We start from the raw sequence: 144,179 nt of genomic DNA, 5'->3' as shown, positions 1-144,179 counted from the left end.
TTTTCCTGTAGTCTGATACTGGCTTGAACTAAATTTATTTCTCTCAATACAGAAGTTGTTTTATGTTCTTCCAGACTCTGACTCGTATTGTCCCAATCCTGGTCCTCTTGCCAATGGTCTGGTGGTCCTCGGAGCTTCTCAAGGACAAGGGCGCAATCCAACCATAACAGATACTCGCTTCAGCAGAGAAACGCGCCTCTATTTCTACTGCAATCAGGGCTACAAGCTCATTGGACTTTCTTCCGCCACCTGTGGACCGGATGAACAGTGGTCTACCAGTTTCCCAGTTTGCGAGAGGGGTATGTAAACTTGATTCCTCTTCAATGTACAAGTTCAGAATGTTTGTAAAGAAAATTTGCTCTGATTTAAAAAAAAATAGCAGAATAAATAAAATTCATTATAGTACTACCAATAACTCGAAGGTTTTAGCCGGTCTTTTTGAGACTTAGAGTTATAGAGAGGAAACAGGAATTTTTGACCGAGGAGGTTAGATTGTGCCAAGTAGGTCGTGGTACCACAAACCGCGTTTACATGAACCTTTTTTTCCCCCTTAAGAAAATTGTGTATTTATAAAATATTGTGTGCATACACATGTGTCTTCACTGAAAGTTCACATACCCAACCTAGAGCCGCTATATAGATAGGCCGACGCATCAGCTTAAGTTTAGCCGTTTTGGATCGGATTTTTCATTGTTGCACTGCTGGGTTTTTCACAGCAAATTTTCTGATTTTGCCAAATTTGGCGAAAATAATATTTTATGTAATAAACAATTCACGTGCCGCTAATAATTGCTCGCAGTGAACAATCACCAAACGCGAGAACTCGCCAGAAAAGACAACCACTCAAACACGCGTTCCGATCCAAAATGGCTAATCTTTAGCTGATGCGTCGGCTCGAATATATAGGGGCCTTAACCCGACCTAAGCAACAGGATTGAGGCAATGTTGCAACATTTAAACCAGAAACATTCAACAATGTTTGGGAAGAACTGAGCTATCAACTCGATGTGTGCCGTGGGAAGAAAGCTCGACTACATTGAGCACTTATAAGCTTGTACGTATAACTGTTTCAGTTGCTCTTTCAATTTATGTATTAAATATGATTTTAAATTTAAGTAATAAATACAACAAAGTGTTACAATCCCGATATTCATTTAGAAATACCATGCATAATAGCACTCTTTTTCAGTGGAAGACACAGGAAGGCGCTGCCGGGATCCGGGTACAATTCTAAACGGACGAGTGGAGGTCAATGATCGTGAGCTGGTTGTGGGCCCCGACGCCGAGTACAGCCCAGGAACTACCCTGTATTATGAATGTGACAGTGGGTACACTCTTACAGGATCCACTTCGATCACCTGCGAAAGCGATGGGCTCTTTTCCGGCGTCACCCCCTCCTGCGTCGAAGGTAAGGATTGTATAGACACAGTTTAAGCACAAAAGTCACGACATCTACAAAACACATTCTGTTTCAGACGATTGGAATTCCAATTGGTTACACTGCCCTGCTAAGATTAGAAGTCGTATCTGCAGCTGAGTTCAAAATGAGAAATTGGCTCGGCGCCTCCATGTAGTCGATTAAAATTTTTTTTAAAAATATTTCCCATTGACAAATGACCATAAAACATTGTATTTAGGTGAGATATGTGATAAAGAAGCACCTGGTGGCCGTAACTCAATTTTTATGAAAAGTGCAGATACCACTATTGAACTTAGCAAGGCAGTACATTAAAACATAAACACGTTTTAAGATTCAGAATTTTAGCCAAAAAATACACTATGGGATTAAGGTGTCAGGACATTTTTGCTGCATTCAATAATAATTCTGAAGTTGCTTTAACGCCGATGATACACACACACACATCAGAAAACTCCCGATTATCCGTGGAATAGGGTGACACGGAAACTGCGAATTTTGCGGATGATCTGCAAATTTGATAAAAACGATAGTAATGTATACAATAGCTAAAAAAACTTTAATACTGAGTCATACATTAAAATTCTAGCTAAAGGCGATACTAGTGTATGTAAAAGCTAAAAAAGACTTGTTCATAACTGCACATAGATTACAGACATACGTAGTAAATAAACACTAGCTTAGACCAAAAAGCGATGAGGAAAGGGATTATTTTTTGAACAAAACTGGTCCGGTCATTCGTATTCACGCGTGAAGAGTGTAGATGTAAAAAACGGGTTTCAATTTGCCAGGTTTTAGTGACCTTGGAAAGTTTGATGTCATTGGAAGGGAGAGGCAAGAAAGAAATAGGAATGTCTAAAAATAGATTTGCACTTGTGAGGTTGTTTTTCTATATTCATTTAATCATTGCCTCATTTTCTTTTTCTTTCTTTCTTTTTTGAAAAGAGGAAAGACCGCGGCCTTATCCATAAGGTTACCGCAGCCTAAACAGTTGAACCAACGCTAAAATGGCGGGGTGAGGTAGAGAAAAATAGTTTTTCAATTACAGTGTTTTGAAATCACAACTTTAACTATAATCACCTTGTAAACTCTACCTCAGAGCCAGACTAACGTAAGTACAAAAATGGCAATTTACAGGTTGTTACTGCATTGCATGAAAAATCCTATTCCGCATTGAGTCATAACAACGTAATTTGACATCGAAAGACAAAAAAAAAACTTCACAATTATTTACCAGGGTTATCACAGCGAGAGTCCTTTGTAGGCAGCAGAAATACGTTTTTACGCTCTCCTGAAAAAAAAAGTGACAATGTCATCACTGAAAAAAAATCCTGAAATTTTACGGCAAAATTTTACTGGCATCCATGTTGCCAGCAATTTTTACCGTAGAATCATATTTTACTGTAAAATTCACGATAAACGAGAGTCAAAAAACGGAACATGTGAGCAGCAGGTTCGAACCCCGGACTTCCGTATAGGCAGGCGGCTTCGCTGACCACCAGTTGAGACACATCGAGTGAGGTGGACGTACGGTGTTATATGCTTCGCACTGTAAGTCACGTGGTGTATCAATTGGCGCTGCAATTGCTTATTTTTTCGATACAATTTATGTAATTGTTTTCTGCACTGTAAATACTCAATTTTACCGTAATAATTACCAGAAAAGTTTCCTGAATTTTTAACAGTACACTTAAGTTAGTCTGGCTTTGAAGTACAGGATTGTAGTTTATGATTTTTGGCCGAACATTTTTATTTTATTCATGTATTTATTTATTTATTTTTCCAATCTTCTCCAGACTCCCAGTCATACTGTCCCAACCCTGGTCCTCTCGCCAACGGTCAAGTGGTCCTCATCGCTTCGCAAGGACAAGAGCGGGACCCAACCCTAAGAGATGAGGCTTTTCGTACAGAAACGCGACTCCAGTTTTTCTGCGATCCCGGTTACAAACTCATCGGACTCTCTTCTACTTCCTGCGGACCCGACGAGAACTGGTCGACTAGTCTTCCCTATTGCGAGAAAGGTAATGTACACTTTAGGCCAACTTTGTGCAGTGCATATAGGGCGCGTTTAGAAACAAATTGTAATAAGCAAGCTTAAAACAGGTAGCAGAGGAATTGGTCAACTAGTTTACCCTATTAAGAGAAAGATAATAAAAAAAAATAATTTGAATTTTGACATCTTGAATTGAAATTATGTTTTTCGCAATCACGAGTGTGTGTATGTAGGCATGTGTGTTTGTGTGTGGGGGGTGTACGAAAGGGAACCCCGCTCTGCTATGCCATCCAGGGCTTCCAGAGTACTGACCTTTCGGCCGGGGCCCCCTAGACCCTTACGGGAACGAAATCCAACCACTTACGACTCTAGACACCGTGGAACCAGGTACAGACCTGACTCCGGTGCCTACTCACTGTTCCACTCGATAGCCATTGGGCAGATACGAATCTGCTCAAACGCAAGTAAAGAGTGGTGGTTTTACATACGTGGATGCTACACCATCGTAAAACCCTCCCCATTTACCCGGGCTTGGGACCGGCATAGGGACGGGCCTGTGGTCCCCCATAGACCAAACCCCACCTAAGGCTGGGTTTGTGTGTGGGGGGTATGTGTGTTTGAGTGTAGGGGGTATGTGTATGTGTGTGTAGGCATGTGTGTTTGTGTCTGTGTGCTGGCATAAGTGTGTGGGTAGTTGTGTATATGAATGTGTGTGTGGGGGGAATGTGTATGGTGTGTGTGTGCAGGCATAAGTGTGTGGGTAGTTGTGTGTATGTTTATGTGTGTAGGTGTATGTGTGTGTTTGTGTGTGCGTGCGTGTGTGCGTAGTTGTGTATGTATGCGCGTGTGTGTAGGACATGGATGCAACCTGGAGAGGGCTTTCGCTAGAGGAGCAGCATCGTGAGGAGCCGGTCGACGGTGATGGTGCGGAGGGTGGCGATGGGAAAATAAAATCAAAGGACATCAAAACAGTCAAGTGAGAACAATAAGCAATCGTGATTGCTCAATACACACTTCATGCCATCTTTGTGCAGCGCAGATGGCGTGCATCTAGAAATAAAATGTACTTAAAGCAGGGAGCAGAGAAATTTGGTAGTCTAGTTTGCCCTATTGCAAACTGCTCTATGAAACTGGTGCATCGTAATAGTTTTACAGGGTTCATACACAGACTTGTGCTTCCGAAGCAGTAAATTGTCTTCTCTCCTGTTGAGTTTGTGTATACATAATTCCTGTTCACCCGAAGAATTTTTTTTTCTCGGGAACTATTGAGGGCCAAAAATGGCGACTGCGGATTTTTTTTTTTTTTTTTTTGTGTCACCTTTTTTTTTATACCCAGCGTCATTTTGACTTAAAATTTTTACAAATTTTTTCAGGAAGCAAAGACAAAAACAAAGATTAAATCTCATGCTACAAAATTACCTGGGAAAAATTGTAAAAAACATTTTTGGGGCAAAATTGGAAAACTCCCTGACTTTTCCCTGACATTTTTAACTATGTCATTTTCCCTGACAATTCCAGGTTTTCCCGATTTTCCTGGAGCGTACGAACCCTGATTTTAGTGCTCTGTCTAACCGCGTAGCAATCTAAAATTTCACTGTGGGTCTTTGGACAGGTTAAGATGAGAGGATCTGGGAACACAAGATATGCCTAGCTAAAGTTTGGATATTTTCACAAAAGATACTACGTTTAAAAAAAATTTATTCAACCCACATGACCTGTGCTGATTTATTTATTTATTTTTGCCAAATCCAATTTGTTCGTCACTAAGATAGTAAATATTTATGCTTTTATCTCTAACACTTTGCACAGTATAGCGAAAAGTCCACCTTTTCCTGAACAACCAGTTCCATTTAGTGAATTTTTATACAATTGCTGAGCTTTTCTCTATCTATTTTTAACCCTCCCAAAGCACCCCACTAGGCACCAAGTAGTGGTCCTAGGTCGTTGCTTTGTACAAAGGCCTTTGACAAAGCAAACGTTCACTATGATAGATTTTAGACTGAAATTATTTTAATAATGCAGGAAAAGTCAAAAGAATACCAGGTAAAAAATTGAGAATGATTGATTGATATCAAAAAACTAGGGAAAAAAGGGTTCGAAAGTGAGTCACTCTCCCCTGAGGAAAACAATTAGCAATTGTAGCCTCTATAAGTGAGTAGTGAAACCTGTGTAAGTTGACCATTTGCGGTGTAGTAAGCTGGTCAACTTATGGAGGTCCATCTTATGATCCAGGACTAACTCTGCGCCTGACAATGCGGTCAATTACATGGCTGGTCAACTTCGCAGGTGTTACTATCTCCTATTCCATTTTTTTGTGCAAATGCGTTTTTTTTCCCTTCAGTTTTTTTTTTTTTTTTTGAGCAATCACGATTGTTTATTGTTCTCACTTGACTGTTTTGATGTGCTATCATTTTATTTTCCCGCCAGCACCCTCCGCAGCATCACCGTTGACCGGCTCCTCACGATGCTGCTCCTCTGGCGAAAACCGTCTCCAGGTTTCGTCAACGTCCTATGTTTACACGCATACATACACACCCCTACACACACACACACACACAAACACGTACACACACACATACATACGCCTACACATACATACACATACACACACACAAACACATATACAAACACAAACCTGCACACATACACACAACTACCCACACACTCATGCCTGCACACAAACACACATGCCTACACACACACAAACCCCCTACACATAAACACACGTACCCCACCCCCCCACACACACAAACACACACGCTTACATACACACACACACTCGTGATTGCGAAAAACATAATTTAAATTCAAGAGGTCAAAATTCAAATTATTTTTTTTTCTTTTTTTCATTCAATACTTAGGTAGGAGAACAACCTGAGACAATCAAAGAGCTTCAAAAGGGACCTTAAGTGGTTTAACTAGAGCAGGAAAAGTTATTGCTACTCATATCTTTTTGTATCGACGGATATGCGAATTTGCCTCTGCAGCCGTACGCTTCTTCAAATAAAAAACTGAAAGAGAAGGAGTAAAATAAATAACGCAGTGAGAAGCAAAGGGATGTAAGTGTCAAAATAAAAAATTTGAAGACAACCAGTACAAATAGTATGTGAACCTCTCCTCTGTTTCGGAGCAAGAGATAGTACTTGTTGCCCTGGTAGGTGCTGCTGCACAGGGTGTCCCAAAACGACCGCATAAACTCTGCACACTAGATTCCTCGTGGGAGCACATAAAAACTGCCCAAAGAAGCGTTCCTGTACGATCCATAGTTTACGAGAAAAATACGAAAAACAAACTATGACGTCACTGCCGGTGCAAGGAAAACACTTTATTGAACATACCAACGGCACGTATACGTACATTACGTATAACAACAAATACGTGTAATGACGTTTTAAACATTGTCATCTGGAAAGCTATGCTGTTGTTGATATGTCTAATAAAGTGCTGTTTCCTTGCACCGGATGTGACGTCATACTTTGTTTATCGTATTTTTCTCGTAAACTATGGATCGCACAGGAACGCTTCTTCGGGAAGTTCTTATGTTCTCCCAACGAGGAATCTAGCTGTGCAGAGTTTATGCGGTCGTTTTGGGACACTCTGTGTACAGCATGATTTAGAAAAAAAAAAAATCAATGAAAGCCTGTCTAGGATCTGAATGCTAAACGTGTTTTACTCAAAACTTGAAAATGTCCACTTGCATCTCTTTGTTCTCAGAGCCTCAAATGTCTTTTTGCGTTTTTTTCTTTTTTTTAGAAAATCCAACTATAGAGGACCGGATGTACTGCAAGGATCCTGGAAGAATCGCCAACGGCGAGGCAAGGGTCGTTTCGTCTCAAAACCAAAGGCGTCGTCCATACCGTCCTGTACGTCAGAGCCGTCCTGTTGCGGAAAATCAGGAGAGATACTCTAGGAGAACTCGTATAAGATACTCGTGCGACGAAAGCTATGTGCTAAATGGAGCCGAGGAAATCTCGTGTGGAGCAAATGGACAGTGGTCCGCCACCAAACCCACCTGCGATGGAGGTATGCATTTTATGAGTGGAGTTCAGAGCTGGGGCTTGTGTACGGGGGGGGGGGGAGAAGTGACACCTGTTGGTCCGGTGCCGAACCTGAAGGGGGGGGGGCCGAGATTTTTTGAATGAGGGTGAAATATACCGTTGCTAAAAAGACAAATGGGCGTATCTCACTTATAAGCATTTTGCAGAAAACTGATTAAAAGATTTCCAGTTTACTGTATCGCTTGAGAACCGCCACCAGTGTGAGGGACTGTAACTTTTTTACTATTTAACTGTAGCGATACGCCCATTGGACATACTATAAAATAGACTTGGGAGATTTCTGTGGTGGTCAAAACTCATTTTTCGATTTTTTTGAGATACGCCCTTTCATCTTTTTAGCGACGATATCTAAGGACGTAGGGGTAAACAATATGGGGGGAGGCCCGTAAAAGTCATTTCTGACGGGCCCCAAAATTTCTGTGCACGCCCCTGGTTCAGACACTTTTTATAGAATGGCTTTTACTTGTCGCAGGCGTTGCTTTAGGTCGGCAAACACCCTAATTTTCAAAAAAAAAAAAAAAAAAAAAGAAAAAAAAGAGATTTTGAGAAATTCAGAGAGCCTTAGTGTTCTTTCTAAATCTACAATTGTTTTTTTTTTTTTTAAATCTTTGAATTACTGAGAAAAATAGAAGAAATTTACTAAACTCAAATGCACTGCTTATAACTGAAATTTACTTTTTCTTTCTTGATTTTCTCATAACCACGTTTTCCAGTTTTTATTTACGCCAACAGCTCTGGGGAAAAAAAGTATTAAGTTTAAAGAATTGAAACTTTGCAAACATGATAAGTGAACAAATTACTATGATATAAACCTCGAAAAGTTAATATACCTGCAATATGTGGTTTTGAAATAATGATCAATTAAACATTAGGGGCAGAAAGTACTTTTGGGGGGGGGGGGGGGAATTTTCAAACATTTACCCATAAAACTTGTTTTTAGTTAATTATTTTCAAATTGGAGGGTCATATCGCTCTGTGGTATCTCACAAAGAGATAGACATAAAAAGTTTTTTAAAATTATGAAAAAAATGAAGGCATTGAAAATGGTAGTTTTTTGCTAAAAATATGGCATTAAAAAAAATAAATAAATAAATAAACTATCGAAAAAAAAATTTTTTTCAACAAATAAGCTGTCAAAATGTGGTATTTATGTCATGTTCAATAATCTTATAAAGTTCCAGTTTTGGCATTTATTTTATTTTGGCAAGAATTTCCAAATTTTAGACAAAATTCTGGCTATTTTTGCTTTAAAATGGGTTCTGAAGACCATACTGCAGTGCGGAAGTAGAAGGCGGGATCTACAGAAATGAGTTTTTTCGATATTTGAAGAAACGCGATTAAGATTCCATATACTAGCAATAGGGAAACATCGAAATCTGACTTTTTTTCTCGGTTCTTTTCAGTGGAGACCAAATAAGCAAGTTTGTACTTACAATAAAGTAAAATAGATAACAAAAATTGCAAAAAAAAAAGAACAATTTGCAGATACAACCCTTTACCTTCTCACCGCTAGTATAGAAATTAAGCCCTGGCCAGACCTCGATATATATTGTAACGGATTCGGTGCGACTTCCACTTTCTTGAAATGAAGACACAGTTCTTGATTAGCAAATACAGGAAATTAATTTACACTATGTACAGGAAAGAGCGTCAACAACTGCTAAATTATTCATCAGCAATTAAGCAATTATCACACAACACCGTAAACTCAACGTTTACACACGTATTTACTTCCAAATACGAAAACAACACAGCGAAATGCCTCGCAATAAACAGAGCAAATACGCTCTCAGTTCGAAATCTCAATCGAAAACTCCCCTCTTTATCACGCGGGACCCTTTTATAAACATCGAAAGAAATCTCTCAAATATTCCAAACGCTTCCGGAAAATAGTAGACCGTTATCAAATTTTATCAATGAACAAAAAAGGAAATAGGGGGTCATATACTTCAACCGAATAAAAAGGGGTTGTATATTCATTACGGGAAACTATTTACAGGTTACGTTACTACAATAATTACTATTTACAGGATTTGTAACAATATCTTTCCCCCTGGACCTTGCGGAATTGACCTTATAAGCGGGATAACCGTATTACCGATTCATATACTTTTGTCAATAGAAATAAATTTTTAGCAGCACGGCTCTTTGTAAAATTTAATACATTAAAATGTCAGCTTATTAGGTTAGAATATTTTATATTGAGTTTTACTAGACTTAAATGGCAACAATAAGAAATTGACATTAAATTGCAAGGGATAGTGCATGTGTAGGCCATTTTTAATGGCGTTAGGAAAGGAATGCGTCTGGAATATCTTCTCGGAAGCTTTCCGGAATTGAAGTTCTAAAAACGCATTTCAGTCGCTCTTTGGTGATGTTAGTAAAAGGAGTTCGGAGGACTTCCCCGAGGGCATTTTGCAAAATTGAAGTCTTGAAGATGCGATTGTAGACATCTCAGGTAGTTATTAGGGGAAGGAATGAAATCGGTGACTTTCCTCCGGTAATTTTTCGAAACTGAGGTTCCAAAAAGTGTAATTTTAGAAGACTTTCAATGATGTTAGGGTGAAGAGGTTGTAAAACATTCTTTCGAAATTATAACAAAACTGATGTCCAGGTTTAATTGAGGCAGGTTTATTCAGTAAGTTACCTTACTGAAGGTAACAGGCAAGGCAGGTATATTCAGTAACTTACTGAATATACCTGCCTTGCCTGCAATATTCGAGTTGAACCGAACCATTGTTTCGGTCACTCGTCTGGTCAGTGCTAACTCTATATTAGCTACCAGTTTGTTTGGCACTCTTGACTTCCTTAAGAGGTTTTCCACCTCCAGGTCAGTTAGTCCTATGCCGGGCTGATGAGTGCTAATAAGCACGAAACTGCAGTCCTCGGCTGGAATTGACTGAGCTTGCGGTGTATTTCATGTAAAACTGATGTTCTAAAACGCGATTTTAGAATATCTCTTTCAACGGGAAAAGAGATAGGTTCAAGGACCCCCATGGAAAAATTTCTTAATTTTAGTTGTTTTTGATAAAAATGATGTGGCAGCCAATTTCTTTAAGCACGTTCATAGTATTTTCGAAAAACTACGTCTTAGTGTCACGATCATTCAATACGTAGCTCTTTTTAATATGAGGCAGTGAGAAGCAAAGGGATGTAAATGGCAAAATAAAAAATTTGGAGATAACCAGCGCACTTGGTAGGTGAACCCCTCCTCTGTCTAGGGGCAAGAGATGGCACTAGTACAGGGGTGATTGTGGTCCGGTATTTTACCGAATTTCCGGTATTTCCGAACGTATTTCCGGTATTTTCATGTCCGAAAATACCGGAATTATGTTCTTTTTTCGTTATGCTTTTATCTCCCTACCTCCGCAATTTATTTTAAATTATATAATACTCATCAAATATACCTGCAAAAGCCTTAAGATGGACAAATGTCAAGATAATTTGTATAACAACAGCTCAAAAGTGACTTTGTAATTTATTAAAAATTTAATTAAATGTGAACGCAATATTTTGACTCAGAAACTATGGCAAAGGTGCACTTAAGTAATAGGGGGCCAAAGATTACCCCTCTCCCGTTCTCGCTTTGAAACTTTCAGGTATTTTTTGATGAACTCACAATCACCCCTGCACTAGTAGCCCTGGTAGTTGCTGCTATACAGCATGATTTAGAAAAAAAAATTCAACGAAAGCCTACCTAGGACGTTATCTTTCAACGCGTTTTACTCGTCACTTGAAAATGTCCACTTACATCCCTTTGCTTCTCACTGCCTGATATGAATTTAATTTTGCAGAGTGCGGCAAGCCCAAGATAGTTGCAACTCGACGGAAACGGATAACGAACGGGAGATCCACCGTGGCTGGCCAGTATCCTTGGATGGTGGCCGTGGCGGCCATTGTGGGCGGAGAGTCCAGCATCAAGTGTGGGGGCGCCCTCATAGACAGACGACACGTCTTGACCTCTGCCCACTGCCTCGAGGCGCCGGGCTCCTTCGAGCTGTATTTCGGGAAACACCAGCGGAGAGCGGCGGCGGACGACGAAAGTGTGGCGAAACGAACGGTGAGTTGCAAGAATTCACTCAAATAAATATGGATGCCTAAGTTGCCAAATCGATTAACTCCACTTTAAAAAAAAAAATTAATTTGAATTTTGACATCTTGAATTCAAATTATGTTTTTCTCAATCACGAGTGTGTGTATGAAGGCGGATGTGTTTGTGTGTGGGGGGTATGTGTGTATGTAGGCGTGTGTGTGGGGGGAGGTATGTGTATGTGTGTGTAGGTATATGTGCTTGTGTCTATGTGCAGGCATGAATGTGTGGGTAGTTGTGTGTATGTGTGTGTGTTGGCATAAATTTAGGTTAAGTTTAAAATCCAGAAGTTAAGATATTTAAACTAAGCCAACATTAACTGACCGTGTAATGTCAAGTTGGAGACAAGCAAAAAAACATGTTTCAGAAAAATACATTTATTAAATATGACTAGAATAACATCCCCATAAAATACACCCCCAAAATATCATAACAAAAGTGGTTCCAGAAAATAAAGAAAAATGTCACCAAAACGTCGATGCAATCGCTTGCCACTCCGAAGGATCAGCTTGAAGACTCACAAAAAGGTCCGCCGAATCACACTTCAGGAATGTCCATACTGAACAGGCAACATTACACAATTCGTAGATCGGTGAGCATCACAGGTAGACACGTGGAACTCACATCCCCGACATTTTAATTGGCCGGACACAACACAACAGGTTCTTCACCTGGACTCACTAATTCCAGGACTTGGAAGATTAAACATCACATACCACAAAAACCCCCGCTAGCATCGCGGGGAAAAAACCCCCCCACACGTGAGCCGGACTAGGCTTCACGATCAGAACCAACCACTGGGGACCGTTGAAAGAAGAAAAACGAGAGAGTGATCGCTGCCACTCGCCACAATATATATGTTTTATCAACCAATGAGATTCCATGCCTCGATGACGTCACCTACACTAACTTCTACTTCGACCATCACTCATTTGCATATTCCACTGCCGCGAATATTCGTACTCCTCTCCATAGCACGTGCGGTCAACGAGTGGAATTAATTCGAGTCGATCAGGTGACAACTCAACTTTTCTGAATCGACACATCGAGACATGCAATCTCCGATGGTTTCAGTAAACAGTCGCCATTAATTATGGCGTGGGGGAATCGTCGATTGAAGTGTTAGCACCAACTAGTTGACAGGTTCTACTTTTACCAGACTGGGCTTAAAGTAGGTACACTTAACTTTAAATTATTTTCTTTAAATTATCGGCTGTGGACCGAGAATAAAAAATAAAATAAAATAATATTTTATGCTAACAAATTCCCCCCTTCTCGGTTACACAGCACGATACACTTCAAAACGACATGAAAACTGACATATTTCAAACAACAATTAAAAAAATTTTTAAACACTTTTGAGAAACATTGAAAAATTTACACATTTGAATATTAAACTTTTACATTTTCATAATTACCAAAAATGAGTTTGCACATTTTTTTCAATGTACCCCGAGTCAGAGGCTTGGTAAACGTATCCGCAGGATTTTCTGCGCTTTTCACATATTTTAATTCAAATGTATTTTCCTCTACTAAGTTTCTCAAAAAATGATATCTGACATCAATATGCTTTGTTCTGGAATTTTCTATAGGGGAATTTGAAAATTCTATTGCAGCTATATTGTCACAATTAATTACAGACCCGTTAAATTTATATCCAGCTATTTCAAAATGTGATGTTTCTTCTAAAATTCTTTTTAACCACACCACCTCTTTTGCGGCTTCTGTCAAAGAGATATACTCAGCTTCCATGGTGGACAATGAAACACACTTTTGTTTAAATGTTCTCCAGATAATAGGTACTTTGTCAATGTAAATAATAATTCCCCCCATCGAAATCCTGTCGTCCCTATTTGCAGCATAGTCTGAGTCAGAAAAACCATTGATTTTAATTTCATTTATTGCAGATAGACTTAATTTATAATAATTTGTATATTTTACATAACCTAAAAGTCTTAATAAACACTGCCAATGTCTTTTACCCGGATTTGCTTGAAATTGAGATAATAGATTAACTGTATAGGCAATATCCGGTCTAGTTTTCCCTGCTATATAGGACAAACATCCCAATAAATTGCGATAAGGTACTTTCTCCATTTCTTTTATTTCTTGGTCCGTTTATGGACAATCACCTAAGGACAAAATTGTACCTTTCGCTATTGGGAGGGTCGAGTATGGGTATTGATACTTTTCAAAATTTTCACAAACTGTCTTAATGTAAGAATTTTGGTGTATAAAAATTCCCCCATTGATTTCTTCAAATTCTACCCCCAATAGTTTTTTAGTTCTCCCTAATTCTTTAATATCGTAATGTTTTGATAAATCCTGAATTGTTTCCTGAATTATGATTTCATTTTTTCCAAAAATTATTATATCATCTACATACATCAATAAAAACACATTTCTGTTTCTTGTATAAACACAGTTACTACATTTAAATTTCAAAAAATTTAGACCTTGGAGAACCTTATCAATTTCCAGGTACCAATTTCTCCCCGATTGATGGAGACCATATAGCGATTTCTTTAGACGGCATACCCAGTCTTCTTTTCCCGGGATTACAAAACCCTGTGGTTGTCGCATATAGATTTCTTCATGCAAATCAGCATAAAGATATGCGTTTTTTACGTCTAATTGAAAATGGCTCCAACCCAGGAATATCACCAGAATTGAGAAAAACATTCTGATCAGGGAGAAATTGATAACTGGGGAGAAAACCTGAGAATACGATTCTCCTGCCACCTGCCTGTTTCCCATCGCAACCAATCTGCTTTTAAACCTGGCAATTTCCCCTTTAGCATTCCTCTTCAAGTCATAGACCCACTTATTACCAAGTACTGGTTTACCAACTGGCTGGGGAACTAACTGCCACACCCCCCTTTCTTGAATCACTTTCATTTCTTCTGACATGGCTTCTTGCCAATGTTTTACTTCTGGGGTTTTCAAGCATTGATTATAGTTTTGGGGAATTAGCACTTCTGACAAATTTGCCTCTGGCTCGGGTTCCATTTGTTCCTTAGGGGAATTAAAAATATCAAACAAAGGATTATAAGGTACATTTTTACTTTTGAAATCAAATAGTTCAGGATTGTAAACAATGTTATTCTTCTTACAATATTTTTCTACATCATTGGGTGACCTTAACCTGGTTTTATTTCCTTTTTCATAGTAGTAGATATCAGTACGGTCCCCTGTCTTTCTTTTTACTGCATTCCTCACCCATTCAATTTCCTCACAAGGGGTGGGAGCCTTTCTTTCATCTATCTCTTTATCTAAGAGAACTTCACTAATAGGTTTAATAAAAGAATAATCATCATCATTGTCTACATTCCCATTCAAGTTTGATTTCCCCCAAATTAAATTTTCCCTGAAGTCCACATTGATAGTTTCAAAAATTTTCTTTAGCTCTGGGTCCCAAATTCTGTACCCTTTTGCTTGGGTTGCGTAGCCCACCATTATGCCTTTCTTACTCCTTGAGTCAAATTTCTTTAGATTTTGTTTTGGCATGCCTCTGTAGGCAATACATCCAAACCTCCGAAAATGCCTTACTGAGGGCTTGTTTCCCCAGAACAGCTCAAATGGGGTTTTCCCCCTTTCTTTTAGGACTGTTCTATTCCTGACATAATCGAAGCATAAGGCGGCTTCCGCCCAAAATTCTTCCCTTAGTCCAGAGTCTTTCAGCATTGCCCTAACCCCATTCATTAATGTCAAATTGTATCTTTCTACTACCCCGTTCTGTTCGGGAGTATAAGGGTTGGTTCTTTCTATGCTGATGCCTTCTTTAATTAAGTGGGTCTCAAAATTAGAATTTGTAAATTCCCCCCCATTATCAGACCTTATGGCCAAAATTTTCTTGTTGAGGGCTCTCTCTACATGCCTCTGGTATCTAAGGAAATATCCAAAAGCTTCATCTTTTGACTTTAGAAAGTAAATAGTGGACTTCCTTGAGAAATCATCAATTATGGAAAAAATATATCTTTTCCCCCCTAGTGACTCCACCGGAAATGGCCCTGCTAGATCCATGAAAAGAAGCTCAAGTTGTCTTTTAGACCTTATCCCTGGAGTGGGCTTAAATGAACACCTTCTTTTCTTTGCAATAATACAAGGCTCACAATCTGGCCGGTTTCTATTTTTTATATTAAGTCCTTTGACACAGTTCTTCTTTTCAGTTTCCAAGATACTGTCATAATTAATATGGCAAAACCGTTCATGCCACAACTCCAGGTCTAATCCTTTGACCTCGGTTACATTTACATTTGGTGGTGAGTCACTACTTTGATTACTTAAAAATGAGGTGGGTTTTACAAAGTACAATTTATCAATTAAAAATGCAGAAAAAAGTTTGATACCATCATTATTAAAAATACATATTTTACCAGGATACCACCTTAATGAAAAACCAAGACTGTCTATCCTGGATCCGGAAAGCAAATTTCGTCTAAGTGTTGGAGCATAATAGACCTCATTCAATGTGATAGTTACTAGTTTACCATCTGTTTTAATTTCGAAAACAATTTTCCCTACCCCCTCGACTTGACTATTTACATTGCCCACAGCTACTTCCATTTTTGTATTTTTAACAGGCCTCAATTCACAAAATAGGTCCCTATCTTTACAGAAATGTGCCGTGGCACCTGTATCCAGTAAAAATACTGGTATTTCCTCCTTCAAATTTGTGTTGTTGGCCTGCACTCCTGATATTTTACTGATGGTGCAAAACATTCCAGCCTTAGGGGGATTACTTTGTTTGGAAAAATTACGATTTCCTTTATTTTGATTATTTGGTTTTCTGCTCCAACACCGAGCCGAAATATGCCCCTTTTTCCCACATGTGAAGCAAACTCTCGTTTCAAATTTATTTACATTTTCAACTTTCCGCCCAGTCTGGTGTTTATTTTGAGCAGAAAAAGCATTAACACCTGAACTACTATTTCCAAAATTTTCATTTCCTAAAAATTTTAATCTCCCCTCTTCTGCTAAAAGTTCATCCAAAACATTTGAAAAGTTAAATTTACTTTCATCCCATCTATAAATATTTTGTACTATTCCCCTAAAATTTTGATCTAAACTACGTATTAGTTGAAATCCCTTTAATTTCTCATCCATTTTATAGCCATTCTCCTCCAACTGTCGGAGCAAACACTTCAATCGAGCCGCGAACATTCCAATAGTTTCTTTTTCATTAATTCTGCTTGAAAAAAACTCCTCCCACAATCCGGCAACACGGGCTAAAGACGGAGGTTCAAAATTCAATTTCAATGACGTCCATACAGCATATGGATCGTCTAAATCATCTATTAGTTGTTTTAACTCATCCTCTATGTTGAGGTAAATAATCGCCACTGCTTGGCCCCTCCGTTTCTTTATTTCTGCCGAAATACCTTCTTCTAATTTTGTTTGGGTTAATTCCCATAAATCTCTTTCTATCAGTACCATTTTCATATTTTTCGACCATGTTGCCCAATTGCAGGAGTTAAGTTTCTTAATGTTTCGATAGTCCCTTTCCATTATTCTGAAAACTTTTGCAAATTTGTCTCCAACCAAAATGACATTCGACCGAGCTCTGCTACCACTTTGTTGGCATAAATTTAGGTTAAGTTTAAAATCCAGAAGTTAAGATATTTAAACTAAGCCAACATTAACTGGCCGTGTAATGTCAAGTTGGAGACAAGCAAAAAACATGTTTCAGAAAAATACATTTATTAAATATGACTAGAATAACATCCCCATAAAATACACCCCCAAAATATCATAACAAAAGTGGTTCCAGAAAATAAAGAAAAATGTCACCAAAACGTCGATGCAATCGCTTGCCACTCCGAAGGATCAGCTTGAAGACTCACAAAAAGGTCCGCCGAATCACACTTCAGGAATGTCCATACTGAACAGGCAACATTACACAATTCGTAGATCGGTGAGCATCACAGGTAGACACGTGGAACTCACATCCCCGACATTTTAATTGGCCGGACACAACACAACAGGTTCTTCACCTGGACTCACTAATTCCAGGACTTGGAAGATTAAACATCACATACCACAAAAACCCCCGCTAGCATCGCGGGGAAAAAACCCCCCCACACGTGAGCCGGACTAGGCTTCACGATCAGAACCAACCACTGGGGACCGTTGAAAGAAGAAAAACGAGAGAGTGATCGCTGCCACTCGCCACAATATATATGTTTTATCAACCAATGAGATTCCATGCCTCGATGACGTCACCTACACTAACTTCTACTTCGACCATCACTCATTTGCATATTCCACTGCCGCGAATATTCGTACTCCTCTCCATAGCACGTGCGGTCAACGAGTGGAATTAATTCGAGTCGATCAGGTGACAACTCAACTTTTCTGAATCGACACATCGAGACATGCAATCTCCGATGGTTTCAGTAAACAGTCGCCATTAATTATGGCGTGGGGGAATCGTCGATTGAAGTGTTAGCACCAACTAGTTGACAGGTTCTACTTTTACCAGACTGGGCTTAAAGTAGGTACACTTAACTTTAAATTATTTTCTTTAAATTATCGGCTGTGGACCGAGAATAAAAAATAAAATAAAATAATATTTTATGCTAACAAATTCCCCCCTTCTCGGTTACACAGCACGATACACTTCAAAACGACATGAAAACTGACATATTTCAAACAACAATTAAAAAAATTTTTAAACACTTTTGAGAAACATTGAAAAATTTACACATTTGAATATTAAACTTTTACATTTTCATAATTACCAAAAATGAGTTTGCACATTTTTTTCAATGTACCCCGAGTCAGAGGCTTGGTAAACGTATCCGCAGGATTTTCTGCGCTTTTCACATATTTTAATTCAAATGTATTTTCCTCTACTAAGTTTCTCAAAAAATGATATCTGACATCAATATGCTTTGTTCTGGAATTTTCTATAGGGGAATTTGAAAATTCTATTGCAGCTATATTGTCACAATTAATTACAGACCCGTTAAATTTATATCCAGCTATTTCAAAATGTGATGTTTCTTCTAAAATTCTTTTTAACCACACCACCTCTTTTGCGGCTTCTGTCAAAGAGATATACTCAGCTTCCATGGTGGACAATGAAACACACTTTTGTTTAAATGTTCTCCAGATAATAGGTACTTTGTCAATGTAAATAATAATTCCCCCCATCGAAATCCTGTCGTCCCTATTTGCAGCATAGTCTGAGTCAGAAAAACCATTGATTTTAATTTCATTTATTGCAGATAGACTTAATTTATAATAATTTGTATATTTTACATAACCTAAAAGTCTTAATAAACACTGCCAATGTCTTTTACCCGGATTTGCTTGAAATTGAGATAATAGATTAACTGTATAGGCAATATCCGGTCTAGTTTTCCCTGCTATATAGGACAAACATCCCAATAAATTGCGATAAGGTACTTTCTCCATTTCTTTTATTTCTTGGTCCGTTTATGGACAATCACCTAAGGACAAAATTGTACCTTTCGCTATTGGGAGGGTCGAGTATGGGTATTGATACTTTTCAAAATTTTCACAAACTGTCTTAATGTAAGAATTTTGGTGTATAAAAATTCCCCCATTGATTTCTTCAAATTCTACCCCCAATAGTTTTTTAGTTCTCCCTAATTCTTTAATATCGTAATGTTTTGATAAATCCTGAATTGTTTCCTGAATTATGATTTCATTTTTTCCAAAAATTATTATATCATCTACATACATCAATAAAAACACATTTCTGTTTCTTGTATAAACACAGTTACTACATTTAAATTTCAAAAAATTTAGACCTTGGAGAACCTTATCAATTTCCAGGTACCAATTTCTCCCCGATTGATGGAGACCATATAGCGATTTCTTTAGACGGCATACCCAGTCTTCTTTTCCCGGGATTACAAAACCCTGTGGTTGTCGCATATAGATTTCTTCATGCAAATCAGCATAAAGATATGCGTTTTTTACGTCTAATTGAAAATGGCTCCAACCCAGGAATATCACCAGAATTGAGAAAAACATTCTGATCAGGGAGAAATTGATAACTGGGGAGAAAACCTGAGAATACGATTCTCCTGCCACCTGCCTGTTTCCCATCGCAACCAATCTGCTTTTAAACCTGGCAATTTCCCCTTTAGCATTCCTCTTCAAGTCATAGACCCACTTATTACCAAGTACTGGTTTACCAACTGGCTGGGGAACTAACTGCCACACCCCCCTTTCTTGAATCACTTTCATTTCTTCTGACATGGCTTCTTGCCAATGTTTTACTTCTGGGGTTTTCAAGCATTGATTATAGTTTTGGGGAATTAGCACTTCTGACAAATTTGCCTCTGGCTCGGGTTCCATTTGTTCCTTAGGGGAATTAAAAATATCAAACAAAGGATTATAAGGTACATTTTTACTTTTGAAATCAAATAGTTCAGGATTGTAAACAATGTTATTCTTCTTACAATATTTTTCTACATCATTGGGTGACCTTAACCTGGTTTTATTTCCTTTTTCATAGTAGTAGATATCAGTACGGTCCCCTGTCTTTCTTTTTACTGCATTCCTCACCCATTCAATTTCCTCACAAGGGGTGGGAGCCTTTCTTTCATCTATCTCTTTATCTAAGAGAACTTCACTAATAGGTTTAATAAAAGAATAATCATCATCATTGTCTACATTCCCATTCAAGTTTGATTTCCCCCAAATTAAATTTTCCCTGAAGTCCACATTGATAGTTTCAAAAATTTTCTTTAGCTCTGGGTCCCAAATTCTGTACCCTTTTGCTTGGGTTGCGTAGCCCACCATTATGCCTTTCTTACTCCTTGAGTCAAATTTCTTTAGATTTTGTTTTGGCATGCCTCTGTAGGCAATACATCCAAACCTCCGAAAATGCCTTACTGAGGGCTTGTTTCCCCAGAACAGCTCAAATGGGGTTTTCCCCCTTTCTTTTAGGACTGTTCTATTCCTGACATAATCGAAGCATAAGGCGGCTTCCGCCCAAAATTCTTCCCTTAGTCCAGAGTCTTTCAGCATTGCCCTAACCCCATTCATTAATGTCAAATTGTATCTTTCTACTACCCCGTTCTGTTCGGGAGTATAAGGGTTGGTTCTTTCTATGCTGATGCCTTCTTTAATTAAGTGGGTCTCAAAATTAGAATTTGTAAATTCCCCCCCATTATCAGACCTTATGGCCAAAATTTTCTTGTTGAGGGCTCTCTCTACATGCCTCTGGTATCTAAGGAAATATCCAAAAGCTTCATCTTTTGACTTTAGAAAGTAAATAGTGGACTTCCTTGAGAAATCATCAATTATGGAAAAAATATATCTTTTCCCCCCTAGTGACTCCACCGGAAATGGCCCTGCTAGATCCATGAAAAGAAGCTCAAGTTGTCTTTTAGACCTTATCCCTGGAGTGGGCTTAAATGAACACCTTCTTTTCTTTGCAATAATACAAGGCTCACAATCTGGCCGGTTTCTATTTTTTATATTAAGTCCTTTGACACAGTTCTTCTTTTCAGTTTCCAAGATACTGTCATAATTAATATGGCAAAACCGTTCATGCCACAACTCCAGGTCTAATCCTTTGACCTCGGTTACATTTACATTTGGTGGTGAGTCACTACTTTGATTACTTAAAAATGAGGTGGGTTTTACAAAGTACAATTTATCAATTAAAAATGCAGAAAAAAGTTTGATACCATCATTATTAAAAATACATATTTTACCAGGATACCACCTTAATGAAAAACCAAGACTGTCTATCCTGGATCCGGAAAGCAAATTTCGTCTAAGTGTTGGAGCATAATAGACCTCATTCAATGTGATAGTTACTAGTTTACCATCTGTTTTAATTTCGAAAACAATTTTCCCTACCCCCTCGACTTGACTATTTACATTGCCCACAGCTACTTCCATTTTTGTATTTTTAACAGGCCTCAATTCACAAAATAGGTCCCTATCTTTACAGAAATGTGCCGTGGCACCTGTATCCAGTAAAAATACTGGTATTTCCTCCTTCAAATTTGTGTTGTTGGCCTGCACTCCTGATATTTTACTGATGGTGCAAAACATTCCAGCCTTAGGGGGATTACTTTGTTTGGAAAAATTACGATTTCCTTTATTTTGATTATTTGGTTTTCTGCTCCAACACCGAGCCGAAATATGCCCCTTTTTCCCACATGTGAAGCAAACTCTCGTTTCAAATTTATTTACATTTTCAACTTTCCGCCCAGTCTGGTGTTTATTTTGAGCAGAAAAAGCATTAACACCTGAACTACTATTTCCAAAATTTTCATTTCCTAAAAATTTTAATCTCCCCTCTTCTGCTAAAAGTTCATCCAAAACATTTGAAAAGTTAAATTTACTTTCATCCCATCTATAAATATTTTGTACTATTCCCCTAAAATTTTGATCTAAACTACGTATTAGTTGAAATCCCTTTAATTTCTCATCCATTTTATAGCCATTCTCCTCCAACTGTCGGAGCAAACACTTCAATCGAGCCGCGAACATTCCAATAGTTTCTTTTTCATTAATTCTGCTTGAAAAAAACTCCTCCCACAATCCGGCAACACGGGCTAAAGACGGAGGTTCAAAATTCAATTTCAATGACGTCCATACAGCATATGGATCGTCTAAATCATCTATTAGTTGTTTTAACTCATCCTCTATGTTGAGGTAAATAATCGCCACTGCTTGGCCCCTCCGTTTCTTTATTTCTGCCGAAATACCTTCTTCTAATTTTGTTTGGGTTAATTCCCATAAATCTCTTTCTATCAGTACCATTTTCATATTTTTCGACCATGTTGCCCAATTGCAGGAGTTAAGTTTCTTAATGTTTCGATAGTCCCTTTCCATTATTCTGAAAACTTTTGCAAATTTGTCTCCAACCAAAATGACATTCGACCGAGCTCTGCTACCACTTTGTTGGCATAAATTTAGGTTAAGTTTAAAATCCAGAAGTTAAGATATTTAAACTAAGCCAACATTAACTGGCCGTGTAATGTCAAGTTGGAGACAAGCAAAAAACATGTTTCAGAAAAATACATTTATTAAATATGACTAGAATAACATCCCCATAAAATACACCCCCAAAATATCATAACAAAAGTGGTTCCAGAAAATAAAGAAAAATGTCACCAAAACGTCGATGCAATCGCTTGCCACTCCGAAGGATCAGCTTGAAGACTCACAAAAAGGTCCGCCGAATCACACTTCAGGAATGTCCATACTGAACAGGCAACATTACACAATTCGTAGATCGGTGAGCATCACAGGTAGACACGTGGAACTCACATCCCCGACATTTTAATTGGCCGGACACAACACAACAGGTTCTTCACCTGGACTCACTAATTCCAGGACTTGGAAGATTAAACATCACATACCACAAAAACCCCCGCTAGCATCGCGGGGAAAAAACCCCCCCACACGTGAGCCGGACTAGGCTTCACGATCAGAACCAACCACTGGGGACCGTTGAAAGAAGAAAAACGAGAGAGTGATCGCTGCCACTCGCCACAATATATATGTTTTATCAACCAATGAGATTCCATGCCTCGATGACGTCACCTACACTAACTTCTACTTCGACCATCACTCATTTGCATATTCCACTGCCGCGAATATTCGTACTCCTCTCCATAGCACGTGCGGTCAACGAGTGGAATTAATTCGAGTCGATCAGGTGACAACTCAACTTTTCTGAATCGACACATCGAGACATGCAATCTCCGATGGTTTCAGTAAACAGTCGCCATTAATTATGGCGTGGGGGAATCGTCGATTGAAGTGTTAGCACCAACTAGTTGACAGGTTCTACTTTTACCAGACTGGGCTTAAAGTAGGTACACTTAACTTTAAATTATTTTCTTTAAATTATCGGCTGTGGACCGAGAATAAAAAATAAAATAAAATAATATTTTATGCTAACAAATTCCCCCCTTCTCGGTTACACAGCACGATACACTTCAAAACGACATGAAAACTGACATATTTCAAACAACAATTAAAAAAATTTTTAAACACTTTTGAGAAACATTGAAAAATTTACACATTTGAATATTAAACTTTTACATTTTCATAATTACCAAAAATGAGTTTGCACATTTTTTTCAATGTACCCCGAGTCAGAGGCTTGGTAAACGTATCCGCAGGATTTTCTGCGCTTTTCACATATTTTAATTCAAATGTATTTTCCTCTACTAAGTTTCTCAAAAAATGATATCTGACATCAATATGCTTTGTTCTGGAATTTTCTATAGGGGAATTTGAAAATTCTATTGCAGCTATATTGTCACAATTAATTACAGACCCGTTAAATTTATATCCAGCTATTTCAAAATGTGATGTTTCTTCTAAAATTCTTTTTAACCACACCACCTCTTTTGCGGCTTCTGTCAAAGAGATATACTCAGCTTCCATGGTGGACAATGAAACACACTTTTGTTTAAATGTTCTCCAGATAATAGGTACTTTGTCAATGTAAATAATAATTCCCCCCATCGAAATCCTGTCGTCCCTATTTGCAGCATAGTCTGAGTCAGAAAAACCATTGATTTTAATTTCATTTATTGCAGATAGACTTAATTTATAATAATTTGTATATTTTACATAACCTAAAAGTCTTAATAAACACTGCCAATGTCTTTTACCCGGATTTGCTTGAAATTGAGATAATAGATTAACTGTATAGGCAATATCCGGTCTAGTTTTCCCTGCTATATAGGACAAACATCCCAATAAATTGCGATAAGGTACTTTCTCCATTTCTTTTATTTCTTGGTCCGTTTATGGACAATCACCTAAGGACAAAATTGTACCTTTCGCTATTGGGAGGGTCGAGTATGGGTATTGATACTTTTCAAAATTTTCACAAACTGTCTTAATGTAAGAATTTTGGTGTATAAAAATTCCCCCATTGATTTCTTCAAATTCTACCCCCAATAGTTTTTTAGTTCTCCCTAATTCTTTAATATCGTAATGTTTTGATAAATCCTGAATTGTTTCCTGAATTATGATTTCATTTTTTCCAAAAATTATTATATCATCTACATACATCAATAAAAACACATTTCTGTTTCTTGTATAAACACAGTTACTACATTTAAATTTCAAAAAATTTAGACCTTGGAGAACCTTATCAATTTCCAGGTACCAATTTCTCCCCGATTGATGGAGACCATATAGCGATTTCTTTAGACGGCATACCCAGTCTTCTTTTCCCGGGATTACAAAACCCTGTGGTTGTCGCATATAGATTTCTTCATGCAAATCAGCATAAAGATATGCGTTTTTTACGTCTAATTGAAAATGGCTCCAACCCAGGAATATCACCAGAATTGAGAAAAACATTCTGATCAGGGAGAAATTGATAACTGGGGAGAAAACCTGAGAATACGATTCTCCTGCCACCTGCCTGTTTCCCATCGCAACCAATCTGCTTTTAAACCTGGCAATTTCCCCTTTAGCATTCCTCTTCAAGTCATAGACCCACTTATTACCAAGTACTGGTTTACCAACTGGCTGGGGAACTAACTGCCACACCCCCCTTTCTTGAATCACTTTCATTTCTTCTGACATGGCTTCTTGCCAATGTTTTACTTCTGGGGTTTTCAAGCATTGATTATAGTTTTGGGGAATTAGCACTTCTGACAAATTTGCCTCTGGCTCGGGTTCCATTTGTTCCTTAGGGGAATTAAAAATATCAAACAAAGGATTATAAGGTACATTTTTACTTTTGAAATCAAATAGTTCAGGATTGTAAACAATGTTATTCTTCTTACAATATTTTTCTACATCATTGGGTGACCTTAACCTGGTTTTATTTCCTTTTTCATAGTAGTAGATATCAGTACGGTCCCCTGTCTTTCTTTTTACTGCATTCCTCACCCATTCAATTTCCTCACAAGGGGTGGGAGCCTTTCTTTCATCTATCTCTTTATCTAAGAGAACTTCACTAATAGGTTTAATAAAAGAATAATCATCATCATTGTCTACATTCCCATTCAAGTTTGATTTCCCCCAAATTAAATTTTCCCTGAAGTCCACATTGATAGTTTCAAAAATTTTCTTTAGCTCTGGGTCCCAAATTCTGTACCCTTTTGCTTGGGTTGCGTAGCCCACCATTATGCCTTTCTTACTCCTTGAGTCAAATTTCTTTAGATTTTGTTTTGGCATGCCTCTGTAGGCAATACATCCAAACCTCCGAAAATGCCTTACTGAGGGCTTGTTTCCCCAGAACAGCTCAAATGGGGTTTTCCCCCTTTCTTTTAGGACTGTTCTATTCCTGACATAATCGAAGCATAAGGCGGCTTCCGCCCAAAATTCTTCCCTTAGTCCAGAGTCTTTCAGCATTGCCCTAACCCCATTCATTAATGTCAAATTGTATCTTTCTACTACCCCGTTCTGTTCGGGAGTATAAGGGTTGGTTCTTTCTATGCTGATGCCTTCTTTAATTAAGTGGGTCTCAAAATTAGAATTTGTAAATTCCCCCCCATTATCAGACCTTATGGCCAAAATTTTCTTGTTGAGGGCTCTCTCTACATGCCTCTGGTATCTAAGGAAATATCCAAAAGCTTCATCTTTTGACTTTAGAAAGTAAATAGTGGACTTCCTTGAGAAATCATCAATTATGGAAAAAATATATCTTTTCCCCCCTAGTGACTCCACCGGAAATGGCCCTGCTAGATCCATGAAAAGAAGCTCAAGTTGTCTTTTAGACCTTATCCCTGGAGTGGGCTTAAATGAACACCTTCTTTTCTTTGCAATAATACAAGGCTCACAATCTGGCCGGTTTCTATTTTTTATATTAAGTCCTTTGACACAGTTCTTCTTTTCAGTTTCCAAGATACTGTCATAATTAATATGGCAAAACCGTTCATGCCACAACTCCAGGTCTAATCCTTTGACCTCGGTTACATTTACATTTGGTGGTGAGTCACTACTTTGATTACTTAAAAATGAGGTGGGTTTTACAAAGTACAATTTATCAATTAAAAATGCAGAAAAAAGTTTGATACCATCATTATTAAAAATACATATTTTACCAGGATACCACCTTAATGAAAAACCAAGACTGTCTATCCTGGATCCGGAAAGCAAATTTCGTCTAAGTGTTGGAGCATAATAGACCTCATTCAATGTGATAGTTACTAGTTTACCATCTGTTTTAATTTCGAAAACAATTTTCCCTACCCCCTCGACTTGACTATTTACATTGCCCACAGCTACTTCCATTTTTGTATTTTTAACAGGCCTCAATTCACAAAATAGGTCCCTATCTTTACAGAAATGTGCCGTGGCACCTGTATCCAGTAAAAATACTGGTATTTCCTCCTTCAAATTTGTGTTGTTGGCCTGCACTCCTGATATTTTACTGATGGTGCAAAACATTCCAGCCTTAGGGGGATTACTTTGTTTGGAAAAATTACGATTTCCTTTATTTTGATTATTTGGTTTTCTGCTCCAACACCGAGCCGAAATATGCCCCTTTTTCCCACATGTGAAGCAAACTCTCGTTTCAAATTTATTTACATTTTCAACTTTCCGCCCAGTCTGGTGTTTATTTTGAGCAGAAAAAGCATTAACACCTGAACTACTATTTCCAAAATTTTCATTTCCTAAAAATTTTAATCTCCCCTCTTCTGCTAAAAGTTCATCCAAAACATTTGAAAAGTTAAATTTACTTTCATCCCATCTATAAATATTTTGTACTATTCCCCTAAAATTTTGATCTAAACTACGTATTAGTTGAAATCCCTTTAATTTCTCATCCATTTTATAGCCATTCTCCTCCAACTGTCGGAGCAAACACTTCAATCGAGCCGCGAACATTCCAATAGTTTCTTTTTCATTAATTCTGCTTGAAAAAAACTCCTCCCACAATCCGGCAACACGGGCTAAAGACGGAGGTTCAAAATTCAATTTCAATGACGTCCATACAGCATATGGATCGTCTAAATCATCTATTAGTTGTTTTAACTCATCCTCTATGTTGAGGTAAATAATCGCCACTGCTTGGCCCCTCCGTTTCTTTATTTCTGCCGAAATACCTTCTTCTAATTTTGTTTGGGTTAATTCCCATAAATCTCTTTCTATCAGTACCATTTTCATATTTTTCGACCATGTTGCCCAATTGCAGGAGTTAAGTTTCTTAATGTTTCGATAGTCCCTTTCCATTATTCTGAAAACTTTTGCAAATTTGTCTCCAACCAAAATGACATTCGACCGAGCTCTGCTACCACTTTGTTGGCATAAATTTAGGTTAAGTTTAAAATCCAGAAGTTAAGATATTTAAACTAAGCCAACATTAACTGGCCGTGTAATGTCAAGTTGGAGACAAGCAAAAAACATGTTTCAGAAAAATACATTTATTAAATATGACTAGAATAACATCCCCATAAAATACACCCCCAAAATATCATAACAAAAGTGGTTCCAGAAAATAAAGAAAAATGTCACCAAAACGTCGATGCAATCGCTTGCCACTCCGAAGGATCAGCTTGAAGACTCACAAAAAGGTCCGCCGAATCACACTTCAGGAATGTCCATACTGAACAGGCAACATTACACAATTCGTAGATCGGTGAGCATCACAGGTAGACACGTGGAACTCACATCCCCGACATTTTAATTGGCCGGACACAACACAACAGGTTCTTCACCTGGACTCACTAATTCCAGGACTTGGAAGATTAAACATCACATACCACAAAAACCCCCGCTAGCATCGCGGGGAAAAAACCCCCCCACACGTGAGCCGGACTAGGCTTCACGATCAGAACCAACCACTGGGGACCGTTGAAAGAAGAAAAACGAGAGAGTGATCGCTGCCACTCGCCACAATATATATGTTTTATCAACCAATGAGATTCCATGCCTCGATGACGTCACCTACACTAACTTCTACTTCGACCATCACTCATTTGCATATTCCACTGCCGCGAATATTCGTACTCCTCTCCATAGCACGTGCGGTCAACGAGTGGAATTAATTCGAGTCGATCAGGTGACAACTCAACTTTTCTGAATCGACACATCGAGACATGCAATCTCCGATGGTTTCAGTAAACAGTCGCCATTAATTATGGCGTGGGGGAATCGTCGATTGAAGTGTTAGCACCAACTAGTTGACAGGTTCTACTTTTACCAGACTGGGCTTAAAGTAGGTACACTTAACTTTAAATTATTTTCTTTAAATTATCGGCTGTGGACCGAGAATAAAAAATAAAATAAAATAATATTTTATGCTAACAGTGTGTAGGTGTCTGTATTTATGCATGTGTGTTTGTGTAGGTGTGTGAGTTTGTATGCGCGTGTGTGTATGCGTGTGTATGTGTGTAGGATATGAACGCAACCTGGAGACGGTTTTCGCTATAGGAGCAGCATCGTGAGGAGCCGGTCGACGGTGATGGTGCGGAGGGTGGCGCTGGGAAAATAAAATCATAGCACGCCAAAAACAGTCAAATGAAAGCAATAAGCAATCGTGATTGCTCAAAAAAAAAAAACTCATTTCTGCTTTAATAGCACTTAATCAACGCTTAGAATGTGAATTTATATTGAACTTTAGGTTCAGTACATTTCTGACCATGTGGTGGCAGAAAATGTAACACGAGGGTCCATTCACTCCTAAGGATAACACTATCTTCTTCATCACTTTTCTCGACTTTTTGTTTTATGGAGTTAATCGATTTGGCAACTGAAGCATCCATATAATAGTCTAAGAGCCCATGGGGGTGCCATGTTCAAATTTTTTCTGCATGAGGATATAACAGCAGGTAAGAATAGTTCGATATTATTTAAAGTGAGTCGCGCTGGCTTTGGCAGGAAACAGGTAGCAAAGATGCATAAAATTGCTGCAAAAACTAAACATCATAGATTCATTCCATGTCATGTGACCTGATGGTACCCATCCGCAACCATCTCCGATTTGGAGGACGTTCTAGGTGCAGACATGCCTTTGAAACTAACCTCTGCACGTTTTCAGCTTCTGAGACACATATATCTCATGAAGAGATAGGATACCTCAAAAAGAAAAGCAAAAAGTGGTCTCCAAAATGGCCTTCAAATGAGGGGAACCGTGCTAAATATTGCAATTCCTTTGACTAGGCTGATTCGCCATTTTGGAGCCTTTTTTTTTTAAATCGATCATATAGTCCTCAGGATTCGGGTCTTGGAAGCTGAAAATTTGTATAGTTGAGTTTTTTTAAAGCATGTCTGCACCTGTTTAAAATTTCGTTCAAATCGGAGATGGTCGGGTGGAGACGACGAGGTCATTGACATACGGAATGATTCAGTTTTTGACGCAACTTTTGCTACCTGTTACCTGCCAAAGGCAGCGCAACTCAGCTTAAATAATGGCGAACCTTTTTTACTTGTTGTGATGTGTTTAGGCAGAAAAATTTTGGCCCTTTATACTACGATGAGGTCTGGCGCTTACGGGCTCTTGAAGTTCTGCTGACGTAAACGAAGTTGATTTTGTTGGTAGACAAACATGGTGGCGTAACAGTAAAATTGGAGTACAGTGCAAATCATGATTCTTAGCTCTCATTCTTAGACAAGTCCAAATCAAAACCGGTTAGAAAGAAGAGAAGCATTGATTAATAGTTAGAACAATTAGGGAATTCTCTAGAAACACAGTACCCATAGCAGCTGCTATCGACCGATCACGACACTTTTGAACCCACGGATTTAACGAGTGCGTATTTCACACGTACTTGAAGGATATTTGGTGGCGGTGGGTCCGAGAAGGTGTTTTGCACACTCTGTAATGGTAAACCTATCTCCATATACTCGTATATGTCATGAAAAGAAAATAGTGTTGATTCTTTAGTTGTTTTAATGGTGCTAATCTTCCACTCACTCACTCTTTCTTCCCTGTTACAACCACACTGTTATAACCAGAGGTTCCAGACGAGTGAATATATTCTCCCTAAGGTGAAAGCATGGGGCCCAAGGGTGCAATACTAGCCAGGAAGTAGAGCAGGGGTGCGAAAACAGCAGACAATCGTAGACAAGGGTGCCAAAACAGCAAGCAATCGCAAAATGACTTGCTGGCGCATGCGCTTCCGGCATACATTCACCATTCAACCACTTCAATATGGCGGACGAATGATAGGTTGTATCTATGCGTGGCTTCTATGTCTTTCACATTGAATGAAGTACACTATTGGATTAAATCTCAACTTTTCTAGGATAATTCTTTAAAATGACAAGTAAGTACAGCTTTTGATCACTTTGTAGCTTTTAGGGCTTTCAAACATAGTTAAAAGTACGTTTAATGCTTTTCAGTTACCGTTAGTCCGTCACGATACCGTAGTACCGTTAGTTGTTGATTTTCAGTTGACCGTTAGTCTTGAAATTTCCATCATTCAAAACGCTACTAAATATATCTATCATTATATTCTTGAGTACTCGATAAGCAACATTTAATCACCAAAATAATAACCGCAATTTATCACTAATCAACAAGTGAGTACACAACATACAACTGTTTTGTATTTCAATGGAGCTTCCAAAGTTGTTTAATTTCATTGGATGAGTAATTTAAATTTTAGCGAAACTTTTAATGTTATTAAAAACTAGCATTCCCGTACCCGGCATTGCTCGGATAATGGAATTAGCAGGGGTTAACAGTGCTTGGTGCACCTAGTTTCGAAAATCCCCTATAATAATTACTTATTACCTATAACTTTTTCTAATTTGGGGAGGATCCCGGGGACCCTGGACTCCTCACATATATGCCTTTGTCCTTAACCGATCTTTAACTGTTATTAACGATCCTTTTAAAGTATTGATTATCTTTGCAAACACAGGCCATCCACATTTTATTGTTATACCTATGTTTAAGCAAGAACTTCTTTGTATACAACATTTTTAGTTTTTTTTTTTCTTTTTCTGGTGCTAAAACTATTAAGCTGCTTGATGAACTGACGTTGGAGTAAGCTACATAAAATTGGCCGTGTGAAAAAAAGTCTTCTCCAAAATCGATCCCTGCTACTTTTAATGTCTGTCCTTCTGACTGGTAAACGGTTATTGCAAAGCAAACTTTTACAGGAAACTGCACTCTTCTAAATTCAAAAGAATAGTCCGCCTGTGATGATGTTCTTAAAAACTTCGCGAAAAAATGAAAGCAAAAGACAGAAACATTATTATGCGACTTCAGAAAAGCCTCGAAGAATCACGTGAGAAACAAAAACAATATCAAATTTAAAATTCGCTTTTGACCAAAAGTTGAGATGAAGTACTGAATAATGATTTGAATGGAGGAAAGCCTCCAAGAAAATAAGGGATTTAAATTTCAATGAGTTTTAATTTCACAGAAATTAAGGGGTTTTAATTAATTTCTCCTGAACTAATCGATATTTCGAAAAAACCTTTCTTAGTGGATACTTTCATAATCATGTGGACATGCCTGCCAAATTTCAAGTCTGAGGCTTCAGCAGTATTGGCTATGCGTTGATATATATATATATATATATATATATATATATATATATATATATATATATATATATATATATATATATATATATATATATATATATATATATATTATCTCAGGACATTGATTTTTACTTTCTTCTATATCTAATATATAGAAGAAAGTATTGGATTCGTGCAAATTTTCGAATTTCGAAGGATTCGAACGTTTTGAGGTGTGCTGAGTCCATTTCAACCATTTTTGGAAAATGTCTGTCTGTTTGTGTGTGTGTGTGTGTATGTGTGTCACGTTTGTGTGTGACCAGTTTTTTGTGGCTGCTCTACAACAAAAACTACCGCATGAAATCGAACGAAATTTAGTACACATATGTGCCCCTATGTGAACTTGTGCCCATTAGTTTTTGGCGCGAATTCCTCCAAGGAGGGTGGAGCAATGGGACGTTTTTCGAGTTACGCGTGCTTGCTATTCCTCAGGAAGTAACTGGCGGAATCAAACAAAATTTGGTCCATATGTTGGTATTAACAGGAACAGGTGCTGATTCAATTTTGGTGTCAATAACTCAAACGGGGGTTGAGCTATAGAACGTTTTTTGTCGTCAATTGTGACTGCTGTATCTCAAGAAATAATGAACGGAATGAAAGAAAAATTTATCGGTAAGTAGCCCTTTGTGGGTATAAGAACTGATTTTATTTTTGTGTCAACAGCTAAAAAGGGGGGTAGCGCAATCACCCGTTCTTTTTTTCCATTTTGAGTGCCCTATCTCAAGAAGTAATGCTACGTTCTGGTTGAAATTTGGAATATATGTGAATCCATATGTAAACAGGCTTTGGTTCAATTTTGACGCCGATCGCTCCAAGAGGTGTTGATTTTTTTTTTTTTTGCGAATAAAAATAGTTTTATTAATGCAACAATAAGAAAGATAAATCGTAATAGATTGTCGTCTGCGTATTTCTCGTGATTTTAATTGTAAGGAAATGATCGGAAATATTATCTCAATGATTTAAAATTTTTAACTGTTGCCATCTTATGTTTGTTAACAAATAAAATATTTGTAATTAATTCAAGTAAGGCTTTTAAAATAACTTTCAATTTTCGCTCTTTGCTTTGCTTTTGCAATAATTCAGACATTGAGGTGTTCGTCAAGTTTTTGCATGTGTAATTTTGTTTTTGTTGGGAATATTGCTTCCTCGTCAAGCATGGGGAGGGATCAGAAAAAAAAAAGAAAAATATAGAAGAAAGTTTCGTGATGGCCACAACATACTAGTTATATATTAAGACGACCTGTTGTAGTTATTTGGCGATTTATTTTGTATTTTGATGGCTTAATTTATAAATTTTCAGATTATTACATTTTATTGATTCTCTCCAAGAGGTTTTGTGTGTACTGGATTTTATTGATTCCGTCCAAAACATTGTTTTGTTTAAAAGTGATTTTAAATGAAGAAATAATGTATGGGGTATCGCCTAATAAGAAGCTTCTTTAGCCTATTGACCAAACAGGATAACAAATACTAAACACTAGAAAATCGCCCGTCAAGGTATGTCGGGTGAAAATTGCTTCTACATTTGAACGAAGCTATTGTCTGTTTGGTGATATTTTGATACTTGAAATTGTAACCCTCTCTAGTGGATGAACCCTAAAATCCATAGTTCATAGTTGACCGCTTTTTGGTTTCTTCATTCCCCTAAAATGACACAGTCTTACCAATAAAACAGTTAAGTGACAGGATCGAGTTCAGCCTTATCACAATAAAGCCTTTCCCTGCATGTTAAACATTACCAAAACATATTAACGATTTCGCAACTCTAGAGCTCGAATACGCTACCTTGCGGTGATTAACAACACTAAAGAAAAAGGTAAAACATTTCTTTCCACGTGTTTTCTTTGAGGTAAATTACAGGTTATAGACAGTTTGTGGTGTAATGTAATTTCAGAAGAATAAAAAAGAAAGCTTCCTACAAACACGATGAAAAATTACTGTCATTCACTAAGCGTCAAAGCAAGTTATAAGTTACGACATTTGTTTGTTTTACCTTTTTCATCCGCCATTAGAAAGTGGCTGCAGCGCCCCCTTTAGTTGATTGGAGTTGCGAATTATCATTCCGTGGCGCGAGTTTCATTGTTGAAACTCGCTGGTTACTAGATCATTGGCTATTACACATATGAGGATTCCTTGCAATTATAGAACGACGTCAACATGGAAATCGGAAGTTTTCAATGCTGGAAAATTCTTAATATCGCTATATGTTTGACTGTTTGTTTGCTATGCTTATAACTTTTGATGGTAACACTTAAATTTGTTCCTATTCTTAGAACTTCACCGTCACTGTCCATCCGAACTACAACAGCGCCACCCTGGAGTCTGACATCGCCCTGGTGAGATTCACTCCCGACATTCTGTTCAGTAATCGCATCCAGCCCATCTGTCTGCCCAACGCAAACTCAACCGCAGAAAACATCAGGCGAGGGAAGGATGGGATCGTAAGTACCATGTTGTTTTACAAAGATTGGTAGAAGATCATCCATAGAGCAACAATTTAACTGGAACGCACAAGGATTATAATTTGACCAACACCCACTTAATACTAAATGTCTATTGCATTTGCCTCAAAGATTGAACTGCCCATGTATGGTAATGCCCAGCAGACGCTCCATCAGCGGCCATCCAACAAACAGTTAATTTCCAAATTATCCAATAATAATTTCTCGCAGCTCCAATAGATGACAGTTCAAGTAAATTTATAAGAAGGTTTAATTTTTTAAAAACTAAAACTAGAGTTCTTTATTTTTTTCAAGTTAATTCTAAGGTAGATGATGGGAGCTCTTTGTGAACATAACATTTAGGAGCATATTGTCACATCAGAGCAACAGTAAGACATTCAATCCCAGGAATAACAGTGAGATACCCTAATGTTGCTCTGAGGTGCAAGGGCGCCCATAAAGGGGGGAAAGGGGGGCTCAAACCCCCCACCTTTTTGAGATGAGAACTTCCTTGCTTTTAGTGCTTTTTTTTTTTTGCAAAAATGTAAAAAAAAATTCTTTTCTATCCACCCATTAATAAGTTCTATCCATCAATTAAAAAATGTCAAATTTTAATATCTCTAATCTGTACTGAAATCGGTTTCCATGGGGAAAATGTTCTGCTAAACCATTGGGAAAATTTCTGAGCCCCCCCCCCCTTAGAATTTTGCATATGGGCGTCCATGCTGAGGTGATATGTGAACAGTTCCCATATCCTCTCTGTAATGTTACTAATATTAGTGTAGAATATTATAAGCGTTAAAAACGTGCCTGAATATTTATAATTATTACTTTTCTCCACTTGGTTATTAATTTATTGTTAATTATTAGAATTTTGTAGGATGCTGACACCCAACATGCAAAAAAAGACAGAAACTGAAGAAAATGAAACAAGTCACAAGTTCCTCATACAAAGACGATTTTACACAACTGTTTAGTTTTCAAGAAATATTTAATGCACTTGTTTCAAGTTGGGACCTCTTGCTCTGATGCAAGCGGCGCAAGAAAAATGCTGCAATCAATGAAAGTGTTTGTCAAAATGGCTTGTTATCGCGACTGTCAGTGCATTGTCATTGCAACACATGAAATACAGTTGCCTGCCGCTTTTTTTAACAACCGAACCTTCATTGAAAACTAAAATATTGTGTAAAATCGTCTTTGCATTATAAATTTGTGACCTGCTTCGTAACCATCAGTTTCTGGCTTTGTGCGCTTGTAGAGCATCAGCATTGCTTTTGCGACTATATGTCCCTCTATGAATCTAGTGTCTTGGCATCCACTCTTATACCCCTTAGAAATATTAGTGTAGCTACAACAAAAACAGGAAAATAAATGTTTCGAAATTCAGGAGCTTGCTTTCGAAATCTTCAAAGAATCTTCTAACTTTCACGCTGTTCATCATACGGTTGGGTATTTTGACCAATGCTTACGTATACTTTCAGTCAGGATAGATTACGGCTTCCAAATGCCGAATCTGATGAGAAGGAGTTCGCTACATTTTATCTAAACAACTATCACTAAAAGGAAAGTTTTTTAAATTCCGGGCGCCTCTGTAGTCGTATTTGAAACAAAAGATTTTGTGTAAATTTGAAAGGATTGAAGTTCTCCTTTTTGAAAACTTGATTTTTCTCTGTGTAAAGTTTGTCACAATAATTCTGGGACACCTTGTATCAATATCAATGTGTGTGAGTGTGTTTAATTTAAAAAAAAAAACATTTAAATCTTTCAGATAACCGGCTGGGGAGTGAACGAAAGGGGCTTGCCTTCAGAATCCCTCCAATCGGCCACCTTGCCCATCCTTGCTCGTGACTACTGCGTCAGGGCCTACAGAAAGCAGGGGAAGAACTTCCCCATCGCCTCCAACATGTACTGCGCAGGATTCGAAAGTGGGGGTGTGAGCGCCTGTACAGGAGACAGTGGCTCCCCCATGGTGTTCTACGACAGTTCTTCCGATCGGTACACATTAGAAGGACTCGTCAGTTACGGTGCCAAGGACGAATGCAGTGAGCCAGAGAGATACACAGTCATCACCAAAGTGCTGCCATATTTGTCGTGGATCATGCGTAATAAACTGGTTGCATAATAAAAATCGACTTTCTATATTGTGTTCACCAAAAAGATAGCCCGGAATAAAATAAATGGGGTTGCCGGAAGGTTTGCCACTTTTTGGAGATTTTTCTCTGAAATGAAAGTAAGCCAGTATCTCCAGTGCACTTGAAGCCGATTTGCTGTTGTCCATGCCAAACACTTTTTGACGACCTCAAATGGCATGTTCTTTTATTAACATTCAGTCTTATTTTTTCCATGAACGCAGTATAGTACGCAGGTTAGTTTTAATCAACTATGATGCAACATATGAGACCATTTCTAGGATTAAAGTTTAAAAAAAAATTCTGCAAATATGGCTTAGGGGCTGTCTAAAAAAGATGTCATGCTCTGAGGGAGGAGAGGGTTTGTGAAATTGTGGCAGTTTGGGACAAGGCGGAACAAAACAGCGACATTACGCACATTTTTATGAGAATATGTTTTCGAAACATAGCATGACATGTGACAGAGAGGAGGGAAATGTGACATTTTGTAACAAGGGCTGAAGGGGGTCAAAAATGTGGAACAAAAAGTGTCACATCATTAATAGACATTATTTCAGGTGCCAGTAAAAACTAGCCATCTTGCAACGAAGTTTTATTTTGACAAATAAAATCATATTTTCATATCATGCTTCATTTTAACATGTTATATGCACTGTATGTAGTTTTGTAAACCATTATTCAACCTTAACGCAAAAAGAGCATTCCAAAGGTTTGATTGGCAATTAATTCAAAATTTCCGGGTTGAGTGGGGCTATACTCAATGCATATTAATTGAAAAACAACTAATTAATCATAACCTCAATGAGACAAAACCGCTTCATATAAATGGCTGTAGCATAGCATATTGTTTAAATGAATTCAGATTTAGAAAAAGGAAGACATTAAAAGTTTAAAGAATGCACAATAGTCTTGAAACCTAGGCACCCGATAACTTGCCAAATTCAGAAAACTTGAACCACTCTGGCATGACGAAACATCCCCGAACAAAAATTGGTCTCGGATGTACTTTTCCCATAACTCGGCTACAATTCTGTGCTCATTAGGCGGAATTTTCGGGACTCTTCTGTACTCTCTTACTGTCCACATCTTCTTTGGTAGGGGGTGAGAGATATATTGGCCTCTTGTGCCAAAGTTTGCGGGTTCAAACTTGGCAGCAAGATGCAGAAAATCGACAACGTCCGTGTTCCCATGCACAGATTCATCTTAAGAGGTGTTGGCGCCCAGGGCGAATATTCACTTGTGTGCACTCCCCTCCTCTCCCTGGTTTATTTCAGAAGTTGATTTTTTAATTTTGTGAACATCCATTTAGAGCATTTAATTTGGATTTCAAAGTAGGTTTCTTTCATTTTTTTTAAGGGAACAAAAGGAAAGAAAATTTCAAGTTAGATTAAGGGGCTACTTAAAGTAAAAGAGACGAAATGAGTCTAATATTACTTTTAATGGATTTACATCTTATAAAAACGTTAAAAAAAATAAAAGCAAAATTGTTATGTTTTTAAAATTCACTTCAAGGCGCCCTCTCGTGTCTGGACACCCAGGACAACCTTGCCTATGAGTTTCTATTTGGCTTGGATGGATCTCGACTAAATTAAGGTCATAGTTCAATTCACATCATAAGCACCAAGAAGCGCACATCAAAATTTTGAAGTGGTAATGACATTTACCGATAATAGTGCCCTATTAAAGGATCATTACCAGTCCCTAAGTCTCATTGGTGAAGATTTCATTCTAAGGGTGCTATATGCAATTCTACTCAAAAAAGAGGGGGGAAAATGCTTGGTCCTCTTTTTATTTGGGGTTTTCCTCCCCTATGTTATTAAGACCTACTATTGTTCTTTGGAACTCCCCCCTACCCCCACACCTGTGACATAAAATCTTTGTCACTAGGAAACCAAGATTTTGCATCCCTTCAGACATATCCTAAAGCATACAACAAAATTTATGTCTACATCTATCTGCAATCAAAATGACTCATGTGCCATTGAGTTATTTAGTCTGTCCTTCATGAGAAAAGCTCCCGCCTTACAGTCTGAGCCCCTCTACTGCCATTAGAAACGGACATCGTTCATTTTCTGCAAGGGTTTGTAGGAGGTGTTTTTGTTCTCATTTGGCCACTCGTCTTCTCGCCTTTGTGCAGTCCTTGTGGGTTTTTCCAACAATAAGCTTCCCTTGAAAAGATGAGACAAGTCTTGTTGCTATAGCAATAGGCAGGTGCAGACATTTCGGCGGGGGCTTTTCTCGTGATGGATGGACAGTAACTCCATAAATTTAGTAAAGAGGCCTCTGCACAGGGACTAAAAAAATTAGTGCCATTAAGCTCAAATTTCAATTCCTTGTCACACTTTTTTATTAAAACATCAAAAATTATTTCCTCCCCCCCCTGTTGGCAAAACAAATAAGCTTTCGGAAATATCCCACACAAGCCAAATCTGCCTTGATGACTTGGAAAACCTTTTATGTAGATTCATTTTGTTTTTACCATTATGATCACTTTTCTGACATCACGCATGTAACTTTTGTTTTTGTTGAAATAAATGTTATCACAATATCTCAAAGTGAAGATTGTTTTTATTGATTTTGAATAAATTGTTGTAAAATTACTACTCAATAAAGTGCAGAGTGTCTGTGACCTTTTTTTCATTACCATATATTGCCACATTTTGTCGCAAGTAAAAAAAAAAAACGCCCACCTAAAATAACTTTGATTGGGTAAGTTGAGGTAACAGGAAGCATGGGCTAGATATAAACAAACTTTTTTACCACTCCTTGTAATTTTTGAAAATAAACCATTGGTGAGTGAAAACTAGGTAAGAGTTGGAAGAGATACCTTTCTAAGATATATTTTTCTCACCATATAAAAATTTAAATTGCAAAAAAGCAATTGATATTGTTCACTAAAAATAGAAAGATTTGAAATCTATTCTAAGTTAAAAAAATAAGAGCAAAAGATCCATCTTTCATCAGAAATTAAAAATTTCCCCTACTTTTTCAGAACTTGAAACTTCCTCAACTCTTCCAGGTATCAGAAAAAAATCCCTGATTTTTCCACGTATATAAACATCCTGTTCCAAATGATCCCACCTCAGGAACCCTTGTCCATACCAAACAGGTGGTTTACAGATTGAGTTTGGTCCTAGAAGACAGCTCAGCCTTTGATCGAGCCCGGCTCTGAGGATCCTCCCTAGAGGTATTTATTCATAACTAGAAAATCGCCCGTCAAGGTATGACAGGTGAAAATTGCTTCTGCATTTGAACGAAGCCATTGCCTGTCCTGTGATATTTTTTTAGATGAAATTTTAACCCTTACTCCAGTAGATTGACCCTAAACTCCAGTAGATAGCATTCATTGTTGACCACTGTTTCGTTTCTTCATTCTCCTAAAATGACAGTCTTGGCAATACAACAGTTTAATTGACCAGTTCAGCCTCGTCCAAATAAAGCATTTATCTGCTTGTCAAACATTACCAAAAAATATTATCAAATTATCATGCCGTGGCAGGAGTTTCATTGTTGATGATGTCAGCATTACTTGATCAGAGAGTTCGCTATTATACACATGAGGATGAGAAGTGGGAGGGCTGTAACCACAACTGGTTTGACGTAAGCCAGTCACCACTAGTGTACATGGAGGGTTTCTAACCAGTCGGTACGAAGCTTGATCCTTCAATCACAAAACTAGTGACTTGAAAAATCAGGATACCTAGACCTACCACATGCTGGATCTCTGACACCGCAAAAATTGTGAATTTCTCCCTACCCAAAATTTCAGTCAGGAGCTGCAGTTATCAAATGCTGGCTGGGAACTCTGACCTTAGCAGCTTACCCTAGCATATTTTGTATCATGCACTTATTTAAGTTAGTTGTGAGATAAAACAGACTAGATCCCAGTTTGTATGAGAAGATAGCATTGTTTGATAAGTAAACATTTGCTATTACGTTTGCAAACTATTTTTTTTTCTTTAATTAAGAGTATGTACATATATACATGAAGACACAGGTACTTATATCACAACATGCTCAAAAGCAGGGTCAATAATGATGTGAGATCCATCTTCAGCTGAAGAAATAAACAGATTCCAGAACCTTATCCAGCTCAAATGTACCTATTTAATTAAAAAATAGAACACTTATTATTAAAAAAAAAGTAGGGGCAAAGTGAAACAGAGGGTCAAAGTGGTATGGTGAAACATTTACTCTGCTTTTAGTGCCACCAATCTGGTAATACAGGGTGTTTCAAAAAGAATGACCCAATTTCAAATAATCATAACTATTCAGATTTTAATCCGTTTCATTAGATAAAGGTATTGTTAGAATGGGGAAAATCTCGAGTTTTACGGAGTTGCCTACAGGTAGCGCTAACTCTCTTTCTTCGCTTGCCATTTCAGTGTTTGTGAAAATGGCGACTGCACGACAAAAATTGTATTATGTTCTACGCTTCGCAAAGTGCGAGTCCGTAACAACTGTTCAGCGCGATTTTCGTTGAGAATACCCTGGTGTTGAACCTCCTGTCCCGAAGAGCATTAGAAGATGGCATATAAGCAATTCAAAGACACGGGTTGTTTATGTAAGCAGTGGAATCAGTTGATACAGACATGCTTGCAAAAGTTTAGGACGAATTTGACTACCGTGTAGACATGTGCCATGCATCCAATGGTGGACATATTGAGCAACTTTAATTTTATATGTAAAAAAACTTTATTATTATCCATACAATATAAAATTAACTTATAATTACTTATACTACTTTCTACTATATAATTATAATAACTTAACAATAAAAAATCTACTTTCAATAGTTTTCATAATATACCCATTTCAAATCGGGTCATTCTTTTTGGAACACCCTGTATATTAACTATGTAGTAACACATAAAATTTGTTCCAGTCAGTGAAAAGTTATCTCTGAAGATCAAAGCATATGATAATACAAGCATTTTTCAAAAATTGATACTTATAATATTTTGTGGTGGGTCAAAAATTATTTTTGTTATTATAAAATGATAAAGTTCTTGTTGTTAACATTTTAAATATTAATTGAGATCTACTAACATTCAGTGCAGTATTCAGTTATTTAATATTAAGCTTATTTGTATTTTAAATGTTTTTTACAATTAGTCGAGTGCATGCCGAACAAGATGGAAACAGTAAAGTAAAATAGTTCCTTTAGTTTACTAATTCAATCACTCATTAAATCACTTATGTATTCCTTTATCGATTAATTCCTAAATAATAATAATTTACATTCCTCCCTTTAATAATTCACTAATTTATTCATTCATTCCTATATTTTGATATTCATTCACTATTTTATTCACTCATTTATTAATTCTCATGTATAAATCAATCAATTTATTTATTTACTCATTGATTGTTTCATTATCTATTCATTTGATCAAAAGCACTTGTAATAATCAGATAGAAAATATTTTGTCGGAAATATTAGAATTTTTCACTTTGCCTCATGATTTTTTTTTTTTTTTAATTTCCACCTTTTTTAAATGTACAATGTCACTACCAAAAAATTTTATCAGTCTTCTTCACATGATGACATTTGAAAAACTAACTGCTATAATCTAAATCTAAATACTACGAACCATTGTATGAACATTCAAGTAAATTTATGACGATCTTAGACCCGCAGATAATTAGTAGTTTACTAAATATTATACACATTGTTTTGTGCGCTTGGGGGGGAACCAGTTTAGACCGGTCAAAAAATCCACTTTTTTAAATTTCATAAAATGTTAGTAAAACTATTCAAGACTATGTTGCCACAATTTGAGTGAAAAATTCTGGTTAGTTTTGATGCTATGAGCACTTAAAGTGACTGTGGAGATTCGAAAACATTCACTGCATTTTTTTTCCACGCACGTTATTCTTGAAACAACATTCTTTCAACTGGTGTGCATTTTAGCTCATAGAGTTTTTAACCAACTGTTCTGAAAATTTGCATGAATATTCTTTATTCAATTACACTTTATATGAACCTAACTCTTTGATGATGTTATTAATAAAAATATTTTTTTAATGCAGGAAGTGCGAAAAAAATGGTAGAAAAACATAACATTGTAATCAAACACCTCAAAAACGTGCAATTTTCAACTTTTTTGGTCACAAACAGGTTCATATTCTAGGGAAATAAGTTGTTTGTGAGAAAGAAAAATTGTAACGATTACAGACAAAAATTGTGACTTCAGGAATGCACACCAGCAACAAGTGTTGTTGTTGCATGCCCCCATGGTCAGCAGTGCTAGACCAGGTCCATGAGTTTGTTTACCCCCAAGAAATCCAGCACCGTCCCTGGGTCTTCAGTCAAATCCCTCCCGGAGAGCCCCAGGCAACGACAGTATATGGTCACAGGAAGGCTGTTCAACAGAACACTTGGAACAAGTCTGAAAGATCTTCGACCCCTCCGAAAATTTTCAAGTTTGAAGATGTCCACTACCAGGGCCGTATCCAAGGTGAGGGTTTTAGGGGTTAAACCCCTCCCATTGGGGAAAAAATTAATAAGCCAAATTAAGAAAATGTGTATTTGGTTTTTATTAACACAAATGTGAAAGTTAGTGTGCAGCGATATATTAAAGAAAAAAAAAGAAAAGAAAAGAAAAAAAAAATAAAACTTTTAATTTGATGCAATTTACAACTGGGACTGCTTTATCAACTAGAATAATACTTTTTGAAAACTGTAGGGGATGAATCACACAATGATTTATCAATACCAAGCATTATGAATTTGGTATATGTTGCAGCAATGAAGATGCGTCGATTGTGTTTGGTAATGTAATTTGCATCTGCAATAAGCTTTTTCTTGTCTAGTATATTAAGCATTACTTCAGAATATGAAACCTGATACATTATAAAAGAACTTGCGAAAAGCTTTTTTAACATTTTTATTGCATATACTGCATAATAAACAAATTTGATTAGAAAGAAACAAACAAGGTTTTTTTAAAGTTTGAATAAAAAAAGATGTAAAATGATGGAGTCACTTTCTCAGCCAGAATTATCCTTCAAGTGCGGGAAGGAGGGGGGAGGGAAGCAGTCTTTACAGGTGTATAAATGTCATACTGGGATCGGCAATTTAATGTAAAACCCAAGTCTGTAAGGGGTTGAACTCCCTGCCTCCCAGTTGAGGATGTACTAGTTTTTAAACCCCTCCCTAAATGAAAATCTGGACACGGGCCTGTCCACTACGAAAATGGGCCAGAGTTGTTTCTTCCTGTCTGTCAAACCCAGGGACCAGAGAGCCATTAGCTCGTGAACCTAATGGCGTTCCAATGGTGTTCTGGCTGCAACAAGTTCTGATGGTGACCATCCATATAGAAATCAGCTTCTAACTCCACTATTTTTGGTGGAAATGACTTTAAAAAAGTATAAAATGTACTTCAGAATATGAATAAAATATCCTGCAAGAATTCTGATTATTTCTTTCCTGTTAAAAAAAAAATCACGAAAAACACTAAAATTACGGCCTTCTAAACTAGTTTTCCCCCTTAATGCTAAAACCCAATATTTACAGTAGCAGAAGCTTCAATCATGAAAGTTGAGGCAAACCTAACCTGGCAGCATCGTAATGCTGTGATTAGGATCTGCGTAGCCTTCACAATGCTGCCAGGTTAGGCTTGCCCAATTATAATTGGCCCAATGGGTGCCCATATGGGGGGAGGGGGCAAGTGGGGCTCAAGCCCCCCCCCCCTTATAAATTAGAACTTCCTTGCTTTTAGTACTTTTTTCTTTGCAAACATGTAAAAATATTTCTTCTAGAGTTATTAATGAATAAGCCATTGAAAATGTCGAATTAGAATAACTTTTATCAGTCCTGAAATTGGTTTAAATGGGGAAAATATCTGAGCCCCCCCCCTTAAAATTTTGCATGTGGGCGCCCATGCTTGGCCTAAAGTTTCAGTATTTAGCACTTCGGTCTAACTCTACTTGTGCCATCACCAACAGCAACAAAGATGACAATTACCTGCTTTGAGGTTGCTGTTAAACCAGCAATGTAAAATTCAAGAAGCAGAATAATATTCACCTTTTTCAGGAACTTTAGTTAACACGTCTCTCAATTTCAATCTAGCAGATTTTTCTTTGTTCTTATTGCTTTGTATATTCCTATGGGGGAAAAAGGTTCCAGTTATACAAAGTAAAAATATAATTAAATAAAATATATCGCAAATTAAAATTAAAAAAAAAGTAGATAGTAAGTTACGAAAATTAAAAATAAATATTAATAATATTGTTGAAAACAACTTTTTTTAATATTGAAGGAGAAAAGATCCCCCAGTAGTTAACAGCTTTACAACTTAATGTTAAGTTCTTGTGCAAAAGTAGGAAAGATAAGTATAAAATAGATTAAATACATGAGTAGCTCAACATTTTTTGAATAAAAATACCACCACTGATGAGAAAAGAATTACTAAAGGAAAAGGAAAACAATAATATTTTTGTGTTAAAATTAGTAATGCATAAAACATAGAAACCACAGAATTTAGTTATGACTATTTTATTCTTTATTTATGTACTTCTCCATTTCATTAAAAATTATTTTACGTTTTCATTAAATTGAAAATTTTCAAGCTGTGTTATTTATTTACCCTAAAGAGTCAGAATAAATTGGAAACATTTTTCATCTCTCAGTTCAAATAATATATTGATGATTACTTCTGAAATTTTTGGGTCTACCATATTTTTTGGCCACAAATTTGAATTACAATACCAATAAAGCAACATTAAAGAATTTACATGTGACTAGCATCTAAACTGAGTCTAAGCACAGAAACACCAATGGGAGGTCACGAGAGGTCACTGTCTCACTGTGACTTCCCAAAAAACTTCCTTTTGCAGAGAATTTTGCTGACGATTCGCTAAATTTCAACATAATATTGCAACATTAAGATTTTTCTTGTTTTAAAAATATCTTTAATGGTGCCTAATGTTCCTTCTCATGTATGTGTGAATACTTATATTTTATCATTTGGCAAAAAATTGAAATTTCATTTTGCCAACTAAGAAAAAAAAATTAGTTCGGGGCATTGCTAAATCTAAGCACTAAAAAAACTGCCATACACAATTATTTGTTCTTATTAAATAGTCTTTTCTTGCCCTAAAACTAGTGTCCAAGAATGATTAGAAATAATGAGGCTTGACAAAACTTGGTCACCAAATTCAGTGAAAAAAAAATGAGATATGGCATCCAGTGTCAGCCTAGCTTCATGCAAAAAGGTAGGAAGTTGTTGAAGAAAGACTTGGCAGCATTTAGAGGAGCCTTAAACTATTAGGAAGTTTGGCAAAAGACAATTTCTGTAAACACATTTCTGCAGCACATCTTAGTGACATAACAGGAATCCCATTCAACAGGAATTTCCACTGAGAAGGGATAACTTATGTAGTGAGAGCAAATCCTTTCAATCTGGAAGCAAGGATCCCAAGTCACATGAAAGATTTCAAAGTGAAATATTGGAAAAAATCAGGCTTCTCTAACCAGTTCCACGCAAACCGTCTCATTTATTCATTGTAGCTGAATCATAGGACTTGGAATATTTGCCCTAGCTTTTTCTAAGCCAATGATTGAACTTGCTCCCTCTAGTTAGTAATTTCTGCTCTAAGACTATTTAACTCCGAACAAACGCTACTTTTACAGGCTTGTTGCTAGATTATGTTTAAAAGAATAAGTGTAACTAAACTGAACAATAATTGCATTTGAATTACTGGGGAGGCTACTGCCTCTGCTGGTCCTCCCCCCCCCCCTCCCTGCCCCAACTTCGGTGAACTGCAAGCAGTTCCATTTGAATTTCTTCGGGATTTGAACTCGCTGCCCTTTTTTGCAGCACACTTACTATTTTACAAATGTGGCTTCAATATAGGATGCTCACAATAATGATATATATTCTGCCCACTAAATTTTTTGCAGCCTTGCTGATCTTGCCAGAATGAAAGAACAACATTTGGCAATTACACTGAATACCAAGTGTCAAAAATTTCCCATCATTGATTGCCTGCTAAAAATTCAAATGGTTTTGTTGAATAAATTCAAAAACATTATTCAATAAATTTGTATACACTGCTACCCCAGTACTATTCTAATCTATTGAAAACAATAGCACTTGATCTATTTCAGCATTTGCTTCATTGATTTAGATAAAGAAACTCAGCTCAACTTCTCAACGTCACAGTGTTTCAAGGGTTTCATTGGCTGCTGCATGCCATCATTATATTTTTAGGTGAGAGTCAGATAATTCAAAACAAAATTGTTAGCAACTTACTCATCAGCAACACTGGCGTATCTTTCAAGAAAAAAGGCTGACAAGTTTTCCAATATAGCTTGCTTATGGAGAGACACAAACTGTTCTCTGCAAATCTGGAAAAAAAATAATAATTTCAGAGCAGGGTTTTTTTTTTTCAAAGCCTCAGTTTTGGATGCATGGTTTGAATGATACATTTTTGCTGCATCAAATAATTTTGTTGCAGCAGTTTTTTGCGAAACCATTATTTTATTGAAACAAGATTTTGTAAAACATTATCCTAATGGCAATTGAAGTGGGACTGAACATTTATTTTTTTGTAACTGATATTTTGCTGAGTTGGTATTAACAATAGTGAGATTTTACTGTATTATATATATATATATATACTAGCTGCATTGCCAAGCTTAGCACGGTCTACCTCGAAAATAAAAGTTTTTTCAAGTGACGCATGTTCATTAATCAGGCTTCAATTAGAGACCAAAAAAAAAAAAACTACAAAATTTCCCGTCAAAATAAGCATTCTCAAAGAAAGAAAACGGCAAATCAAAAGTTCCCGAAAAAATTAAATGCAACCCTCCATAAACACAACTGAAATCCCAAAAAAAAGAAAGAAGATAAATTGCCAAATAATAATCAAAAGGGGAAATTTTTACCTCAAAACAAAAACAAAGTAATTTTAAAAGAGATCGCGCAAACGATAATTTTACGATTTAAAATTTCTGTTTCATTAGGCTTAGCAGTGCTTTTTGATTTTTTTCCTGGTGATTTTACAGCCTTTTTTTTTTTTTTTTCAAATTCGAAAGAAATGAATGAACTCTGTGGTGTGGCTTCTTAAGGGGGCCTGAATCAAAGAAATCAGACAATTATTTCCGGTAAAAAAATCCATTAAATGCCATTTTCGGGTCCTAAAATTAAAATTAAAATGATTCGTTTTTTTTTGGCGTTTTAAAACCCCTACGTTCCTTCTCCAAGTACCTCCTTGCCAAATTTAGTCCAGATCTGACGAAAACTGATTTGTATTGGGACCATACACACACATATATATGTCCTTTGTTTTATTTATATAGATATACAATAGAATTTATCCATCCCTCATTTATAAAGATTATCTGGATCAACTTAAAGATTTAAAAATATTCACATAGAAAGTAATGTTTTGTTATGATAGCAAGATTGAACTAGAAGTACATTAAATATTTCACTTGTATTTAGATCCATTAATTTTTGATGAAGCGTTTGTGTGACTATGCTTTATTAAAGCCCCACATATGTTTGAAACAGAAAAAAGTGGACCCATTCCCTGTTAAGAAATAACGTGAAAAATTATTTTTATTATACAACCTCTAACAATAAAGTTCAATGAATAAAGTCAGAAAGGTCGAACTGGGAACACTGCCGAAACAAAATACTGCACCTGTGCAGTGATAGGTGTCACCTGTCCCCCCCCCCCCCCGTTGATCATTGTTTGTGTTTGTGTTCCATCTAAGACTTGTTTTTCAGAGTGCTTGTATAGTGCATCTGGTTCTTAACTGAGCACAGGAAAATGAATGAACAAAAGATCAATTTAAAGTCTGTCCTCTAAACAGCTCCTGATGAAAAAATGGGTGGTGCAAATTAAACATCTACCATACTCACTAGATCTCAATCCTCTAGACTGATTCTTACTCCCACAACTCCAACTCCTCTCACCAAACTTTATTATCAGACTTTGTATTTTAATGTTGTGTAAAAAATTCCAGTATAACCCCCATTTAACGTTTGTCAAGGGACTGGAAACAGTTATCCTTAAATCAAAGGCATCATTAAATGGAGGTGTATAGACATTCAATGCAGTCAAATCCGAACCAGAGAAATGTATCATTATATTGAGGAAATCGTTAAATCAAGGACATCGTTAAATGGAGGAGCATAGACATTCAATGCATTCAAATCTGGACCAGTGAAATGTATCATTATATTGAGGAAATCGTTAAATCAAGGATATCGTTAAATGGAGGAGCTTAGACATTCAATGCAGTCAAATCCGAACTAGTGAAATGTATCATTATATTGAGGAAATCGTTAAATCAAGGACATCGTTAAATGGAGGAGCATAGACATTCAATGCAGTCAAATCCGGACCAGTGAAATGTATCATTATATTGAGGAAATCGTTAAATCAAGGACATCGTTAATTGGAGGAGCATAGACATTCAATGCAGTCAAATCCAGACCAGTGAAATGTATCATTATCTTGAGGAAATCGTTTAATCAAATGTCGTTAAATTGAAGTTATACTGTACACGAAATTTTGCTATGAAATGTAGCTTTTTATCATAATAAATGATAAGTCATGATAAGTTCATGAGTTTTGCTTATTACCCAGATCATCAGGATTTTGGGCTAACGCAGAGCGCATTTGGTTCCAGTTAGTCCTTTGAACAAGGTTGTACATTATGTTATACTATTTTAATTTCAAGGTTAAAAATGATGATCATTTTGCTTCAACTATTAGCAAAAGAAACATACAGAAGAAAAAAAAACAACATACCTTATTCATAATTTCTACAACAGAAGCATGGGTCCAATAACAGTCATGGACAGAAACAAACAAAACCCCATTCCTACAGGAAAAAGAAAGAAATAAAGTAATAAATAGAAACAAATAAACCCTTCAAGTTCAAATCAGTAATCAAATTAAATTTCAGAAACATGTAAAATAAAACAAGGGACTTTTTAACAAAAGGAGTTTTTTTTTTTTTAATTTTACTTTATTTATTTATTTACTTTAACTTCAACAGCAGCAAGCACAATTTTAAATAATACTGAATGCTGTATAAAGTTGTAGAAAGAAAAAATACAGATCATTGCAAAGACTAAAATGTACCATAACAAACATTTTCTCATAAATTGTAAACACTGCTTACAGAGTTTTCACTATTGGTTGAAAATAAAAAAAAAAAAAAAAAAGCATTTGAAAGTATCGTATTTTTTTACAATATAATAAAACTTTACATACTAAAAAAAGTACAAAAATCAATAAGATTATTTAAACTACAATAAAAGTAAGTTGAAGAAAATAGAACATAAGAGAATATTAATAGACAAGTAAGTATAAGATAGTTAACGGGTAATCAGTTACTTAAAAAAAACTACTCACTAAAATCAAAGCAGTCATAAAAATGGGTAGTTTCATTTTGTAACTAAGAGCAAAAAAGGAAGAAAAAAGGAAATTTAAAAAAAAAAAAAAAAAAATGTGAAAAACACAATTTATAAATGTCTAATGAATTAATTGAAAAGAAAAAAAAACTTTAATCAATTAAAAATGATAGTTGGTTTCTTTAGTAATTAATTCCCATTCAAACTGTACGGAAAAAAAAATCAGTTTGAAATTTAAAAGAGGAGAAAGAGAGATAATTGAAAAAATGGGGGGAGGGGGGGAAACAGTTGGGGCAAAGGGAGAAAAGTCGTTTTTTTAAAGTTTCCATTAAAAAGGGTGCAAAGCTCATGTCCTTGGTAGACTTTAGTTGCGCAGCAAAGGGAGTTTTGGGTGTAAAAACACCCCAACCCCCCGAGCCAATGGTTTTAACATAAATGCAAATTCTTATACAGTAGTTTATGCATATGGAAGGGCTGTTTTAATCGAAAAACCTCCTTTAGAAGGTATTTTTGATAAAAAATCCCATTCAGAAGTTATTTTTCTTCAAAAAATATCTTCTCTAGAAGGTATTTTTGATCAAAAAATCCCCTCCAGAAGGTATTTCTGGCTGCACTAGGGGTAGACTTACATTGAAAAGTATTCCTAAATCAAGCTGTAGTCCCCTACCAGGAATACTACTACCATCTTTTGTACTAAACAGTCCAATTGACACAACTCAAAAAAAAAAAAAAAAAAAAAAAAAACCAGCTATATACTACAGCACCAAGGGTAAATCTAGAAAGTTTTCAAAGAGGGGGGGGGGGGGCGGTTGACTTTTTAACTGACCTTTTATTATGTATCTGATTTATACAAGCTTGGTGTGGGGGGGGGGCACAGCATCTTTAACTAAAATATCTAAAATATAGAGATTTATCAAAGGAGGTCTCCAAATTTATTTCTCTTTGTATCCTTTGAAAATGGTGTTTTGAAATTGCATTACAAAATTTGAATTTTGTAATAATTCCAGGTAAAATATTTCAAAACTCCCTCCCCCTAACATCATGAAAGGTCGTCTAAAATTGCACTTTATGAAACTTCAGTTTCGAAAAATTACTAGCGAGTAGTCACTAAATGTCAGAATGGGGATAGTCGCTGAACCCATTAATACTTTCCCATAACATTATAGCACTAGCGCAGTAAGAAATATATCCTGGGGGGGGGGGGGTCAAAAATACCTTCTGAGGGGGTTTTTTGATCATAACAGCCCATATGCATAAACCAACTACTGTATTAGAATTTGCATTTACTCTCCAACCACGGATTGCATGGAATTTTCAAATGTCCAGATAAGACGAATCTATGTGAATAAGGGGGAAGAGTAAAAATTTGATGCGCGTATTCCGATCATTTGAATGAGACTCTGCTTCTGCAACAGCTGAAATCGCTAAAAAATAATAGATTTGTCCATTTCCGGCTGTAAAACAGATGTTTGTCTTTCCATACAATCCGTGGTCAGACAGTATATTAAAACCAATAGCTCTCGGGGGTGTTTTCACCCCCAACCCCCCCCCCCCCCCCCCCCATTCGCTGCACCACTGCACTATAGATGTCTACAACCATGTCTTTACTTTTTCTCCTAACATCGACAAAGAGCCTTTAAAATTGCCTATTTGAAGCTTCCATTCCTAAAAGTTTGAAGAAGAGAGATTTGAACCCTATTCCGTTTCTTAACACCTATTTTTGGACTTCAATTCTGAAAAATTGCGGGTACAGGGTCTCAAGGGAGGGGCGATCGGCCCCATCGCTCCTCCCTTGTATTCATCCTTTTACAGGACGCACAAAACATTCATGATGCGGTATTTACTGGTTGGGTTTCATAGTGTACACTTTCAGTTTAAAAACTTTTTGCCCGAATTATTAAATTTTAATGTTATGTCTTGCATATACCAACTGTCCGGTTTCAGCATTCAGACAGCACTTCCGTCCTTGTTATGAACTCGAGGTTGAGAGGTTATGGTTGAGTATATAATGAGGATGAAACTGCTGTCCCTGGATGCCATAGCTGGACAGTTGGTATACGTTTGTATTCCTGCCTTAGAACTGCCGTAAAGGATGAAACTTCCAGTTTAATGTCACTATTAATTATCGTTTGTATGCCACCACACACTAGTTGTGATGTAAAGTAACTAGTGCAAGTTTTGTGGCAAGAAAGAGCATTAAATTTAGATTTTAAATCAATAACTAGTACATTTTTAAAAAATTCTGAGTTGTGTCACTTTAGATGTTGAGGTGGGATATGTATTAGTTATCTTTTACTCTCAACTAGTGGGACTTAATGAGCAAGAGAGTGCTCAAGACTAATACCTTCGAATACGATAACCAATTGAATATGACTAAAAATGCATGATGATAATCGTCGTAAAAAAATAGTTGACGACAACTTAAAATAAAACCAAATTTATTTGGTAATTTAGTAAAGTTAGTTTAAGAATATTAAAAACATTTGAAAATAACATGAACTAGAGCTGAGCTATATCTAACTATTAAGAACTGTCTATTAAAAATATGGCCCCATCGTTGCTTAAAAGCAAACAAGCGCTCGAGTCCCCTAGCCAGAGAGAAAAATGCTGAAGAAGTCAATTTCCTACTCAAAACCTTTCGTTATATCCTAAGTCAACTCATTAGCATGCGGACGTCAAATCCCCTTCTGATACACGGCAGCATAGCGTCTGGCCAATGAGCATCGGGCATTTCTGTTACTGTTATTACATTTTATACTTTTATTTTTTACTGTATTAATTTTAAGCTCGTGTAAGTTTTTTTTATTATTTCTGGTTTTATTTATTATAGTGATACCCGCACGGCTTTGCCCGTAGTAGAAAATTAAAAGGTCATTTGGTTCGCCTGTATATTTACAAATAATGGATGATGAATTTCTCGCCAATTTGCTATGTTCATTTGCTCGTCCACGGTACGGTAATTTGCTAGTCCACGATGTGAAAATTTGCTCTGTATAATATTCTTAAAATTGGAATAGAAAAGGAACAAACTCCAATCGCTCCTATGCTACGAACTTATTTGTGCCAAATTTCATGAAAATCAGTCGAACAGTTTAGGCGCTACGCGTGTAACAGACATCCAGACATACAGATATCCAGACATACATAATTTCAGCTTTATTATTAGTAAAGATTTGGGTACTTATGCCCCATTGCTTAGAGATAATCTTTAATAATAATAAAGTTGAAAGTCTCTCTGTCAGGATCTCTCTCTGCCCGGATCTCTGTGATGCGCATAGCCCTTAGACCGTTTGGTCAATTTTCATGAAATTTGGCACAGAATTAGTTTGTAGCATATGGATGTGCACTTCAAAGCGATCTTTTGAAAATTCGATTTTGTTCTTTTTCTATTCCATTTTTAAGAATATTTTCCTGAGCAAAATTATCATAGTTAATATTTTAGTCAAATTTTGTTTTAGTTAAATAAATTTGAAAAAAAATTAAATAACCCACTGTTATTTAGTCTAAAATACGTTGTTGCCCCCTGCAGATCGGGTTCGGAGAAATTGCTCCGATGTAAACAAACGAACAACATTGAATCGGTAGCGACATCATTTGGGCGATTCACTCATTTGAACTGGATTGGGTTTTTGTTAGTTCCTGCATGTGATAACCGTGAGATGTTTGCCAAAGTTTTTCATGTGTGGCAATAGTGCTTGTTATTTTACATAAGTGATTAAAATTTCGAATGTTGGTTGTTCCACCCTGTGTTTTTGTGTCTATATAATGCTGCAGGTTTGAGAGCTCTCTCTCTCTCTCCCTCAACTCTTTTTGTGTGTGTGTGTTGTCTGCACGTTAGTGTCATCCAATCCAGTTCAACAAAAATGGCATAATTATATTGAATGTCCTATTTCGTGAAGATGCATCTTTTCTAAAGTAATTCAATATAAGTTGTTAGCCATTTTTGATGAGATGTTGTTCATGTTAGTATAACGTTATATTTTTAATGTTCCTGTTGAACTGGATTCAATGTAAGTCAAACATATTGTCTAAGTATTAGCTCATTCAATATGCTAAAATAAAAGGATATTTTTTCTTCGGGACTTTGTTCATCATGTGCTTATTTCAACTGCTACTCAACTAAATATATCCAAGGTCTGAAATGCTTCCTTCAGGCCTACAATCATTAGATGGAGTAAATTACCAAGTTATCATAAAGTGGAACCGTAACATCGGCAAGCCAATTGGTGAGAAATTCATCATACATTATTTGTAAATATACAATCAAGCCAAAAAACCTTTTAATTTTGTACTGTAGGCAAAGCCTTGCGGGTGCCACTAGTTCAAAATAAAGGAAGAGTCTTTCATGAAAAAAATTAAACATTGAAGCACCATGTAAAAATAGATAACAGATACGAAACATCTTAATGATTTTAGAACAACATCTTACACTGATGCAATGTATCAACACTTGCGCCATTCAGAAAATCTGGATGTCATAACTGTGCTACAGGAATATTGCTTGTAATTCTGCCTGGCCTAGCCCTGGCTTAAGTTTGGTAACTAACTGCTTGACATCCTACATATTAGGGCTAACAGAATTTATGAATTTTGCGTACAGTTTGTATCAACATTAAAAACTATTCAATCTAACAAGACAAAAAAAAAGTCTATGAGCTTTCTGTATAACTTTGCTGAATTCGAAATACCTTTGGCAAAACAATGATGTTAACATCATGTGACTAGAATCAAGTGAATGGATGAAGTTGGGAGCAAAAGCATTCTTCTGCTTCCTTATATTTGGCAGTCTGAAAGTAAATTAAAGTAAAATTAAATTAAATCCAAAAGGCAAATGCAAAAATATTGGTATTATTAAATAAAAAAGTCAAACAAAGAAGAAATTATACATGTTCAAAATACAAAACTTCCTATGAAAGCTTGATAATGTTATTACTGGACTAATGAGACTAATGCAGAAATTTAAAAATATTATTATAGAAATGAAAGCTTAAATTTTCCATCAACAAAATTTGATATTATTTTGAATATTGGTACAATGATCAAAGAACTGAGCCACAGAGCTGATTTTATTTGTAAAGTATTGTGGGAAATCCTCTACCATAACATTCTTTGGTTGGTGAACAAGAATATGTCTCATCTACAAAAGCTTGAAAATTCAATTTTTTTTAAGGACCACATTGGGTTTTCAAATACTTTTAAGGAACTTGTGGGGAGCCTGATACGAAAATTAAAAAAGAACTCGCTTCAATACAGGGGTGATAGTAGACTTGTCAGAAAGTAAAATTTTCTGAAGACAGTGAAATTTTCAAAAACTATGAGGAAACTCACATTCCCCCCCCCCCACTGAAAACAAATGAGGAAGCTTTTTAGTCCTGGATCTGACAGCACTTCTGTAGGAAAGTTTGAGTAGGGAGAATTTTTTTTTCAAAAATGCTTAGTGGGTGTCCTAGAAAGAATTTTGGACTCGGGTGGACATCCGCCATCTGGTCACTCTTCCTGCTATGACGTCATCAAAGATGGCGGCATCGCGATCACATAAATGCTCATATTTATTTTAATACTTGACTTTTTTGCGTGATTCTTGCACATTTTTATACTAATTTATATTAACTAGTTTACTTTTAAGTTACAGTGTTAAAGTTTTCCCGAAAAAGTAATTTAAAAACAATTTATTTTATTGTTTTTTATTTATTTTTCTTTTTTGAAATTCACTCTTGTTAAATTGTTTTTTCAACTGTCAATCGTTGGACAACCGTTTAAAATTATGCTCAAAAACTATTTACGTAAAAAAATGTTTATTTGCCATTTTCACTGGTGTGACTAATCACTCAGAATGTTTATTAGTCGCTCCATTTAGGCGCACCACTATAGGCAGCGCAGACATAACATTCGAGCGCGTTGTTATTCTTCGAAATAGTAAGTCGGCAGTCATTGAATTATATGATGTGTTATGAGTGCGACAGAGGGTGGTTCTTGAGATGATGAAACGCTGTTAATCTGAATGTTTCTTTTGTTCGAGATCTATCGAAATAAAATTGAGATATGGATATTATTAAATTGTCGAGAGTGTCGAAAGACAGCATAAGAGACCTCAAATCAGTTGAAAAGACTTGCAATACATGTAATAAAAGCAACAATAGTGTGATAAGTACAGGAAATGGTCGTGAAAAAATCAGGGCCGCAGTAAAATTGCGAAATGACGTAGTTACTAAGCGTTTGAACGCGTTTAGTGAAGAAGATTTGTTGTACTACCATATGAATAACGCATGCTATAAGCAATACTGTCATAAGAAACCTCTTTTACAGCTTCAAAATGAGATGGAAAAATCAAAAGATGAAGATGACGGCATCATTACTGCTCAGTCGAATGTGTAGGAAAGTTTAAAGAAATCTGGAAGGAAGCGTGTACGTTATCACAGTCCACAAGCAGGAGGTATTCCTCATTGATTACAATTGTGTATCCTCTGTAACCATGTATCACATAATCGCATTTGCGAGAAGTACAGAATAAGTGAGTATCCGAGAGCTGAGGAGTTTTTAAAAGCCACATTATACTTACAAGATTATGTTTTCACTCGCCCAAGTGATTTGGAGGATGTATCAAGTGTTTTCGGCGCCGATCTTTTGTGCCATGACAATTGTATTTCTGGATATTTATTGAAGTACAAATGAAAACTTGAAGCAGATGACAAGAGTACACCTCCAGTTTCAGAAAAGGGGGCAGCCGTTTTGCTTATATCTCATGACATCGAATCTGGACTGCATGGATATAAAGGCTATGGATACACGCTCAGTTATATTCGAGACAAGTTTAATATACAAAATGTTGGCATCAAAATCAGCAACAAGGTGCTTAAACTAATGCTGTGTGATTGCTTTCAAAATGACATTACTTTCGCCAAACCTAACGAGGCAAACAAACCGATTATGTTTTTTTCTGCGAATCTTCAAACAGAAGAAGTAGCAGATGTCCTTAGAAGCTTCAATCCTGTAACAGAATGCGCCATTCTACTAAGAGACGCATTGCAGGAGCTAGATTTCGAGCTCAGCAATAAATTTGGTGATGCGCAAGACCTTAAAAGATCTTGGACTGAAAGTTAAATACTTGATGTTTTAATAAACTTTTTCACTACAATATTTGACATAGATCCAAACTCCATGAAAGAAGTTGACAATGAACAAGAGGAAGAAAAGAGGAAGTATTCTCAGAAGTGGTATCTTAAGGCACAAGCGTTATTACAAATAATGTACTATAACATGCATCGTGGAACTAAAAAAACTCCTTTACATATGATGATGGGCGAAGAAATACATGAGAAATGCAAAAGTAAAACATTGATAACAAGCTTGAATCATCTCAGCTTCAGTGTCAGCTACAGTGAGGTCATTCTTCACCATGATAATCTTGCACAATATGCTCTTAAACAGTCTCCTACTACAGTGCCAATGCCCAGTGATTATAAGACAGATTCATATACGGTTGGCGCTTTCGGTAACTTTGACCACAAAGAATCTACTTTATACGGTATAGGAGGCTCTCATGACAATGTATGCGTACTATTCCAAGATAAACAGCAAGACATATCAGTTAAACCATGCTCATCGGAAACTGGTATCACACGAGGTATGAGCTATCTGAAAACTGTTCGTTGTTCAGTGACCGAGGGCTAATGGTAAAACCACAAAAAAAGGGCATTGTTAAAAGATCTGGAAACATCTTATGGTAGCACCAGTGATGATATCTGATTCAAGTCTGAAGATAAAACCTGCTTTATAGTTGACGTCATGAACTCTGTGCGAAAGGATATGACAAATGAAAATAAAACCTTTGGTTGAGCTGTTTCAGCTTTTTCGTCATACATCGGGAGTATCACCAAGAACTGTGGAAGAGTAGATTACATTTTTAACAGTTATCGCAAATGTTCTCCTAAAAGGTCTGAAAGGGTGCAAAGACAAGGTAGTAGCATCGTTATAGATGTGGTCAAAATCTCAGAAGATCTTTCATTGCCTGTCCAACTCAGCAGCTTTTGGGGACCTTCAAGAAACAAAACTGATATTGCAAAAGTTCATTGCTGATACAGTGACAGCTTCTTTGACTCAAACACCACATAATACCAACCACACTTTTAGTGCCTTTCATGGTGATGAAGAGGATGATGTAATATTTAGCTGTACATCTGTGTCAAGTGGAAAACAGATGAATTACCGAGAAAGCCACTGGAAGTGCTTTTCCATGCAAGTCAACCTTGTATAGTGCCGTAGCCTAGCTATGGCACTGCACAGCTCCCCACAAAATGGAACTGTAAAATTGTCCCTCACTTAAGGCAAGGGACATGATCTAATTGAAGCAGAAAATTTGTGTACCAAACTTTAGATTGTTTTACTTTGAAAACGCCATGTCACATATTGTTTGTTTGTATAAATTATACACACCAGAAAATATGTAAGTTGGCCTTTTAAAGGCACAAAAATCTGAATTTTCTTGGGGGGGGGGGGACCCTAGTGACATCCTCCCCCACTCCTCCATAATTTTCCAAGTCAGTCCCCATGATCTGACGGCAAAATACCAGAAAGTCTCAAATGTTTGAAAAGTAAACCATTAGTGAAACAGTTTTTTTAAAGCATTTAAGGTAAACACACCAGTAGCGGCCAGTGCTTCAGAGTGCTTCAGGGGAGTGGCCACTTCAAGTTTTATATTCGAAAAAAATAGGATTCCAGATCTCCCAATGGAGTCAAACGTGCAAGAAGTAATACCTCATGCACATTTCACGCACTTTTGAATCTATTGGGAAGCCTGGAATCCTATTTTTTCAAACATAAACCTTTGAAGTGGCCACTACTGAAGCACTCTGAAGCACTGGCTACTACTAGTGCATTTACATTGTATTAAAAAAGTAATCTTTTCCATGAAATTTTGAGGGGTGCTTGAAAAGACTGGTTTTATCGTAATTGTATGTCTATACTAAAATCAAATTTACATCTGCACAAAAACTATATTGTTTACATCAATAGTTATTAGCAAAAATTACTTACTGATAAGGCTCATATCTGCTATCGTAAGCAGTCAGTGGTTCTTGTCCCTGCAAAATCAAGCAAATAATTAACAAATTAGATAGCAATAACAATATCAAAAATGAAATGAATAATTTTTAATAACATTTCAAAATTACAAACACTGTGCAACAGAAAAAAAAAAGAACTTTTCAAAATACGTCTGACATAATTCCTGCTGATTTTTACGTAAAATGACCCCCTGAATCCAAACATGAACATAGTTTTCCCCCATGACGTTCTACGTTTTGGAAATAGCGCAACGCAATTTTTTTCAGTTTTATAGCTATTACTATTATTTGGAGGGAAAGAGAGCATTATGTATTCAGGGTTCGTACTCAATTTCAGAAATAAAATGAAGGAGTTTTGAAGGAGTACTAATGGGCTGTCCTTAAATAATGTTGCACTTTTTTTTCAACATCTTTGACCCCCTTCCCCTTTGTCACAAAGTGTCACACTTTATCTTACTCCTCCTCTTATGACATGTCATATTTTTTAAAAACATATTGTTATAATAACTGCATGATGTTACTTTTTGTCACTCTCTCTTCCCCTTGTCACATTTTCCTGAACCCGTCTCCCCCTCAAGGCATGACATCACTTGTGGATAACTCATATCATAACGGTGATTTGCTAAACAATTGTTTTTTTTTTTTTAACACAATCACTTAATATAGTACATCTGCTTATGTATTTTTAAATATTTAAATAACAATTAGACAAACTGACTTTTGCAGCTGAGAGTGGGGTGAAGGGAAAAGTAGTAACCATAAAACTTGAAAAAATAGTCAAACACCATTTAAGCATGGTTTATTTCATTTATGAAATGTCTTAGTCATCTAAAATATTTTAACCTTAAAATCTTATAACTTCTATGATCAATTTGCAAACCACATCTTTATGGAAAAATAAATACACGAAATAACTACATTAAAATCCCCCTTATACCTTCACCTTTGTGACAAAATTAAGTCATCAAACGAAGTATTTCAAGCTACTGTCATAGAGGAAGATTATGTCTTGAAATAAGAAAGAAGGAGTTTTAAAGGAGTTAAAACCAAAATGAAGGAGTTTGAAGGGCCCTTCAAAAAAAATTCATAAATGAAGGAGTATTGGAGAAATTTTGAAGGAGCGTACGAACCCTGTATTAGCTATTAAGACTACTGAGGGGCTGGAGAGGTGCTCAGCTCAAAAGCATTAACATTTGGAACAAGTCAAAAGGCTCACGGGGGTATTTCCCTCCTCAAATACTTTTTAAATCATTAAAACTGATTTTTTCCCCTATGGGTTTGTTTTACTACCTTTCCACTTATTTCTCGGCATAAAACCAGAGTATAGGACTCACTCCTATGAGCCCCATGTCCAAAAATATTTTATCTTGTAAAATAAAAAATTTGCATTTCATTTTGCATAATCAGAGTCTCAATGCAGATCTTCAGTAAAGAACCTTTCCTTATTATTCAACTTACATTCACAGATATAATGAAGACTAAAATGAATTTAAGTGTGCTTATAATGGAGCATTAACAAATATTTATATTTCTGGGGATGCACTGTCCCGATGTTAATACCTGTTGAATATCTTGATATGATGAAATATCTGTTTTAATTGCCCTTTAAAGTGAAACTAATGTAGAGCACAGCAGTTACATACCAGTGAAATGCAGTACTTGGAGCTCCTCACCGAAGTCTCCTTGTGGTATGGCTGCACCACAGGGAAACCCAGAGGGGTGACCCACTCCAAGGTGTCACCAGAAACTCTCGTGATCTGCTCTGCACAGTCGGTGAGCCAGTCCTTTGAAAAAAACAAAAGACAAAATTAGGGATGGAAAAAAGGACCTTAACTATTGCCCAATACAAGTGGATTTTACTACCACTTTTCGGTACCATCACAAAAATCTTATTTTAAAATCGGTACTTTCATAAAAAATCAAGTTATCAAATCAGCAGCTTCACAAAACTACCTTAGAAAATCGGCACATTCTCGAAACAATATTTAAAAAAAAAGAAAGTTTCACAAAAATCTATATTTTAAAATAGAAAACTTGTTTTTCTGTTTAAAACACAGTTTACTCATAAAATAAAATGCTAAGATGATTTATATGAACAATCACTCAGGTAACAAGTTTTTCATAGTATTAAACTCATTTTTAGCTGTTTTTCGCCAAATTGCACTTAGGCAATCTTTTAGCATCAGTTTCGGGGGATTATGATTTCCTGAATGGTACACAGTACGAAGCCTATTGAGCTGAGATACAATGGTAATTTCCCTACCTCTTTAACCCCCCCCCCCGAAAAAAAACATTAGAAATAATAGTAAATGATATTTGCACTTTTCCAACTAAAGTTTAAATTGCTCTAATTTTCTCTTACAAAAATTAGAGTGTGCCTTTAAAAGATCACAAAATCAATGCTGATAAAAAAAACTTACATAAAAATAGAATATTGATACACTTTCACAAAAATAGGTATTGTGAAAAAAAATCCTGGGTTTGCCCCTGTTAACAAAGTGCCAAAATTAAAATACGGTAGTAGTCTGACCAGTGAATGCAGTTAATAATTTTGTTTTAAAAATGGGGTGTCTGAAAGTTTTTCTTAGATGAATCAGTGACTTACTTCAACAAAATTTTAAAATGGAAATGACTATAGTTGGAGCAAACTTAATGCAGCAGCATTCTGAAGGCTGCACAGATTCTAATCACAGCATTACACCGCTGCCTGGTTATGTTTGCCTCAATTATCAAACTTTTGTGTTTGTCCACTGGCTATGCGCAGTGATCAAGTTTTGCACCACCCTTCATTTAAAACTCCAATAAATAAATAAACAAATAAATTGAAGCAGAACCAAAAAAATTCCCCCACTTAAAAAAAAAAAAATTACACAAGTCAATAAAATTGTTTTTAATGTCATGTACCAAATAGCAGTTTTTAACAATGTAGTAGAATCTTGTTTATCCAGATTAGGACCAACAGCAATCCAAATGATTAAAAATCTGGATAATCCAGGTTAAAATGTGTAGTAAGCAAAACAGTCTTAAATAAGCAGACTTATCTTTTATTACAGTAAAGATTCATGCTTTTTATTATATAGGATTGTTTCACCCAAGCAGTGGTGATGGACTAAAACTCCAAGTTTGTCATGTTGTTTGTCAGATTACTAAAATTTATTGAACTTCTGCTGGAGTTGTACATTCAACCAAAATGTAAAGCAAATATTTGGTGCATTTATGGTTTCATTTTTGCTATCATAATTTAGAATTATTATTTAAAAGTTTTTTTTTTTTTTTGTTCTTTTTTTAACTTAGCAAATTTGATCCGGATTAATGGGGGCTGGATAAAAGAGGTATCAAATTCTAAAAACAATTTTGCTTAGGCATTATTCATTTACTGGTCTGACTAGCCAAACACACACATATACATATATATTTGAAAACATCACAATAAAATCTCATTACAGTGAATACCAATACAATAAAATGTCCGTTTTTATTGCCATTATGTTTCCTGTGTGTGTGTGAATTCTATTACAACAAAATTCTTGCTCAATGAATGAAATTTGCAACACCTTGAAGTTTTCTTTTAATGGTAATTAACTGTATATATGCATGAATTTATTTCAAAAAACATGAGCGGAGGTAAATAATGCAACAATACACTTGGTGATACAATTGTCTGCTCGAAGCTGAAACAATAGAAAATAATGCTATATAAAATGAATTTTTGAAAGCATAACACTTTTTTGACTTTTGTAACTTCTTTGTAAAATCCGTCAGCAAGACTGTTACAAGTATGGCAAATGCTGACGATAAAACAGCAAACATTTGTGTTTACTTTCACTGTTCTTTCCCACAAAATTTTGTATATAGTACAATATTAAAATTTATTCAATGTAAAAATCTCACAAAAGTTAAAATTCCAAAATTCAACATTTCCTACTTTCAATCCTTAATTATTCATTTATTTAAGTAACCCTTATGCTTCTGTTATTAAAACACGGGATAATGTTTCCGAACACTACAAACTGAGTTACATATTTTCTGAGCAAACAATGTAGAAAATGAGAAAATATTACTTGTATCTGTTTGGTAGCTGTAAACATTTCTCGAATACTGAGGAATGTTTTCCTCATCAGATATGAAGCGCCTTCGTGGTGATATCTCTCGGGAAAATCGGGAATATCCTTTAATTGCTTCAGTATCTGGAGCTTGGCTCCATAGGTCGTGACTCCATAAACAAAGGTCATGACCGTCTGCTTCACAACCTAAAGAAGGAAACAATATTTGAATTAATAACCAGTGACCAAAATTTTCAAAGTAAAATCTGAAACTTATGTAAGCTTATAATCCACAGATCTGAACCCTTGGAAAGTACTAAATATAACCAAACATCAAAAAATGGACTAAGAAAACTGTCGCTTAACTTCTCAGAGGTGAAATCTCAAAAAAAATTCTGAAGATATTACACTTTTATAAATACAGTAAATCTTCCTTAATGGACAATCCAAAATAGCGGTCATTTTCTGTGAGTGAGTACCAGTCTCTCAATACAGATCATTCCATGTAATTTAGAAACTAAAAAATATTTCTGGATTACTCAAAAGTTTTTTAAATAAAATTTGGAGATTTGAAGATTTAAAAAACAGGAAGAGGAAAGAAAGAAAAAGGAATTCCAGCTACCCCCAGAAAAGTTTTACTCCTGCCATCTATCGTTTCATTTTCAAAAAATGGTTTTGAAAAAAAAAAACGGTCTATAACAGCTAAGCGCAAGCAAAGTGCCGTTATCAAAAAGAAAGAAAGAAAGAAAGAAAAGAAAAGAAGTGGGAAAAAAGATAGACCATATTTCATCAAAATAGAAGATAACAGTACACAATGAATAAATATTCATAGTATGATTCACTCATTTTTGATCATTCATTTACAATTTCAGAAGGAACAAAAACTACAGAATATTGAGCTGGTTAATAAAAATCCACACACACACACAAATGCTCCATACCTTTCTCTTCACAAACCCTTCCAGACACTGAGCAATTTCAAGACCATTCTCTGCATCTTTCTGACGTTCTTTTTCGACCTGAGGAGAGAAAACACAGCATTTAAAACTAATCTGGAATTCAGGATTTAGAAAACTTGAAGATTTAAAATATCTTGGTTCAAGCATGAAGAATTCAAAACTGGGCATAACAGAGTCACAACATAAGTGCACTTGCTTAGTTACTTCTTATCTCAATGAAATAATAAAAATCAAAGAGAGTAGATAATTTATAACTTAGATCCACTGATCAAGGAATATATCCACTCACAAAAAATATTTGTGATAAGGATAAACCAATTTTTTTAATGGCTACAAAAGAAATGGGGACGTTTCCAAAATTTTAAAAGTATTTTTTTCTGAAGGAGCATGCTTAAAAACATAGGATCTGACCATTTTTTGATACATTTATTTACATTCAACATTTTTTAAAAATTACTTAAATCAGAGCGCTTTCATTGTTTAAGGCTTCTGCCGATGACATCACAAATGATGAAATGACATTCAGTGTTGCCATTCACAGTGCAAAATATTTAATTCGCATCTTTACTCACGTGTATTGGCAACGATATGGTTGGTAGCAAGCGTAGAGCACAATATTTAATTTTCTGCTTGATTATCATAACGTGGAAACGTAGTAGAAAGATACGGCAAAGTGCATCATTTGTGACGTCATTAAGACTACACCTTGTTTGAAAAATTGGACATTTTAAAAAATTAATTTTAAAAAAATGTTGGAAAATAAAAGTTTTTTTTTGGTCTTTTTTTTTTTTTGCTCATTCTATCCCAAGACTTCACTTGATGCGTGTCTTATCAGCCTCAGTCATTTCTCAAAAGATCAATGGCGCCGCCTTGTCCGTAAGATGGCGCTGTAGTATAACCGGGGGAAATCATTTGTTTACATTAGTTAACGTATTATTTCTGCTGTAAAAAGTGATGTTTTTTCAATCTTTAACATAAAATTTCATTGATATGGTTAACCGATGTGTAGTAGTGTAGTACAGGGTGAATTGATGCCGGAACGGCGTACCAGGTCTGTTTTTCAAGGAAAATAAATTCCCTTTTCAGGTAAAACTGGTTTCAACTCAGTATTCAACTATTTCTCATTGGCGTTCACTTCTGGTAAAATGCATCCCTGAAGCACAGGGAATTCCAAAGCATTTTGAGCCTTGGTCTCACTTTTAGTAAGTCAGCCCCAGAGATTACGTGTACATTTTTTGAGACATTTAATGTGAGTTGATATCGAGAAGGGTTCGAACATTACTCTTCCTCTAAATTAAAAAAAATATATCTGAGAAGGAAACCTTGTTGTTTATAATTTATATAGTATTTTACTGCATATTTAAAGGAGGTATTTAATGGCGCAATCGTCAAGATTTCGACAATAATTGTTTTATTTTCACAATTGTACATATTTGCTCTTTTGATACTATTTAGTTACAGTTACATCGCTCAGTTTGGTGAATTTTCTCTTTACCTTTACTTGGCGAAAACTGAAAAATTGCACTTACATCATCATCGGCGAAAATTAAAAAATAAGGTTTACATTGTCGTATGTTTGCTTCTTTTTCTAATTTTACAAAATTTACACACTTTCAATTTTTACTTATGACAAGTTTAATTTATTCTGCTGATTATGTCACATAATAATGGAGAATTGAAATTGATTTAGCGAAATATTTTAACGAGATTTCTCATATTATTTTAACATCTCGTTTTTTATTTGGCGAATTATTTTACTTTGTTTTGATTAAAAATCCGCGAAAAAAACAAATTAACATACTACTTGGAAAAATAAATAAATTCGATAATCGAAAGCATTTAAAGTTTTATTACATATAATTTTACTACCTATATATTTATTAAAAATTTCAATAATCATCTCAGTAAATGAAACCACCCACGAAACAACACTAAAAGTTTCAGTAAAACATTAAAAAAAATCCGCTGAACAAACTATATTTGACAACAATAAAAGCTTCATTTTATTGAAACCAAAAAACCAAATACGGGGACAACAAATAAAATGAAAAATAATCGCCAAGAGTTGAAATGCATCGTGACGCACATATATGAAATTCTTTGGCGTCACAAAATTTGACAGCATTATATTTCTTGCCATTTAATATTCACATTAAAATCATGGAGGAATTATTGAGTTGCGGAACATGTGAAATTGGCAAAAACTTTTTCTATTGCTAAAATTGCTGTCGCCAATGTTTGTTCTTTTGATACTTTGATGGAACATTTATTGTTTTTAAATTAATTAATACATTTATCTGACGAATTATTTTACACTTTAATGGATTCCTGGCTGAAAACAGTAACATGGTTGCTTCCTAATACTATTTAGTTTTGATTTGGCGGATTACGAAACAGCTTAATTTAATTTTTCAATTTTTTTTTTTTCATTTTAATGTAACTTTTTATGCTACTTAATGGCTTTTTTTAAATTTGATCTTTAACAAATAATTAAAAAATTTGTGGAACTTTTCATGTTTTTTTGTGCAATAATGTATTTATGTGGCGAAGTTTCTCCCCTTTAAATTTCCTCACAATGCGTAAACATTGGAATACCGTTTACCTTTTTAACAGGCTTGTTTTAATTTTTTTAACTGTTACTATTATTTTTATTTATTTATTTTTTCAACAAGCAAAAGTTGCTGCTGATCAACACTTTTGCATCTGCATTTCATTAATAATTAATGACGATTTTGGATCTCGGTGGATAAGGCAGATTATTTGAAATTCTGAGACTTGTTGCTTAAAAATATCCAAATTTTTGGGGCAGTGCCTGTAAAACTTCACCCCAGAAAAATCGTATATAATTAAAAACTGATCGTATGTATCTATGTAGACATCTATGTCCAAGTTTCCTCTCCAGAACGACAGTGAACTGACCATCGAACCAGGTATCGATGGATTCGTAATCTTCCCATTTTTATGTTTGGTTGTTTAACATAATCCTCCGACAATAATTAGCAGAAATATCAATTAAAAACTTTTAATTATGATGCTTAGATTTCGACATAAAATCCCCATTTTTAAAGGCTTTCCTCCATTTAAACTATTATTCAGTGCTTCATCTCAACTTTCCGCAACAATGCTTTTATTAAAATTTGTAGCGTGAAGAAAAACATTAAGACGAAAGATCTGTTGCCATTTTTTGTCTCGAATATGAGCAAGTAAAATTCTGGGTTTTGTTTTAAAGGCTTCTCCTGTAATCGGGGGATTTAAAATGTTTACTTTTTGGTTATTTTTCCGAAATCTGACGCAAAATTTTACTGCTTTTTTTTTTTGTTCAAGCCTGATTGTTGAACACACGCCACTTGACATAACTTTTATTTTCGAGGTGGACCGTGCAAAGCTGGGTGAGGTAGCTAGTAAAATCTGATGATTCAAAATACTTTGATCCAAGCAAATAAACTTACCAGCGCCGCAACCCCACTGTATACATCCTGTGGGCGATCAGAGGGATGCAGGTTGACTTCTATGGCCCCCAAATGGTCCCGACCCAAGGCTGCGTAATGCTGTAGGCCATTACAGGACCCGTCCTGGTGGATCGGGAAGTGAGAGATGTATTCCTCTGGATTCGGGTGTCGGACTGCCTTGGCAACTTCCTTGCAACAGGCGAGGGTCTGCCAGGGCTTGTCAGATGTCTTCCACCACTGATTGCCCTGCGGTTTAAGAAACAAATGCAACCATTACTTAAAAAATTGCTACTTTTCCATTACAGCACTTGGCTTGCCGAGTTGTTTGCTTTCAACATTGGCAGGGCCGGATGTGGAAGTGTGGAGGCCCCGGGGCAACGAAGGAGTGGAGGTCCCTAATCAGGGTTCGAAAAGGTCATTATATTTTCAAAAATATTGGATATTTTTATATATATCCGAATATTTTGATACACAGTAAACTCCCGATTATCCGCAGAATAGGGTGGCATGGTAGCCGCGGATAACCGAAAACCGCGGATAATCCGAATAATAGTTAAAATACGGTGCTACTGTACACAATAGCTAAAAAATATGAATAACACTTACACATAAATTTGAATTTTTACTAAAAACATTGCTACATTGCATCTACTATCATTGAATGTAAAAAATATACATATGTAAAAGCTAAAAGCGAACAAAAACACAATCATAAGTTTAAAAAACATTTAATGACCGTTAAAAAAATTAGTGAAAAGACCCTCGGATAATCCGAGCCGTGGATAAACCGACCACCGATAATCGGGAGTTTACTGTATATGTATATATCCGATATTTTCAACCGGTGAAAGTTAGGATGTTTTGTAAAAATTTTATTGTGGGGGCCCCTTTGTTGTGGAGGCCCAGGGGCAGTAGCCCCGCCTGCGCACCCCTAAATCCGGCCCTGAACATTGGCAAAAATTTAAAAATTACTGCTATATCTTTGTCTTATTGATCCTGTTTCTATAATTTTATAATTTAATGAAACTTTTAACCTTTGTGCAATTTGATGGATAACTGACTGACACTTTCAAAGCAAAACCATACCCATTTTGTCACATTAAGCACCAAATATAAGTTACTTTAAAAATCTTTTCCTCAGTTTTAATTATCTTTTGAAGCTGAATTTAATGTCGTAATTGAATTCCCAAACAATGTTGAGGATGATTTTTAAGAAATAGTTAAAAACATGCTAATAGATTGACATTAAAGCACTCTATATGTTTATCAGTTATCACGTATTTAACTATTTTCCAAAACTCAACCAAAAAATATTTTCAAAATTCAACTACACCATTATATTTGGCTTAAAAAAAACATTAAACCAGAGGAAAATATTTTTTAAGTAATGTACATTTTAGGTAGAATCAGGGCTCCCAACTGATTTTAGCCATAGAAAAGGGTAAAAGAGGAACACTTTCAATCAAAAAGGGGACCAAAGAGGACCAATTAGGATTAAAAAGAGGACCTTGGGAGGATCATTCCTAGTTAAACCCAGGGAAGCACTAAAGGCAAATTAGCTGCCTGGCACTAAATATGTGAAGATAATTCAGTAATTAACAACCATAATAATGATTTTTGATGATAATTTCTCATCCCCTTCTGTACAACTGAACTTTTCGTCAATTGAATTATATAGTTTACACAAACAATTGGATGTGGGGGGGGGGGGGGGGGTTGACAAGCATGCAAGTAACTAACCATTTTACAGAGTAACTTTAATTGTAAAATAATTTTTCTACTAATTAACAAGTAAAAACTGGAAATAATCACCTAAGTGACCGATGAATCAGTGAATACCAAGTTAAGATCTTTTAGATACAGTTATTACAGTAAACATCTTAGCACATAGTAGTTTACAAAATTTTTCACGTAACCAGTTTAAACAGAATTAATTTTGATATAAGGTACCGCAAGACAAGAAGATATAGTTTAGATCCCAGGACTAGGGGATCCCATAACTAGGGGTTGGCAGGAGTGGCTCTCGCCAGGGGTGCAGCAGCCGGGGAGTGGCATTTCGACTGATTAAAAAAATTTTTAATAGTTTTTTTTTATATAATCATAGAATTTGAAAAAATTAAAAAAAAAAAAAACTCGCAAGAAAAAGGGCTAGAAGGAGTATAACCCAGAAGGAACATTGGGCATCATTGAAAACAATTCTAAGAAAGAAAACAAGAAAAATTAATTTGAATTTTGACATCTTGAATTCAAAATACGTTTTTCGCAATCACGAGTGTGCGTATGTAGGCGTGTGTGTTTGTGTGTGGGGGTATGTGTTTGTGTGTAGGGATTAAGTGTATGTGTGTGTGTGTGTAGGCATGTGTGTTTGTGTCTGTGCGCTGGCATAAGTGGTAGTTCTGTGTATGAATGTGTGTGTGTGGAGGGGATGCGCGTGTGTGTGTAGGCATATGTGTTTGTGTCTGTGTGCAGGCATGAATGTGTGGGTAGTTATGTGTGTGTGTATGTTTTTGTGTGTGTATGTGTGGTTGTCTGTATGTATGTATGCGTGTGTGTATGTGTGTAGGTGTATGTGTGTGTTTGTATGTGTATGTGGGTGCGTGTATGTATGCGCGTGTGTGTAGGACATGGATGCAACCTGGAGAGGGCTTTCGCTATAGGAGCAGCACCGTGAGGACCCGTTCGACGGTGATGGTGCGGAGGGTGGCGGTGGGTAAATAAAATGATAGGACATCAAAACAGTCAAATGAGAACAATAAGCAATCGTGATCGCCCAAAAAAATTACAATGCTGCCTTCCATTTGTCAAATCAATGAATAAAAACGTTCCCAAAAAAAAAAAAAAAAATTTGGAGGTCACAATACTTCCCATGTGGGTGACCTGGGGGGGGGAAGTTCGCAATTTCTTTAGTTCGCCAGGGGTGCTAGATCCCATAGTTAGGCTACTGGCCAGGAGGTCCCCCTCCAAAGCTCTTGGTTTTTACACATATTTCCAACCCAAATATGGTAACTTTATATACATATGAGAGTTTATGACTGAACTCCAAAGCAGGAGGTAATTTCTAGCTATGTTACTGACTAAGTTCAAAAATATTAGAGGTTTGCAAATCATTTATTAGTATGCTAAGTATCGAAATCATTTCTTCATATGTATGTATTAGTGGTTCGGCCAACCAAAATATTGTAACTGTCTTCAAGTTATATAAAAATTAGTGAGAAAGAAAAATTTTCATTAAAGTCACCACATCTAAATATACAGTGGCTCCCAAAAGTCTTCATACACCTACGACTTTCAACGAAATAGGCCCCAATCCATTGGTTCGAATTAATATTTCGGAATAGGTATTTAATTATTAGATCTATGATTAATTTTTACCAAAACTACATGAAAAGTTTTTAAAAAATATTAAAACTTAATTTTTAAAAAATCAAAAACCAAAAAGTGCCGGAAATTCTATGTCACAAAAGTCTTCGTACACTTTATAAAATGTCTATTTATTATTGAATAATCTAACTTTTTATTAAGTTATTAATTAGTAAAATATCATACAGTATTCATAACACCTTTTAAACGTCTGGGAATAGGTTTCATTCTTTTTTTTGCGTAATTTCTGAGTAAGTGTTCAACCACACTTCGAGTCTTACTGTTTCTAGCTCTATTTTCGTTTTAAAGCCGTATTTTCGTAATCTAGCCTCCAGATATCTCTAAATACGTTACATTAAGTTCAAATCTGGAGATTGAGGGGTTTTTTTCTGAATTTTAGGACGATTTTTGAGGCACTAGACGCAAACGTTGAAAACCGAGTGCTTCATATCGTTATCTTGATAAAAAAACAAAGTTGTTTCCAATAACCAAATTTTTGGCTAAGAGTTTAAAATTTGTTTTTAAAATATTTAAAGGAACAGCATGATTTATTATTTCATCAAAAAATTACAAACTACCAAGTCCTGGTGCTGATATGCACCCTCACACTAGAACACCTCCACCGTCGTGATTAACTGATCCAACTAAGTTCTTAAGATTAAGTTCCTCATTTTTTCTTCTACTTACAGTTATACAACAATTTAACCAAAAATGTTGAATTCATTTTTATCTGTAAACAAGACGTAATTCTAAAACGTTTTTAGCTTATTCATCCTTGATTTTGCGACGAAAAGCGTAAGCTTTGTGTTTTTCGTGCGAACAGGAAAATTTCTGCGGGAAGAGGTCCCATTTAATCCAGCTAATCAGAGAACTTGGCGAAAAATTTTAGGTGAAAATTAAACGTAAAATTTTTCTTTTAACTCTGTAGAAACTTTTACAGCACTCAAATGTGTATTTTTTATAATTTTTTCAACTTTAAATCTCTGATCACATTTTGTCAACTTTGCCGGTTGACCTTTTCTTACCTTGTTTTCGGTCCGATTCCTTTGTTTAAAGCATTTTATCAAGCAATCTACTATACAAACAAATAAATTAACTAATTTAGAGTTATTTCAAACCAATTTACCGCAACTGTGGGAAACAAATTCGAATTTTGAATGGTGTTTGCGGTTTTTACGAATACCAGCGATTTTATAGCAATAAGCACAATATTAAGAAATAAATAAACAAAAAATTAAAGCCAAATGACTTATAAGGGTCAACACAATGCAAAAATAATAATAAAACGGCATATGATAATTTTAATCATGAATTTATTCGAAAATATTTCAGTGTACGATGACTTTTGTGGCGTGTCATTTCTCTGTCTCTTCGTTTTCTGACCCATTTTAAAAAGTAGATCCGTCAATATTTTGAAAAAACCAATCGGTTGTATTTAGAATGACATAGGAATGATGTGAAAAAATATTGGACTCCATATTCGAATTCAGGTTTCGAGTTATTTTGGTTTTACTAAAAAATTTCAAAGTGTAAGAACACTTTTGGGAGCCACTGTATACAAATGCTGCTTAAGCGATTAAATACACTGAATGTAAATTTGTGCCTGCCTTTACAGGATGACTTATGTAATCAATAAATGTGCAAGTTCAGATTCATAGAGCTATACATAAAATACACTGCCAGCTCAGTTATTCCAACCGAGAACTTCTATATTTTCAAATTGAAAATACTCATTAATATTATTTTTAACAAAATAAGGATACAAAATTTTAGTTTTTAAAAATTAAATAATGTAATCTGAGGTAGCACACACCAAAACAGCTTCCATTTTCCAAAAATATTAAAATAATTACAAGAGCAAAAGGATTGAAATCTTGAACACGAGAATCAAATTTTCGCGAAGTATGTTCACTGTTGGCATGATTTCAAAAAAAAAAATTTCTAAAACTAAACACAACTAAAATTGAACATAAAATATGATAGTCTAGGATAGCATATGTAAAAATAACATTTGATTGCCCAAAACATTAAAATATTTACAAGATGCAAAAAGATTGAAATTTCAAACACAAGAAGCAATTTTTCGCGAAGTTCGAGTAAGTGCAATGCCATGGTTTCAAAAATAAGAGAGTTTATTATCTATTAAAATTACACAAAAAAAGCTAATTTATAGTGGCTTATGTCAAAATAAGTTCTGATTGTCAAAAATATCAAAATATGTACAAGATACAGAAAGATTGAAATCTCAAACACAAGAAGCAATTCTTCGCGAAGTTCGAGTAAGTTGAGTAAGTATCGAAAATGTTGCTATGATTCCAAAAATAAGAAAGTTTATTATTTATTAAAATTAAACAAAAAATAAGCTAATCTATGGTGGCGTATGTCAAAATAACTTCCGATAGCCAAAAATATCAAAATATTTACAAGATGCAAAAAGATTGAAATCTCAAACACGACGAGCACTTTTCCGCGATGTGCGAATAAGTTTAATGTTGCCATGGTTTCAAAAAGAAAAAAGTAGTTTATTATTACTAAAATTAAACAAAAAATAAGCTAATCTATAGTGGAGAGTGTCAAAATAACTTTTGATTGCAAAAAATATCAAATTATTTAAAAGATGCAAAAAGATTGAAATCTCAAACACAACAAGCACTTTTCCGCGAAGTGCGAGTAAGTTCAATGTTGCTATGGTTCCAAAAATAAAAAAGTTTATTGTCTATTAAAATTAAACAAAATATAAGTTAATCTAAGGAGGCGTATGTCAAAATAACTTCCGATTGTCAAAAATATCAAAATATTTACAAGATGCAAAGAGATTGAAATCTCAAACCCAGCAAGCTATTTTTCGGTGAAGTCCGAGAAAGTTTGATGTTACCATGGTTCCGATTTTTTTATATTTTTTATTATCTATTGAAATGAAACATAAAATAAGCTAATCTAAGGTAATGAATGTTAAAATAACTTATGATTGTCAAAAACATCAAAATATTAACAAGATGCAAAAAGATTGAACTCAAAATGAATGCTAATTGAACTGGTTCAATAGAAAAACGGCGCCGCGGTCAGTGTTTGGGCGTAACACGCATCAGCACACAGTATCTTTTAATGCAATGAAAACTTTTAAAAAAAAACAATATAAAAGTGGACTAAACGGACCAAAATGTTAGAAAGCGGTCTAAAGCGGACTTTACCATAAAAAACGGACTTTGGCGGGAAAAGCGGACCATTTGGGAGCCCTGTAGAATGTGACAAAATGTTTATTGTTTTGATTCGGAAATGTCAGTCAGTTATCCATGAAATTGCCCATTTAATTTAGTAATGACTAGATATATTTATTTGGCTGATTATTTAACATTTTAGTGGAGCTTTTAAAGCTGTTTCATTTAGATGGCAGATTATTTCAGTGAAACTTTACATGTTATTTAATTGCTTGTGTTTCCATTTGGTGGGTTATTTCATTTCTTAGTGTCATAGTTCAATTGATTGACAGATTATTTTTCATTTAATGGCTGAATTTCATTTGATTGGGTTTTTGTAAACATTTCAAAAGAATTTTTTGTTTTGTTCAAAGGCTGGTTTTGTTATAAGTAAAAAAAAAAAAACATGGTACTGTCGACCCCGCTTAATCGAATACCGTCGGTTCTAAGAAATATTATTCAATTAAATGGGGTATTTGATAATGCCGGGAAAATTTTTTTACCTTTCTAAATTGACAACATTTGTCTCAAAACGTAACACATAACTGTACATGAATAGCTATCTAAAGAAAATAACTAGTGTTATTCGTAAAAAGTTATTGAAATAAGCTAAGTAAACAACAAATTATAATTAATTTATTCATATAATACCTATGAAAATTATAAAAAAATATCAATTTAAAATTATCAGTTTTTATCAATTCAACACCATGAACATTGCAACTGTTTTTGACCTGCAGTGTTTTGCCGTGCTGAGAGCAAAAGTTGTATGTGCTCTTTTTATCAAAATTGTGTTCCAGTCACAAAGTGATTCCTTGCCGCATATTTTACCTACATGCAATGTTTTACGGTCATTTGTGAATGGGAAATATTTTTTAAACAATTCTGAAAAAGTTGCATTTTTATCAAATACATGGAAGCATACAACTTTAAACGGCAATTTCTCATTTTGAACTCAGATGCAGATATGACTTTTGCGCTTAGCACGGCAGTGTTGCTCTCTGAGGGACTATAATACTGCAGCATATTGCATAAGTAATAATAGTCCAAGTTTTGCCAAGAATACTAATATTTCAAAGCTAATAAATTAGCAAAGTGTGATGAGTAAATAGAGTAGCAAACTATCAATTTGAAATTCATTTTTCTGTTTGTGAATCATCTTAAACTAAGTGATGAAAAAGTCCTATTATAAACAATAACATATTTATTAACGAGTAACAATTGTATAAATTAAAATCAAAGAAAAAGTTACTAACTCAAAGCCATGTTCAAAATTAAATTTCATTTAAAACGATTTCTAAATTCAATCTTAATTCCAATTTACTATTACCGAAGATCATATCGAAAAAGATTCCATGATCTGCATTCCTAACATCAATTCAAGATATTCAACGAATACTAAGTTTGGATGATATTTGATGATTCAATCATATCATATATCTATTGACGATCAAAAACTAAGTTTCAATTAATGCATCCTAAAAAATATAAACGGGGAACTCGATGGCTTGATAATGCCAGAGAGTCAAAAAAACCCTACTGCAATCCAACAGGCAAACTAAAACCAAACACGACAAAGAGAGAGCAATTCAACAGCTGAAGTCTCTATAAATACTGCGTACCTGATTAGCATAACTGTGTCCTCACATGTCGTTTTATTGTGAGATTGCTTAGTAAAATGAATTCGTTAGGTTATCATTACACCGCTAATATTCGCAGTAAGTTTACGTTTACATGATTATAGTTGTTTGTAAATTATGAGATACATATAATAAATTACTGATAATATATTTAGGATAAACTTATGTTTATCACTCTCCAACGGTTTTGATACCAGATTCAAATTGCTCTTCTTCAATACAATTCAAATGAAGGACACAGCAATAAAACAAAAATTAATAACCCAGGTAAAAATATCAGCATGAACCCAATAGAAGAGTTTGAACAAAATATACAAAATAGAAAGTTAATTCTTTGAAGAGCACAAATCTCATTAATTCAGATTTTAAATTTTAAGATAACCTGCATACTTTTAAAAAGAAAAGACTAAGTAAAAATTTAGTTCTATCAATTCAAAGTACTCAAAAGAGTAGCAAACCTGAAAGGGACGATCGGCAGAATCTAGAATCTCCGGCAATATCTCATTTGCAAACTTCAGTCTTTCTTCATGGGTATCTCTAAACAAATACAACTTATTTAAACACAAAAGCTGTAACTAATGATGTAAATGCTGTAATAGCCAAGCTGGTCTTACATATAATTTCTCAATCACCAAAAAAAAAATGCATAATGAACACTATACATATTTAAAAGATTTCTTTGTAGAAAACTGTTTTACTATTAATGTATACAGCCATGCCTATTTAAAACGAAGGTAAAGGGACCAAATAAAAATTTTATTATAACCATAAACTCGAAACAATATGAGACCCCATTTTCAGAATCCCAAAATCCGAAAGACCCAAAACCCAAAACTTATTTTCTCAAATATTTTTTAATACATATTAATAAAATAAAAATAATAAGATTTTTTTTTCAGTTTTAAAAATTCAAAATTGTTAATGTTCAGCAATTACTTAATGAAAACACTGTACATTCAGTTAAAAATATTTTTCGATGCAACGTGTTATGCATAAAAAAGGTTTTTGCTGTAATTGTGCAGTAATCTTTTAACATCCTTTATCGGTTTACAATTTTTTTTTCCTTCCCATAAGTATGCAACACAAAGCCTATTGAACAAAAATAGAAAATTATTTTCAATAAAAATAAGATTTATTTATTGCTTTGATCAGCACTATGCATAATAATAAAAAGCCACACCTGTGGACTATACGTCGCTGTAAATTACTTCCAACTTTTGTTTTAGCATAATGAAGTATACTTTCATTCAAATTATTCAAAAAATCAAAGAAATTTAACTCGGACATTAGTGAACCCTGGAAAAACGTGACAAATATTACACGACAGGAGAGCTTTCTGTATTTTTTGAATTGAAATCCAAAATCCAGAAAGGTCATAATCCTGAGGATTTGGGGTCCCATACTGTATAGATAGTTAAGTAACATTACCAAAAAGTGAAAGGGAATTGAAGCTATTAGGCTATAGCCATAAATTGACGATACATGGCTTTGATGCAGGGTTTCCGCTACGGTCGCATTTTTCGCATAATGCGAAAACACCATCTGAATTGCGAAAATAAAGCAATGCATTTTCGCTTTTTTGCTCAAATAAAAAATAAATTAATTAAAAAAAAAAAGAAGAAGAAATCTATGAACCTAGAAAGGAAGCATGTATGGCGATAATCAACATAATCTTTTTTAAATCTTAGCTAAGATGTTTAAACTACAATTAAGTTCAATAACTATTAGTCTTATCTAGCATTATGTCCCCCCCAAAAACTGCTTTATCACTGGAGATGCTTTGTAAATAGACTGTGGCTGTGGAGATGCTAGACTGTGGAGATGCTGCCAAAAACTGCTTTATCACTGGAGATTTTTCAACTGGAGATGAAACACACTGAGGCATATATAAATATATGAGAATGTGTAACATTTTAGCATTTTGCTGACATTACCCCCTCAATTTTAGCTTTTATGCTAAAGAACTTTTGAACCCAGCTTAAACCCTGCTTTGATGGGCATGATCAGGGCCAGATTTAAGGGAGGGCAGGCAGGGCTACTGCCCTGGGGCCTCCACAACAAAGGGGCCCCCCACAATAAAATTTTTACAAAATATCCTAACTTTCACGAGTCAGCAAATTTTCCTTTTTTTTTTTTTTTTTGTATTTCTACAAAGAATGCTTGCACAAAAATAATATTATTGTCGATATATCAAAAAGCCCTGATTGCAAGTATCCATTTACTATCAATTTTTTATTTGATCGAGCATTTCAGTGGCAATATATATTTATATATATATATATATATATATATATATATATATATATATATATATATATATATATATATATATATATATATATATATATATATTTAATTTGTAATTTGTACCTGTGAGTTAAAGAGAAATAAAGTAAGTAAAAAAAATCCGAAAAATGGTTAACTTTGCAGGTCATCCTTACAACTTCTCGCTTCTTAAGCTGAAAAATTTAAAAATTATTTGACCAAATGACTTGAATGGAATTCTTTTAAATCGAAAATATTGTATATATACATATATATCAAAATATTCGGATATATATCAAAGTATCGGATATTTTCGAAAATAAAATGATCTTTCCGAACCCTGATAGCCTCCACTCCTTCCTTTCCCCAGGGCCCCCACACTTCCAAATCCGGCCCTGGGCATGATTGCATTGAATGAGTAAAATATTTAAATTTCTAGACCCCATTCTGTACATAGTTAAATGCATAATGAGAATAAAAGAATATACAGTAATGTCTGACATCAAAGTTATTTGAATGACGATTAATTCTTTTGCGAAAATAAAGTGTGAATGTTTCTTTCTTTCTCTTGTAAAATTTATAAATATGGATTCAGCTGATTTTGAAATGAAACAACTCAAATTAAAAATAACTGTTCAGGTATACATACTGTATTTTAGATTAAAAGAAGCAATTTTTCTTCGAAAAATAGGCTACAGATTAGGGGTGCGACATTGATGTCGATGTTTTGGAAACAACGATGTTTTTGTTAAAACATCGATGTTTTTGGACCATCAATGTTTTATTTTCGATGTTTTTTGGATGTTGATGTTTTTGCATTTTAATTGAAAATTACCATAAAATTTGCTCCAATTTTCTCGCTAGGTAATTAAGTTTACTTATGGAGTTGCCAAAAAAAAAAATCATTCTTTTGCACCCATTTTATAAGATCAATTTTTCTGTGTAGAGGATGATTTTTGAGATGATCACTACAAGATCGTAAAAGATTAACTAGAGAGTGAGGAAAAGGTCAAAGCTATTAACACTGGTAGTCTTGTGCCAGAACTTGCAGTCTATTTCAAGGCCCCAGTTCTTAAACTAAAGGGATATCATATAAGTTACTAGGGTGAAAATTATAACTTTAAAAATTCAGAACTGGTAAAAGTTGCTTTAAAGTATTTGATTGTTATGGCAATTTCTGTTCCATTGGAAAGAGATGTTTCTCTGACTGGTGGGATAGTCTGCGAAAAGAGAAATGCGCTTCTAGGGAACAAAGTAAACAAACTTCTATTTCTCCAAACTGTCAACACCAATATTCGGGGTTACTTATCGACTTCCAACAACAAGTAGTCACTCTATTACTTACAATTTGTGTTTAATTATTAACTAACAGTACAACACATATTTCTTGCTCTTAAAAATAATAGTTAGAATTAATTTTGTATTTTTAAAATAATTAGAACAACTTTTTATCATCATTAATTTGACGGTAAGTGCTATGATACATTTTTCTCACTAGTTAGATTCTTTTTTAATGTAATTTTACTTTTAGTTTCATTCAGTTTGAAAATATTTCCTTATTACTATAATTAATAATTAATAGTTGTATTAATCGGTGCTTGTCTTATTATCAATCTTTGCCCTACTATAATACCAAGATGTTGCGAAATTATCCTTATTAAATTATATTCATGATTTGATGCTCAGTATTTTCAATATATTCGTCGGATATGTATTCTTTTGTATTGCGTAAATTAGTGTAGTGTATTCAAAAATGTATATTCACATGTCATGGATAAAAAGATCGATGTTTTAAAACATTGATGTTGAAAAACATCGATGTTTTTTGATCGATGTATCAATACCATCGATGTTTCGCCACCGATGTCACACCTCTACTACAGATGCGATTTATAACCAAAACCGGTGTATTAGAACGCCCAGTTCTTGATTTAAAATTCCCACCAATATTAAATGTGATGAGAAAGAGGGGCAGAATGCTCAGGTGACCATTTTCTGGGATTTCAAAATGTCAGTTCGGTTTTATATACTAACCAGTGGTACCCGCAAGGCTTTGCCGTAGTAGAAAATTAACAGGTCATTTGGTTCGTCTGTATATTTACAAAATAATGGATGATGAATTTTCTTGTCAATTTACTATCTTCATTTGCTTGCCCCTGTTACGGTTCCACGTTATGATAATGTGGTACTTTACTCCTCCAAGTTGTGATAATTTGTTTGGTAAAATGTTCTTAAAATTGGAATAGAAAAAGAACAAAATCGAATTTTCAAAAAATCGCTTCGAGGTGCTCGCCCCTATGCTAAAAACTAATTTTGTGCCAAATTTCATAAAAATCGGCAGAACGGTCAAGGGGCTATGCGCGTAACAGACATACAGAGATCCAGACACAGACTTTCAGCTTTATTATTAGTAAAGACTAATAAAAAATATTTTTTTAAGTCTAGCTTTGAAATTGATAAATGCTAAAAATATTACTTTTCAGAAAAATTATTTAAACACAAAGGTGCAGTCCTTGAAACAGGGTAACCAAATAGCTCTTTAAAGTAAAATAAAAGATGCGGAATATTTTATAAGGCAAAAAAAAAAAGCACATAATCGTATAATTTTAGTTAAAAAGATTTCACTGCAACATATATGTAATAATTCATCATTCTATAAGCAGAGTAATAGCTTTCCCCAGATGATTCTTTCCAATTAAGAAAGTAGTAAATCGTATCATACACGTTGCTGAAACTTTGCTGTTTGTTATGGTTTTACATTTATGGAAAACAAAAAAGAGGATATCATTCAAAGTATGAAATTGTGTCTTCAAAAACGGTAACTTGGGATTAACGAACTACAGCAAATTATTAAAAAGTTTTTAATACTGGGATTTGTCAATGAAAAAAAAAAAAAAGAATTTTGAGTTCCGGGATTGGTGAATTTAAAAAACTCAGAACTTTGAGTAGCCCCAGAAAACTTACACACATGACTAGTATAATGTAATTAAGTATTAACTTTTTTATTACATTCAGGAAGAATAGCAGATAATTTTCGTTAGCTTTGAGACATAGCGTCTAAGAGCAACAGTAAGATATTTAATCCCAGGAATAACAGTGAAACATCTTACTGTTGTTTTGAGGCGATGATATCAAGTTTGTATGGAGTCAAAATAAAGTCATATTTTGTAACATATAAAAAAATCACTCAAAAATTAAATTGATGAACATGTTTCATTGTGTTTATAGTAAAGAAGATTATGTTTTCTAAAATTTTTGACATAAAATAAAAAAGAACTGACCTCTTCTTGAAACCAGTTAGGTTAATCAAATGGACTTTCAGCCAATCCAACCCTTTTTGTCCGAGAGGCTGTCCATCAGCAAACAATAAAATACTTCTAGCCATATCACTACCTAGATTTGAAAAGTTAAGAAACATTTTTTTCATGTATTTTTTAGTTGTTAACACAAAGCACAAACACAAATATGAGACATTTTTCAATTACAGTACAACCTCGATATCTCAAATCTCTCGGGACGGGGAAACATTTCGAGACATCGAGTTTTCGAGTTATCAAGGTTTTTAAAAAATTACACTAGTAACTGTCACATTTACACACATATACGCTATATGCATTTATATATGTGCTATGGGATCACTTCGAATTACGATCAATAAAGTAGTCTTCAATATTTCACTAGATTTGAAATTTTCTAAATGTCAAAAGTGCACAGGATGAGATTTTGAAATCAACAATTTCAACTTGGTTTTTTCACCTAAAAATTTAAAAATTCTAATTTTATCTTTAACCAGTAATCTCACATTCAAAAAAGTTCTCAGCAGCCATTCTGTAAGAGTTTAAAAAGCTGAATGATGAAAATGAGGAACGCATTTTCCGTTTTCGCTTGAAAACTGACTGTCGAAAAATTAACCCCCTTTCCTCAAAGTGGACAACATGTTCGAGAGAAATGCACAAAGATTCTAAACTCTGGGGAAAACACTGCACCCCCTTCATGCCAACACTCCCCTATTATCCAGCCCCAATCCCCTATTCACAAAATTTCCAAGAAAAGGGTTGAAAAACGTTAAGCCATTGTCTCTGCAACTGGTTTTACTACAAAAATTGCCAAAGCAAAACGACAATTGAAACTGGCTTCTGTGCAAAAATTTCGACATATCAAGGGTTTCGAAAAATAAATTTCGAGATAACTATGGAAGATACATAGGGGTTTTCATAGATAATCCTGGGGAAAATTTCTGTTTCGAGACATCAAGGGTTGCGAGGTAAGGAGGTTTGAGATATCAAGGTTTGACTGTATGGTTGGTTTTATTGAATTATTTAGCATGTTTAAATACAGAAAAACTAGAAGGTTTAATGACTCATGTGCAGTAGAATGCCAACACACTCCCATAAAGTGTTAATAAACTGCTCGCCAATTGTTAACATTTTGTGAAATAAATAACTGCATAATATGATTAATAAAAAATGAAACTAAGCAGGGGTATGTGAAGCAAAGTAAAATAGTTACAACAACTTAACTTTTGCAAAATGAACAAATTGGAAATTTGTTTCAAAAATTACAGTATATAAGAAAGAACAGTGTATTCAAAATACGACTTGCACAGAAACATTATTTTTAATTTTTTGGCAGTAAATTTTTACATTTATAAAAAGGTGGAAACTCTTCACTTTTTTTTTCCATGGGGCAAAGTAAAAATATTTTTCTGAAGAAATATTTTCTACCTGATTATCAAAAATATTTTTGATCAAATGAATGAGTAATTGAACAAAGGAATCAATAAATTAATTGATTATGGAACAATCAACAAATAAATAAGTAAATAAATTGATTAATACATGTGAATTAATAAATGACATGAGTGAATAAAATACTGAATAAATAAAAAAAAATAGATGAATTATTGAATAAATAAAGGATTTTTTTAAATGAAGGATTGCAAGTGAATTAATTACTAAATGAATACATAAGTGATTTAACAGATGGTAGAATAAGTAAGCAAAATGAACTATTTCCCTTTGCCTAATCTACTTTGCCCTGCATGCACTTGATTAATTTGACAAAACATTTTTAAAATTTCAAAAGTAAGCTCAATATTAATTAAAGAAGTACTGCATTAAATATTAGCAAATCTCAATTAGTATTTAAAATGTTAATAAAAAAACTTTATCATGTTATAGCTACGAAATAATTTTTGACTTACAACAAAATATTTTGCAATTTTAAAAGCTTCTTGTGTGAGGCAGTGAGAAGCAAAGGGAAAATTAAAAATTTGGAGATAACCACTACACATGGTAGGGGAACCTCTCCTCTATCTTGGGGCAAGAGATGGTACTCCCCCCCCCCCTCCAAATTAATTTCTGGGTATGCAGCAGCATCACCCTTTTGAAAAAAAAGAAGAAATATATATTGGGTTGTTCGGAAAGTAATTTCGTTTTTTCCCGTCAGAGGACTTAATTACGTTTTTTCGAAACCAACTTCACACTTAAGCCGCATAACCATTATATGTCTTGAGAGCTGATATTGCAAGGCTTGTGTGTGAAAAAAATCTATTAATTCTATGCAGTAGTTTTTGGTTGGTGCCCTTTTAAATATGGAGAGCAATAAGCAGCATTTTCGTCATATTTTACTTTTTTACTTCAGAAAAGGAAAAAATGCTGTCCAAGCGAGAAAAAAAATTGACGGATGTGTATGGAGAAGGCGTGTTAACAGTACGCCAGTGCCAGAACTGGTTTGCAAAATTTCGATCCGGCAATTTTGATGTCAAAGATGCACCACGGTCTAGAAGGCTGGTCGAAGCTGACAAAGATGCGATAAAGGCATTAGTTGATGCAAATCGGCGAATAACCACACGAGAGATCGGTGAGAGATTAAATTTGTCGAATTCGACTGTTTATGGCCATTTGAAAGGCATGGGCTTAACCTCGAAGCTCGATGTGTGGGTGCCCCACACATCGAGTGAAATTTGTGTCATCGCGTTGACGCGTGTGATTCGCTCCTCAAACGTCAAGAAAATGATCCATTTTTGAAGCGGATTATTACTGGGGATGAAAAATGGGTTGTATACAACAATGTTAAACGCAAGAGGTCATGGAGCAGAAAAGATGAACCGGCTCAAAGCGTGTCAAAAGCCAACATTCACCAAAAAAAGGTGATGCTCTCCGTTTGGTGGGATGTCAAAGGAATCTTTTTTTTTTGAGCTTTTGCCAGACAATACAACGATTAATTCAGAAGTCTATTGTCATCAGCTGGACAAATTGAATGATTCACTTCAAGAGAAGAGGCCCGAATTAATCAACAGGAAGGGTGTAGTGTTCCACCAGGATAATGCGAGACCTCACACAAGTTTGGTCACTCGCCAAAAACTTTTACAGCTTGAATGGGACGAACTGCAACATCCACCATATTCTCCAGATCTGGCGCCTTCCGACTACTATTTGTTCCGGTCCCTGCAAAATTTTTTGGATGGCAAAACCTTTACCTCAAATGAAGATGTCAAAAACCACCTGAACCAGTTTTTTGCCAGCAAGGACCAAAACTTTTATGAGAGGGGAATTATGTTACTGCCAGAAAGATGGCAAAAGGTGTTGGACCAGAATGGCCAATATATAATTTAATAAAATATTTATTCATTATACGAAAACTGTCTTTCATGTTCCCCAAAAAAAAACGAAATGACTTTCCGAACAACTCAATACTTGTTTTGCTGTACATCATTGCCAGTAACTAATAAATTTGAAATGTACAGGGACTGCTTCAAACATGAATCAGATAAGACTTACCTAAATGATTAAAATGAGGGGGAGTCGGATAGACGCGGCCACGGAAGTCCAAGTTGTGAGGGAACCAGAATACTTTGTCTCGAAACTAGAGGAAAAGAAAGACATGATTACACGAACACTGTAAACTTCTGATTATCTGCGGAAATGACCGGCACATCTACGTGAATAATCTACGAAACTATAAATAGGGAACAAGTCAACACAAATAACTTATACATACAACAGGTAATATAAACATACTCATTGAGGAATACTCAATTATTAACTGCTTAGAAATTTGCAGATTTATTCCTTTAAAAAATCAGTCAAATGCTTTTTTGTTATTGAATTGGAACACTTTTATTTAGGACTGAAATTTTATTTTTAAACTTTCATCATAAAGGAATAAGAGCTTTTGAGGTAAAAGGAAAACATGATTTCATTCACAAATGGTCATGAAGTCAATTTTTCCATACCAAGTTACTGTCAGAGAGTGTTGCACTGAAAACAATGCACAAAATTTTATCTCACAGCTCATCCAAAAGAAAAGAATGGATCTAAAGTTGAAACACTTGAATTGTGCCTCATTTTACCTTAGATGACTCTACTTTAGAATAAATATGAAAAAAGTGGGTTTATGCAAAACAGAAAGTTTTTATATAAATAAAACAAACTGTTCCGGGCTAAACTCGGAAACTAGCAGACCGATTTCGTTGAAATTTTCAGTTTGTTTAGGTTAGTGCTGGGAAGTTGTATAGATTGTTTCGAAAAATTTGGTGAATAGTTTTTTTTTTTTTTTTTTGGAAATTTAATTTTTTGGGCCCAAAAATCAATTTTTCTACTTGAAATAATAATTGTATTGCCTTGATTTTGGTTTCATTGGAAAGAGTGGAAAAAATACATTTGTAGAAAAATGTCTCCCTACAGTAATAAAGAATCGGGAGAATTTATCAGCAAGGGAAGAAATTGTAAGCATTTTAAATGTTTTTTTTTTTAGAAAATAAACATTTTGAAAACCTGCTTCCCTTTACCCCAACTGAGCTCATTTGTTATTTGCAACCTCATGTTATTGAAAAGGTTCAAACAACAAACAGGAATGAAAAATTTACAATTAACTTACAGAAACATAGCACTCCAACTCTAATGATTAGTGGAGAGTCTCCGCCCCGAAATGCAAATTAAGAGCTTATACATCATACGTGAACTGGTTAAAAGCGTAAGTTGCACTATGAGTAAGGTTGTCGCCAGTTCGTTCATGCATCAGTCTAAGCTAAGTCAAGTTGACAGTTTAAAGGAGTTCAATTTTAGCCGCTATAAGCACATAATTCTTTTAGCTGGATCACAACCGGCCATTCTACTTCTAGCATGGGAACGAATCAACAGTACATATTCTTCATACCATGGACTGGGAAGACACCAGGAAAGTAACTTTTGATTTATTGTTTATAATATCAAAGGACTATGCTTTTGTATTTATAACTTTAATATAGCCCTTTCAGGGGTGCATCTTTAATTTTTGAGAAATATGAAGAAAAAACACCACAAGTAGGTTTATTTGATCTTCTAGACATAGATTTTTCAGTTAAAAAAATTTTTTTTGGCAACTTTTTTCGCTGGGGGTGGTGTTTCCATTAGTTCACACCCCTCTACCTGGGGAAGGACAAAAACATGTTTACACGTGTAAAAATGAATTTGAATCATTTAGAACAATATGATTGAGTACCTCAGCTAAAATCAAGAAAAATGATTCACTCTTTCAGCGCTTATTAAAAATTTTTAAATCTGAAACAAAATTCCAATTTTGGGGTAAACAAAAAATTGAAAATTTGATGATTTGGACAAGAAATTGAGCCTACAAAAAAAATATTTTTTTATTATTCTGCCATCTCATTTTGTTTATTGAACTCAAAAGAAGAGGACTCAAGCAATTTTGATTCAAAATATTCAGAAAAAAAAAAAAAAGAGAAAAAAATTTATAAATTGGTGGTTTTACAGTGCGACCACCACCCCTGAAAGTGTTAAGGCCATTATGTTTAGTCAAAGATTCAATTATTCTCTTCAGTTGTTTGCTGGCAAAGAAGCAGCATTGTAAATAATGTAAATAAAAGAAGAATTTTTTTATTTAAGATGTTCTCTGTCTCAGTTTAAAACTAACCTAAATTGAACAGACAAGCATCCTACAATTAGTATAAATAGTAGTGTGAAAGTAGAAATTTAAGAAATAATCCAAAGAAACTCAATCCTAATAAAAGCATTTGGCTTACATGATTGGCTATGCTCAGTTTATACAAGCAGTCAAACCATAAGCTGGTCGTTTCTCCTTTCATTTTCTTTAATTCCAGTTTTCGTTTCCGTACCACATTTTTTTCTTTCTTTGTCATGTCTCTGGATAAAAAATTTGAATTAAAAAAAAATCTTATTTGATCTGTGAATGTTTTACATAACAATTACAATTTTTACTTACTTTCATAACATAAATGAATCGATTAAATTTCAGAAAGGGCCTAAGTCCTATGGGAATCCATTGGACTTACGCCCTTTCTGAAATAATCGATTTAAATATGTAAAAGAGTTGATAAAAAACAAGAACTTGCATTTCATAATCAAAGTAAATTATATTATTTTGGATAGAAGCATTGACTGCTTTAAAATGTGGAGCAATTTTGTTGCATTCAATGTGAAGGATCAAGAAGAAAGCATTATAACTCATTAAAAATATATATATACACATAATCTACAAATTAAAACATCTCTAACGCATTCTCAAACTTGTTGTCTTCAAAAAAAAAAAAAAAACATTTGTATAAAAATGGGAAAGAGACCTGTTTTTTTTTTTTTTTTTTTTTTCAAATGCATCATTTTGAGCAACAATGGGTAATCAACCAGTCACTCACTTTAAAAGTTTCATGATTGTTGGTTTGCAAATTTTCTGCTAACCATTATATATTGTTACAAAGTTCTCATTTAGGGTTTGGCTTCAGGGAAAAGTATCAGAGAAAAAAACTCTTTATTTTTTTTCAAAATATACTTATTTATTTGCTCCCCTCTCCCCCCTTTTCTGAGGCCTAGCATGGCATATCATGTGAAACAAAAATGTCTAACAGTAGCAATTCAATTCCATCTGGAAATCAAGAATTTTTCACAGAAAATAAAAATTTCAAATGTTCACCAAAGTGCAAGATACATCATAAACAACAATTTTTTTCAAGCAGCATGGTAAGATCAAGTTCAGGCATACTAGAATGGAGAGTTCTTCTTGATCAACTGAATCTTGTTCTTGGATGCTATAGTAATTACCGATGGGAGATTGTTGAGAGCATTTTATTTTATTCCTCTGATGATTTGAGCAGGGGTGGATACAGACTACCATTTTAGATGGGGGGATACAATTTTTTTTTTAATTGCTTGGGTGTCAATAAAATTCATCAAATTGTAAAGGAATAAGGCACTTAGTAGGAAATAAACGTTACTACATAACTTCATGAGCAATGTAAGGAAGTAGTATTTTAAATATTTACTTTAAAAAATAATTAATGAATGAAATTTTTTTCTGCAATCATTTACATTTTATTTATGAAGTATTTAAACACAATGAGGACAGATAACATTGTCAGCAATTTAGGGGATGGTCAAGGGGAGGGTCATGACCCTCCCTTGTATCTGTCTCTGAATTTGAGAATTGGTTTTTGTTATTTGAGAATTTTTCGTCATTAAAAATGAATACAGTAACCCCTCAATAGCCGTATGCTTGTAAGGATACAACAAAAATCCTGATACAACTGAAGTCATGCAAAGTGTCTACTCATTTAAGATAAAAATAAATGATGTACTTAAAAAAAATTCTTTTGTCCTTAAAATAATCAAGAATCTAAAGTTGCAACTTAAACCAGCAGCAAATTAAGATACATGGAAAACACTACTTTTGTTCATTTATTCTAAAATAAGAAAGACATAAATTAATTTTTGTGAGAAGCAAAATAGTTTTACTTCAGTGTTTTCAAATTCAAAGCAAGATTTTATTTACTTTTCATAAAAGTAAGTTTCATTTCTCTAAGTAAGGGAAAATATTTACCCGATTAGAAGTAAATGAAATTGTCATAATAAAAGAATTTCTTGTTATACTACTGCATTACACATTTATGAACCAACTAACTTCATAGGAAAAAAAACCAATCAGAAAATCCTGAACAATATCCAATCACAATGGAATACACTTTTTAAAAGATATTAATAAAACAACAGACTTCAAGCAGTTGCAAATTAAAACTGCCGCAACTCAACTTTACATTTCTATTGATTAGAAACACAAATACTGCTGGGATATATATTTTTTTGTCATAGTACAAAAATTCAGAAATATGAGATAATCAATGGTACAATCAAAAGGTCATGAGAAACTTACGGATGGAATTTTGGAGCATTTGGAAAAGATGACGGATTGAGGGGAATATCTAATTCTTCACTGCCACCGGCCCTGAAAATTTCAATCACAAGATCCAAAACCTGAAATTTCATTTAAAATTTATTTAACAGAACTAAAATTAGGCAACAGGTTTTACCTTAAACACAAAAACAACAGAAATAAGATTTCTAGATGCTCGGAGTAATTGACCGCAGAGCAGTTTGCTTGTTCGTTCTGTAATAAGAAAACAAATTATGTCAATTGTACTATCATACATCAAAAGGTCCCAAATTCGGACAAACACAGCTTTGGCATCCCTAAACAAATCCTTATGCAATTAATATGATAAAATGTCAGGAAGTGAGTTGTGGCCCATAGCCGAAAATATTTTGACACATTTAAAACTCTGCACTAAGGCTAAAGGTAGTCAATTTGAAAATTCGTAAATATAGTAGACAAAATAATGCATTCATATTTATTATTTAAGTTTGGTCGTAATACTTTCATTAGCATCAAAACAAAATGTATCATGTGTGCCCAAATTATTTGCTACCCAGTTAAAAAAAACCTGCGATTTTATCTCAAGCGCATCAATGCAATGTTCCAAAAAGTTCACCATTCAAAAGAATGATCGTTATTTTTTAGGAGATGGTTCTGACACTTTCATTTTAAGGATTTGCTTTTTGAACTCGTTCTTTCATGAACGACACATCAGTACTTCAAAGTCACTGGATGCAGCCATTTTCAATGCAGGAATTGCTGTATTCTATATTAGCTACCAGTTTGTTTCGCACTCTTGGCTTCCTTAAGAGGTTTTCCATCTCCAGCTCAGTCACTTTCCTATGCCGGGCTGATGAGTGCTAATAAGCACGAAACTGCAGTCCTCGGCTGGAAATGACTGAGCTGGCGGTGTATTTCATGTATTTCTGCTTTAGCCCTGGCTAATGGGCGGTAATTTACTGAATAAAGGAAATGAATTGTTCATGCATTTCTATCACTTATCGTATCCTCACCCTCTAAACCCACCAATACATCTTTTGAGCACTGCAAATATATCTAGTTTTCAAAATGCTGTTAAATTTGAAAGCATGTAATAGCAAAAAAGTGCCCCACTTTCATTTGAAAATTTTGAATTCCCGAAGGTGGTCTTGTCCCAAACACTTTGGTTAATCAGGATTTACAGTACATGTTTTATATGTGTCTGTATTTTGTGCAGTTTTACTGCTTTATAGGGGAGGTTATAGCCCCCTATCCAACAATTTACTCAAGGTGTTACTTACAAAATTTATAAACGTAAGCATGATGCATAATTATTAACAAAAGTTAATGAAATAATGATCTTCAAACAAAATGGAGATAATAAGAATTAATAATAATAACACCACTACCAACAACATTTAGATTTACAAAGAAAAATCACTGTACTGTTAAAATGCCTCAGGTTTTAAAACGAAACAAATGTGAAATATACTTACAGGTTTATTGATAATCCACGGGCAGAGTGAAAGACTGTTGAGGGAATCAAAACAAGGGTTCAGTTGCATAGGTGGAACTTTTGAATAAAAAGTGACTTGGTGATGGGCATGTCCTGGATATCTGATGAAAAGAGCTAAAACAGATGACACCTTTCAGTAAATTTCAGAGAGAAACATCACAACAACTAAAACAAAGTAAGTAGAGAAAAAATAAAATATTGTAACCATAGCAACACATCCCATTAGCGTCTTTCTGTCTCTTATTACATGAATACATTTGATAATTTAACTGAACACAATTAAACTTTTACTTAGTTACTGTTTAATCTGTATGTTTGATTGATTATTATTTTCATTTTTGCCTATGGTTTTTCATCAATGTGCTATAACTCCAAGTGGACAATCCGAGGGAACAGGAATTTCTACAAAGCAGGGTTGGCTTTCTGCCGGCAGAAACTAGTTTTTGCCGTGCCAGTGGCAGAAACTGGTTATAACCGGTAAAAACCGGCAGAAACTGGCAAAAACTTAAAAGTGTCTTTAATAACTTTAACTTTACTTAACTATTGAAGTAATTACTTAATGATATTCGTTTAAATAAACTGAGATATCAAATTTCCTTTCATCATTGTAAAAAATAAAATACTATGCTAGTGCCTTTGATTTAGTTCAAAAAGGGAACTTTTCAATTGCAAATGCTCTTAATATTTGCATTAATCTAACAGAGGACAAAAATCAGATGAGTTCTTAGGTAAGAGGAGTGACATACAGAACTAAAAACAGGAAATTACTGATTGTAATTTGCTCGCTTTATATGCTTCATCTAAACTGCTTGTGATTGAAATTATCATGTGCTTCAAGAAGAAAGAGTCAGAATTTTACTTGCCAATATTAACCTAGACTTTGTTTGTACCTAATGTCACAGCTTTGCAAAACATATTGGTCCCATTTCTTGAAGCTTGTTTTTTCAGTCAAATTTTTACCACTTTCCTAATTACTAGATGGTGGGCCAGTTTGAAAAAATATACGACAGATGAAAGTTTTACGAATATTACTTGTTCTTTGATGAATTGCCTGCTAGCTCTTCTGTTGCAAGAATAGTCTTAAGTTCCTCATTTGTGCACATTAAATTGAGAAAACTGTTTGGATTTTTGTTTGTCTCCACCTTTTCTAAGAGGCAACTGCAGGGTTCAAACAATGTAACATTTGTTAAAATGTAACAATTGATATTGTGCTTTAGTTAACAAATTAACTATTTTTTCCATGTATTTTCTACTGTGTGTCAATAATTAATTTTTTGTCATTTTGTGAGTTTTTGCCGCAAAAGTGGCAGAAACTGTTTTTTGCCATGCCGGTTTTAACCGGTTTCTACCAGTGGTTTTAACCGCCTTGGCAGAAACTTGCCAACCCTGCTACAAAGGGAGTTTTCTGGTTAAACCAGTTATTATCCTTACTAACCGAATGCATACCCCAGAACTAAAGAACAAAATACTTTTATGAATTTGCACATTAATAATATTGAACTCATCATTCAGAAATGCTTTTGAATCAAGATAAGTAATTAACTCCCACTCTTGCAAATAATTAGTACTTACCATTATGAGCACTACATTTCATCTATTATCAGCCTTAATGACTACTTGTATTTTATTTATTGTTGCCATATTTGGTCAAAGTTAAATAGAAAGTTGTTTAGCATACTTTATCTTTTTCATCATCATTAAATAAAAGTTTGATTGAAACGAAAACTATTCTGCTAAATATTAAAATAAGCATTTAAAATTAACTAATTTCCCCAACAAAATGAAGTCATTAAATAACATGAAATGTTCTATTAAAATAATCCTCCAACAAAATAAAACATTCAAAGCTCCAATGAAATGTAAAATAATCTACTAAATAAATATATTAAGTCATTGTCAAACAATAAAAATGCCACTAAAATATTAAATTTAAACAAGAAAAGTAAAGGGGAGGGGGGGGGGCTTAGACTTGATTCTCAACAAATGTTTCCCTTCAAATGAATTTTTCTGTTTTCGCCAATTTTGAAAGAAAACTATAAGCGAAGAATCATAAAATGGTTGTACAACTATAACAGAAAAGAACACCAAGATATATAACTTAGTAAAGTTTGTAAAATATTGATATTATCAAATATTGAAAATTCAAGATGATTGCTTATTGCTCTCACTCAAGACAGAATAAGGATAAACCTAACATCTTTGTGATTGGTCCGACCAATCTCATGAACATGAATTAAATAACTAAATACCCTTTTACTGTCAAATGACTCTTGGAAATTAAGTTGAACATCTAATTGCACAAACAATCACACAACCTTGACTTTTGTGTTAAAATTGTACGTATCCCAGTTTGTTGATGTACAAAAACTTCAAGGATTTTTTTTTTTTAAATAACTATTTTATTTCACTTTAACACACACACACACACACAAAAAAATGCTATTCCTTCCATGTCATTTTAATAAAGGTGGACTTTCGTCTAAAATAGCTTTTTACCATAAAACCATCGAAGAAAACACGATTACTCTAAAAATTTAGATCTGTCGGCGCATTCAAGTTAAAAATGTACCTTATTTAGTTTTATAACAATTTCTTAATAAAATTGTAGGCATGCAACAAAAGTAACATGGTATTTAAAAATAATTTATTTTGTGTCTTTCTTTTTCCAAAAATACAGCTCAAATGAAACAAAAAAGCTTATACTGTGGCAGTGGCGTACCTAGCATGGGTGATACCCGAAGTGGTAATTTGTGGTGACCCCTCCCCCCCCCCAAAAAGAATATTTTAACTAAACATGGAAAAAATGTAATTCATACAAATTTCAGATCCCTGATTCCGAAGGCTTCTCCCAAGAGAATTTCCATATTTGTAGTCTTAAAAATGCATTTTAGCTTCATATTTCTCAAGAACTTGCAATTCTACTTTGTACCCCCCCCCCCCAGCGACGCCACTGATTATAGTAACCTAATCAACTGCTGCGAAAAATAGACAAAGTCTTAAACTAATCCATGAGCTTTGAACATTATTCAATCTGAGAATGAATAAAAAATCGGAAAATGCCAACTTAGATTTAGGCAAAATTACAACTTCTAGGCAGTTCTTGATAGCGAAAACTTTTAATTTGGTCAGAAACAAATTCATGTTTTTATGTTACTTAATTTGTGGCACCTCCTCCAAAATGAAGTACAGTAGAAGACCGTTATAACGCACACCTTGGGACCAGAGCTTTTGCGTTATACAGGTTTTTGCGTTATACAGATCACTTCACAAATTTTGAAACTAATATTCAGAATATATCTATATATTAGCACTTCAGAATGAGTTTTACCTGCAATGAGTGTTAAAGCACCAATATTACAATTAGCTATTCACAAATAAATATGTTTCACAATCAAAATCCTGCACTTCTGCTAGCTTCATGGTTTGCAAAACAGCTGCATTTTTAAGAGCCATTTGGTATTATGGGTACTAATACTATACTATTAGTACTATACTATGAGTACTAATTTTCAATTTAAAAGCTTTGAAATAAGATGGAAAGATGAAAAACTTTCAAAATTTAATTTGCCTAACAATTTTTATTTTTGCAAAGCAAAACAGAGGGTAGTTTCTAAACTTCAAAACCTATTGTTTACTTCTGAAAAGTAGTGCGGTTTATAGAGAATTGCGTTATACAGGTCCGCGTTATAACAGTCTTCTACTGTAATTCAGACTTTAAGTTGATGTTTTATCTCAATTACTCTTTAAATGTCGACTCACTTGGATGTGACCAGCAATCCGCCAGAATCATGTTTCACCCAAGGTTTTGGAGGGGATATCATCGGAACCAAACTGACGTCGAATTCCAGGTGATCCAGTTTTGCATCTCTGTACAGTTTGCAAAGAAGAGAATGGGCCTGAAAAAAGAAAGAAACCAGAAAAAAAATTAATACAAATCTCCATTATTTCGTACACATTATAACAGTAAAGTCCCTTAAATCTGGCTGTTTGAAAATCCCTGATCATTGGCACAATATTTGAGATACAAATAATGAAATTCATTGTTAAAATGTTAGAGCAGTAAATTTAGGATAAACATTAAAATTATGAATATGAAAAAACAAAACAAAAAAAAATTGTTTTAAGGTTTATTTTGCATAACTTGCATTAAAAGTCTTTTTTTTTTCTTTGCGATAACTATATGACAGATTTCACTTTTTATGTCTAATTTTTAGGATAGTGTTTATTAATCTATCATTTCGAAGACTTATATTATATGCTTGGAACTATACAGTTACACAGTTAAACCAAAAAGCAAAGCAAAGCACATTTATCGCCCCATCAGCAAAAACCACAAACAAGCAAGAAGGTCTTTAAAATTGCAGAAATGATTAAAATAATAATTAAAATCATATTTTGTATTAGTTTTTACTTTGTGAATCAATTTTTTAACTGTTCTTCAAAGTTAAATTATTTGTTTGAGCACTTTATTCTGAGAGGAGATTATAGTCTAACCATAAATAAGTAGCGACAGATTGTTCTGTCACCCAGCTTATAGGGTCTGATATTTGTCTGAACCACTGAACTGACAATAAAGCTGATACTGAATGTATATAACTCAAAAGAAAAAAGGTATGGTATTTTTCCTGAGTATTACCTGCGGTGGCATATAATCTACACCTCATTAATTTCATACTTTGTTATATATTGTCGTGTGCAAGGGGGTGGTTTACAAGGTTCAAACCCCCTCCGAAATTTTTCATCCAAAGAAATGCTTTCCATTATTTATTTATTAATATTTTGGTGACAAAAATAATATTGTTATTATTATTTTTTTCAATTTCATTTGTGAAATGAAATTAGTATGACTGGAAAATTGTACAAACTTATTGCGTGTTTATGGTAATTTATGGTAGCTATGGAGAAATTCATTTATATAACGTAACAATATAGGGTTTTGTAAGAACATCCCCTCCCTCCATCTGGATAATCTATTGTAACAAAAATCAATAGAATACACATAAAACAAAATTTGATAGAACATATAAATGTTTCAAGAAATGTGTTTGGTAAAATCCCCTTCGAAACAAAAGTCTGTTACGGCCCTGCTCTGTTAACAGATAATCTGTGGATAAACTCAGAAAAAAGTGGTAATAAAAACACTTTCAAACTTACCCTAATCTGCTTGGAAAGCTTAACATCCAGTCCTTCATAAACAGTATAAAAGGCTTGACTAAGAACTCTAGGATAAGAATTTCAATCAGAAACAACATCTCAAGAAAATGTGAAGTGCTAAAAGAATTAAGCAAAAAGTACTTGCTTGCTGGGGGTCTTATGACGAACCGCATTGGCATTGAAAGCTATGTTGTATCTCAGGATGTCATACAAATATCTTCCAATCTAAAGGAAGTTAAACAATCAGTAAGAAATAAACATTAGGTTGTTCACAGAAAATAATTAATATAAAATGCATATTAAGATGAAGGTTATAGTCTCCCAAAAGTTGAAAACTGTTCTGTATCATCTCAAACATTACTACTAATATGTACCATTGTTATTTCATTTGGCAGTTGAAAGAGTTATTTTAATACAATATTCTGTTACTCTTTTTAAGGGGAAGAATTAAGACAAGTCCATTATTAAAAAAAAAACTTATAAATTTGAATAAATTTGGAAGAAAAAAAACAATAGAGTGAAGCCGCAAAAATCAAAGCGCAAAGTGACAAGGGATGACTGTAAACTCATACAAATTAATTTAAACTTACATAAGTTAGCACACTTTGAGGCCAAGCAACATCTGAGATGCCCTGAAAATAAAAGAATTGAGGGTTATGTTTTTCCCACACATGAGCACATAATAATCTACAAGTATGACACAAAATGTTAACAGCAATTAGTTAAAATAAGTTTAAAATAAAAAAAAAACAAATCACAAACTGATTCAAAACAAAGCTAAAATGTCTTTTCGGGATTATGATCAATCAAAAAAGCAGAGAGGAATGAAGTTTTAAAGGAGCACAACATATCACTGCAACTAGATCTCACCATAGGACCTACCCTCTGTTGTACTATCAATGTCTAACTAAAATCCCTAACTCTAAGTATATAGTGTATATCCGCCCACAGTCATAGGGGGATGGGTATGAAATCTAATATGTAAATGAAACCACTAGTATCTTCAGAATTCCTTATAGGAATATAGGCTGACCTTTAAGCGTTACATAGCAGCAGGGTTGGCAAGGTTTTTGGACACCACGGTCATCCTGACCAAAACCATGGTGTCCAAAACTATACTTTTTGAGAAAACATCAAGAAAGAACAAAATGTGTCAAAATTATGCTTTTTTTAAATATTTAATACATTTATTCAATGTGAATGTTCAAGTATTAATATATATGTAATTTATTTATACAGCAGATTTTAATCTAGTTACGTAGAAATTAAATTCTTAATCTTCATTAAAAATTTCAGTTTGTATGCATGAATTTTTTTTTCCATAAACCAAATTTTTGACATTTATGCATATGTGCAAAAGAAAGTGTTCAAAATGTAGTACAATAATTGACTTCAATGCAATAAATTACAATTTTTTATAGTTATAGAATGTAATATATAAAAATATGAACTAAAAAAGAAAAGCACAAGTTTTAAAATATAAGTGTTTAATTATCAATTTCTTGTTCTTTATAATCTATGATTTGAAAGATAAATTCCGTTAAAACATCATGTAAAACTTGAAGCAAGAACCATTTTTGCAAGAACCATTAAAAAAAAAAAAAAAATCTTTTTTTTTTTTGCACCTAAATATTGCACATTTAATAACATTCCTTTGAGTTTTAAATGGAACTGAAATTAGTTGTCTTGGTAGTGTTGTGAAATTCCTTTCATAACACTACCAACTGTTACATAAGGAAGTTTTTATACAATAGAGTTATTGATAGTTTGTTTTAAGTAAAATATTTTTAAATGATCATTTTGGAGAAAAATATTATCAATTATTCATTAAAGAAACCTCATTAATATCTATATTTATGAATTACAAGTATTGTAGTAAATATGAATAGATTAGATTACACGCCTTTAGCTTTAGCATAGTTTTGGACAGTTTAAGACAGTTTCGGACACTTTTGGACGGTAAAAACCACTTGTCCTGTCCTAAACCAGTTTCGGACAGTCCAAAACCCAACCCTGCCTATCAGTCAATACTAGTTAATTTGAACCTAACCATAGAGGCACAAAAAATACCAAATGATGTATCATCAATGTCGAAACAAACACTACTAGTCCCAACAATTCACTTCACAAACAAATGCAGTTAATTAAAAATTTGATTGTTCTTTTCCCAAAATAGAAATTGTTTATGCAGTATCTAGTTCGATGTGGTCTAGTGGTTAGAGCAGCAGTCTTCCACGTAGATGACTTGAACTTGATCCTTGGCATGTTAAGAGTCCACCACTTCTCCCACAGAGCTACGTGGTACTGGTAATTCAAAGTATCGTTCTAAGAGTTTTTTGAGTAATGGGATTTATTTACAACTAATGGTACCAAGGGCGCCGATATGCAAAATTGTAAGGGGGGCTCAGATATTTCCCCCATGGGTTAGGAGAATATTTTCTCCATGGAAACCGATTTCAGGACAGATTAGAGTCATTAAAATATTTCATTTTTAATAACTTATTTATTAATGGCTGGAGAATAAATGTTTTCACATTTCTGCAAAGAAAAAAGTACCAAAAGCAAGGAAGTTCTAATTTCAAAGGGGGGGGGCTCGAGCCCCTCTTGCCCCCCTATATGGGCGCCCTTGAATGGTACCTGCACCGTTTTCCCAAAAGGAGAAAATTAAAAGGCCATTTGGTTTGCCTGTATATTTACAAATAATGGATGATGAATTTCCAGCCAATTTGCTATGTTCATTTGCTCGCCCATGTATGGTAATTTGATCGTCGACGTTATGGTAATTTGCTCACCCACATTATGGTGATTTGTTTGTCCACGTTATGATTATTTGCTTGGTACACTATTACTTTCAATACATTATTCTTAAAATTGGAAAAGAAAAAAAAAACCGAATTTTCGAAAAATTGCTTCGAGGTGCACACTCCCATGCTACAAACTAATTTTGTGCCAAATTTCATGAAAATTGGCTGAACGGTCACCAGCACTATGCGTGTCAGAGATCCAGACAGAGAGAGATCCCGATATCCAGACAGTGATTCTTTCAGCTTCATTTTTAGAAAAGATTTTACTCTAGTAAAGTCACGGTAGGAGTTAATGATTTAAAAATAATTTTGATACTCTCCATTGTGACTTAAATGCTCAAATTTACTATAGCTAAAAGCTTTCTTTAAGTGGAGTGAATATTTTGCTTCTGCGTACATGTGAATGATATAGGTCTCCTCTTTTAATTGTTTTCTTGTTTTAAGTTTCCTTTTCAACAAGCTTACATTCATGAGGGAGGAGCACTGCAAGGGATTGCACTATTTTCCCAGGGTCCTTTTTTACTTCCTTGCACAAAGTAAAAGAAGCAATGCGTTCACAAAAATCCCCAACTTCAAATTTCAATAGAAATTTTCATTTCAATCACCCCTGAACAAAAGTTAACTATTAACACAGATATCTGTACCTACATACTATGTATATACATCAGTACATATTTCACATAAGGGCAGTTCTCAAAAGGTGGGAGCAAACACAGACCTCAACTTTGAAGCTTCAGCACCAAATAACTTTCATTTTAATTAACTCAAAAATTTTTGAGTTAAATTATAATACTGTATAGAGACAAGAATTGACATAAATTATGGAAAAAATGCTCTTTAAATGCCCTTAAAATATTTTCTTTGCTAAAAGGCGCAATTTTGGACATACCAAAACGTTAACTGAGCAAATGTACCATTAAAGAAAAATTTTTTAAAATTATTTCCATGCGTTTCAAAAAAAATTTAAAGGTATGAATCTTACACTGAATAATTTTTTGTTAATATTTTACACAAATAACAAAAGTAAAGACAGATTATTCACTTTGTAAACGATTTTAGAAAATAGTAAGTTTGAAATTTGATGCATGTCCAAAATTTACGATCTTTACAATGCTATTTTTTGAGAACTAAGTATATGATGTTTTCATTTTAAAGGTGTTTATCGAGCCTCGGAATCAATTTTTAATTGTTTAAAAGTGTTTTCATAAGCTTTTATGCAGTATCTTAGAAGAAAAATAATTTTTTTTAAACGTACATGTGAGATGTCCAAATGGCGTTACGATCTTGACGCCGATAATTCTGTCCATTTATTCATAATTTTTGATGATCTACTGTCTTCTAACCTCAATAAAAAACGTTATTATAATGTTATCTTCTTTAATCCATTGGTATTCTGCATAATTAATACGTTACACATTGAACAATACATAAATTACAGTAGAAACATGGCTGCTTATGATCGAACCGAAAGCCATTTTGCGCTAAAATCGCCAAGCAAACCTCCGTTGGCGACAACACAGTATACGATAAGCTAAAGGTTACCAGAGGGGAATTCCAATTTGACAAATGTAGTTTATCGTCAGCTGTACCAGTTTTGGCGACTTTATCACCTGCGCTAGCAATTTTTTTTTTCCGCTTTTATTATTTTAGAATTCTTTTTCTCTTCTTTCTTTTGGAAACATAATTTAACGATCTCCAAATAGAAATACGAATTTCTTTCTTCAATAATTTTTTCAGACATCATTTTAATTCTTATGACATTCGAAAAAATATTCATTATTAAAACTGATGTCACTTTTTACAATTGTATTATTTTTAATTTGAAGCTTTTTTTTAACTTTGCATCAATTTCTTCAAAATCATTCCAAAACTTTATTAAATGTAAGGAGCAGCATGTATAGCCATTCAAGTATTTCATTAATATCCTCTTTATTATTAAATTGCAAAATTTAAAAAGTAGTAAATAAAATTTTCATTTTAAAAGTTAAAAATCAGATTAACAGTTGTCAAAAATGGTGAAACTTACGTTATGATAATGTCCAAAATCCGTTACCTACAGGAAAACAATGTCCAAAATCTGTTACCTACAGATTGCTGATTTAATTTGCTAATTAACAATTTTTACAAATACCTGCTGTCTTTTCATGTTCATATATTGTGTTCTAGGTATGCATACTATAGAATAAAATCAAAATTGATGTCAAATTCGAAAATTTTTGAAATTGCTCAAAGTTAACTTTTTTGTTCCCATCTTTTGAGAACTGCCCATAACTGAAAAAATTTTAGTCGCATAATCTGAAATTTCGCATTCAGGATATTTACAATGTCTAATTATACTTTCCTTTTTTTTTGGTTGCAATTTGCTGTTCATGTACATTGAATTTGTGCATGTAATTCAAAAATAGTTGGTCATAGGTAGGGAGCCAAAGTTTGTTAAGGGGGGGGAAAAGAGACCGAAATTTGTGGAGAAATTTGTTAACATTGCACAAAATTTAAACAGAAATGCAATAAAATATACAATATCATCAATAAAAGTTACAGAGTAAATAAAAAATATAACATAACTGAAAAATGTTATTTTCTCTGACTTCATGAAAATTTTGGCTTTTTCTAGTTTTAAAAGTATCACTCAATGTACTTTGAATGGCCAAAATGGATAATTGGCACTACTTGGTGAGTACTGGTAGTACATATCTCCCACTACATTGTTGTAAAATTTCCTGCAGCTAATAAAGATTTATAATATATCAAAATATTTTAATTTTCAGATTTCAATTCAGCTCATTTTTTAGCAATTCAAATATATATGTCATTCAATTAGCATATTAGCATACAAGGAATTCAGATATTGTCAATTATTTTTGCTCAAAAAAGATTCTTTGCAAAATTAAGGTTCTTTTAGCTTTGAAGAGTTGAGATGATTTACAATGAAATCAAAGGGGGAAAAAAAGAATCAAAAACCTATCTAGACACACAAAAATATTATAATGAAGGAATTCAAGAAATTAAAAATTGCTTTTGGGCTACAAATTTCGAAAAACTTTTTTTCATTGTTTTAAGATGGATTCTTGTCTAATACTTGCAAATTTAATTTAAAGGCTAGTTTTTGCAATTGTGTTTTTTCAAACAAGAACCTGAAATTTGGTTCTGTACTAAATGTGCTTACAAGATCAAATATTTTTTTTTAAAGATTTCAAAGTCAAAATTCAACTCCAACCAAGATAAAATACCCCCCCCCCTCAATTAACCTATGATAACTTAACAACCAATTCAACTTAACAACATATTATACAAACACAAACATTTAAAAAAAAAACAAGTTAGCAAGTACTGCTAGGAACTTACGATCGTAGGTCCATCGCTGTGATGATGAAGCAGATATTCCCAATACTCTCTTGGTGTGTATTTGGAAAACAGTTCAGGGTTGAGCAAAAAGGAGAGGTACTCTTGATAAATGAGCAACGTCTGGAATGAAATGAGGAGAAAATGTAATTAGTTTCAATATTAAAAGTCTATTATCCAAAACAATTTTGAAGACTTCGTCTAGATAAACTACCACTCAGAAAGTGAAGTTGTTGAAAAAAACTCTGAAGAAAAAATATACTTTCAGGACAAAAGCTTCTATATATATATGCAGTTTAGCAAGTTCCATATGCATGCTTATGGGGGGGGGGGGGATTGAAATATTTGATAAAAATTTGTCATAATAAAATTACCATTGAAGCTATATTTAATTACTACTCTGGCTTAATTTAGCATATTGGGTCTTGATAACTCAACTTATTTCTTGATGTTTAAAAGAGCTTCAGCTAGGGGGGAATAGCAGCATTTTGTACTGATTTTTCTCAGCTAAAAATGCTATTTCAAATGCTCTGCCGAGTAAACAGGAACATCTATATAGACGAGAAATTTTGAATAGCTTTTATTAACTTTAAAATACATACAATAGCATAATAACGAATAAATATCTTTATGCTTGAAAATTAAATGAAGAAGTACCGATGTTTTAATGTACAAAAATTTCGGGAAAACCCAAGAAAAGACATTTTATCTCTTTCCTTGGATGACTTTTCATCCAATGGCTTACTTTTCTTTGCATTGAAAAAGGTGTTCCTTGTAGTACCGAAACACGTGTCTGTAGTACTTTGCAGTTTTTGTGCATCAAAACGTTGGCAATTCAATCATTTAACATACAGGAGCATTTTAAAAATTAATGACCACATAAATATGTGTGTATGCTTTATTCCCATTAGAATTGTTCACTGGAATTTATTTCATAAACTTATTGGTTGCTATTTGTCAGATTTTATTCAGAAGGCGTTATGGAGTTCATTAAATTAGATTTACTTTTAAGTCACTGTCAAAAAATTTTTTTTTTAATTTTGGATGATAAAAAAGGCAGTTTGCTTTGTAGCATTGAATTTTTGCTTTGTTTTTGTGGAAAAAAATTTCTCTCAAAATCTAATTTTTGATAAAATACTTTCACAAGAAACAGACAATGTTTGGAAATTTTAACAAAGCAAAGACAATAGATGCTAGCGAATTATCCACTCAGAATGCATTCAACCTGTATCTGTCATAATTTTAACTTTTCTACAACATGATTTTCCCATTAAATGAGAATGGATTAAACTTTTTAATCAAACAAAGCAAATGAGGGGGAAAAAAGAAACCTTTTCTGTAATTTTATTCTTCCTGTTCAGCCAGATAAAGTAATGATTCATTACTTTAACTCCCAATGCCTTGTATAAAATTTTCACGCTGGGACTGAAAAATTCTCCTGTTTCAGCTAACATTCTTATTTCCTAAAAAAAAGAAATACAAACTAATTAATGTTTAGTTAGCACAGAAAATTATCAAAATATATGGGGCATATTGTACAAGAAAACATACAATGAATCATTGTCATCTTATGTACCATAAATTTTACCTTATTTTATTACTTTATTCGGGACTTCTTAATGGAGTAAAGATGGCATTGAAAGATGGTTGAGGCATTGAAATAGGAAAGGGATTAAGTCACAAATGCTTTTTTTTTTTTGTGGGGGGGGGGGGAGATATAAAAATTATATTCAAAGCTATGCTTCTGTAAAGTTTTTGGTGACAAAAACTTAGAAACAGCGGCTCTCAACCAGCAGCACCTGTCCGTAGACAAATTTGCCCGGCTCTGAAGAGCCTGCTCATCAACACTAAAACATTTCCTTTTGAAAATAAAGATTAAAAAAAAAAAAAAAAACCCACCCTATTTGATTTTTTACATGAAATTTGTAATAATTTTTTGTTCTTTTCCATGATTTTTCATAAATGTTTATTCACTTATGAATATTTATTACAATTATTTCTTTTCAAATATTTATGGTCACACATTTTTACAACCAAGTAAAGTTTTTTTCAATTATTTATTCATTATAATTATTTTGTAAATAAGAAAAAGAAACTGTACCAGACAGATTTTTTTTTTTCAAACAGTCTCCAAATAAATAGCCGAGTATCTAACACGTGATGCGGTATTTGGTGAGAACTTACACAACGAGATATTGTGTTGTCAAAGGTACCTTTGTAACAGGGTTTGTGTTTTTTTTCTTTTCTTCTTTTTTTTTTTTTTTTGAAAGAATTAAAAAAGTCAGATTATTTTTATTTTTTAAAAATCTTCAAGAATTTAAATATTAATTACCTTACATTTTTAAACATAACTTATTTCATACAACAGATGGAAAAGCAACTTTGTAACTAATTTTCTTTGTAACTAATTTTATTTCATGAACAAGCAATTCCTCAATTATTGGTATAAGTAGACTAGTTTCAATACAAATGCATGATTCAAATGAAATTTAACATTATCCCCCCACCCCCTCCTACAACCACAATTCCTTCAACTATAATTCTAGGAAACAGTAGTACCACTATTTCTTTGAATTATAATTTCAATACTTTTTAGAAGAAAAATTCTTAAAATTTTGCAGTTTTCTATGTTCATCAGCTTAGGGTTAACAAAAGTTCTGAAATGGATTCAATTGTTCAATTGGGATAAAGAGGCAAAAAAACATGATAATGAAGCAATCTCAACTAATGAATCTATTCAGCTTACCCTTAAAAATAGGATAAGTTCTCCGCATATTCAATACATTTTTTAAATTTATAAATAAGTTAATAATGTTTAGATAAGATGCAATTTTGTTTTATGCTTAGCTTAAAGATAAGGTTTCTGTCATCATGTACATTTTTAATGCAAAATTATTCATTGAATAATTATTTTTCTTAACTATAATAGTCATAGTGTATAAGAAAAACTGCAAATTTTTATTTTGTTCTGAACTAAATTTAGAGTAAAAGCAACATTGAAAGAGTCTGAAAATCTGTTACACACACACACACATAGAAAGAAGGATCTATGTAGTTTTGCCAGTTGAAGTTAAGATTGTATAATGCAGTAAAACTAAATTTAGAGTAACACATTCTTCAAATGCAAAATTAATTAATAATGTAAAACCAACTAATTTTAATCAACAATTTTGTTTAAAAACATCACTAGATTTAATTCATGATTTAAATCAACAAGCCCTGCTTTGCAACAGGTCACTGAAACAATAGTTTAAAGAACTTATAGGAGCAATGGCTAAAATGTTTGCAGAAAAACACATTGCAACACACTTTTTGTTACAGAATGATATCACATTAATGAAGTTTGTTTCTTTTCAGAAAATTGGAGAAACTTGCACAGGAACGTTCAACACAAAAGCACAAAGAAAATAAAGCAATAATTTCTAAAAGATATTTTTAAGTTTACCTGTAACAATAAATTCACTAGGATGTCAGTATCAATCACGGCTAAATATGGGTAAATGGATGGTTTGTGAATGCCTAAAAAGATAGTCATTCCAGTTAGCTCAGCTTTTAAAATGTATCTATCATTATGTTTGTAAATTTTTCTAATAAGCAAGCGGCGGTGAATTTGTGACACGCATCTCAAAGGTAACATTCGAGTTTATTATACACACATAGCCAGCAATAAAAAATTTTAACAATTCAGTTCACAAAGTTTCAATTAGTAAGAAAAATGCTAAAACAGGGTGGCGACAGGAACTGTGAAAAAAAGTTCCCTGACTTTTCCCTGATTTCCCTGATTAAGTTCACCAAATTTCCCTGATTTACATTACCAATGATAGTGATTTTCCTTCTTTGCTCTACTTGAAATCCATTGTATGTTTGTATAAAATGCAGTATTTTAAACGTTTTAAGTTGTGTAAAGTTGTTGAACTAAAGATACAGTTTTAAAAGATGCTACTTTTTTAATAAAATGGTTTAAAAAAAAACCTACAAAACAGTATATTAAATTTTTCTACAATGAAAAGATTATAGAAAATTATAAAAAAAATAAATACTTTACTTCCAGAAACCACTTAGCATAAGAAATTTAAGAAACTATTAAAATTAATTAAGAAACTTTTTTTATTGAAAGGTCAATTTTAGCAATTAAATTAAAAATGCAAAGAAGTAATAACTTTTAAGGTTTTATAGTATTAAATCAAAACCCAAAGATTTCTTCTTGAAATCGTGATTACAGTACTTAATTACTTCGAGACAATGGAATAAAGGCAAAGGAGCTAAGGCATAATTGAAGGCTTCCTCTTTGCCTGTAAGGTTGATTATTTTACGTAGTATTGAAAGCGTAAAAGGAAATTTCAAGCTAGGTAAAATAAACAACCTAACAGACACAAAAGCAATCTTAGGAAGTTCATCCTGTGGTTAATAAGCAATACTTTGACGTTGAGGAAAAAAGATGAACAATTATGCGGCAATGTATAATCGCACCTCATTAATTTTACTTTTCTTTTGAAGAGATAATTGGCGGAAATGGCGTAGGGAATTAGAGTACTTAATTTTGTACAGCAAAAAAAAATTTTCTTTATAAAATCAATTTTCCCTGATTTTTCGTTATTTTTTCAAAATTCCCTGATATTTCCCTGACTTTTCCCTGATTAATAAAGTTCCCTGATTTTTCCCTGATCTCCCTGATTTCCCTGATCTGTCGCCACCCTGTAAAAAAATAAAAATTGGTTTTGAAAATTGGAATTGTAGCAATAATAAAGTGATATTTAGATGGATCAAGTCCCAACCATTTGAACAGCTAAAAAAAACTTTTTTAAAAATTTAAAGCAAACTTAAAATATTTCCTGCAATATTAAAAAGTTAATATATTCTTTTTTTTTAATTAAGAAAAATCGTGAGAAAGTCACCATAGTGAGCGTAACGGAGCCCATGCACCAGAATATAGCGAGTTTATTTTTGAACAAATTGGCAAAAGTTCAACCAATTAAAAAGCCCAGAACTGTTTATTAAAATAACTAAGTATCTAGGAGTAGATTGTTTACTTCATTTTGAAATGAAAAAAATTCCAACAGATGCAGATTGATGATTTAGAGATGCAGTTTGCAGGATTTTAAGATAGTATCTGAACTCATGTAAGCATTAAATAAAAATTGACACTTGAAAATTTTGAATGAAGTTTGAATAATCTAAAAGACTGCAGCTATGAAAAGAAATTTTGTGTGCTTTGACTAGATCACCTGACACTTTTAGGGATGTGAAAAATGTAACGATTCATTCATACACTTCAACATTTTTTGAGACTTTCTTTTCAGCAGTAAATTACAAAAAAAAAAAAAAAAAAAATCAGCAATCAAAGGAAATTAGTGGAGTTGGCTTTGCTTTGAAGGGCACAAAGAAGAACCTGCAATTGAACAGCTAGCAAAGAAATTCCAAGCCAAACAAGTCAATACTTTTTTTGTTTATCATACCGTTTGAGTACAACTGTATACCTTTAGTTTTCTTACTATTTGCACATTCTTTTTTTTTTTTTTTTTTTTTTTTGTTACTTGGTAATCAAATACAGTTGGATCTCTGTTGAACAAAGCTCTATTTAGCGACTTTATCTATTTAAAGACGACTTCTCACGGTCAAGGAATGCTCCACTGTAGTTTTAAAAGCATTCTATTTAAGGACGCATTCTACTTAAAGACAATTTTTGGCAGTCCCTTGAAAGTGGAATAGAGAGTCAACCGTATATCAAATAAATATTAGTAATGTTTGTGTGTTTTTTTTTCTTAATTACTATTTTTGCACACATAATCGAAAAATTGCAAAGTTATCTGCATATATATGACATGGCACCAAATTGAAGCTATTTTCAAAAATTTTGACACTTTTTATGATATCAAAAATATAAAAAATTCTCCGGATAGATTTTTAAAAATTGTCTTAATATGTCTTTCAAATGCTTTCATTTAAATCTTTTGACTTAAAAAGTGGGTGCAGAAAATTTCGCAAGCTAAATATTTCCCCAAACTATAACCAAAATTTCCATACTCTATTTGAGTTATATTTGAAGAATTATTGTGTGGAGCAAATTAGTCTGATGTGTTATACAGCATAAATGTTTTTAATATGCTTTATATAAATCAGTTGCCGAACATCTTACTTAAAAAAAAAAGCCTATCTATGAAAAGTAATAGGCTTAACTGGTTACAAAATAATAATTTTACAAGTTCCTAGTTTTTGAAAACCCAGTGAGATACACAAAGTATTTACTAATGTAGTACATTTGCATTAATACTCATTTAATGTGTTTTCCATTTTAGAATTCTTCATTCACCAATTTCATGGAAAAACAGAATTTGTCCGCATTACAGCTCACATATTTCATGCAAAATAATAAATTAAAAGGGCAATGAATTAAATTTCGTTCCTTAAGAAAACACAAAACATACGTGTAATTCCTTAAGCAAAAAACTTGTTCATTACCTTTTAAAAATAATTTATTTTCGATGAAATGTATGAGCTGTCACGTGCAGGACAAAATGCTGATTTTTTTCGTGGAATGGCGCTAAATGCAAACTGTGATGTTCTAACTAATTTTTAGATGAATCTCTTTCATGAGCCTTTCTCGAAATTGTTTTTCGAAAAATTATTTCAGAGAATGTTGCATCTCTAATATATATATTCATATTCGAAGAATAAAAAAATATTTCAAGGACACATACCATGGGATTTTTTCTCCAGATTTTTGATATTCTTTAAAGCATTTGTTAGTTTTTTCCTCCATGTTTCTTCACATTCCTTTAAGTAGTTCCTCTAAAAAATAAAACAAATATTTAAGAAACTAAAAAAAAAAAAATCAGAAGTTTCAATCTAAAATGGTGAAAAAATGCAACGTGCAGTTTATCGCTTACTGATTTCTGAACTTTCTCACCAACAGTAGACAAAGCATCCACCGAGTGAATCCTCAAGCTGTGGCATTCTTCAGATTGAAGTTGAAGTGTAGATAATTCTTTGATATTTTCCTCCTTGAAACAAAAGTTAAAATGTTTCTCTCCCCTCTAAAGGAAAATAAAAAGCAAAAGTGAAATTATTAGTTTGAAACTACTTTAAGATTGCAGCACCAATACTGAAAAAAAAGAAGGAAAGAAAAAAAAGAAGAGAATGTATGTATATATTTTTTTTTAAATCAAACACTAATGAACATTTTTTTATATTCTGAAACAATTTGCTACATGTGAAAAAAATTACATTCACTACAAACAGCTTTTTGAAGTTACTTCTCAGGCAGGGTTCCTATTAAAATCACATTTTAAATCAAGTGATTTTTCTTTAAAAAAAATCATTGATTTAAATCAATTGATTTGAATTAAATGATTTTTTTCACAAAATTATCAATTAAAATCAATTGATTTTACTTTTATAAATTAATTTTGCTATTTTAGACTGTATTGCTCCACATTTAACTACACTGCATTATACTTTCTTATCTTCAACAAGCAAAACTACATAGGTCCCTCTTTCTGTGTGTCTAACGGACTTTCACTCGATATTGCTTTTACTTCAAAACTACAGTTTAGAACAAAATAAAAATTTGGAGTTTTTCTTATACACCATGACTAATATAGCTCAGAAAAGTAATTGTTCAACATATTATTTTACACTAAAAATGTAGATAATAATGGAAACCTTGTCTTTAAGCAAAGCATAAAACAAAATCATATCTTAACTAAGCATTATAACGTATCAATAAATCTTAAAATATTATTCAATAGTTAGAGAACTTATCTTAATTTTAAAAGTAAGTTGAATGGATTCATCTATTGAATAAAATACATCATGTTCATAAATGTAAAATAATTAATATCTACAAATTTTTGAAAATTAAAGAAAAAAAATCTTATTTAAATTTTTAAAAATCAGACTTTTTTTTTTGTTTTAAAAAATTTTTAAAAATCACAAACCATGTTCTCAGGTAACACACAGCCCTGTGCAGGGATACCCACGTAGGGAGGGTCATGACGCAGACTGCGCCACTGAAATTTTTAGGGGGTAATTTTCAATTTGGGGGGTATTTTTAGGGGGTATGGTGTTTGGAGGGGTATTTTTCAATTTTTAGAGGGGGGACTCTTGCTTTTTGAGAGGGGGTCTTTGAGATATTTAGGGGGGTGCCCTTGCTCTTAGAGGGGTGGGCAACCCTCACCCTGTGACATTATAACTTTAATGGATCCATTTATACTACAGAGAAATAATAGAAAAATGGAAATCATCTGCTTCAATGAGTTGTAATGCAATTTTACTAACGTTTTAATTTTTACAATAATATTGTTCCTAACTCAGGTTTTCCCTGCAAATATATCTCATTTTTCTTGTTATTGCCATTTAAGAAAGTAAAATTAAGTGAGGAAAGGAAAGTAACAAGTAAGAAGCAAAAATTATGGCTATTTTCAACACGGCATCAAAAATTAAGAATAATTAAGAAGTTAAAAGGAAAAAAGATGCTTGCCAAAACACTGAACTCACCCCGTAGTCTTGTTCATTCAGCCTGTTTAAGAGTTCACATGAGTAAGTTTCCCCTTTGTTATACGTAGGCAAACATAACATGGGATCCACAAACCCTAGAACCTAATAAAGGAAAAAATTCCGAAGTTTATTTTAGAAGGTCACTAAAACTAAAAAAAAAAAAAGACAGTAACATTTAAGCATTAAATCTAGTTGCTGGAGTCAGAAACAGAGTCTCATGAGCAGTGAATAAATTAAATATAAAAGAGCTATAGTAAGATCATAAAAAAGTATGCTAGCAATCAAAATCTAGTATCATTTTCATTGTGTATCATTAAAATATTTTTCTGTTAAATTTTGTAAATCAAAAAGTTCCTGGTCAATTCATTACGACGTCAAATCGATGTAAAATAAATTCTTGGAAAGTTATTTCAATTTGATTTTAGGCTATAGAGGTACTATTTCATTGTAAGCTTTTTTTTTTTTTTTTTTTCAACATTAATTCCAACTTTTTAGTTTTTGTCAGGCACAAAAATGGCTACGTTTCCATACACCTGTTTTGGAATCATAAGAAACCCATTACTCACTGCAGAAGAAATGAGCAAATACTGAGTTGAACCCCTCTCTCAGGAGTATTAATGTAGCCTCCTCTTCCAGGAAAAGAGTAAGATTTCATACAACAACCCCTCCCCTCTCAAAAAAGAGAAAAACTTTCAATACCATACAGGGGTGCTCAGAGGGGGGGGGGGAATGACACTAGTTGCACCATCAAAATTTGGGGGTGAGGGATTTTAAATTTATTTATTTAATTTTTTTATTGATTAATTTTAATTTTAATTATTTATTTCATTTTATTTTATTCTGTTAATATCTCATTTCATTTATTTATTTATTTAGTTTGCGCGTGTATGTTATTGGCGTAGCACAGGACTTTTCTAATAAAATAATAATTATTATAAATAAATAAATAAAAATATTTTTAAAAAATTAATAAAATAAAAAAGAGAGCTAAAAAATAAAAAAGGGAATATGGGTTGAGAAATTTTTTTTTTTTTTGGGGGGGGGGGGAGCTTGCGCCATTGAACTTGGGGGAATGGGCACCCCTGATATCATAGTCTACTACATGATCCTCTGCTCATGATCACCCCTTACTTATGGATGATTGCTAAGATTGCCTGCATTGAAAAAAGCGTTCCTTTTAACCTCGAAACACACACATAAAATTATTTTCCATCATAGTTCTAAATTTTAACTTTCAGTCCAATGGCATTACATTATTTCTTAGCTGCAAAAAAGTTAAACATCGAAAGCAATTCAGAAGTCTCCAAAGTTTTCTTCAAAAAGTGAAAAGATTTAGATAATCATATCCAATGCTGTTCGGCTGAAAGTTTCAGCAAAAACGCCATTTTGGAGATACCAGCAACCCTTTCTTTACTCTTTGGTTTCTAAGCCAGAAAAAGAACTACTTTTTTCGGGTAACTTCCATTCTTTATACTGAATAAGGAAGAACTTATAACTATTTACTCTTTATTTGTGGCTACGATTGAGACAGTGAGAAGCAAAGGGATGTATGTGGACATTTTCAAGTTTTGAGTAAAACGCGTATAAAGATAACGTCCTAGGTAAGCTCTCATTGATTTTTTTTCATCATGCTGTATAGCAGCAACCACCAGGGCTACTAGTACCATCTCGTGCCCCGAGACAGAGGATAGATTCACCTACCATTTGTACTGGTTGCCTCCAAATTTTTTATTTTGCCACTTACATCCCTTTGCGACTCACTGCCTCAAATGTGTATGCAAATTTGGGACTAATTAAGAGTTAGATTTTTCTACATAGTCATATTATAGTGAAATAAGTGCAACATAAAAATGTTTTCATTTGCTAAATATATTCCACTATTATGATTTAACTTTATTGTTCTGCCCTTTGATCAAGTACAGTAGAGCCTTGTTTATCCAATCCCCGGATCAAATTTGTAGATTTAAAAAAAAAATTGTATTTACTTAAATACAAATATAAAATTATGATTGCAAGAACAGAACAATAAATATGTCAAATATATTTAGTTTCCATTTTGATTAAACATATAAACCATACAAAGGTACAACAAATACATATTAACAGTCCAACAAACAATATGGGGTACTTGGAGTTTAACACAATTGCAGCTGAACTATAAACAATAATGCATTTCCAAGAAATGGTGCTATATAGTTTTGTTACAAAGCATTGTTTTTTGCTGTAAGAAACTATAAGTCTGCTGCTTTAAGAATTTGTTAGCTAGTCATTCAGATTTTTGTGTAGCTAGGTTTCTTTGCTCTCAGTTAGACCGGAAAAATGCTCTACTGTACCCAGAATTAGGGTATTTGTGCACTGAATTTAAGAGGTGCTAAAATGTAAAAATGTAGAATATTTTTATGTGTTTTGTACGAAAAATCTATCACATCGAAAGTTTGCTCTAAAAATCTAGTGACTAAAGTAACAGATTTTATGACATATGCACAAAGAGCATCAAGAGTTTGAATAACAAAAAAAAGTTTTAATGTGGAAAAATGAACAAATAAAGCCAAAAGAGAGGTAGTTCTTTTTTTTAACGAGTGCAATCCTTCCCAATTTATATACATACTAACGGTACCCCCCGCACGGCTTTGCCCGTAGTAGAAAATTAAAAGGTCATTTGGTTCGCCTGTATATTTATAAATAATGGATTTAAGAACTTCACGCCAATTTGCTATGCTTATTTGCTCGCCTATGTTACGGTAATTTGCTAATCTACATTATGATAATTTGCTCGGCCACGCTATGATAATTTGCTCATTCATGTTTTGATAATTTGCTCTGTAAAAGTCTTTTCGAAAAATTGCTTTGAGATGCATACCCCCATGCTACAAATTAATTTTGTACCAAATTTCATGAAAATCGACCGAACGGTTTACGCGCTATGCGTGTCACAGAGATCTGGACAGATATCCCGACAGAGATCCAGATAAACTTTGAGCTTTATCATTAGTAAATATATAAAAGTTTCTGGTTTACAACTAAGAAAACAGTCTTCAGTGAAACAGCTTTCATATAAATATTTTGCGTCACAAAAAGTATGCAAAAAACTTGTCATACCTCTATGACCTTCTCTTTTTGTTCATCAACAAAAGTGCATTCTTTGAAAATATCTTGAGGAGAAAGTCCCTGAAATGAATGAGAACATTCAATAAGTAATTATTCTGAAAAAATAAAACTTTTAGATGGATGAAAACTTTGATGCATACTTTTGTTTTCATCTCATTAACAACATTTTGAATTTCTTCAAAATCTATGAACTTGCTGCGTCCAATACATTCCAAATATCCTACATATGACTGCAAGTTGGGGGCCATGTCATCCTCCATCATCAAAGAGAAGACCTTTTTCACTTTATCCAATCGACCCTGAAAAAATATAATAATGGCTTGATGTCTTGAACTACGAATAAATGGCTTTCTACATGTACGAGGGATGTTTTTAAAGTAAGTAAAGATTTTAAAATAAACAAAGGACAAGTACATATAGAGCAAAAAAATTATTGCACAAAAACCTATAGTAATACACTGCCAGGCTTAGTCATTCCAGTCGAGGACTGCGGTATCGTTCTTATTAGCACTCCTCAGCCCGGCATGGGATGTGACTGAGCTGGAGGTGGAAAACCTCTTAAGGAAGCCAAGAGTGCCAAGCAGACTGGTAGCTAATGTAGAATTAGCTTTGACCAGATGAGTGACTGAAGCAATGGTTCGGTTCAACTCGAAGATTGAAGGCAAGACAGGTATATTCAGTAAGTAACCGCCCTATAGCCAGGGCTAAGGCAGAAATACTTGAAATACACCGCCAGCTCAGTCATTCCAGCAGAGGACTGCAGTTTCATGTTTATTAGCACTCCTCAGCCCGGCATGGGAAGTGACTGAGCTGGAGGTGGAAAACCTCTTAACAAACTGGTAGTTAATGTACATTAGCTACCAGTTTGTTTGGCACTCTTGGCTTCCTTAAGAGGCTTTCCACCTCCAGCTCAGTCACTTTCCATGCCGGGCTGATGAGTGCTAATAAGAACAAAACTGCAGTCCTTGGCTGGAATGAATGAGCTGGCAGTGTATTTCAAGTATTTCTGCCTTAACCCTGGCTGTAGAGTGGTAACTTACTGAATATACCTGCCTTACTCTATTTTTTGACATTGCTCCCGTGATTTCCCAAGCATTTGTCATAGCGTGGTACAGGTTTTTGTATACCTATTCGTAAAATGTTGATGCCTGTGTAGTCAACCATGGGGTAACATGTTCTCTGAGCTCATTATTGATGTTGTGCCATCCACAGCCAAGGAAAGACTTTAGATGCCAAAACAAATGAAAGTTGCTGCAAGCAAGGTCGGTGCAGTTTTGAGAATGTTCAGTCTTTCAAAGATGTCCCAATGAAAGCCCTGTAAGCCTGTAAGCGTGTTGACTACACAGGTGGCAACTGTCTAGAAATAGGTATACAAAAACTTGTACCACGCTATGACAAATGCTTGGAAAATCACGGGAACAATGTCGATAAATAGCATGAAGGTAATAGATTTTTGTGCAATACATTTATTTGCTCTACCCCCTGTACTTATTCTTTTTTAAGTCAAAACAGTACTTACTTTAAAACACCCATTTCACAAGAGAAATATAGACACTATAATTGGGGTTTGGGTTGGGGCAAACCTTACCAGGCAGCAGTGCAATTCTGTGATTAGGATCTGAGAATGCTGGCAGGTTAGGTGTGCCCCAACTATAAGTAGTTCAGTGTTTCCCAACATGGGGCACATACCCCACAGGGGGCATTTTGTTTGACTCAGGGGGCAATCCAAGAATGAGTTATTGTTTTGATTTTTAGTATTTTCTCTTTTTACATTACCAACTTTTTTCCCTTCCTTTTGGTTCTTACATGTTGTTTTAAGTCAAATTAGAAATGGTCTCTGATGGTTATGCCACATGAATATACTTTCAAGTTTTGAGTAATACAAATCACCTTATTAGCATTTGAATTTTAGAGGTGGGTGACAGTCAAAAAAAAAAAAAAAAAAGTTTGAGAACCACAGATGTAGCTATTCATTCATGAGTATTTTTTATTTATTTGTTTATATTTTAAAGTTTTTTAGTTGGGTGGGGGGGGGGCACTCAGGAGACAATTTTTTGGCAGAAAAGTTTTGAGAAATAATTTTAGTTTACAGACAGTTTTACATTTTATCCAGGTCTGGGGCAAATATCCAGTAGGGATAGCACAAGGATGTGTCCCTGGTTTTGGTCATCAACATAAAAAGGGTTGTTGTTTTTACAGTCACATGACATTCTGTAAAATCATTGAATTTGAATGGAGTCAGCATGTCATTTATCATTTATTGGATGAGAAATGTTCCCATGTTACTTGAATTGACATAATTAACCCAAAAATAACCAAGGACCACCTATGAATAATTATTGGGACAAGGGTAATGCAAAATCCTGGCATGTCACATGATAATTAAGAAGGTGACAGAATTGGAAGGGCATTTTTGGCACTTCCGCAAAGGATCTATAGTATGGGTCTGACAGCAAACAACTTGACCTTGCATGAGATCATTTGAGTCAGTGAGGAGCAAAGGGATGTAAGTGGACATTTCCAAAACGTTATGTACAACGTGTTAAAAGATTACATCCTAGGAAGGATTTCATTAAAAAAAAATTTCTAAATCATGCTGTACAGTAGCCGCTACTAGGGCTACTAGCACCATGTCTTGCCCCAAGACAGAGGAGAGGTTCACCTACCATTTTTACTGGTTATCTCCATTTTTTTAATTTTGCCACTTGCATCCCTTTGCTGCTCACTGCCTCATTTATCTTTGGGTTGAAAGAGGCGAAATTCTAATATTGGCACGATGCCAATAACTTATTGCAAAAACAAACTGACTTTCCTCATCCTTATTTTAACAAATGGAATTATTTAATTCGTTGTCCTTTCAAAGTTGATTTACCAAGAACCCTAGACTTTGGTCTTTTCTTTTAAATATATCCTCAAGTCCTTTACTGAGGAAATAATTTGATTTGCGGAAAAATTAAAAATGTTTATTAGCAAGAGCAAAATGAAAACAAACAATTAAAATTGTGAATATATAAAACTCATCAAATTTTAAATAATGAAGGAAAACACCACTTCTAATCCAATGAGATACACTTGGGAGAATGTCAGGTGCTCGAAACTCTTCAATCTTTGGAGGAACAGAGACGGCACTTTTAGGTGCCGAGAATGGATACATAGTACAGGGTTTTTCATTTTCTGTCAAGAATGTGTGCCTGAAATATTTTAATTTCACGTTTTTTTTCTACAGTATGTTGAGTTCTGAACAAATTTATAAAATGTTTTTTTCATACTCCAGACTCCAACAGGTTTAATTTTGGAATTATGATTTTTAGAAAAAGTCACATTTCTCTGTATACAGTTAAGTTTTCCATTAATACGTTACGCTTCATATGTTTGATAATGTTCTGCAGGTAAATTCATAATGTATGAATTTATCTTGCAGAACAACTTTTGTCAAATGGTTTTATGTTGCAAAACATCAGAAAGTATTCTGCTTCGGGACATAATGCCAATCATTAATTCAAAAATACTTATCAAGTAAATAATAAATAGTACCTACTTTTTTTGACCAGCCAAATAGCAGTGAATTGTAAATCTCAATGTTCTTCAATTCGTTGGTCTGATTTTTTGTTTTATTTTTTTCTCTGTAGTATTCAAAAGCCTGTTGAGCTTTTTGCACCTAAGAGAAGGAAAAAATATTTAAGATCAGTTTACAAACTAGTATAACCAGCCAAAAAAAAACTATGCAGTAAAAAGTGAGAAACAAAATAGACAATGGAATTAAAAGTGAACTCTTTATATAAATTTAACTCTCTTTTTACCACTTCTGTTTGCACTTTTTACTGTCTCTGAGTTTTCATACTTATCAGATTTTATATGATAAAGTAAAATGATACAAAATTTCATCCTTTTGTCCACGTGAACATCGTGAAAAGCTAAGCTTTTTGTTTACAGCCTATCCCAATGACAGTGAAATTTTTAATTTTGTAACCAAGGCCATAATCAATAGTTTATTAGCCAGTTTTAGTGCAATGTTAATCCTACCCCTAGAGTTGTAGTTAAAAGAAATAATTGGAAAAACAAACCTTGCTATAGGACAGATGTCACGGTATAGAAAACCTTTCTCGCATTCTGCAAAATTTATCTATCAATTCAAAAAAACTTGGAGACAATTATAATATTGCAATTTTTAAATGCCCTAATGTCACTTGTCATTAAACGTACATATGTAAGCATTTGTGCATTTTATCATTTAGCAAGATTTAGTGTTTTATTTGGCAAATTATAAATTTCCCCCTTCCCAAAAATTTAAGTTTGGGGCACCCATACTCCAAACTTTCAATATTTTGACTTTCTGCTAATTCTGAAAATCCAGTATGTGGATGAAAATATTGAAAATTGCTCTAAAAACTTCAAGGGGAAAGAAAGGTTACAATGCTGAAAATATTTACATGAGACCATAAAACTTTACATGAGACCAAAATATAATTTTATTCTTTTAATATTTCAAGCGCTGACACCTCTCTTGAACAGCTTCAATGCCCCTTTGGGGCACACTCCCCAGTTTGAATACCTCTGGTTTTTGGAGAACATTTGGAACTCCACAAGACTGCAAAAAGAGAAAGTTAAAGGTATTTCTTGAGTAAATAGCACTTCTTCATATTACTGCGAGAAAATTTTTTTCTTATTGCATAATATTTCAGGTGCCACTGTGGCCCCTTTTGTAATTCTACACACAAGGTTCAATATCTACACTGCTATGATTTGACATAATATATTCAATGACCAAATGATTAAATTCGCACTAAAAATAGGGTTATATCATGAATAGTCAGAGAATTCTTTTCTGTTCAGTTAAGTATTTTTCAATTTATAAAACAACAAACTCTAAAAGGAGCCATACAGCACTTTATTTATCTAGTGTGAAGAAAAACAATATGGAAAAAATCAAGAAATCGGAAATTGAAGAACTTTATACTTGCCTCATCTGCATTAATGCTAACTTCAATGTAAGATTTCAAAGCTTGAGATGCATATGCTTCCTTAGCAGCCTTTTCCTGCTCAACTTTTTGTGCCAACAAGTGTGCCATGGCAGCAGATTTGCCCTTTTTGTCCATCTTCTCAGCCCCCTTTTTCTTTGGTTTATTGCCCTCCACCACCTCCTGCTTTTCTGATGCTTTCTTTGATTTTTTCTTCTTCGGACGTGTGCCCTTGACGCTGAAAATGCCGGCTTCGGCATTCAAGTCCAGGATTTCATTTTTGTTAGTAGTCCTTGATTTGATGTTCAGTGAGTCAGTTTCCCTTTTCACAACGTGCGGGTTTTTGATTTCTAATACTCGTTCATATGTTTCCAGAACTGAAAAGAAAGATGCATTTTAAAAAGTGAAATACAATATAGTTTAACAAAAATACAGTGGAATATTCTGCAATTATCTCCAATACAATCATAAATGTCGTCCAGGGTCGTAACCAAGCATATGTTTTGGGGATGGATTTACCAAACACATTACTCGTAAAATATACACATACAGGATCATAAAATTTGATTTCATTTGTACATTTTACTGTTGTTACATTAGGCTTTTTAAATAAGAGTGCTGTTTTAAGGACATTAACTTGAGCAAATGTAAAAAATGACATGTCTATTAAATAAAGGGAAGAAATCGGATGCCTACACTACATAACTTTGCCTTTGTTAAATATATGATGCTTTTTTTAACAACTCATGCGTGAACTCAAATATGAACATACTTAAATTCAGATTTTTTGAGTGATAAGATGTGTTAAACATTGAGTTTGGCACTTTCAAATTTAAAGAACTTTGATGTTTTTGTTAGCATCAGGTGTTCAAAACTTGAAGGAAAATACTTTTAAGGGTAGTATGGAGTTCCTGGAAAAAATACATTTTTGCGCACCCACATGTGTTACCACGTGGCGAGTGGATATTTGCAGGCCTAACCAACAGTATGTTAAATTCAAAAGCGATAGCTTTGTGCAAGGTAAATTAGATAAAAATGGAACAACATTTAAAAGCACAAAAAGGATAAAAAGTTTTTGAAACGCAGATATGTTTCAGAGGCAATAGCCTCCTTCCTCAGTGCGAAGTTTTTCTTCTACAAATTTTGTGGTTTTACCGTTTTATCCACACATTTCTTTTCGTATTTTGAGAATTCTCAGTAAATTTGAATTTTGGGTAATTTACAGACCCATAAATAAACTTTCTTTTTCCAAACTGAAGGACCCAATCCAACCACTTGATCAGTGGGGCATATATCACATTCCTTGTCAATGTAATATCGGTTATGTGGGACAGACAAGGCGTTCACTTAAATTTCGTTTGAAAAAACATGAAAACCACGTTAAAAAACAGGAACTGAACAAATCTTCAATTGCTAAACATTGTTGGGACACAGGGCACAATTTTATCTTTTTGGAGGCCAAGATCATTTGCAGACCTACAACAGTAGGTGAATTAGATTTTCTGGAATCCTTTTACATTCATAAAAACTTAAATAATCTTTGCAATGAGTCTTTTGCTGTTCCGCATTTTTAGCCTACTTTCCCAGTAAAAGTCAGAAAAAGAAGAAAAAAGCACGAAAGAAGGCTTAATGCATCTTAAAAATATCGTGAAAAACAAAAAAAAGTCAAAAATAAATAAAATAATTAAATAAATATTGAAAAATTAAACATTGGAAAGTAGGGTATTGAGATGGGGAAAAATGTCTGTCGGTCTGTCTGTCTGTCTGTCGGTCTGTCTGTCTGTCCCTCCCTAATAACTTTTGAATGAATAGTCCGATTCGAACAAACTTTTTTTTGTTCGAACGATCTTGGCGAGGACACCTCATTCACTTTTTGATTTGAACTATTTTTTGTTCAATTTTGAACAGTTCAAAAAAACTTAACATTAGCGCCTACGGGGAAATTCAAGGCAATTCCGAACTGTGAGGCAAATTTGCTTCAAATAAGCTTTGTAGGAAAAAGATTTTGATGAAAAACTTGTGTATAAACTATCTTTTTGATTTGAACAATTTTCCGTTCAATTTTGAACAGTTCAAATCCCTTAACAATAGTGCCTACGGGGAAACTGAAAGTCAATGTAGATTCCGTACTTGAAGGCGGATTTACTTCAAACAAATTTTGTTGGAAATAACTCTTGACGCCAAACTCCAGACTTCGACTCCGAGAATTTAGGGGCACTTGACTCCGACTCCGACTCCTGTGCCCGACAATTAATCGGACTCCGACTCCCCGACTTTGACTCTGACTTCGTAGTTTTGGCAAAAATTTATACACGGTGGACAAATGACTGACTCCGATTCTTAAATATACGACTCCGACTCCTTTATCTCAAAATGAGATTGACTCCGACTCCGCAGCTATGGTTTTAACTGTGAAATAATTATTGTTGATATGACTTGTTTTTATTTTTACGCTAAAGTTTCAATTTAGGTACTCAGTTTTTGGCGAATAAACTCGAAGTCATTTATGTTTCTACATAAAGATATGCGCAGACGATTTTTTTTTTTGACAAAGAAAATTATTTCTTTAAGTTGACATTTTATTGTTTTTTTTTTTTTTTTTTTTTGGTAAGTGAATTAATTCATTTAAAAAAATGTTTTTTGGCAACAGGGGAAAAGAAACGATTTTTTTTTTGATATGATGTATTTATTTGAATGAGCTGATTAATTTTAATCATTATTTTCTCGTTTTGAAAGCCGTTAAAGATTTTTTTAATGGAAAAAAGTGTATTAGCTGCTTTGTTTAAAAGTTCCTGTTTTTTTTTTTTTTTTTTTTTTTTTTTTTTCGCATAAAATTTTTTTTAGATGAGTGGGGAATATTTTATTCCTAGAAATCAGCTTAAAGTATTTTAAAAATATGTTTGAAAAAAATTTGCAATTTTAGCTATTTTTGAGAATATTGATCAGGTACTAGAAAGTAGTATAGGTATACGGGAAAGTAGGCTCATCTAGTTCTAGACAGAACTTCTTGTTTCTCCAATCTTATTCAATCTTACATGTTAGAATACATCATATTTTGCCTCAGCACTCGCTAATAGCTGATTGGTCAATGTTTTTCCGGTTACGCATTTAAACTCTCCCTTGACCTTGATTCATCCATTTGTTCATTTCGCACTGAGGAAGGAGGCTATTGCCTCCAAAACATGTCTGCGTTTTAAAAACTTTTTATCCTTTTTGTGCTTTTAAACGTTTTTCCATTTTTATCTAATTTAGCATGTTAAATTAACTTAAACTGTTTGTTTCTGTCCATATTGAAATAAAAACACAGATAAAGCTTCTAGTAGATGACATATTAAACAATGGGTGGTCAAATTGATGTCATAAGGCAAATTATATCTACCTTTGAACAATTCTTCATATGGTTTAACTTTTAACTTGACCTTAGCTTTATGTCTAAATGCAGGCTTAGGAATAAGTTTCTGTTTCGGTATTGTAGAAAATTGAGCAGATCTACAGACAGGCACATAAAACTCTGAAAAAAAATCAGGTTTAGATTAGTAAATTTTAAAAAATAATAACAATACAAATACCAAAAGAAAAATTAGCACAACTCGGTTGGTTCTAATCAATTCATCAATTCCCAATCAGACATCAAAAAAGAGTCCTTCTTAAAACTTCGTATTCACCCCAATGCTAGTAACAGCTGTTACTGGTAAAAGGAACCTGAAAATTCAAATTTTAAACGTGTTCAATTCTTTGTACAGTAAAACCTGTGAAGTTGACCACCCTTATAAGTTGACCACTAAAGTAGTGCACCACAGGTGGTCAACTTACACAGGTTTCACTGTATTATTGAGTAATTTTTACATGTCTTAGATGCTTGGTATCATGAACCATTTTACCGTCATGTGTGGGACAATCCAACTCGATAATTTCACCAACATTTTAATTAAACAAGAGTAAGGACATTTTTTAATCTTTACCTTTGACACAAAAACACTCCTGATGCAGTAATATTTTTATTAAATAGCTCTGCTGCTTAAAATTTAATTAATTTCAAAAATTCAATTAATTAATTCAATCGTCATGTGCGGGATATCCAAAGTCAACCTCTTGTAGTTTGCTGTATGCATTACTTAATATTTGTATTCTATTAACAAAGCAATGACGAAACAAATAGTAGTTTCTGAAAGATACACTTCTAACACAAAGGAAACATATCTCATTTGTTGAGAAATAATAATTTTAACCATCGGGAAAAAAAAATTGTACATGTGGCCATTCTACTGAAAACATTCATTTTGTCCTACATGTGACAGTTCTTCTATTTCATAAAAAAATAAATACTTTTAAAAGGTTATGACAAAATTTTTTGCTAAAGAAGTCAGACAAAAATTTGCGATTTCTTAAGCAAGTAATTTTTGTTCATTACCCTTTTGAATTATCATTTTTTATGAAATGTATGAAGTGTCACATACGAGACAAAATGAGTTTTCCGTAAAATGGCCCCATGTGTTACATTTTAGCATTTTGCTGTTTCAGAGCCTTTTTTCTTCCTCAGCATGTTTTGGAATTACGAAATTTTTTATTATTTCCTCAACAGCACACATTACAAAGAACGTACACACACATCTTCAACATATGACTTCTTGAACATCACAACTTTATAGTTCATTATAAATAACTCTCATTGACAAAATTCTATGTTTCACAGTAAACCCACCAATATTACAACAGAAACAAATATTTTGCACAGTTAGTTAGCTTTTCTTTGATACACTGTTTTTGACTCAATCTGTCTACTGCAGGGGTTCCCAAACTGTGGGCCGTGAACAGTGTGTTACTGGGCCATGGACACAGTTCGAGTATCTGACCCAAGACAAATCTTGGGGTCTTAGTTTCCGTTTTTTTTGAGCAATCACGATTGCTTATTGTTCTCATTTGACTGTTTTGATATCCTATCTTTTTATTTTCCCACCGCCACCCTCTGCAGCATCACCGTCAACCGGCTCCTCACGATGCTGCTCCTATAGCGAAAGCCGTCTCCAGGTTGCATCCATGTTCTACACACACGCGCAAACATACACAACTACACACTCACACAACTACCCACACATTCATGCCTGCTTACAGAAACAAACTCATATGCCTACACACACATTCACATATCCCCCCCACACACACATTCATATACACAACTACCCACACACTTATGCCAGCACACAGACACAAACACACATGCCTACACACATACACATACCCCCTACACACAAACACCCATAACCCCCACACACAAACACACACGCCGACATACACACACTCGTGATTGCGAAAAACATAATTTGAATTCAAGATGTCAAAATTCAAATTATTTTTTTTTCTTTTTGAGAAAATTCACATATTAGATGTACCGTCACTCAAAAGCTCTCCCTGGCTCATAGGCATTAAGGAACTTTAAGATTAAGAATTTTTCATATTTTTTAGAAACTTTGCCCTATAATTGAAGATGATATCCAATGAATCAGAAACTCCTTTAAAGAAAAATGCCAAATAAACTAGTATTAGCTTCAAGCATAGAGGCTTCAAGCTTCAAGTTAAAAATGCTCCTCCTTTGTTGAACTGAATCAGTATTAATTGAGGGGGTTTTCGACAACCTACCTGTTGAAATGATACTTTTCGTTGCTGATTTTTCAACAAATAATAAATAGAAATGTATTGAATGTTGCGAGTTATTTGAAACTAAAACTCAGTTTCAATGCAGATATCAACTTCCTCATAGAGGAAAAACAGCGTCAAAAATCCCATGGAGCTTTTTACTTTAATGGCTTCTCTTTTTGAACGCAATAGTTATATTTTTTCTTAAAAATTATTTTGAAAATTGTTCTTGTACAGTATATCTACATCAGTTCAGCATCAGAGGAGCAGGGCATTAACATCTCTAGAACTTTTGTTTTTAACCCCTTCCGTCAGAATTATGAAATATTTGACCAAAAATGTTGATATTTGGTACACAATGTACTATGGTAAAGGGTATCTTATAGACAAAATTTTGAGTTTGTAGGAGAAAAATTAAAAGAGTTATGGCACGTCCACTATTCCAGACTTACCTTTTTTAAATCAATATTTCATATACAAAAACGATAAAATGCCAAACAAACTTCTTTATATAATGTTCTACAAACAATTATAAACATAATATAAGCGTTTGAAACGATTAATTAAAGATTATGTATTTTTAAAAAAAATCAGGAAAAAAAAACTCGCTTTTCAGATGAAAATCCATGGTTGGAAAAATAAGCCACTCTCTGTCTCTCAATCCTTATATTTCAGTGTTGTCAATCCCAAAACGAAAAATTATTTCACAGATTATAATAAGCAGAATGTAAAGAGTCAACTACAAAAAAATCAACTAAGTAAATCATTTATTAAATGATTAGCAGCTGTTTAAAGTGGTTGTCCAGTATACCGGACACCAGGTCTGAAGGGGTTAACACACTTTCAATCCTAATAAGGTATATTATTTACACTTAAGAACGGTTATGAGCAGGAGTCTGCCCCCTCCCCTGCCCCACAAAGGAAATTTAGTCTGTCCAAGTGCTATATTGCAGTTAGTGGGCCTCAATGGTGTTTTCCACAAAACTGATGGGCCGCACAACTAAAGGTTGGGAACCGCTGGTCTACTGCAATAAAAAGTGCTGATGAATAAATAAACAAGAGGTTATACTTTCTACAGGAAGGGGAGAAAATGAGCCAGGAGGAATTTTTTTTTTTTTTTTTTTTTGAAGAATTTTTGAAGTAAAAAAATCACCTGCACTATGCAATCTGAATTATTTATTTGATTAGTTTTTTTTATCCAAAATGATCATACAATTTATTATTATCTTTTTTTTTTTTGAAATATCCAGTAAATTTCGGGTTTGTGAATGATTTGAATTCTACCGGAATCTGATGGATTTCGTCTATTCTGACCTCCGTAGATCATTACATAATCATTACAAACAAGAAATCTATGTAAACTATGAATCATTTTAAAATGGATGATTGTGTGTGTTAGTGTGTGTTGAGTGTCAAATCTATGTTCAATAAAATCCAGTTTAAATTTGATCTTCACCAAATTTACCTATATCGCGAAAGTTGCTGCATCGAAGTGAATTACACTCCCCATGCAAACGTAAACGAGTTCTAAAGCACATAGTTTTGAAGTGCAGAAGGCGAAGCATGGTTTTCACTTGAAATCATCGGATTTTCTCTGAAATTTTTATTCAATTTCAACATATTTTATTGCAGAACATGGGCCCACACGTGCTTTACAAAGTTCAACAAAAACATTGGAATAAAATAAATAAATAAACACAGAACAGGGTTGAGAGGTTATTCTCCTGCAACTTGCTCTACTTCAAAGTTATTCAAAGAGATTTGCTAAAACTATCAATAGTGAGTGAATTTTCATCATCAAATACACAAATAGACGCAAAACATGTATAATTTGATCGTTATTTTGTATCGTCAATTCATAATTTAAATAACAATATCCCCTATATTTTGATCAGGCCCTTTTTAACCATGACTGTAATTGTATATTTACCATGACAACGAACGGATGCCGTAAAGACGCACGTTGTTTGAAGGATAGATAGAGTGACAGTATCATTGCATTGTTGCATTTAGCAAAATCTATCCCAGCAAATTTTCGATGTTAAATTTTCTTAAACGAATAATTGTGTACTTGTTTTGCATCTTTGTGTGCGTTTATTTGAATAAGGACGATTCGGATTCTGTAAAATGGTTACTGTAAATGGTTCTGTAATGGGTATCATTGAATGTTTACCAGCTGACGACTTGATAGCTAATAACACTGTGCGGCCAAAAAATAACTTGAAAATGCTTCTGACATAAGTATTGCTGTTTCTTAAATATAATGACCTCCTGAATCCTAATATGACCACTGTTTTCCCCCTACACGTCTCACTTTTAGGTAATTTCTCCATCTTTTTTTTTTTTTTTTTCAGTTTTTGACAGTTGTACAGTGCTTTTGGGTCGGAGTCGGACTGATTTTTGGGTTGAAGGAGTCGGAGTCGTTGGAAAACATGCCGACTCCCAACACCGAGCTTCTTTTTTTTTCTGTAATTTTTTTACAGACTCTCCTTACATTTAAGGGGAAAAAATGACTACAAACTGAAAATGCCGTCCCCTCCCCACCCCCATTTTTTTATAGTTTCATACAAGGCTGTGGGGTCGGAGTCGGACTGATTTTGGAGGTGAAGGAGTCATAGTCGTTGAATAATATAGTCGTCTCGGAGCTTTTTTTTTTTTTTTTTCTATAATTTTTACTGACTCTCCTTGTATTAAAAAAAAATAATAATCTAAAATACTTTTTTAAAAAAATACGCTTTTGTAGCAAATTGAACTAAAAAGTAAAATATAATCTTTGGATGATAGTAATGGAGCAAACACTTAATTTTAGTGCAGTAAAAAAACATGGGGTGTTGTTTATTTATATTTTTGCTTGGACGACAAATGGAAGAAATTCAAGACAACTAACTGATAAGAAGCCCCTCACGCTTTTTTGCATTACATTAAAATTAAGTGTTTGGTCAATTACTATTGTCCAAAGATTATTTTTTACTTTTTAGTTCAAAAACAAAAGCGAGTTTTCATTTCATCATAAATCAAATCTTTTATATTCATGAAATTTGCCTAAAAAAATTGACTAAAGGTCTCGGGAAGCATTCGAAACGAGGTCTCTCAAACTCCAAAAAGAATAACTATAGGGAAGGGTGGCCCAAAGCTGATAGGCTTTTGAAGAACTCTGTGGCATTTCTCAGATTGAAGTTGAAGTGTAGATAATTCTTCGATATTTTCCTCCTTGAAACAAAAGTTAAAATGTTTCTCTCCTCTCTAAAGGGAATAAAAAGCAAAAGTGAAATTATTAGTATGAAACTACTTTAAGATTGCAACACCAATACTGAAAAAAACGAGCTGATGTGTGCATCACATGACTTCCTTTTACTCCAATTTAATGTCATTTCCCCATTACTGGCCATTTTAATGTGATTCAATTGTTTACTCTCTAAATATCGCCAACAATGGTCAAATTAAAATCAGATTTAAAAAAGTTGAAAAATCGCCAAATGTATCGCCAAGTTGGCGACAAAACTTGGCGACCAAAATACTGGCGATATATCGGCAAGTGTCCGACAAATTATAACACCACTTGAGTTTACATCGAAATTAACAATGATTTGCCCCTAAAAAGGGGCACAAGACTCCCTTAAGAACATCCGAATGCAACCAAAAGGAAAGGTGCGCAGCTAGACCCCACTGGGAGTTTACGTACCAAATTTCAACTTTCTAGGACATACCGTTTTTTAGTTATGCGAAATACATACGCACGTACACACACGCATATACGCACATACATACGGACGTCACGAGAAAATTCGTTGTAATTAACTCGGGGGATCGTCAAAATGGATATTTCGCTTGTCTGTACATTCCTAGGCATATATCCACGTGTGCTCGGGTCGAGAAAAAAAAAAAAAAACTCAACATTCATTCGGGGGTGAGAAAAATGGAAATTATGGGCGATTTTTGGGTGAAAATTTTTTGGCGAATACAATATTTTCTTTTTTGTAAAAGGAAGTAAAAAATTTTAAAGCATCGCATACGGCTCCGTTGTTTATTACTTCTTGATATAGTGGAAAACAATAGGAGCACTCCATACTCCAAGGTCCCTCGTATCCACCACTATTTGTGGTTTAATTAGTTTGGTGGGACTCTGAAGATAGCTCTGATTTTTTTTATCAAAACCGAGCAATCCCTGGTACGGCACCCCCAGAGGTATCGTTTCACGTTAAGGACTCAATGACCACGAGCATATTTAACGTCCCCCAGTCACATCGCCAGAAATATGAATATACATTAATGCTATAGTATAAGCATAGGGGAAACCCGGGCAACGTGAATACCTTAAGCTTTTCTTGATAATTGTCGTTTAGTTATAACTTTGGTAATTGAAACAAATGTTTATAACCAGTCTATATTTAATGAACTTACGTAATGCATTAACACTTGTCCTTAATATTAATTACACTATTAGATATAAGGCCAACTTTCAACAATGGCATGAATATCCGCTTTGCCCTACACCCCGGGTAAAGCGGATTCGGTACTAGGGCAAAGCGAACAACAACATTATTTGTCATGAAACTAAGCATTAAAAATAAAATAACCATCGAAAATTAGAGGAACATATGCAAAAAACAGTTTTTTGCTACAATGTTAATAATTGTAGTTATTGCAAAGAAATTGTACTTAAAAATGAAATAAAACTCGAAAATTAAAGAAACATATTAAAAAAACAATATTTTGCTACAATGTGGAGTATTGTAGTTATTACAAACAAATAAATTGAACTTTTAAAAAAAGCATCGAAAATTAAAGCTTTAGCCGAGTTTCCCCTACCTTAGCTTATTTCAAATGGTAATTATATCTCATCAAAAACAACCCTGTTTTCAAAGTGAAGTGGTTGCGTGGTGAGCAAAAAGCTTCCAGCCAAACAAGATAAACAATTTAAAAGATCTATCCATATTTCTGAGGAGTTGAAGGTGGGAGGAGGTTCTAATGGAAGTAGCTGTGATGAAAAAGGAGAAGAGGGAGGATGATAGTTTGGCAGATACTTGGCGGGCAAAACTAGATATCATAACTTTTTATGGCTGAGGGTTTTTGGGTTTAGGATGCAGGTTTTCTTTTTTTTTTTTTTTTTTTTTGCGGAAAAGTTAAAGGTTTTCTTGGCGGGGAAATTTTTACAACAGGGTTGTTTTTGATGAGATATCACATCTTTTTGCATTGATATTATTACTTTGTCTGTATTTTTAGAATTGAGAACTTCAAGTCAGAAAATGTTCAATTGAAACAACGCTGTTTTGTGTTTTTAAGGAACAATAATGGCTAGCCTAATTTTACGTCAAGTTATTTTCTGACTATTAAGATTCTATGTTCATTTTGCGAGAATTGGGCGGTTTAAATTTTATTGCAATTCTTGTATCCTCTCTGTTTCAAAGAAAACTTCTTGGATAATAAAATACTATATTTTAAATTATATTGTTTTCGAGTATTTTACAACTTCGCAATAAATTCTATTACAGTTTCTTTATTTGACAGGTTATTCAACATTTTCATGAAGGTTTCTTTAAATGTTTTACAGCTTGAGGGCTATTTTAATCTAGCTTTTCACTTTTTGTTTAATTACATTTTTTCTTAAATCGTGGATTATTTTACGTTTTATGGGATAATTTTAATTGTTTGGTGATTTATCTTTTTCTTGATAGAAGTCTTTGTCTTGTTTAATATGTAGTTTTGCTTATAAGTTCATTTAAAAAACGAAATAACGCATGTTATCACCAAGCAAAAAAAAAAAAAAAAAAAAAAAAAACTAAGCCATTAAATACTTTAAATTTGAATGTGTCAAAAGACCTATACAACTTTACTCGATGTCAAATCGCGGATATCCCAAATTTGCCATAGCGAATGCGCATATTGCGCGCGGACTAAGCTCATTAAAAATCTTGCTTAAATTAATTGCAAAAACTTTTTCAGCTAACAAATTACTGCAAAGCACGGATATCCACACACGTATTTCATATATTTTCAATTCATTATGTGTTGTTTGTGAAAAATCCATTAATTTAAAAAATAATCAAACCAATAAAAAAGTGCTATTTTTCGCTTTCAATTAAAAAGTTATATGTGCCGTATTCATATGCGTACAGCTTCATATAATTTGTCACGTAAAATATTGTAATGGTTTAACCCCAGTTGCGCGTCGACATTTAAAATTTCTTCCCTCCATTAATAAATCAAAACTGAAAAACAGGGGAAAGGAAATTTCGTATCGGCAAAACTTTGCGGGGGGGGGGGGGACAGCATTCTAATCTCATTCATTAATTTGTTTCTCTGCTTAAGTATAAACAAACAACATAGAATCTGAAAACAGAAAGCCCAATGAGCTGAGTCTGCGCGCATGCGCAGTCGCTGTGGCAAATTTGTGATATTGCAAATTTGGGATTTAACGTCCAGTGCAACTGTTGGATATGTTTTAGACTTGATTGAATTTCATTTCCTAAGACAACTTTGGAATAACTGTTAGATCTGTTCTAACCTTGCAATTGCAGTCCGAGATAAACAAAACCTATGAGCTGAGAGTAAGTACATAAGAATTTAGGGAAAATTAGTGATTTTCAAACTTCAATTACTCCGACCCATGATGTCCCTGGAGGTTGAATTTTTGTATATGTACTCAATGGCACCCCAAGAATATGTATACAAAAAATCATTACCGTAGTTCCCCGGAGGACTGTGATATAACCCCGGGAAGGTACAATTTTTGGGGTAAAAACGAGGGGAGAAGGGGAGCGGGGGGGGGGGGGTCAAATGTCACAAAAGGCACATCAGTAGGACACAAGGAATGTGTGTGCGACATTTCAGCTTGATTCCTTTTTTCGTCTGGGCTGTAACCTTGTCAAAGAAAGCGAAAACGTTTTTGAACAGCAATTTTATAACTTTAATACCTCCTCCCCCTAATGGTCCAGGGGATTGTATTTTGGTTTACGGCGTCAGGGGCCACTAGAGATTGAGTGTACCAAAAATCAACTCCGGGGATCTTCATGGGGCTGAGATACAGAGGGGTGAAAAACCTAAAAAACCCCAACTTGTTCTGTCGTGTAATCTTGTTGATTCTTTCGTCTTTGGCGGTGAATTTGCTTCTGTTGGCTGCTGACGTTTGGTTTCCTGGACGCTCCCGCGTCCCGTGATCTGGGAATGCAATTTGAATAATACAGGAAAGTTCTTTACTGAAGATCTGCGATGCGACTGCGACAAAGCAATATACGATGCTTCCAATATGTTTTTAAAAAAAATTTTACAACATGAAAATATTTCGGACATAGGGCTCATAGGAGTGAGTTCTACGCTCTGGTTTCATGCTGAAAAATAAGTGCAAAAATTGCAGTACAAACTCCTAGAAAAAAAAAAAAGATTGGTTTTTGGGAAGTTTTAAATATTTTAAGTGGGGGGGGGGGGGACCAACATCAGTCTCCCTACTTGGTCTAAATGTTTATGCTTTGAATTTTCATCTCTCCAGCTTTCAGAAGAGAGTTAGTTAAACGGCTAATGTAACGCTACCTTCCCTCCAAATAAAAATAATGACTATAAAACTCAAAAACTAAAAAAAAAATGGAGGGCGCCGTTTTCAGAAAGTGGTACGTGTAGGGGGAAAAAGGTGTTCATATTTGGATTCAGGAGGGTATTTTACGTATAAATCAGCAGGAATTATATCAAAAGCATTTTTAAGCTTTTTTTTTTTTTTTTTTTTGATGCAGAGTGCAAGTTGAACAGTTTAAGATTCCATTTTCTTGCATGCTTTCTTTCTTTTTTCCCACATTTGGCCTTGGAATATCTATTTGTACAGATATGCCTTCCCACAAACCACAAACCTGAAAAACCAGGAATAAAGCAGGGAGTTCAAAATTCAACAAACGGTAAGGGAATTTTGAAAATTTCCTTAAAAACCTGGAAAATGCAGAGAATTTTCCTTCTTTTAGTTGAAAATGCGAAATAAATGCCAAAAAAAAAAAAAAAAAAAGAAAGGAAAGGAAAGAAACAGCAACTATCAAAATATATATAATAATAAATAAATTTATAGATAACATTTTTTTTAAAATGATGATTAGATTTTATGATTTTTTTTAAACTATGCAATCACGAATTGCTTATTAAGCTCACTTGACTGAAGTTGATTTTGCTTTGATATTTCAGATTAGTATGACGACGAGTGTAAGTCTTGCCCGTTGTTTTAATATTTGTTAAGAGAGGGGACAAATATTCGTTGCCATGGTTACGAATCGTTTGCGTTCATTGAAGCCAAGCATCTTAAGCAGATTTAGCATTTAAAGGGGGGGGGGGGGTAAATTACGGCCTCCACGAGCGGGACCACCCCTGGGCGGTGGTGTCTATGCGCTACACACACCAGTGCCGGATCTAGGATTTTTCCGAGGTGGGGCAAAACATCAAAATGTCGTCCCTTCCCGTCCTCATCCATTTTAAGTTTTTCATCAAGCTTATTTTGGTATTTTTAATAAACTGTAAAGTACGATAGGGTTTTACTAAAAATTCCTTTTCAACTAAGATTCGCATACATATCCTTTTTCCTAATGCGAAACCCTGTCTTATGCGAGGAATCTTGGACTGCACCCCTCGTGTATGTCAAGACTCCACTCCAATGTAGTTGAACCTCCATATATCGAACTTCCACATATCGAAATTTTCTATACATCGAAATCCCAGCAAATTTCTATGTTCATTACATAGAAAAACTGTTTCTATATATCGAAAAAATTTCTATATATCGAATTTTTTTTCGAGACATTCGTAGATTTTTTTTTCCTCTTTAGACTGTTTGTCTCATGAAAAATAACGGTTAGGGGAGAAAATTATGTTCACTAAAGGTTGCTACGAAACTCATAAGGAATCTGGGGTTGAAGTGTGGTGTAGATAAGTCGTTGTTTCGTTCTAGAATTCTTAAATTCCTTCAAGTTTATTTCAAATATCTTAGTTGCAACCAGTAACATTGTAAAATCAGTTTCAAGTCATCCCTTTTGTCTGTCGATTATCGTTCCTAGTCGTTTAAACTGCAGTAAAAATCATTCATGTTAAGGAGATTAATTTTTTACTTTTCTCTCGATTTGTCAAAACGAAAATCCCTTAATGTTGCGGATCAAGTTGAGTTGACAAAGAATGAAGATGTATGAAGGCGCAAAAATGTAATTTCTGTTATTTTTTTAATTAACTTTCAATTAATCCGATGCTCGTATAAATTAGGAAATTAGGTTTCATGCACGAAAATTAGCTTTGATTTTAATGTTTTAGGAGATTTTTAGGATAAAACAAGATCGTTTCTATATATCGAAATTTCTATATATCGAATTTTTTTCCGGCAATTTGCTACTTCGATATATGGAGGTCCGACTGTAATTTTATTTTTGCCTTGGCTCCAAATTTCTATATTGTTTCAGTGTCCAAGGATGTAATTAATCATAACGAACCACCGTAGCTGCATTTTGCGACTGGAACTTTAGGGGATCCCCGAACTTAATTTTTTTTGGGAGGGGGGAGGGGATTCTGAATTTTTCGAAATGGAACTCCAGATTTTACTGAATGATCTAGTCCAGGTATGCAAGGCATACGTACATCTAATGAAAAGGGGACATTCGGGAATTCAAAAATTGCAATATTGAGATTATGTCTCCAAATTTTGTAGAATCATCGGAAAAATATTGCCGAATCAGGGCATTTTTTTTAGGAGGTCACACTGACCTTCTGATCGAGGCGCCCTTGCTGGAACTAGAAATATATTTCTTTTTTTTCTTTTTTAGAACCTTCACTGACAACGAAAGATAAACATCTTATTTTCCTGTGTCGTTCGTGACATTCGGCGTTTAGTCTTAGTGTAATATCAACTTCCTCCCAAATCGTACAAAACTAAGGCAATAAAATTTCAGGCGATCATATCAGCTTATTAGCCTACTCGTTTAGGCTAAAACTTCCTCCAGTGACGTCAGATTATTGCGTATTCGAAACTGGCGCAGCGTCTGATATGATTTCAGAAGAATAAGTGACCATTTTCACTTTCTTTTTTTTGTCCGTTGTTGCCAAAATCCAAGTTCTTTTTCTAAGTGGTGCGAAATGTACATATTCAGCAAAAGATGTTCATTTAGAATGATAGTTTAGATCATCGATTTTGGCTATAAGTAGTTAGTTATACAGTTGCGGATGTCCTCTCTTTTCGGTGTGGAGTCGTTGTTTCGTTCCATCAACGTCCTGAAATGTGGAATAGAGTGGTGATTGTTGGTAAGAAACCTATTTTTTATTTCTGTAACAAGAAAATTGGCCCGTCAAGGTATGACATGTGAAAATTGCTTCTACATTTGAAACGAAGAAATTGCGTGTTTGGTGATATTATAATAGTCGAAATTTTAATGCTAACTTCTAACTCCAGTGGATGAAACCTAAACTTCGCGTTCATTGTTGACCATTTTTTCGTTTCTTCATTCTTCTGAAATGACACAGTCTTACCAATAAAGCAGTTAAGTGACCGGATCGAGTTCAAACTTGCCACAATAAAGTCTTTCCCTGCATGTTAAACATTACCAAAACATATTATCAAATGAACATGCCTCGTGGCGCGAGTTTCATTGTTGAAACATGCGGGGTTACTCAATCGTCAGCTATTATTTATATAGGATGAAGTTTTCTTTTTGTATTCGTCAGGTTTTAATTTATATAAATTACTTCGAAAATATGCTTTTGTTATTTTCTCATTCTAAGATTCCATTAAGTAATGTGAGAGACTGCATATTTTAATGTAAACGGGTGTTATCATAATTCCCTCCTTCTGTTTTAAGCCTGTTCACCGGTTCATATTATCACCTTACGCGTAAATACGATAAAGTATCTTTGAAGCATAGTGCCGGATCGAGGGACGAGCAAGCCGGGGCCTGTCCCCGGGCGGAAAATTTTAGGAGGAGGCAAACTTAACCAATTTATGGGTTTTTCATCTTTCGTTGAAATTCGGTATAAAAACTTGAGAAAATGACAGATAAAGAAGGATCAGATTTCGCCAAGCTTTGCCCAGCCCGAAAAATACCAACCGGAGTTCTTTGGGAGGATCCACTTGAAAGTACCCCACACCATGTAGGTAAATTGGGTTTTTTCTTAACTTAATACATATTGAAAACATTTACTTCGGAGACAAATTAAATATTATAATTATATTGAGCAGTTATGTTCAAAAATTGTCATCCTCCATTCTAGACATTTTATTAAGTATTATAAATCAAAACTGCATATATGGATTTCTCTCTTTCTCTTTCTCTTTTTTTTTTTTTTTTTTTTGAGCAATCACGATTGCTTATTGCTTTCATTTGACTGTTTTCGGCGTGCTCTCATTTTATTTTCCCACCGCCACCCTCCGCACCATCACCGTCGACCGGCTCCTCACGATGCTGCTCCTATAGCGAAAGCCGTCTCCAGGTTGCATCCATGTCCTACACACACGCGCATACATACACAACTGCACACACACACGCACACATACACACACACAAACACACACATACACCTACATACACATACACCTACACACATACACAAACACATACACACACGCATACATACAGACACCTACACATACACACACACAAAAACATCACACACACATACACACATCTACCACACATTCATGCCTGCACACAGACACAAACACATATGCCTACACACACATACACATGCCCCCCACACACACATTCATACACACAACTACCCACACACTTATGCCAGCACACATGCCTACACACATACACATACCCCCTACACACAAACACACATACTCCACACACAAACACCCCCCACACACATACACATACCGCCCACACACACATTCATACACACAACTACCCACACACTTATGCCAGAACACATGCCTACACACATACACATACCCCTTACACACAAACACACATAACCCCCACACACAAACACCCCCCCCCCCACACACACAAAACACACACACCTACATACACACACTCCTGATTGCGAAAAACATAATTTGTATTCAAGATGTCAAAATTCAAATTATTAATATTATTATTATTTTTATAATTAGGAGACCAAAAATAAGCAGTAATTATTTCAATCAACTTTAAAGATTTTTTTTTTGCACTGTTGGAAAAAAAAAAAAATTTAATGAACTATAACAGGAAATAATTTTTAAACTGCAGCTTACAGCAACATTGCCAAGTAAAAAAGTTACACTATAAAAACCACATGAAATGGGGCAAAATTGAACAGCCTGTGTGATGACTGCACCATATTCCCTAAACTGTAACCATACCTGAATATTTATAACATATTCCCATATTATTACACACAGGAACGGATACAGAAAACCATTTTAGGGGGGGGGGTCATGTTAAAAAATGCCCCCTCTCCCCCCCACTATGAACGAACCTACAGTTTTGGGTACAACAAATTTCGGAACTACTTTGATATACCCCCCCCCCCAAATCGGAAATTTGGCGACTTTTTTTTTTTCGCCAAGCAAAATACCTGTTTTATGACTCAAAATTCCCCGAAACTTTTCAACAACACTACATACAGTAGCATATTGAAAGCTAAAAAGATAAAAATAATTAATAGAAAAAAAATATAATTGGAAAATACAACCAGATTTTGCAGCAAAATACAGCAAGTCAGAAATCTGCTTGACCACTTCACAAAGAAATGGCGAATGAATGAAATGGAGCTAAAACATATATGAAATCCAAAAATTGTTGCCAAAAAACTTAAAAAAAAAGAAACTCAAAAAATGGTACAAAATACAAGAAAATACTAAATTTGGAACCAACAAAAACCTAAAAACTGAAAAAACCTAAATTGGCAACACCAAAATATGAGACAGCAACCCTAAAAAATCCGTAGGGAGTGCCAGATTTGGCGCATAATTTTTGGGGGGGTATATCAAAGTTATACCCGAATTTCTGAAATTTGCTTGGGGGTCAATAAAAAGCATCAAATTGGCCAGGAATAAGGCACCTAATTGGAGATAAACGATGCAAATTAATTTCATAGGTATTGAAACGAAGTAGTTGTTCAAGTATTTTCTTTAAAATAATTAAAGAATTGAAAACATACTGTAATTGCTTACATTTTATGCAAAAGTGTTTGAACACGACCGTGGATGGATACTGTTGTTGACGTTTTAGGTGGGGGGGGGGTCATGACCCCATGACCCTCCCTTTGTATCCGCCACTCATTACACACTCATGTCTTTAACTTGTGACAAAGATTTCAGTGGCAGGCATCATGCATTATGTGATGTGGCTCCTATTTATGCGATTTTTTATGTTGTATGTCAACTGCAAACGAGCTGATGTGTGCATCACATGACTTCCTTTTACTCCAATTTAATGTCATTTTCCCGTTATTGGCAATTTTAATGTGATTCAATAGTTTACTCTCTAAATATCACCAACAATGGCCGAATTGAAATCAGATTTTAAAAAAAATCGCCAAAATTTGTCCGCCAAGTTGGTACTTTCATTCAAGTCTGTTGCGAACCGAAGCAAAGAAAACTTTTTATATAGATAAATTTTCCTAATATTGGCAGTTTTAATGTGATTCAATGGTTAACTCTCTAAATATGGCCAAACTGAAACCAGATTTTAAAAAAACACCAAATTCGTCACCAGGTTGGCGACAAACCTTGGCGACCAAAAGACTGGCGATATATCGCCAAGTGTCCGACAAATTATAACACCACTTGAGTTTACATCAAAATTAACAATAATTTCCCCACAAAAAGGGGCAAAAGATCCCTTTAAAAATATCTGAATGCAACCAAAAGGGGAGGTGCACAACTAGAACCCCACTAGGAGTCTAGGTACCAAATTTTGACTTTCTAGGACATACCGTTCTTGAGTTATGCGACATACATACACACATACGCACATACAGACGTCACGAGAAAACTCGTTGTAATTAACTCGGGGATCATCAAAATGGATATTTCGGGTGTCTGTACGTTCCTAGGCACATATCCACGTGTGGTCGGGTTTATTTGGGGGTGAGCAAAGGGAAATTAAGGCCGATTTTTGGTTGAAACTTTTTTCGCAAATACAATACTTCCTTTTTTGTAAAAGGAAGTAAAAAGTTATTGATATAAAGCACGCATCTTTTCACAAGCGAAACTTCTGTCCTTTAGAAGAGCCACTCACAACATTGGCCACGCTTGCAGATTATCCATAAAGTTAGCTCAACAAGCCATTATTATTATGTTCTCACGTAAGAGCATCAGGTGTTCGATTTAACTCTTACATACTAATATCCTTTGGGATGTTTGAGCAGTGTAAAAACCGGTTTCATCTGCTTTACATCTTCTCGTTACATCTAAATTGTTCACATCAACAATTGTTTTTGAAATATCAAAGAATTTTATTACTTTCTCCTCTTTCCCATTTTTCAACCCGTGGTTAAATATGTGCAATAACTTCTGCTGTAAAAGCCCTGGTAATAACCACAGCTGCGGAGTCGGGAGTCAAACTACTTTTGGAATAAAGGAGTCCTAGTTGGGAGAGGAAAACTGAAACTCCGACTCCGTAGCCCTGGATTTTAGTACATACATAGATAAATACAGATGAAGGTAATAAAAGCGTATTAAAAAGTTATAAAAGAAAAATACGTATCAAGTGTGATGGATTCGAGACAATAAACTTGTATAAGAAAATATTGGTCAAGATAGAATAGATTATTTATGGTAGTAAATTTTTTTAAAAAGTGTAAGTGGCAAAAAATCTGGATTATGTTAAGTTAAAGGTTTCTACAGTTAACCTAAAAGCAGAATTTTTTTCTGCATTTTTTCTCGTACCAAAGCATGGTAATCAACTTAGCTCTGAGTAGGGACTGAGGTAGCCACATCGGCAGAACGCAGTAACTGGTGGTTGAAGGATAGTCAGTGGGTTCGATACTGGCATGGACAAAAATCCACTAATGTCGGTGGAGACACCTACCACATGGTGACATGGAAAGGACGATTTCCGAATGGAAGTCTACCTCCACATTTGGAGGGGGAAACCCCCACACACAACCATTAACTATTATGCTATTCTTTTTAGCATAATATTAATGAGTATAATAGAAATGAACTACTATTCGTCTACGGATCAAATGTATGTAACCAGGCACAGATCTATAAATTTTGCTTTGTGTCCCCCCCCCCTGCAGCAAAATCTGTAGGGCCCCTTCCCCAGAGCCCAGCAGTGAAAATTTGCAACGTTAATAAGTCTTAGTGCTAGTTTTTTCTCTTTTCTTTTCAATTTCTTTGGGCCAGGTGGTCCCTTCGGGCGTGGGTACTCAGATCCGGGCCTGAATGTAACGATTCTATACATCCATCTAACGATTTCGATTTTGCAGTGCGAAAAAAGATAATTCTGATGACACTCAATTTTAATTTTGAAAACAAAGTGGACAGCATAGAAAAGGTAACAAGACAGCACTTTTGCGGGAAAGGATGCCGATGCTTTCCTTTAATAAGGCAACGAATTGCTGATAAAATTGCTCAGAGCAGCAATGCATCAAATGTGCCCATTGTTTCATATAATAACCTTGGAGGAGATGCGAAAAAAGGACCGGGGTCTGAATAATTACCATAAAGGTGTATGCACTGCGAAGAAAACACAAAAGTGAATGTAGCAACTTTTTGAAGAGGTTCTAACGTGACCTTGGCAAATAATTACTGTCAACCATTTCCTCTTTCATACTCTTCATTTTTTCAGGAGCGGTGATAAAATATTTGCACATTCTGCGATTTTACAAATTTAGTTGCATCAAACAGCAGCAATCGCACATCTCAACTTGTCAAGAAAGTATTGGAAAATAAGATGGCGGTTTTGTTGTTAAAAGTTGCATACTTGATATGCAGCAATTTACATCGAGAAATAAGTTTTGTCACAACACTTCAGTTTGAATGATACTTGTTTTATAGAGTTTGGAAGCGGAAACGGACCACTTCATTTTGTAACATGTGGAATCAGCGAGATCGCGCTTGCAAGTGGTCCGTTTGCATTTGCAGTTCATCCGCCATCTCTTCGTGGTCAAGCTATGATATATAGAAGACATTTCGAGATTTCCGCTTGTTAACAAACAATGTTGTCGACCAAGATCGTATTTAAGGGGGGGGGGGTAGGGTTCAAACCCCTTTCGAAATGTTTCAAACCTTTTCCAAATAATGCTTTTCATTGTACTATTTTTCTGAAAAAAGTAACGTTACTATTTTATTTTATTCATTTATTTATTTGTCCATTTCACTTGAAGTATGGAATTATTTTTTTTTTTTTTTTTTTTTTTTAGAATTGTGCGAACTTAGTGCTTTATCCGCAGTATTTATTTTTATCGTGGTTATTACAAACGTCCGTTCTTACAAAAAAAAAAGAAAGAAAGAAAGAAAAAGAAAACAACTAAGTTTTTCCTACTTCTTATTTCTTTGGAAGATTATTTTGATGTAAATGAGTTTTTGACTACGTGGTTTAAACAAATTCAGCGGATGATTTAACTTTTTGTATCAATATTCTTTGTTAACAAGTTTGGTTCGGGTCCAGTTGTGGACACAAACTGTCGTTCTAGGGGGGGGGGTTGAAGAATGACATCCCCCCACCCCTTTCCCATATGAACGAACCTATGGTTTTGTGTACGAAAGTTTGTAAAACTGTTTGGGTGTCAATAAAAAGCACTAAATCGTCCATTGAAACAGGCATCTAATAGGGCATAAACGTTAATAGTCAATTTCATAAGCAATGATAAGAAGTTGTATTTTAAATAACTACTTTAAAAATAATTAAAGAATTGAAAACAATACTGCAGTGCTAAGTGCAAATGTCGTATCTGAGTTCAAATGGGGTCGTTTCCAAAATTTTAAAAGTATTTTTTTCTGAAAGAGCATGCTTAAAAACATAGGATATGACTATTTTTTAGATGATTTGTTTAAATTAAATATTAAAAAAAATTTACTTAAATCGGTATGCTTTCATTGTTTATACTTCTGCTGGTGACATCACAAATGATTAAATGCCATTCAGTGTTGCCATTTTTAGAACAAAATATTTAATTCACATCTTTACTCACATGTATTGGCAACGATAGGGTTGATGGCAAGCGTAGAGCGCAATTTTAATTCGCTTCTTGGTTATCACAACATGGAAACGCGATAGAAAGATGCGGCAAAGTTCATCATTTGTGACGTCATCAAGACCACGCCTTGTTTGAAAAATCGGACATTTAAAAAAATTAATTAAAAAATAACTGTTGGGGTAGTGAAAGTATTTTCTGGGTCCATGTTATTTATTTATTTATTTATTTTTTTTGCTTATTCTATCAATTTCAGTCACAAAAAGTACTACTTTTGACTGAAGGAAACAACCCCATTGAGAAATTGCCGTTTCAAGTTTTGCGCCTCAGTGTATTTGATTCAAATACCACTTTTCAGAATTAAAAATATATATATATATATATATTATTTTCAAATGACCATAAAATATCGTATTTAGGCAAAATATGTGACAAAGAACCACCTAGTGACCGTAACTCAGTTTTAATAAAACGTGCAGATTAGGGTGGTTCAAAAACACATGTAAAGAAAAAAGTTTCTCCTAGAGAACAGGACACCCCTCAATATTATTAGACTTGTGGATAGCAATATACTGGAAGAATTTTTGCTTCCTATTTCATTTGAAAGAGGGTACTGACCCCCCCCCCCTCCTAAACTTCATAAGTATGGGAAGAGGGGGTATAAAAATACATTGAACTGAAAAAACAATGCTACATATTATAATATACACTAGTAATATGCATATACATTGCAATAAAACAATTATCTACAAAAAAAAAAAAGAACAGCGGGAGAAATTAAATATTTCTCAATTTGTGGCATTTTCTATGCTACGGCTAATGTTAAATTAAGGGGTCATTCAGCACCCTCTTAAAATTTGAGTAACAAGCTAATACTATTAGTAAGTCTAAAAAAAGTAGGAGGTGTCCTGGATTCTAGCTGAAAAGAAGTTTTTTTGAACCACCCTAGTGCAGATACGACTTTTGTGCTTAGCACGACAAAATACAAAAATCTCTTACATTTTATTAATTTTTTAAAAGTGTGTGAACACAATGTGGGTGGACAATATTTTTGACGGTTTAAGGAGGGGGGGGGTCATAATCCCCCAGGAGCCTCCACTTGTATTCGCACCTGTACGGATCACAGTTTGATTGTTGATGATGTAGAACAGGGCTGTCCAACTGCAAAAGGCTCACGGGCCAGAATTCCGGTCACTGATCACCTGGTGGGCCGCAGTTTGAAAATGATGAACAATAACCTCTTACCTATTCTACAATAACAATTACTAGTTGAACTATTAATTATAAAACAATGAAACAGAAGGGTTATAAAACAATTTGCTTACATTTGAATGGGAAAACTGAGGCCGATCCGTCTTCTTTACAAAGGCAGGAATGTCAACATCGATGTTTGTCGATGAAGAAATGTGCTGAATAAGAAGTTGGCGGGCCGCACAATATGTGTTGGCGGGCCGCCAGTTGGACAGCCCTGATAAAGAACTTCTTAAGCTTCAAAACTGCTTGTCTACATTGTGGTGATCTACACACATCAGCCTAATAGGGAAATAAATTTGTTGCTTCCGTTTGCCCCCTAGACTCTGGGGTAAAAGTAAATACCCTGGAGTGAAAATAAACATGACTTCATTCGCTAAGTCATAAAATCAAATTTTTCAGACCCAGCTACTCTCAATGCACAAAATATGATCTCGCAGTTCATCCAGAAGAAAGGGATGGATCTAAAGTTGAAACATAGAAATTCTGTTTCTTTTAATCCCAATTCACCCGACATAAATTGCAATAACTTTCCTGAAACACAACTCACATCAGGGTATGATAATTGTGCAGTGGCTACCAAGTGCTTTACCAGAATTCCATAAAAGTAGTTTCTCTGCCAGCACTGTGTCTGTGCAAGGAAAACAGCCTTCCTTCCCTGGAAACGCATTAGAAGAGGACATATGAGGCAGTGAGAAGCAAAGAGATGTAAGTGGACATTTTCAAATTTTTAGTAAAACGCGTTTAAAGATAACATCCTAGGTAGGCTTTCATTGACTTTTCTAAATCATGCTGTATAGCAGCAAATACCAGGGCTACTAGTACCAACTCTTGTCCCAAGACAGAGGAGAGGTTCCCTTACTATTTGTACTGGTTATCTCCAAATTTTTAATTTTGCCACTTACATCTCTTTGCTTCTCACTGCCTCATATGGGGCAGTAAGAAGCCTCCGGCATCACCCCCGCGTGAAATGGAACTCTGCGTTCGAGGAGGCGGGGCGAAGTGCCTTCTGGTGAAAAACGGACAATGCCGTTTAGTTCGAGCAGCATACGGTGCGCACATTTAACGCTGGTAATGAAAGGCATTGCTTTCTGTTTAATAAAATGAGACCTCACGTGACGTTTATTTTCTTCTCTTCTTCTATCTTTCTTTTTCTTTATTCTTTTCTTTGTTTTTCTTAGACGTTTGTTTGTTTGTTCTTAAATGCCAAGAAGAAAGATGGTCTAATTCTTCTTTCTTCTTGACGCTTGTTTTTTCTTCTTCTTTAACGATATAGTGATTACTTATAAGCACATTATTTTTAAAATGTGTCGAAGATTTTTCACCAGATTTAAAACAACAATCGCTTAAAGCTCCAACGGTGTACAACAGGGGTGCCCACCTGGAGGGGGGGGGCAGACGGCGCCATTGAAATTTTTAGGGGGTTGGTTTGAGGCGTATTTTTCCCTTTTTAAGGAGAGCGGGGGCGTCTTGTTTTGGGGGGCTCCGATTTTTAAGGGGTGGGGTTGCGCTTTTGCTCGAAGGCGGGGCGGGCACCCCTGTGTACAAAATGTATCAACACGAGCAAGTAAGGGTGAAGAAGACTAACTCTGCCTTTACTTTTAGGGGCTATGTGGATCTTCGTGATTTTTCCGGCTGTTGACTTAAAATGTACCATCTATGTCGAGAGCGTTAACTGCACGCAAAAAGATCAAGCTCATTTATTATACACGTGAGTATATTTTCTTTCGTTTGCGTTCGAACATGCCTTGTTAGA

General features: G+C 34.4%; 1 protein-coding gene across 1 annotated transcript; it reads right to left on the bottom strand.

The window, feature by feature from the left end:
* Positions 1–40,558: 40,558 nt before the first annotated feature.
* LOC129225911 (DNA-directed RNA polymerase, mitochondrial-like) lies at positions 40,559–118,731 on the bottom strand. The gene is made up of 30 exons (XM_054860444.1): positions 118,463–118,731; positions 117,040–117,159; positions 113,642–113,800; positions 113,493–113,561; positions 110,394–110,495; positions 108,785–108,931; positions 108,590–108,686; positions 105,343–105,416; positions 103,229–103,360; positions 101,901–102,020; positions 96,342–96,383; positions 95,897–95,976; positions 95,752–95,818; positions 94,358–94,493; positions 90,578–90,711; positions 89,103–89,203; positions 86,965–87,085; positions 84,718–84,806; positions 81,221–81,328; positions 76,133–76,211; positions 67,478–67,723; positions 64,011–64,088; positions 63,088–63,276; positions 60,670–60,810; positions 58,998–59,044; positions 54,653–54,751; positions 49,357–49,429; positions 46,845–46,939; positions 44,615–44,694; positions 40,559–40,688 (listed from the first exon to the last, which is right to left on the bottom strand). Exons 1-30 carry the CDS (start codon positions 118,595–118,597, stop codon positions 40,639–40,641), a joined length of 3,210 nt encoding a protein of 1,069 aa, XP_054716419.1. The 5' UTR covers positions 118,598–118,731; the 3' UTR covers positions 40,559–40,638.
* Positions 118,732–144,179: the final 25,448 nt, after the last annotated feature.

The sequence above is a fragment of the Uloborus diversus genome, chromosome 7 (genome assembly GCF_026930045.1).
Source record: "Uloborus diversus isolate 005 chromosome 7, Udiv.v.3.1, whole genome shotgun sequence".
Lineage (NCBI taxonomy): Eukaryota > Metazoa > Arthropoda > Arachnida > Araneae > Uloboridae > Uloborus > Uloborus diversus.
The sequence above is the reverse complement of the archived record's forward strand: the minus strand, read 5'-3'. Positions and strand labels throughout refer to the sequence as shown.

Excerpts from the sequence above, each read along its gene's own strand:
- LOC129225911 (XM_054860444.1), bottom strand. The coding sequence starts at position 118,597 with ATGGACAAAAAGGGCAAATCTGCTGCCATGGCACACTTGTTGGCACAA. Across the intron at positions 64,089-67,477 it reads ACAGTGGGGTTGCGGCGCTG|GTCGAAAAAGAACGTCAGAA; the intron begins GTAAGTTTATTT and ends TTCTCTCCTCAG. Across the intron at positions 60,811-63,087 it reads CAGCTACCAAACAGATACAA|GACTGGCTCACCGACTGTGC; the intron begins GTAATATTTTCT and ends TTTTTTTCAAAG.